Source organism: Panthera leo, chromosome A1 (assembly GCF_018350215.1).
Source record: "Panthera leo isolate Ple1 chromosome A1, P.leo_Ple1_pat1.1, whole genome shotgun sequence".
NCBI classification, from domain to species: domain Eukaryota; kingdom Metazoa; phylum Chordata; class Mammalia; order Carnivora; family Felidae; genus Panthera; species Panthera leo.
Window position 1 is genome coordinate 108105761 of NC_056679.1, and position 144179 is coordinate 108249939.

The following is a 144179-nucleotide window of genomic DNA, read 5'->3' on the forward strand; positions in this document are numbered from 1 at the left end:
CCTTGTAGAGAAAGAAAGAGGAACCGTAGAGCTGATGATCCTAAACAAGAACCCCAAATTTCCATCACTCTCAATCAGTGGTTCTCAGCCAGGGATGATTTTATTCCTGTGAAATTAATGGAAATGTCTGGAGGTATTTTTGGTTACCACAAATGGAGGAGGAGTGATACTGGCATCTAGTGGGAAGAGGCCAGAGATGCTGCTAAATATCCTATAATTCATAGGACACCTGCAACAACATAGCATTATCTGGACCCAGATGTCAATAATGCCAAGCTTGAGAAACCCCACTTCAAATAACCTATTTGAGGAAGTGATTATTTATTTACTTTTCCTGATAGTTTATATAGCTTAAGCTAATTGCATTGGAACCCAACTGCTTAAGCTTGGGAAAGAAATGAAAAATATATTTTATGCCATCCTTCAAATCTGTGGGAGAGCAAATTGTCCTGTAATAGAATTTTACTGCATTAAGCTTTGTTGCAGTCCATAAAGGCTAACCAATTGGTCGTGTGTGTGTGTGTGTGTGTGTGTGTGTGTGTGTGTGTGTGTGAGAGAGAGAGAGAGAGAGAGAGAGAGAAAGATTTTAGGTTAATAGTACAAAAATATTGCATGAAAGAACAATTTGAGGTTTCATAATTTGTTGTGGGTAAGTTATGGCTTGAATGATAAATCTACTGATAATTTTGGTTTGATTGTCTTAACATTTCTTAGAGCCCATGACAGGTCAGGATAATATTTCCAAGGAAGCCTAAAATTAATAAAATTTATTCCTTGAATTACAAGGTCTTTGGTTTTTGTTTTCCTTCTTCTTTTCAAGTATGGAAGTAGGATATTTTTTTTCCCAGTGCACATGCTCAAGTCTCCTTCTTTGATGGGTAATTTTCACCTCAAAAACATCAAAAGGTTTTCCCACCCCGTCTACAACCAGAAAATTTGTAACCTATGTTTTCAGAGACTTTGAAATATAAACTACATCCAGCTGTAAGAGCAGCATAGAAATGGGTTGATTACAGTTTGAAAAATCAAGCTAGACCAACACAATCTCTGGTCAAGAAATTTATTTGATTCAACTATCCCATTGGTATCATGAGCTATTAAAAAATGAAGAGTCTCCCTGGCTGCAGAGTAAGTATACTGATTCCCCACTTCCTTCAATTTCTGGAGACTTCTCAGAAATGTAAATGCACAGAGGAAGAAAATGTAATAAATGTGTTCCCTTGGTGAGAGTGAAGGAAAAGTTCAGCAATAAATAACTCAGTGAGTTCATTGTAAATTCTTGAAACCTCTCTTCCAGCATCATATTCTTTTAAATGCAAACTCAAAGCAAAAAAAAAAGAAAAAAGTTCATTTCAGGTTTGTCTTTTATGACAGCACTGTGGGAGGATTAATAAATGTTGTGAGATTTTTCCTGAAGAATAAAGGCACTTTACACAGTGAATAAAAATAGTTTAAAAGATACAAATACCATTTCGTCAACATAAGTTTTGAATTTCCCCTAAGGTGAGTAGAGAGATAAAGGAGACAGCTAGGGTGACTGGTTAGTTGTTTAATTGTATTATTCCCCAAACATGAATGGCAGTTCAAGGGATCAGTTTTCACTATTAACTGACACTATACTTTCTCAATCTTCACCCTCCCCATTTCTAATATCTTCTCCCCTCTAACGAACTTGATGCTTGAGAAGTAAACCTGGGAAAGCTTGCCACAGCCATTCACATATATTCTGCACCTAGATTTTTGAGGTGTACTGTCGTAGACTCTGGGTCTGGAGTTCTCTCTTGTCCAGTAAGAGAGCGGGATGCAGGATTAAAAATGTGAGGGAGGCTAATATCCGGGGGGAGACAAGAGCCCCGAGTAAAGGTCCTTGCTCTGTTTTCGTTAGGATCAGAAGGCTTACAAATGTGGTGATGGGCATGCACAAAGAGACAGTGAAATCATGAACATTAACTCATGGGCGTGAGGAAAAGGGGGTTTTGAGGATATGCAGTGTTAGGGATTTGGGTTAATGCAAAACAAAATCCTGGCACCAGGCAGAAGGTTGTTTACAGCAGATGGAGGCACAACCTCTATTTACCTAAACTGGTCTAGGGAACAAAGACAGAGCATGCTACCTCAGGTTCAACAAGGCACCTTTCTTTTGCTAATTAGCTCCACTCTGGGCAGCTTCACCCCACAGCGGTCTATAGCCCTATTTACCTGTTTACCTAATTTGGTCCTTCCTTGCTGTGAAAGCAGCTTCCTGCTATTGTACTAAGTTGGGGGCTGTTTCCTCCCTGAATACCTAATCTTATTTACCTCATCTTGGATGTTTTCATCCTGAGATTCCCTATTCCTATACCTTTGTCCTATACAGGGACCTTGCCCCACTTTGCCTGTAACTGGGGGACTTTGCCCCATTTACCTAATCTTATTTACCTACTCTTGTTTACCAAAACTTGGATGTGTACATCCTATGGTTTTCTAATTCTTTATGCCTTGTTAACCCATCTGTGCAAGCTCAGGGAATTCCTAAGCTTATTCCCCACAGTGTACAGCACAGAGAAGGTTTCAGAACCACTGGTCTACATGATGGTTGTGCCCTGTGCTCTGTGTCCTGGGATCCTTGTGAACATTACCATCTCTACTGAGCCTCTGTGTCAGATAGAATAAGGCTTACTAGTTGATACTGTGTGATTTAAGCCTGTAGTCTTAAATGAAGGACCCCTGGAGCTCTTTTCTTCTTTTATTTTCTTCATCATTTTTTGTCATTAAAACCTACCTAAAACTCTCTTTGGCCTCAGGAAACCTGTACTTACTTATCTTGGGATGCAGCTGCAGCTGATCTCTAGTTGTCTATATTTTCTCCTTCAGAATATTTACTAACATGTACCATTTAAACTTCTATATAAACCTTCCCAGGATATTTTTAAGCACATACCTCATTTACTTGGGAATTATTCCAAATTCTATAGAACCCAGTAAGATCTGCTAGTGTATGACTTAGGTTGGTCTTAGAGCTGAAAGCCTCAATTATCTAAAACATCTTTGAAGCTCCAATATACTGTTTTACTGTATATCTGTCTCTTCTTTAATCTTTCTTGAAATTGATATATCTGGATTCATTAACTTTTTCCCACTCAGGAGAAAAATGAATTAGATAAAGTTGGAGAAAGAGTGACTGAGTGATATAAGCAAGGTGAATAGAACCCATATAGACAACTGAGACTTTTTTGTATACATATATATTTTTTCTTTCCACTGAGATTATTTTTAATGAGCAAGTACTTGACAAGCATATAGTGAGTCCACGGGTTATGTAGACATATTTTTTCTTTCAGTATAATCCATATGCCATAAAATCCACCTTTTTAAAGTATACTGTTCAGGGGCACCTGAATGGCTCGGTAGGTTAAACTTCTGACTTCAGCTCAGGTCATGATCTCACAGTTCATGAGTTCAAGGCCTGTGTCAGGCTCTGTGCTGACAGCTCAGAGCTGCTTCGGATTCTGTGTCTCCCTCTCTCTCTTCCTCTCACCTGCTCACACTCTGTCTCTCTCAAAAATAAATAAACATTAAAATTTTTTTTAAATAAAGTATACCATTCAGTAGTTTTCTAGCATATTTGCAAGGATGTGCACCATCACAACTATTTAATTCTGAAACATTTCATCATCTTAGATCTATTTTTGACCTTAAAAACTACTTTTGATTTGTAATGGTTTAAGAGGGACATAGTGTGGTAGACAAAATAATACACACATACACACCCCCAAAGTCTACATCCTAATCCCCAGAGCCTGTGAATATATTAGGTTGCGTGGAAAAGGAAGATTATGATTGCAAAGGAAATTGAGGTTGATAATCAGCTGACCTTGAAATGGGGAGATTATTCCAGATTATCTATGTGGACCCATTGTAAATCACAAGTGCCCTTAAAAGTGAAACAAGGAATCAGAAGAGTCTTTGTCAAAGTCAGAGAAGGAGATTTGATGAGGGAAGCAGAGGTCAAAATATTGCAGTTGCTGATATGCAGGTGACTAGAGAGGTCAGGAGCCAAGGAATGCAGGTGACCTGTAGAAGGTGGAAAAGGCAGGCTCCCTTAGAGCCTCTAGAAGGAATGCAGCCTTGTTAACATGTTGATTTTAGTCCAGGGAAACCCATTTCCAACTTCTGACCTGTAAGATAAAGTTTTTGTGTTGTTTTAAGCCACTATATTTGTGCTAATTTCTTACATCAGCAATAGAAAACTAATACAAATGGGGAAGGACAGTAGCTGGGAGAGTGAAGGAAGGAGGAAGAGAAAAAGACAGAGAGGCACCATTAGGTACTGTTTCCATGTCTGATCCTTTTGATGATGTCCCAGGCTGATCAAGTGTCATCTCACTTGATCCTGTTGGTCCTTGAAAGAATGATTGAGAGTAGAGGCACTTTTCTCATATGCTCATAGATCCTTTGATGTGTTTTGCTTGGTTAGAGTTCGGGAGCTCCGTTAATGGTGATGTAAATGGACTTGAATCTTGACTGGTCTTGAGAGTTTACTGAGTCTTTCAGGGAGCTGTTGGGAAGTTGAGCTTGTTCATGGTGAAGAACAAAGAGCCGCACATCTCCACCCCCCACCTATCAACTTCAGTTCAGGTAAAGCTAACTTCGCAAGAGAAACCCTTTGACATCAAGTGGGAAGTAACTTGATTATAGTGCTGACTCTGTTTTGCCTATCAGCTGTTCAAAACTTCAAATCTGACAGACTTTAAAAGTGGAACACGTATACTAATGTATGTAATGTGCCTCTCTCTCTCTCTCGTTTTTTCGAGACAATGTTAAAAGGTTTTATAAAATCTGGTGTTAGTTTTTTTTTCTAAAAGAAAAAATTAAATTATTCTTGAAATTAATTTTTCACATTCACTTTCTAAAATATGTTAAATATTCAATCATGCTTCAAGATATCAAGTCTGCCAGAATTTTGGCAATGACTGGAAATGCAACACAAAATGTAAGAAAGCAAATTCCTCCTAAATGTTAATTTGAATTTATAGCTGGTGAAGGCTCTGGATTGACAGGTTAGGGGCTGCAGGTTTAATTTTGTCTTTGATGTCATGGGAAAGATAGCCTCATCTCAGCTACCTTTGATTTAGCTTCTGAATCAAGTGCCCTTCTGAATCAGGTGCCTGAGAGCTATGCTGCTGAGTAGTTTTACTTTGATATTAGAAGAGGTAACACATGATTGTTTTCAAAAACTGCCAGTCTCCAGCAAGGTCACACTGATAAAAGTGTGACTATAAAGCTGTCTCCTGAGTATCCCACAGTGCCTAGGCCCTGAGTCCCATAGGATATCCACCCAACTGAATTAAGGAATTTGTAGGAAGGATATTGAAATTTGTCACAGAATCAAAGGGAGGGTTATGGAGATTCATACAGCTCCAAGGATCTCAGCAATGGGAACTGGAAACCTGATACTTCCAAAGTAGTCTTCCACCCCACACCTCCCACCCCCACCCCGACCCCCTGTCACTCTTTTTCAACCCATCTCTAATGCTTGCTGATCTCTGCTTGCCTTCAACCTCTCCTATAGCAGACAGGCCCTTGTGCCATGGCAGGGGTAAAAATGAGTGCTGGAAATTCTGGTTTCCTACATCCTCGCTGCTCAAAACCAAGGAAAAGAAGAAATCTCTCTCCCATATTGGCTTTGGTTAGAAAAATCCTGGGGAATGTCTCTGATTGTCTCCACTTGGGGCACATGCTCCGCCTGAACCAATCACTGACCCAGAGAAATTGGAAACTAAGATTCCCTCAGCCTGTGTCGTGTCCATCCCATGATCAGGAGATTCTGTGTCTATCACAAGGATAAATGGAGAGTAACCATGTTGGTTAGATATTTTAAGACTCTCCCAATGAATTTACTAAAAAAGCTAAATAATAGCAGTCACCATATTGAATGAGTTGCTGAGACTGCAAGAAAGTAAGGAATCTGCAGAAGCCAAAAAGAAAGATAGAATCCTGGGGGTGATTAACCCTGAAAGACTCTGTCCAACCCTGGACAGAACTAGAACTTCAAGATGTATCTTCAAACAAGCATACAAAGTGAAGGAAACAGAAGATTGAAGCTATCTAGGCTAGCAGCATCAGAGCTGTTATCAAACCTCAAAAGGGTGAGGGGAGGGAAAGAACCCCAGAGAAGAAACAGTCATAAAAGAGTAGGCCACATCAAGAGAAGCAAGGGTCTTCATTGAGGAACATAGGTCTTACAGGAAAGAATCCAAGTGAATAATTAGCCTAACCTCACTCTCTTTCTCTGGTGTTCAGCTGAGTGTTGGTCAAACCCTGTTGAAGACACAGGGCATGGGAACCTGTTGAAGTAATCCATTCAGATTAGCCATCTAGGATAGAGTATAAGGTGAATATGTAGGAGCAAACAGAAGACATCCGGCACATGTACATTCTCAGTGAACTTCTAACCTTTCCCCCATTCCCACCTCTTCACAGTAGCCAGAATGATCTTTCAAAGTAAAATCCACTTCCTACCATAACCCAGATTAAAACCCTCTAGGTCTTCCCATTCTTTTCTACCTTCTCCTTCAGGGTTCTCTCAACATAATTTGGATCCCACCTTTCTCTCCAACCTGGCTAGTTTCACTTTTTCCCTTAAGATCTTTACACTAACTGTTTGATCTTTTGGAGAATCTCTTCTTTGATTCTTCATATGTCTGGCTTCTTTACAGCCCTCAAGTCTCAGCCCAAATGTCACCTCCTCAGGGAAGTCTTCCATGACCACTCAACTGCAATGCTTGGTTATTTCCTTAAATAATACATAAAAGAGTGTGCAATTATTTTATTTATCCACTTGTCTACTCTCCTATAATCTGTCTTACCTGCTAGAACATAAGATCATTGAAGATAAGGAATGTTCTTACCTTGTTCACTATTTTATTCCCAGTTAATACCATGGTACTTAGCATGAAGTAGGTGCTCAGGAACTATTTGTTGAATGAATGAATGAATGAATGAATGGTTCTTGGTCAAAAGAGTCATCTTCAGTATCTCATACTGTGTGTCAATCATTTTTTGGTGATGTGCTCAGTAATGTGCTCTGTCACCATGGTGGTGCTGATATTAAGTAAATATCCATTTAAAACTGATGAAAAGTCACTCAAAATCACTATACCCTACAGATCCTTAAAGACTAGGAAATGTACACTAGTTCTTAAGGGAATAATTTGGAGGGGGGGCAACTATATGAGCAAACACAATACTTGTGTTTGGGCTTTAAAGAAGAAACAGAGGCTCATATACGGTGACCTCCAGTGAACTTCCTAGGAAAAGGAAAATAGAGGAATATTTGCAGACTCAGAATACCTGCTGTTGAGAACATGGAAATTGTATATGTATTCTTTGATTATCATGAAAGTTCGGCTTCACATTAAATCATTGTCAGAGCGTCAGTAAAGGACTCCTTTCCTTCCCAAACAAGTGTGTGAAAGAGGAGAGCAAGGAAACCAATAGAAAAGTGGCATAATTAGAACTTCTACAAGTCAACTTCTTTGGTCAACAACATCATAGATCCAAAGCAGTGATGTCATGGAAATTGGGCCAAGGGGATATATCTGAATCATGTACTCAGATAATTGATTGGTGATATAATGAAAATGTTAAGTCAAATTCTTCTTTTCACTTTTGAACCACAACACAATAAAACAATCTCAAAATAAAACAATCTCAATAAAATAAAATAATAAAATAAAACTTTTTAATATTTCATCATACTTACTCCATACAAATTCACAAGCCTAAATGGTACATAATATTGTCAGTAAAGAAGACACAGAGTGAATTAATCATTTTCCCTCTTAGTCCCATTACCCATAGGAAGTTATTCAGTAGCCCCTTAACTGTTCTGTGGACTTGTATATGTGATAATATGGGCAGATAAACTCTTAAATCTTTAGCCTTAAATCTTAAGGTAATTCTAATCAGGCCAGACCCTTGGACATCTATCTCTTGGGATAGAAGTTGACAGCTCTTATGGTGAGTATCCAACAGAGATCAGTAGATATTTGTCAAAACCTCTCGACCTACTGCAGAGGGATGCTTGGTGCCTTCTTGGCAGAAACATTTTCCAGAAGTCTGGGAAGAAGATCAGGGATATGAATTTGTGGTTTCAATCTATTCTGGACAGAATAAAAGCAAATCTTAAACTCATTTCTCTGCAAATGTCCTACAGTCCTCACAGAATATTCAAAGACTTGAGGCTCAAAAGGATGTAGGACTACAAGAGCCCTTTGGGCACTCCAGCAGAAACTTCTGACTGACTACCCAAGCCTATAATCTTCTCCACAAGGACAGATGATATCTTCTTCCTGACTTTATTATGGTCCACTCAAGGCATTGGGGAAGAACATAATGCCAGTCTTAAAGTGTTCAGTGGTCAAAATCATATGTAAGGCTTTTAGGTCAAGTCAGTTGGGCCTAACTTTTCATTCATTCTGTATTTACTGAATCATTCATTCAGTTGGCTGACTGACAAATAAGTTTGAGAGCTGCTTTATCTGCATTGGGGATACAGAGAATAATGGATAGCCTCTATTTCAAAGGGAGAATTATAAACATCAGACACAGACAACTGCACCGTATATGAGCATAGACATTGCTTTTGATTCAGCCATGGAGAAATCACTTTAAATAGAGCAGTCAGGGAAGATTCAATTTTTAAAAATGATACCAGGGCTCAGTTTGGACAGGTGATTAACATGGGAATATAGAGAAAAAACAGCAGATAAAGAAGGTGTGAAAAAGTACCAAGGCATGAATGTATTGCCAAACCTGCTGCAGAGGATCGTGATATTAGTGTAATAGAGGACATCATTGGAAATGTGTTGGAATGAGACTGAAATCCTTGAACTCCAACTTGGGCTTCATCTTCTAAATAACAGGAACATCCTAAATGTTCTTGAGTAATGGAATTAGAATATCTTTGAACTGGAAATGCCGTTAGAGATCTAAGCAGTACTCTCAGAAGTTTAATATGAAAATGGTGACTGGTTAGAGGACAGAGAGCCTGGAGGTGAAAAGATAAGAGATAGAAGATAAGGACATATACTATAGTGATGACTGCAGAAGTCAAATTAAAGAGTCTAATATGAAAGAAGCTATGGAGGAAGAACTGACAGGCTTTAGTGACTGATTATGACATAGAAGGAAGAAGGAATCTAAGATGACTCCAAAGTTTCAACACTAGGTAAACTCACCATAAAAAGAAGTCGAAAAAGGATGGGGGCCAGTCAATGATGACTCTTACGATTAAGTTCAACTGAGGTGAGCAGGATATCCAAATGTATTTCCACTAAGTGGTTGGAGTTTTATGACTGAAATTCAGAAGTGTTCAAAGTTAGGGATGTGGATTTGGAAGTCATCTATGTCAAGGGTTCTGCCAATATTGAAATTATAGTCTGAGAATAGCCACTGACTTCTGAAAAGCCACAGATATTGTGGCTCTTTTCTGTGGACACACAAAATCATTCCCTATGTTTTTTATTATCCCAAGAGAGAGAAGAGCAGGCAGACTATATTCTATAATTACTACCTTTTTTTAAGAAATCACAATAAATATAATAAAGTCAGTATATATAATGCAGAACAATAAAGCCTATTCTTATTTGTATTTCCTGTGTCTTGCACACAGTAGGTGGCCCTGAAATACCTGTGGATTAAAGTAAAATGACAGATACATTTTGAGTATCTTTTCATTCATACCTTTTCAATCATACCAATGATTAACATACCTTAAAAAGGCATTGAGTAGGATGTACAGTGTTCAGTTTTTTGTTTATTTTGAGTGAGAAAGAGAGAGAGCACGTATGCATGCACAAGAGCAGGGAATGGGCAGAGAGAGAGGGAGAGAGAAAGAATCCTAAGCAGGCTCCGAGCTGTCAGCACAGAGCCCAATGTGGGACTAAAACTCATGAACCATGAGATCATGACCTGAGCCAGAATCAAGATCATCAAGCCAAATGACTAAGCCACCCAGGCACCATTACACTGTACAATTTTTATCATAGGTACCTGTTGTTGAGAAGATAGAAACAGCCCACAGCAAGTGGAAAAACTCCGGTCATGTCTTTTTCCAAAAGGAATGAAAAAATATGAATTCTTCCTTTGGTACCTTAATCATTAGTAACAGTTTTGGGGTCAAAAAAAATCAACCCCAAATCATTATCATCATCATTAATCTTCTGAGGCAGAGCTTAGAGCTATGCCATAAAATTTAGTATCTGCTTATATATATTCCTTTCCTTTTTTCTCTAAATCATAGAATCAAAATTTTACAACTGGGAAAACCTTAGTGCTTATCCATTTTCAATGGCACAAATTTAAAATGTTAACAGTTATTAATATCTAAGGTCTTATCCATCAGCCTCAAACTGTACTTTTGTAAAGTGTACATTCTTTACTTGATTGAAATCCCCATTTTAGCAGTGTTCTATACATGGTATTTAACAAATACTTGTTGATTTGTATGTGAGTCTATCAAATAAGCCCTAAACACACACACACACACACACACACACACACACACACACACACACGCCACTGTAACTTGCTCAAAACAGGGATTAGACAAAACCACACTCAGATATCACCTCACGCCAGTCAGAGTGGCCAAAGTGAACAAATCAGGAGACTATAGATGCTGGAGAGGATGTGGAGAAACGGGAACCCTCTTGCACTGTTGGTGGGAATGCAAGCTGGTGCAGCCGCTCTGGAAAACAGTGTGGAGGCTCCTCAAAAAATTAAAAATAGGGGCGCCTGGGTGGCGCAGTCGGTTAAGCGTCCGACTTCAGCCAGGTCACGATCTCGCGGCCCGTGAGTTCGAGCCCCGCGTCAGGCTCTGGGCTGATGGCTCGGAGCCTGGAGCCTGTTTCCGATTCTGTGTCTCCCTCTCTCTCTGCCCCTCCCCCGTTCATGCTCTGTCTCTCTCTGTCCCAAAAATAAATAAAAAACGTTGAAAAAAAAAATTTAAAAAAAAAAAAAATTAAAAATAGACCTACCCTATGACCCAGCAGTAGCACTGCTAGGAATTTACCCCAAGGGATACAGGAGTACTGATGCATAGGGGCACTTGTACCCCAATGTTTATAGCAGCACTCTCAACAATAGCCAAATTGTGGAAAAAGCCTAAATGTCCATCAACTGATGAATGGATAAAGAAATTGTGGTTTATATGCACGATGAAGTACTACGTGGCAATGAGAAAGAATGAAATATGGCCCTTTGTAGCAACGTGGATGGAACTGGAGAGTGTGATGCTAAGTGAAATAAGCCATACAGAGAAAGACAGATACCATATGGTTTCACTCTTATGTGGATCCTGAGAAACTTAACAGAGACCCATGGGGGAGGGGAAGAAAAAAAAAAAAGAGGTTAGAGTGGGAGACAGCCAAAGCATAAGAGACTGTTAAAAACTGAGAACAAACTGAGGGTTGATGGGGGGTGGGAGAGAGGGGAGGGTAGGTGATGGGCTTTGAAGAGGGCATCTTTTGGGATGAGCACTGGGTGTTGTATGGAAACTAATTTGACAATAAATTTCATATAATAAAAAAAAGACAAAACAGGGATTAGAAAGTCGAGGCGGGGGGCGGGGGAGGTGGGAGGAGGGGGGCATTAATTAAATCATAGAAAAATACTGGTGGTATCAGGAAGGTCCTCGGCTTTATGAAGAACAAGATAGCTAAGTAAATGTTTTCTTTTATCGGTGCTTTTCTGAAAGATTGCCAAGATGGAAAAGAAGAGTTAATAGTGAGTGATTAGGTTTACATTCAAATAGCCATTGTAATATTGCACCCATATATGGTCATTTGCTATATTTTTTAATTTTTTTAATTTATCAGTGTCCACCTCAGAGACCTACCTACAGATTACTCTAGAATTCAAGCTGTAGGGAGAGCCTCAACAAAATGTCTGGATCCCCGGGTAAGTGTTAAACAATGGCTGTGGAAACAACATGTAAGCCTCAGATGCAGCCTTTTATAATTTCTCTTATACCTATAAGGAGTGAAAAAAAACAACAGCAGCATCAACCTGATGGTTTCTCAAAGGATTGCTCTCAGTCACAAAAGCAACATCAGTGGTTGTCTCAAGCGCAAGGCTAGGTTTCTCTTCCCTTCCACAGAGGAAAGCATCAAACTAAATGAAGGGCAGTTATACAGAGTAAACATTAAATTGTTGCCCTTCTGATTATACTAAACATATACACACACAAAATGCTCAGAGGGCATGAAAGTGCTTCAGGAAGGAGCCGTTAAATTTAATAAGCACGACTGCAAACAAAGAGTTCACAGGGTTTCATTATTAGGTTGCAGATTCCAGCAAGGTGAAGGCCAGCAGACCTAGCATTCTCATAGCTCAGCTTGACTAGTGTTCATTTCACAGTGCTGCTCTGCCCTGCTGTGGGAACACTGAGAAGTGCATGAAAAGACTCAGAATCAACTAATAGAAATGCCTTAAGTCAGATAAACAGGCAAAGCACAAATAAAAAAGAGCGTTCTCTTTTTCTTTTTAAGTTTATTTACTTATTTATTTTGAGAGAGACAGAGAGAGCGTGAGTGCCAGGAGTGCAGAGAGAGAGAGAGAGAGAGAGAGAGAGAGAGAGAATCTCAAACAGGCTCCATGCTGTCAGTGGGGAGTCTGCTGTGGGGCTCAAACTCAGGAAACTGTGAGATCACGACCTGAGCCAAGATCAAGATTCGAACGCTCAATCGACTGAACCACCCAGGTATCCCCAGAGGCTTCTCTTTTAAGAAGAAATCCCCACTAAATATTCCTATTTCTGAGCATAGTATTACTGGACATAAAAGGATAATATGTAAATGACTTAGAGGGAAAGCGATTGGCAAATATCAAATTGTTTTTAATTCATTCACTTATAAGGTGGAATTTAATGTTCCTACATGCTTCTAATTTTTCCAAGGTAAGATCTTTGAAGCTGTGTAAAACATAATATGGTTTAAATGTGAGAGGCAGGGATAACAATAATAATTAACATTAGTTGAGCCATTACTATCTATCAGATACCAGACAAATATTTATTTGATCTTCACAACCAACTCATGACACGGAGCACCAGCTCTTGATACTTTTCAAAGTGCTTTCCCCTAAGTGTTTTCTGTTCCTCCCTACACAGTGTTGTGAGGGAGACAGGAAACCTCATGGTATGCAAGACACCTAGACCTTGAACTGAACAGATAGACCTCAGGTGACAGTCAGCACCAGAGTCCAGGTATCCTAACTCCCAGGGCAGTATTCATTTTACTTGCACAAAGATGTTGGGTTTACAGCCTAAAGAAAAACTATCAACCCAACTCATCTTGGCTCAGAAATGCCTATCAAAACTGAATAAGCAGAAAGCATTATGACTGCATCTTACAATGACAGGTTTTCTCTTTACTGTTTTTAACATTGGAAGAAAAGAATGCTGACTAATTAGGCATAATGGTTCATTCTGTTATACACTAAACAGACTCAGTTTAAGGTAAGATAATTAGCATTAAGCCCCATCTGAAGACCCAAAATTAAGCTGAACTTTTCCATTTTTTCTCCCCATTGATATGATCTACTTAATTATGTCCAGTTCCTAACATCTAGACATTCATATGAGACTTCCCAAGGAGCTGATATGACTTGGTCTTGACAAGCTGTCCACTTTCAGTCTGGTTTTTGTTTGCCTTTGTTTTTGTTTTTGTTTATGTTTACATTTTGTTGTTCGGGTTTGGTTTCCTTTCTGTCTGTTTGGAGCAAACAACGAACATCATTTAGATCTTTAACTTTTAATCTTGTGGTGAATTGTACTTGAAAACTGCATTCTAAATTTAGCTAGATTTCCCCAACAAGCTCCTCCAGATCAAGACATTTTATATATTTTATATTTTCAAAAATAAAGTTCGCAGCTTCAGGGCGCCTGGTGGCTCAGTCGGTTAATCTTCCGACCTCGGCTCAGGTCATGATCTCACATTTGGTGAGTCAGAGCGCCGCGTCGGCCTCTGTGCTGACAGCTCAGAGCCCGGAGCCTGCTTCGATTATGTGTCTCCCTCCCTCTCTGCCCATCTCCCACTCGCACTCTGTGTCTCTCTCTCTCAAAAATAAATAAACATTAAAAAAAATTTTTTTTTCATTCCCAGCTTCAGGCTGACCATTCTCATGTGAGTTTGCAACTACAAACATAAATTAACAAATGCAAGGTCTAGTGTAAAATTAACATGGACTTGGCAGAACACATCTTCCAAACTAATAGGTGGGTTACAAAAGTTGATTTCCAAGTGAGTTGTATGGAAATTGTGACGGGTTTTCCCAAATTTTTTTTTAACGTTTTATTTATTTTTGGGACAGGGAGAGACAGAGCATGAACAGGGGAGGGTCAGAGAGAGGGAGACACAGAATCTGAAACAGGGTCCAGGCTCTGAGCTGTCAGCACAGAGCCCGACACGGGGCTCAAACTCACGGACCGAAGAGATCATGACCTGAGCCGAAGTCGGACGCTTAACTGACAGCCACCCAGGCGCCCCGGGTTTTCCCAAATTAAAGTTGGTACTAATAGCATTTATTTTTAGTAGAGCTTATTTATTTAAAAAAAAAAATTGCGTAGGGGCCCATGGGTGGCTCAGTCGGTTAAGTGTCCAACTTCAACTCAGGTCATGATCTCACGGTTTGTGAGTTCAGGCCTCATATGGGACTTTGTGCTGACAGCTCAGAGCCTGGAGCCTGCTTTGGATTCTGTGCTCTCTCTCTGTCTCTGTCTCTGTCTCTCTCTCTCTCTCTCTCTGCCCCTCCCCCCACTCACACTCTGTCTCTCAAAAACAAATGAACATTTAAAAAAAGTATTTTTTAAAAAAAATTGTGTATCATTCAGCTCCTGCAAGAAGGATCCCTATACTGGCTATGAACCTTCACTGGGCTCACCCCTCTGCCTGAGCCATGGAGCCAGGAGTCTGCAGAGCAATGGGGATGTGCCCACCCAGAGTCTGCCCCCTTCCACTGGTACCTGGGCTCCCTGGTTCACCAGGAGTGGGGGTCACGAGTCCTTTACAGGGAGATAGAAGAGGAGAGTGCTTGTGAGAGCCAGGGTATAAACACCCTGTGTATTGCCTCAGGGGAAAAGCAGGAAAAAACAGAGTGGCCCTAGAGCTGGGTTGAGGACCAGCCCTCCCTGCAGTCCCACATTCTAGGGAAACCTGCTAAGAGTCTGAAAAATTCAAATCTAGTCTTCCTTACAAAGGTGTATCTGCAAAGAAGGAGGCTAGAACAGAATATTTTATTCAAATTTTTGTGAGCTAGATTTTTTTAAACAAAAGGAGCAAATAAAACTTGGCAAATTACAGAACCAGGAAACCTATATAAGAAGCACTAATAAAAACTAGTAAGTATATAGAAATGAGTTGGGGCGCCTGGCTGGCTCCATCAGTGGTGCATGCAACTCTTGATCTTGGGGTTCTGAGTTCGAGCCCCACACTGGGTGTAGAGAGTACTTAAAAATAAAAGATCTTTTTTTAAAAAATGAGTTCAACCTGGAGAAAATGATACAAATTGGTCAGTGAGTCACCTTTTCTGCCTATAAGATTTCCAGTAATTAAAAGATTGATAAAATGCAATGTTGGAGGGGCACCTGGGTGGCTCAGTCAGTTAAGCATCCAACTCTTGATTTTGGCTCAGGTCATGATCTCATTGTTTGTGGGATCAAGCCCTGTGTTGGGCTCTGTGCTGGCAGCACAGAGCCTGCTTGGGATTCTCTCTCTCTCTCTCTCTCTCTCCCTCCCTCCCTTCCTCTGTCCCTCCTCCACTTGTTCTCTGTCTGTCTCTCTCAAAATAAACAAACATTTTTGTAATGCAATGTTAGAGTGAAAATACCACACACAGAATAGGAAAAGTTATTTGCAAACTATACATCTGATAAGGGACTTATATATGCAGAATATATAAAGAACTCCTACGACTCAACAGTAAAAAGATTACCCAGTTAAGATGAGTAAAAGATCTAAATAGACATTTCTCCAGAGAAGGTATGTAAATGGCCTCAAGGCACATAGTGAAAAGTTGCTTAACTTCATTATTCATTAGGGAAGTGCAAATCAAAATCACAAGGAAATACCACCTTTACCCGCTGTGATAGCTAGACTCAAAGACAGACAATCACTGGTGAGGATGTGGAAAACTCAGAACCTTCATTCATCACTGATGGGAATGTAAAATGGTACAGGCACTTTTGACAGCAGTTCTGCAGTTTCATTAGCAAGTTAAACATAAAGTTACCATATGCCCCAGCAATTCCGCTCCTAGGGATACCCCCAAGAGAAACAAAAACATGTCTCCTCAGAAAAACTCGCACCCAAATGTTGACAGCCACATTATATGCATAATAACCAAAAAGTAGAAGCAACCCAAATGTCTACCAACTGATACATAGATAAACTAAATGGGTTATATCCATTTAATGGAATATTATTCAAACATAAAGAGAAATGAAGCACTGATACTAACTACAACATGGATGAACTTTGAAAACATAAGACTCAGTTGAAACAGCCAGACACAAAAGATCATATATTTTATGATTCCATTTATGTGAAATGTGCAGACTAGCAAATCTATAGAGGCAGAGGATCGGTGGCTGTCTAGGGCTGAAAGATCAGGAGAAAGGGGTAATTAGGGAGTGGCTCCGAATGGGGAGTTTCTTTTGGTAGTGAAGACAGTGCTCTCAAATTATATTCTGACGATGGTTATACAACTCTGTGAATACATGAAAAACCATTGAATTATACATTTTAAATTGGTGCATTTTTCAGTATGTGATTTATATTTCAACAAAGCTACCTTTTAATTTTTTTTTTAACTTTTAATTATTTTTGAGACAGAGACAGAGCATGAACAGGGGAGGGGCAGAGAGAGAGGGAGACACAGAATCTGAAACAGGCTCCAGGCTCTGAGTGGTCAGCACAGTGCCTGACGCGGGGCTCGAACTCATGGACCGTGAGATCATGACCTGAGCCGAAGTCGGACGCTTAACTGACTGAGCCACCCAGGCGCCCCTAAAGCTACCTTTTAAAATACGGTGCTGGTAATTATACTGCATAAAAGATACTCTTTTTTTAATTTTTGTAAATATTTATTTTTGAGAGACAGAGAGAGAGAATGAGCAGGGGAGGGGCAGAGAGAGAGGGAGACAGGGGATCCAAAGTGGGCTCTACACTGTAAGCAGAGAGCCCACTGCGGGGCTCAAACTTACCAGCCATGAGATCATGACCTGAGCTGAAGTTGGACACATAACTGACTAAACCTCCCAGGTGCCTGAATAAATGATATTCTTATATACTGCTACAAACATACAACCTTTTTCTATTTTTTAAAGTCACGGTTTATTTCTTCTTAATGTTTATTTATTTTGAGAGAGAGAGAGAGAGACAGAGCACAAGGAGGGAAGGGTCAGAGAGGGAGGGACACACAGAATCTGAAGCAGGCTCCAGGCTTATCTAAGCTGTCAGCACAGAACCCGACACAGGGCTTGAACCCACGAACCGTGAGATTATGACCTGAGCCAAAGTCAGATGCTCAACTGACTGAACCACCAAGTTAACCCAAAATATATTGCCTTTAAATCAGATAATTTCTTTCAAAACATAATGTGCACATGTTTTGACCTAGAAATTCCAATTCTAGACATCTCTTCTATTTGCACATATTTGTACACATTTATGAAAGCTTGTACAAAGATGTTTGCCACGGAATGTTATAATAGTTAAATATAGAAATCAACCTAGGGGCTCCTGGGTGGCTCGGTTGGTAGCGTCCAACTCTTAATTTTGGCTCAGGTTATGATCTCACAGTTTGTGAGTTCAAGTCCACATTGGGCTCTGCTGACCATGCAGAGCCTGCTTGGGATTCTCTGTCTCCTTCTCTCTGCCCCTCTCCCACTTGCTCTCTATCTCTCTCTCTCTCAAAATAAATAAATAAGTATTTAAAAAACAAAACAAAAAAACTTTGTCTTAGCTTCAAGTTTTATCTGTTGTGTTTTTGAGATAACCACCTCTAACCACATGTCCTGATAAACAGCTTTATCCTCTTTTTGTCCCCTCAAGACTTCTTTTACCATTAAGATTTAGAAACTGTCTCTTTTTTTCTCATTTTAACCAATGCTGAACCTTTAGTGTATAATTTATTTTATGTCTGCCTAATGTGATACCATGCAACAATTTGGGTTTTTTTAATGTTTATTTATTTATTTTGAGAGAGAAGGAGCAAGTAGGGGAGGGGCAGCGAGACGGAGACAGAATCCCAGACAGTCTCTACCCTGTGAGCGCAGAGCCTGATATGCGGCTCGAACCCACAAACTGCGAGATCATGACCTGAGCTGCAACCAAGAGTTGGACGCTTAACTGACTCAGCCACCTAGAAGCCCCTTTAAAAAATTTTTTTAACGTTTATTTACTTCTAAGAGACAGAGAGAGACAGAGCATGAGCTGGGGAAAGGCAGAGAGAGGGAGACACAGAATCTGAAACAGGCTCCAGGCTCTGAGCTGTCAGCACAGAGCCCGACGTGGGGCTCAAACCCACGCACCCTGAAATCATGATCTGAGCCAAAGTCTGGTGCTTAACCAACTGAGCCACCCAGGGAACTCTAAATTTTAACTAATCATGGTACTCTGATATGGAAAGATCTTTAAGACATATTGTTCAGTGAAAAACATATTTGTATCTATGTATATATATGCTTATAACTAGGAGGCCAGAAGGAATTGAGATAAAAAAGTGGATTGTGTTTTTTCTGTATATACCCAAATTGTTTGACATTTTTATAATGTGCATTAACTCATGCATTTCTTATATAATCTCTGATGTGGCCAAATAGATTATCCCAGGAGCAGAGTCCCATGCACCTCAAGAAGAATACACAAAAGGACTCACCCTAACTATAAATGAGTAGTTTATTCAACCCTCTAGATTTTTCATGTTTTTAATGATATTCATTAACTCAAGTTAATTTTCATTTTGTGGAATTTCATGCAGTTTAAAAAAATGAAATAAAACATGGAGGAAAATGGGTCATTTGAGGGGGTGCAGTGTAAGAGTATGTAGAGGTATGGATAAGGCCAGGAGCATCTCTCAAGAATTACCTCCCTCAATCTTTTTTCTGCTTTACCCAGCTGCTACTCTTCACTTAAGAGCCCATAGATTAGCTAGATTCCAATTCTATCAGAGGTGATAACGTTCTTATAACCAAAGTAGAGGGTGTGTGCTTGTGCACACACATCTTCATAAAACATTTATAAAATAATTAGAATCAATACTTTCCTCCAAAAGTTAAGGTAGTAAATTTTAGAGCCACCTGAAAAGGAAAAACACATCCTATCCTTAACCCAACTCTATTCACCATTCAGCTAAGCAAGTTTTCATATGTTAAAGGAAAAGCAAATATGCAGTCACCTTTTCAAGATGGTAAGGGAACTTATCCAAAGGGAGCCGCTACAATGAAGTTTTGTAGGTGGGGAGAGAAATCAGGCTCAACTCCAAATATGGCAAGGAAAAGTGGAAATTTATTGCCAATAAACCAGGTTGGAATGGGAGAAAGTGGGGTTGGTGAATGGAGTGTCATTAAGAGGAAACATCAAGGGTAAGAGAAGATTCTGGCTAAGCCCATCCAACAGGATTCCTGCTGAAAGCAGACCAGAGTGATTAGACACTGGAGAATCATGGGGAATGAGGAACCCACTCAGATATTGAAGGTGATCAAATATGGAAGGTGGGAGATTCTGGTTAAACCAACTTGACAGGATTCTTGTTAAAATGTGGCAAAGCAGAGAAAGACACAGAAGTCCAAACGTCAAGACCAGTTGAGAAAAAAAGTTCCAATGAGCCTGACTAAAATGTGGTCAAGGGGAGACTCTTTGTCACATATAATCTGAAGAGAGAGTGAGATTCCTAAAATCCTTCCATTCCATGATAAACCAAGAATAATAGGCACACCCTGTTCCTTTACCAAAACACAGACACATCTTTTTTTTTTTTAATCAAACCTGAGCTAAATGCCATCTAATTAGAGTTGTTGACTGTCATATACACTGAGTTATAACCATAGTTCTCTTAATTTAGTGAGCCATTGCTTCTGAAAACTGGACTCACTTGCGAACAGTGCAAAGAAAAATCAAAAAATAAATAAATAAAAACAACCCTTTACTTATTGTTGAAATATGTCTCCAAGGTTTTTCTCTAATATACGTAGATGATATTCTTGCATGTAGGACTTCCTGCCCAAGACCTAATCGATGCTTATTGAACAGGAAACTATGTCCATTCCCTAAAGAGAAATAACATGTGGCCGACTAAGTGGTAGGAATGTTGAGATAAATTTATGACATAAATAAATGGTCAGATATCATGGGGTAGTACATGCTGTGTAATCAGCAAAAATAATAGCACAGGAACACAAATCTTGTAATTCTTACTAAATAACTGACAGAAATGCCATGTCATAACCAATACCTAAAGGGAGAAAGAAGTTCCCTAGTGCCAAAACTGGCACGTAGCCCCTGGAGAAGAGATGGAAGAAAGTGAACATGTCCAGCTGGCTGTGTGGACACCCTCCTCTGAGCCTCTGCAAGTTGGTCTGTGTGGTTTATCTCCCCAGTGTCCTGGGTCACGTAGGCTGGCCACCTAGGTCTGTATGCCTGCCTCCCTCGGGCTTACCCCTCCTACTTAGTCTCTCAGTTCTACCTCATCAGATGCAGCTACATTTCTCAGCTTCTTCCCTGAAGAGAAACAGGGATTAATTACAATTTCCTATCAGATCTATGAATTTTCAAATGTGTCACCTAAATGAAATTTAATGAGTCCCCAAAGTACATGGCTAACGTTTATGAATAGCACTCATCAAAAGTATAATTGTACCATGCAAATGGCCCCACTACAACTTCTCATTATATGCTATACACATAAAAAAATATATATATTTTCTGGAAAATTAAGTGTTCTACAAACCATAATGCAATAAGGCCTTCTTTGCTCGACTTTAGTTGTATCTTCATTACTTCCTAAAGCGCATTCTCCCAATTTGCAATCAAAGCAGAAATTCTCCTAATCCCATTAGGCATTCATGAAAACTAAAGCAGTCCACAAAGCCTCAGGGGATCATCCCCTCCATCCAGAGATTGGCAATTGTCTAGAAGGGGAAAAAATCACTGTTGACAAGTTAAAAGACTTCTATCCCCCTGGAAATGTCAGGGGATGCAACGTGTGTTTTTAAGGCACAGGCATACCCTCTCCTCCAGGTAAGGGCTCCAGTAAGCATGAAGTCCAGGATTAACAAGGCATAGTCCTATGAAAGGAGACAGGCATTCTGTTGTCATACTTCACCAGTGAAAATATCATTGCAGGGGCGCCTGGGTGGCTCAGTCAGGTGAGCATCCAACTTTGGCTCAGGTCATGACCTCATGGTTCGTGAGTTGGAGCCCCACAACGGTCTCTGTGCTGACAGCTCAGAGCCTGCTTCGGATTCTGTGTCTCCCTCCCTCTCTCCTCCTTCCCAACTCTCTGTCCCTCTGTCTCCCTAAAAAATAAACATTCATTAAAAAAAAGAAAATATCATTGCAAATGGTAGAGATAACATAGGAAAGGATGCTGAGCTGCCAGAAATACTGGCTCCCTCTCCCAAGATTGACCTCAAGTATGTAAAGAAGGAAAACTGTGAGAAATTCTTAATGGGGGAAGTACTTTGAACTGGTATGTGTGAGGTATGGTGGCTTTGGCCTAGAACGGGAGGCAGCCCAGCAGGAGAGAATAAAACAAAATGGGAGAAAATATTGTTTTGTTTTTTTCTCCTCTGCCACTGTCTCAGAACACATTGTGCTCATTCCCACGCTCAAGTGACTATAATCCACTGATGTGTTAGTTGGTAAAGTGGCTCAAAACCAATTGTTAAATTTTCAGGAATTTTTCAAGGCAGTTTTAAATACAGCCATAATTAAAAATTAAATTATACAAACTAACACATAAGTTATGTTAAAAACACAGGCAACCCTCATGTCCACAGTCGCATTATTCTTAATAGCCAAAGGGTAGGCACAACCCAAGTGTCCATCAGCAGATCATGGATCAAGAAAATGTGGTATATACCCACAATGCAATACTTCAATGCAGCCTTAAAAAGGAAATAAATTTTAACACATGCCTTATGAGTGAATCTTAAGGACATTATCCTCAGTGAAAGTAACCAGAGACAAAAAATACTGTATGATTCCATTTATATGAGATACCAGGAGTAATCAAATTCATAGACCCTGGGAATAGAATGGTAGTTGCCAGGGGTTGAGGGTAGGAAGAGTGGGGAGTTATTTAATGGACATAGAGTTCCAGTTTTGCAAGGTAAAAATTCTGGAGGTGGTTTCACAATATTGTGAATAAAAAATAGTACTGAGCTGTACACTTAGTTAAGAATGGTTAAGATAGGGGGCACCTGGGTGGCTCAGTCACTCAATTTAGGCTCAGGTCATGATCACAGTTAGTGGGTTCTGTACTAAGGGTATGGAGCTTGCTTGGGACTCTCTCCCTCTCCCCCTCCCCTCACTCTCTCACATGTGTGCTCTCTCTCTCAAAATAAATAAATAAACACTTAAAAGAAAAGAAAACTGGCATCTATTTTCAATAGTTGTGAGGACCAAATTTACACGGAAAGCACATGCTAGGCATAGTTTTCCTCAGTAAATGTTAGCTACTTGGAATTGTACCTAGAGTGAGCAGAGAAAAACTTAAAAAAAAAAAAAAAAAAGAAGAATAGTTAAGATAGTAAATTTTACGTTATTTGTATTTTACCACAATTAAAAGTGGAATTTAAAAAATCAAAGGCCATGAAATCTCAATTGCCTGGGTTTCATAATATAGAATCATTATATAAGAGATTACCATTGGTGGAAACTGGGTGATGGGTACACAGAACCTCCTGGTTCTATTTTTCAACTTCTTGTGAGTCTGTAATTATTTAAAAATAAAAAGGTGTTTGGGCGCCTGGGTGACTCAGTCAGTTAAGCGTCTGACTCTTGATTTCCTCTGGCATCGTGATTCCAGGGTTGTGGGATGGAGCCGGGAGTCAGGCTCTTTGCTAACAGCTTGGAGCCTGCTTGGGATTCTGTCTCTCCCTCTGATTGTCTCTGTCTCTCTCTCTCTCAAAACAAATAAATAAAATTTTGAAAAAGAAATTAAATTAAAATTAAAAATTTTTATAGAAGGGTTTTTTTTTTTACAATACTCAAAAGTTATCACTTCCTAATTATTTTACTACAATTTGCAATTATCTGTATTCCTGATAATATTTATGTATATTGTACGGTGGAAATATCATATAACATTGTGCTTCTGCACATCTCCTCTCAACTCAATTTTCACTTGGCAGCTTGAAATTGGCCCGGGTGGGAGTATTTATGCCATGCAGATCAGCCAACACTACGAATCAAGGCTCTGCCCCTAACAAGCTCCAGTCAGTTGTTAAGCCTCTACCAGCAGCCTGGGGTCCAGGTGTCCTCAGGTTTAAAATTAGATAAATTTTAACCTGAAGTCCTGTGCGTGGGAGGGGAGGAAACCAATAAGGGGACTCACTGACGTTCAGCAGTTGCTTAGAAACCTCTGACTTGGGTAAGTTCAGCCAAGGAGTGTCCTCCTTTGCTGTTTCTCCCTAGGAGGCTAAGACGGTGATTTTTATTTGTCAACCTGACTGAGCTAAAGGACACCCAGAGAGCTGATCACACATTATTGCTGGGTGCATCTGTGAGGCTGTTTCGGGAAGAAATTAGCATTTAAATCAGTAGACTGAGTAAAGAAGATCCACCCTGACAAATATGGGTGGGTGTCATTCAGTCCTTTTTGAGAATTTCCTGTCTTCTCTTTCAGACTTTCTCTCTCATCTGGGGCTAGGACGTCCATCTTCTCCTGCCTTTGGATATCAGATGTTGCAACTCCGCTTGGTTCACCAGCCTTCAGACTCTGGAGCCTTCGGACTTACACCAGAGGCCCTTGGTTACCAGGCCTTGAACTGAAGTAAATAAACAGCTTTCCTGGTTTCCAGCTTGCAGAATACAGATCATGGGACTTCTCAGCCTCCATAACCGCAGTGAGCCAATTCCTATAATAAATCTCATCTGTATCTAAATCTGTATATCTATTTATATCTATCTGTATTGTGTTGGCTCTATTTCCCTGGAAAATTCCTACAAATACAGGGGCAAAGAGGGAACACCTTATCTACAAGGTTGTTTGAGAAGTGTATGGTGATTAACTTTGGGTTTTTTTTTTTTAATTTTTTTTATGTTTGTTTATTTTTAAGAAAGAGAGTATGAGCGGGGGAGGGGCAGAGAGAAAGGGAGACACAGAATCTGAAGCAGGTTCCAGGCTCTGAGCTGTCAGCACAGAGCCCAATGTGGGGCTTGAACTCACAAGCTGTGAAGTCCGATGCTTAATCTACTGAGTCACCGAGGCGCCCCAGTTTGGTTTTTTTTTTTTTAATTTAAATATAATTTCAATAAATATTAGTTTCAAGAGTACAACACAGTGGGGTGCATTGGCTGGGTCAGTGGAGCATTTAACCTTTGATCTCTGGATCTGAGGTTAGTGAGTTCGAGCCCCATGTTGGGCATGGATCCTACTGAAAAAAAACAAAAACATAGTGATCTGACAATTGTATACATTAGGAAATGCTCACCACAATAACTATTGTTACTATGGTCACCTTACAAAGTTACTACATTATTATTGAGTGTGTTTCCTATGTGTACTTTTCATTCCCATGACTTCTTTACCTTATAAGTGGAAATTTGCACTGCTTAATCCCCTTCACCTCCCCACCCCACCTCTCTAGCAGCTATCAGTTTATTCTCTGTGTTTATCAGTCTGTTTCTCTTTTTTTGCCGTTTATTCATTTGTTTTTAGATTCCACACATAAATGAAATCATGGTATTTGTCTTTCTCTGACTTACTTAGGTCCATCCATGCTGCTGCAAACGGCAAGATTTTTCTTTTTTATACCTAAGTAATACTCCCCTTTATAGATATACCACAGCTGCTTTATCTGTTCATCTATTGATCGACTACTTAGTTTGATTCCATATTTTGGCTGTTATATTTAATGTTGCAGTGAACACAGGGGTGCATATGTCTTTTTGAATCAGTGTTTTCATTTTCTTGGGGTAAATATACAGAAGTAGAATTACTGGATGGTTTGGTAGTTCTATTTTTAATTTTTTGAGGAATCTCCATACTGTTTTTTCATAGTAGCAGTACCAGTTTACATTTCTGCCAATGGTACACAAGGGTCCCCTTTTTTCCACATCCTCATCAACACTTGTTTTTTTCTTGTCTTTTTGATACTAGCCCTTCTGACTGGTGTGGGGTGATATCTCATTGTGGTTTTGTTTATATTCCCCTCATGGTTAGGGATGTTGAGCATCTTTTCATGTGTCTGTTAGCCATCTGTATGTCCTCTTTAGAAAAGTGTCTGTTTGGGTCCTCTGCCATTTTTTAATGAAATTGTTTGCTTTTTTTTTTGGTGTTGAGTTTTAGGAGTTCTTTATGTATTTTGGATGTTAACCCCTTATTGAATATATCATTTGCACACATCTCCCATGCATTAAATTTCCCTTTGATTTTGTTGATGGTTTCCTTCACTTGGCAAAGGCTTTTTAGTTTGGTGTAGTCCCAGTAGTTTATTTTTGCTTTCATTTCCCTTGCCTCAGGAGACAGATCCAGAAAAATACTGCTAAGATCAACATCCATGGGTTTACTTGCCTATGTTTTCTCCTAGGAGTTTTTATGGTTTCAGGTCTTAATTAGGTTTGAAACTGTTTTGAGTTTATTTTTGTACATGGTTACATTTTGTGCATTTTTTTGCATGTAGCTGTGAGTGTGGGTTTCCTTGACAGTGGGTTGGTTTTCTCCAGCTTGGAGCTCTCTGCCCAAGTATTCTTGTACTCCCCATCTCCTAAGTTCATTGAAGCTGAAGCAGAGTGGGGTCTGGGTTTCCCCCATCTCCTGCTCCTGGGATAGAGACATCTCCTTTCCTAAATCTGTGGCTATGATGAGGTCTGTGAACACTCTGAACTTTCTAAAATGGGAGAGCCAGGAAAAACCTGACTCTGAACAGGTATTATTTCTGAAATTGTAAAGAAAACATACTCCTTACATGAGAGCCAGCTGAAACCATAACATCATGGTCCATGGCTAAGCACCTAGTCCCTGGCTAAAACCAAATAAAAGAAATTTGAGAGGATGAGTTTGGGGTCTGAAAAATTTTTAACTTCAGACTTGCAGCTCAATAGAACAAAAATGTTGATTTTGGATTTTAATTCCTTTGTATAAAATTTACAAAAAGATTTTATGTTTAGACTAATTTCTGGGAATTTGATAATGAGAAAAGATTTACATTCACATTCACACATGAAGTTCCATATTTTCAGAGTTTGTGTTATTATTTAATTACTATATATTAATATGTTAATCCATTCTCATGCAGGACCTCTGATACACTCTGTTGGACAGTGTAACTGTACATAGTTGAGAATGCAAAGTGGGGAATTAGTTTCCAGCCTTTGAAATGGAGTATCTTTAGTATTGACTAATAAATGTATTTTCTCACTCATTTCCTGGCCTTCTTGGGTCAAAATCTAAATTCCCACTAACAGTTCCAGAATGATGCCCAGAGAGAAGTGAATGATTTAGGAGGAGCAGTTTTATGAAGGGGCACTAAACAGTGGTCAACCACAGGCTTAGTAACTAAATAAATGGGTTAAAAGAACAAAGAACTGGGGAATGTAGGAATGGAATTCCTTTCTTCTTCTCCTGGCTTCCTTGGGGAGGGCTTCTTCCTAAGCACATTCTTCCATTTTTTCCATTCCATCCCATGAGAGTGAAGTGATTTATCTGTTGGGTAAATCTGTGAAGAATAACCCCTAATGGAAATTCTTACTTCTGCCATTCTTCCTCTTACAAGCAAGTAACTCCTATCCCCTCCTATTCTCCCAGTTCTTTCACCCCTCCTGGATTAAATCTAATTATGGGCACATGCCTACAGACCTAGGGTCATATCCTCCAACCACATCTCTACCAATAGTAAGATGTAATCAAAATGTTGGCTTCTATCTTTACTCTTGGTTTTATTTTCTCAGTTTGTCCAAAACTCAAACAAGGAAGAGAGGTGGTATTTATTGGGAGTCCTCTTGGAAACTCCAACACAGGGTAATTTATATTTTCCAAAGAGAAATGCTAGTCATTACGATTTCACAAGAGTAATAACAAAACCTTTTTTTTTTAATTCCATTATAGTTAAAATACAGTGTTATATTAGTTGCAGGTGTACAATATTCAGCATTTCTATACATGCTCATCATGATAATTATACTCTTAAACAAAACCTTTTACAGATTCCTAAACACACCAAATAGCTGAATCTTATAGACATAGAATATCTCAATACCAAGAATTAAATCCTCCCTTTAGCAAACACGAGAACTTTCTGATATCTGTCTTTCCCTGACTCATTCATAGCCATGTTCAATGGAATGTAAGTAGTATAAACTGCAAAATACATGCTATATGCCATATTTACCATTTATTTCCATCATAAAGGGAATTCATTCCTTTGCTTTTTACCTAAGAGTAGTTACTAGCAAACAAATAATTAAATGAGGCATTTCCTGAACTCAGAAAGGAAAATCAATGCACTGGTTTTATTATGGCAGACACAAAACAATTTTTTTACAGCATTAACAAAAATCCAGAGAAACACCTCTTGAATTAGAACCTAATTTATTTTCTTTAATAACAAAAATGTGCTCCAGGAAACTTTTTTTAAATGCAGTCTAGCAAAGCTTAATGCTCTCCTGACCCCAGCCTTTACTATGTGGCCAAATATAAGTGTCTAATGTGATATGACAGAAAATAAAATTTAAAAAGGGTAAACACTTGGTCTCAAGAGTAAGATTCTTACCATTCTTATAGCTAATGAGCCTTAGAGCTCTTTCATTTTCAGGAATTGTTGATGCTATTCACAGAAGGATAAATACATCAAAAAAGAGGAAGGAAGAGAAAGAAGAGTGACAAAATGTATTTTGTAATATTCCATCAAAGATACTAGGAGGAGGGCACCTGGATGGTTCAGTTGGTGGAGGCTGTGACTCGATATCAAGGTTGTACGTTCAAAAAATAAATCTTATTTCTGTTTTGAAGTGACACATTCGGAAAAAGAATGAAGCTAAAGGAGAAAAGTATTGTAGACCTCAGTTGGCATTACATTGGTTCCAAAGTACTTTTAGTCATTGGAAATCATTTATTCTTATTGAAGAATAAGAATTCTAACTTTTTCTTTGCAGAAAAAGAAAAGCTAGTTCAAAAATTCATGTGGACTTAGAGATCAAAGAAGAAATCTCAAGAAAAATTTTAAAATGTTTTGAACTAAGTGAAAATATAACGAAACAAGTTTACGATACAGCAAAAACAATGCTTAGAGGAAAATTTATAGCATTGAATGCATGTATTAGAAGAAGATCTAGGGGTACCTTGGTCGCTCAGTCGGTTAAGCATCCGACTTTGGCTTAGGTCATGATCTTGTGGTTCATGGGTTCAAGCCCCGTGTCGGGCTCTGCACTAACAGCTCAGAGCCTGGAGCCTACTTTGGATTCTGTGTCTCCCTGTCTCTCTGCCCCACCCCTACTTGCCTTCTGTTTCTGTCTCTCTCAAAAATTGAATAAACATTTAAAAAAATTTTTGAAAGAAGATGTAAAATCATTAATGTTTTTTGTTTGTTTAAATGTTTATTTATTTTGAGAGAGAGAGAATCCCAAGCAGTCTCTGTGCTGTCAGCTCAGCCCTACACAGGGCTCATTCCCACAAACTGTGAGATCATGGCCTGAGCCAAAACCAAGAGCTGGAGGCTTTATCGAGTGAGCCACCCAGGTGCCCCTAAAATTATTAATTTAAGCTTCCCCCTAAAACTGGAAAAAGGAGAGCAAATTAAATTCAAAGGAAGCAGAAGAAATAATCAAAGTTAAAGAATAATTTAATAAAATTGTAAAATTCTCTCTTGAAACCTGAAAAGCAATCAAATCATTGAGATGAAAAGCTGATTCTTTAAAAAGGATCACTAAAACCAAAAAAGCTTCTACCCAAGCTAACCCAAGAAAAAGAGAAGACACAAGTTGCCATTAGTCACAATGAAAGAGCATACATCGCTACAGACCCCAGGAATATCAAAAGGATTATAAGGGATACTATCTGTGAACACCTCTCTGCCCACGAATTTGGTAACCTAGATGGAATGGACCAATTCCTTCAAAGACACGATCAGCCACAATTCACACTAGAAGAAATAGGCAATTGGAATAGATCTACATACATCAAAGTAATTTAATCAGTAGTTAATAACCTTCCAAAACAAAATATAACAGGCCCAGGTGGATTTGCTGGTAAATTCTAAACATTTAAGGAAAAAATTTTACCATACTCTACAATCTCCTTCAGAAGACAGAAGCAGAGGGGATGCTTCGTAACTCATTCTGTGAGGCCAGCATCACCCTAATACAAACACCAGAGCATGCATAAATAAATAAATGAATAAATAAATAAATAAATAAATAAATAAATAAATAAATAAAATTACAGATCAGTATCCCTTGTGAATACAGATGCAGAAATCCCCAACAAAATATTAGTAAATTGAATGTACCATTGTATAAAAAGGATTATCTATCATGACTAAGTGGGATTTATCCCAGATATGCAAAACTGGTTCAACATTTGAAAATAAATTAATGTAATTCATCACATCAACAGACTAAAAAAGAAAAAAAAACATATAATATTAGTAGATGCAGAAAAAAGTATTTGACAAAATCTAGCATTGGTTTATGATAAAAGTTCTCAAGCTAGGAATCGAGGGGGACTTCCTCAGCTTGATAAAGAACATCTGCAAAAACCTACACCTATTTAAATGTGAGAAACTAAACAGTTTTCCTGCTAATATCAAGAACAAGATAAGAATGTCCTCTCACCACTCCTATCACATACTGGAAGCCATGTCTAATGCAGTAAGACAAGGAAAAGAAGTAATAGGTATGCATATTGAGAAGGAAGAAATAAAACTATCTTTGTTCACAGATGACATCATTTTCTTTGTAGAAATACAGAAGGAATAAACAACAACAAGAAACACTACCAGAACTAATAAGCTTTTAAAGCAAGTTTGCAGGATACAAGGTTAATATATACAAAAGCCAGCCACTTTCCCATAAACTTTCAGTGAACAAGTAGAATTCAAAAAAAAATTTTTTTTTCAACGTTTTTTATTTATTTTTGGGACAGAGAGAGACAGAGCATGAACGGGGGAGGGGCAGAGAGAGAGGGAGACATAGAATCGGAAACAGGCTCCAGGCTCCGAGCCATCAGCCCAGAGCCTGACGCGGGGCTCGAACTCACAGACCGCGAGATCATGACCTGTCTGAAGTCGGACGCTTATCCGACTGCGCCACCCAGGCGCCCCTCAAAAATTTTTTTAAAATACCATTTATATGTCAGCACCCAAAAAAATGAAATACTTAGGTATAAATCTAATATGTGTATATATATGTATGTATAATATCTAAATAAAGAAAAGTATAAAATTCTGATGAAGGAATCAACTAAAGAAATGGAGAGACAGTCCATATTCATTAACAGAAAAACTCAGTATCATCAAGATGTGAGTTCTTTCCAATTTGATCTAAATGCTCATTGCAATCCCAGTCAAAATCCCAACATGCATAATGTTTTTACAAAAAGTATTGGTAAAGATGTATCTGATAAAGGACCGTAATCCAAAATATAAAAATAACTTCTAAAACTCAGAAATAAGAAAATATATGATGGATTTAAAAATTGACAAGAGACCTGAAAAGAAGATATATATATGGCAAATAAGCATATAAAAAAGATGTTCAATATCCTATCTCATTAGGGACTTGCAAATTAAAACAAAAATAAGATATACCTATACACCCTTAAAAATATCCAAAATCCAAAACGCTGGCAACACCAAATGCTGGTAAAAATGTAGAGCAACAGGAACTCTCAGTCATTGTTGATGGGCACGCAAAGTGATGTAGCCACTTTGGAAAACAGTTTGGCAGTTTATTAACAACTAAATATATTTTGACTATAAGATCCAGCAATTGTGCTTCTTGGTATTTATCCACATGAGTTGAAAATTTGTGTACACACACACACACACAGACAAACACACAAACCACCTGTGCAGAGGTATTTATAGCACCTTTATTCATAATTGCCAAAAGTTGGAAGCAACCAAGATATTTTTCTGTAGGTAAATAAATAAATAAGGTATTTCATCTAGACAATGGAATATTATTCAGCACTAAAAAGAAACGAACTATCAAGTCATCAAAAGACATGGAGAAACCCTACAACACATATTACTAAGAGAAAATAAGTCAATCTGTAAACAGATTGACATTCTGGACAAGGCAAAACTATGGAGACAATAAAAAGGTCAGTGGTTAGTGGGGAAGGATGGATGAAAAGTCAGAGCACAGAGAATTTTTAGGACAGTGAAAATATTCTGAATGATACTATAATGATAGATGTCATTTTACATTTGTTCAGACTGATAGAATGTACAACACCAACAATGTACCCTAAAGTAAACAGTGGACTTTTTAAGATTATGATGTATTAATGTAGGTTCACTGATTGTAACATATGTACCATTCTGGTTCAGGATATTGATAGTAGGAGCAGAGATATATAGAAACTCTTTTTTTGTTCAGTTTTGCTGTGAAACTAAAATTGTTCTAAAACATAAAGTCTACTTTTAAAAATCAAGGGGCCCAGAATGGCCAAAACAAAATAGAAAAACAACACTCAAGTGTGAACTACACTTCAATCTAAAATACAAAAACAAAAACAAACAAACCAAAAAGCCAAAAAACAAAACAAAACATAACAACAACAACAAAAAAAACGCTGGAGGAATCACACCAATTTCAAATATTACTACAAAGCTACAGAAATCAAGATAGTCTGATACTGGCATAAGAATAAATAAATCAGTGGAATGGAATTGAGAGCCCAGCAACAAATCCTCACATTTATAGTTAGTTTATTTTTTAATGAGGATGCCAAGACAATTAAATGGGGAAATAATCTTTTCACCAAATGGTAGTGGGACTAGATAGCCATATGCAAAACAATGAAGTTAGACTTAACATGATATACAGAAACTTATAATGGATTAAAGACCCGAATGTAAGAACTAAATCTAAAAGAAGAAAACATAGGTGTAAAATGTTGACCTTGACAAAGCAATGATTTCATAGATAAGACACAAAAAACAAAAGTAACACAGGAGAAGTAAATAGGACATTATCAAAATTAAAAATTTATGTGTTTCAAAAAAAAAAAAAACATGCCATACAAAACAAACTTTAAAACAAAGACCATACCCCATTTACAACTACATGGATGGAACTGGAGGATATTATGCTAAGGAAAATTAGAGAAAGACAAATATCATATGACTTCACTCCTATGAGGAATTTACGATACAAAACAGATAAACATAAGGGAAAGGAAGCAAAAGTAATATAAAAACAGGGAGGAGGACAAAACATAAAAGACTCTTAAATATAAAGAACAAACAGTGTTGCTGGAGGGGCTGTGGGAGGGGGGATGGGCTAAATGGGTAAGGGGCATTAAGGAATCTACTCCTGAAATCATTCTTGTACCATATGCTAACTAACTTGGATGTAAATTAATAAATAAATTAAAGAGTAAAAAAAATAAATAAACAAAAATAAAATAAAACAAAGACCATACCAACAGACAGAGAGGGCATTACATAATCATAAAGAGATCGATGCAATAAAAGAGTTTATCACTTGTAAATACATTGGAGCACCTAAATACATAAGGCAAATATTAATGGACATAAAGAGAGAAATTGATGGTAATACAATAACATAGGGGACTTTAACACTCCACTTACATCAATGGACAAATCATCTAGATAAGAAATCAATAAGGAAACAGTGTCTTTGAATGGACATAGCAGTCATATACAGAACATAGCAGTCATATACAGAACATTCTATTGAAAAATAACAGAATACACATTCTTTTCAAGTGCACATGGAACATTCTCCAAAATAGATCATATATTAGGCCATAAAACAAGCATTAATAAACTTAAGAAGATTGAAGTCATACTATGCATCTTTTTCAGTCACAAAGGTATGAAAGTAGAAATAAATCAAAAGAAAAAACTGGAAGAAAAATAAACACATGGAGACTAAACAGCATGATACTAAACAACCAATGACTCATCAAAGCAATCAAAGAAGAAATTAAAACATACATGGAGACAAATGAAAATAAAAACATAGCAGTCTAAAATCTTTGGGACACAGCAAAAGTAGTTCTAAGAGAGCAGTGTATAACAATACAGGCCTACCTCAAGAAATAAGAAAAAGACCAAATAAATAATCTAACCTTACACCTAAAGGAACTAGAAAAAGAACAAACAAAGCCCATGGTAAGTCGGAGAAAGGAAGTGATAAAGTTCAGAGCAGAAATAAATGACATAAGAGACTAAGAAAAAGAAATAAATAGATGAAACCAAGAGCTGGTTCTTTGAGAAGGTAAACAAAATTGACAAAACCTTAGCCACACTCATAAAGAAAAAAAAGAGAGAGAGAGAGAAAGGACCCAAATAAATCAGAAACGAGAGAGAAGTAACAGCTGACACCAGAGAAATACAAAGGATTATAAGAGAATATTATGAAAAATTATATGCAACAAACTGGACAACCTAGAAGAAATGGATAAATTCCTAGAGACATAATCTTCCAAAACTGAACCAGGAAGAAATAGAAAATCTAAGCAGACCAATCACAAATAATGAAAATGAATCAGTAATCAAAAAGCCACCAAAAAATAAATCAAAGACTAGATCGATTCACAAATTAATTCTACCAGGCATTTTTTATTGTTGTTGTTTGTTTGTTTATTTAAGTAGGCTTCAGGCCCAGTGCAGAGCTCAATGCAGGGCTTGAACTCACAACCCTGAGATCAAGACCTAAGCTGAGATCAAGAGTTAGATGATTAAGCAACTGAGCCACCCAGGTGCCCCTATACTAGGCATTTAAAGAAGAATTACTATCTATTCTCAAACTATCCCAAAAAATAGAAGAGGAAAGAAAGTTTCCAAATATATTCCACAAGGCCAAAACTAGGCAATGACACTATGAAAGAAAAAGAAAGAAAGAAAGAAAGAAAGAAAGAAAGAAAGAAAGAAAGAAAGAAAGAAAAACAAAGAAAGAAAAAGAATGAGAAAGAAAGAAAGAGGAAGAAGGAGGGAGGGAGGGAGGAAAACAGACAATAGGTCAGTATCTCTGATGATCATAGATGCAAAAATCCTTGACAAAATTTTAGCAAACCACTACAATACATTAAAAAGATAATTCACCACGATCACGTGGGATTTGTTCCCCAAGTATAAGGATGGTTCAATGTTTGAATCAACGTCTTACACCACATCAACAAAATGAAGGATAAAAATCATATGATCATCTCAAAGCATTTGACAAGATTCAACATAGATTTATGATGAAAATTCTCAACAAGTGGGGTTAGAAGAAACATACCTCAAGATAATAAAGGTCATATATGAAAAACCCATAGTTAACCTCATACTAAATGGTGAAAAACTGAGAGATTTCCCCCTAAGGTCAGGAACAAGACAAGGATATCCACTCTCACCACTTTTATTCAACATAGTGCTGGAAGTCCTAGCCACAGCAACCAAGCCAGAAAAAGAAATAAGAGGCATCCATATTGGTAAAGAAGAAGTTAAACTGTTACTGTTTCCAGACAGTATAATATATACATAGAAAATCCTAAAAACTCCGTCAGGAAATTGAATTCAGTAAAGTGGCAGGATACCAAATTAATACCCAGAAATCAGTAGCATTTCTGTATATTAACAAAAAGTCACAGAAAGAGAAATTTAAAAAAATAACACCATTTCCAATTGCACCAAAAAGAAATACCTAAGAATAAACATAACCAAAGAGTTGAAAAACCTGTACTCCAAAAGCTGATGAAATTGAAAACACTGATGAAAAGTAAAACACTGATGAAATTGAAAACAGCACAAACAAATGGAAAGATATTCCATGCTCACAGATTGAAAGAATTAATATTGTTAAAATGTCCATATTACCCACAGATCCAGCACAATCCCTATCATATTAAGAATAGAAGTTTTCATGAAACTAGAAAAATTAATCCTGAAGCTTGTATGGAACTACAAAAGCCAAAACAGAAATAGCCAAACAAAACCCAAATAGCCAAAACAATCCTGAGAAAGAAAAATCACAATACCAGACTTCAGAATTTTTCAGAAGCTGCAGCAATCAAAACAGTATGGTACTGGCACAAAAACAGACACATAGATCAATAGAACAGAAAAGAGAGCCTGGAAATAACTCCACAATTATAGGTCAATTAATCTATGACAAAGGAAGCAAGAATATACAATGGGAAAAGACAATCTTTTTAATAAATGGTGCTGGGAAAACTGGACAGCTACATGTAAAAGAATGAAATTGGACTGCTTTCTAACACCATACACAAAAATAAACTCAAAATGGATTAAAGACTTGAACATGAGACTTGAAACCATAAAACTCCTAGAAGAGTACACAAGCAGTAATTACTCTTACATCAGCCATAGCAACAATTTTTTTTAGGTGTATCTCCTAAGGAAAGGGAAATAAAAATAAAATAAACTATTGGGACTATACCAAAATAAAAAATTTCTGCAGCAAAAGAAACAACCAACAAAAGTAAAACACAACCTACTGACTGGGAGAAGATATTTGCAAATGACATATCCAATAAACAGTTTGTATCCAAAATATTTAGAGAACTTATACAACTAAATACCATAAAACAAACAATCTAATTTAAAAGTGGGAAGAGGACATGAATAGACATTTTCATGAAGACAACATACAGATGGCCAATAGATGCTCGACAACACTGATCATCAGCAAAATGCAAATTAAAACCACAATGAGTTATCACCTCACAACTATCAGAATGGCTAAAATCAAAAAGACAAGAAACAACAAGTGCTGACGAGGATGTGGAGAAAATGGAATGCTTGTGTATTTGGGGACATAAACTGGTACAGCCACTGTGGAAAACAGTTCCTCAAAAAATTAAAATTAGAAATAACATGATCTAGGGCTCCTGAGTGGCTTAGTCAACTGAGTGTCTGACTCTTGATTTCAGCTCAGGTCATGATACCAGGGTAGTGGGATCCAGCCCCACATCAGGCTCCCCACTGAATGTGAAGCCTGCTTGAGATTATCTCTCTCTCTCCTTCTGGCTCCTCACCTGCTCACATGTGCTCTCTCTCTCTAGCACTCTCTAAAAGAAAAAAAAAAAAAAAGAAATAACATATGATCCAATAATTCTACTATTGGGTATTTACCCAGAGAAAACAAAAATGCTAACAAAAAATGCACCCCTATGTTTATTGTAGCATTATTTACAATAGCCAAGACATGGAAGCATCTTAAGTGTTCATCAATAGATGAAGGTACAAGGAAACCATATACGTGCACACGTGCGTGCGCACACACACACACACACACACACACACACAGACACTGGAGTATTATATAGCCAGAAATAAGATGAAGTTGTCCCATTTGAAACAACATAGATGGACCTGGAAGGTATTATGCCAAGTGAAATAAAACTGAAAAATGTCAAATACCCTGTGATTCCACTCATAAATGGAATCTAAAAAAGTGAATGAACAAAGAAAAAATAGAATCAGATCTATAAATACAGAGAACAAACTGATGGTTGCCAGAGGGGATGAGAGTAAGGGGGTGGGCAAAATGGACAAAGAAGAGAGGGAGATAGAAGATTTCTAGTTGTGGAAGAGTAAGTCACGAGAATAAAAAAGACAGCATAAGGACTACAGTCAGTGATATTGTAATAACAATGTAATGGGACAGATGGTAGCTATACTTGTGGTGAACACAGCATAATGTATAAACTTGTCAAATCACCAAGTTGTACACCTGAAACTAATGTAACAGTGTGTGTCAACTATACTCAAATTAAAAAAAAAAATTAGGGGCTGTCTGGATCAGTTGATAGAGCATGTGACTCTTAATCTCAAGGTCATGAGTTCAATCCCACGTTGGGCTTAAAGTTTACGAGAAAAAAATTTTTTTCAGAATAAAAAAAAATTGTGTATTTCAAAGGACACCATGAAGAAAGAGGAAAGGTGATGCAAAGAATGAGAAAATTTTCACAATTCCTATATCTAATAAGGGTCTAATAAAAAAGACAAGACAATTGTTAAAATAGGCAAATGAAGGGCACCTGGGTGGCTCGGTTAAATGTCCGACTTTGGCTTAGGTCATGATCTCACATCCTGTGAGTTCGAGCCCCACATCAGGCTCTGTGATGACAGCTCGGAGCCTGAAGCCTACTTCAGTTTCTATGTCTCCCTCTCTCTGCCCATCCCCTGCTCATATTCTGCCTATCTCTCAAAAATAAATAAACATTATATTTTTTAAAAATAAGATATAAAAATAAAATAGGCAAAAGATCTGAATAGACATTTCTTCAAAGATAGATAAATGGGCAATAAGCACATGAAAAGATAACCAATAGATAAGATAATCATCCGCCATTAGGGAGATACAAATCAAAACCCCAAGATACCACTTCACACCCACTAGGATGACTATAATAAAAACGACAGTGTTGGCCAAGATGTAGAGAAATTGGAGCTGTCATACATGGTTGGTGGATTAGGAAAATGGGTTAGCCCCCATTATGGCAAATTTTAAAAAAGAATGTAGACATATATGTCTCTATGTTATATATGTCATAAAAGACTATAGACACAGACTAACCATATGACCAAATGAGTAACCATATAAACAATTCCTATTCCAATTAAATTGGTAGATTCCTAAGAGAAATAAAACCTATATCCACACAGAAACCTGCCCACAGATGTTTATAGCAACATTATTCATAAGAGCCAAATGTGGAAACGATCCAAATGTCCATCAGCCAATGAATGGAAAACCAAACGGTGTCATATAAGAAGGACTTAAGTATTGATACATGCTACAAAATGGGTACTAAATTAAAGAATTAAGTCACAAAAGACCACATATTGTATGATTCTGAAATGTCCAGAATAAGCAACTCCATAAAGACAGAAAATAGTGATTATTGAGGGCTGGAGTCAGTAGGTTTAGAAGGAAATAGAGAATGACTGTTAATGAATAAGTTGAAACGATCATTACACTTCCCTTTATCCCTTAATACTTCAGCATTCATCAGCTAAGAACAAGGATATTCTCCTATAAAACTACAACAGAGTAACCCACCTAGGGAAGTTAACCATTCAATAGTGTCATTTAATATACAGTTTATATTCAAATTTCCCAGTTGTTACAGGAAAGTTTTCATAGCTGTTTTGAGATTTTTTTAATTCTTTATTTATTTTTGAAAGTGAGAAAGCGTGAGCAGGGGAGGGGCAGAGGTTGAGAGAGAGAGAGAGAGAGAGAGAGAGAGAGAGAGAATCTCAAGCAGGCTTCATACCCAGCACAGAGCCTGAGGTGTGGCATGATCTCATGAGCCATGAGATCATGACTTGAGCCCAAATCAAAAGTTGGATGCCTAACTGACTAGCCACCCAGGCACCCCTACAGATGTTTTTTAATCCAAGATCCAATCTTTATAAATACATTGTCTTATGTTATGTCTCTGTAGCCTCTTTTAATATAAGAATATAATTACCTTTTGGTGATGGTGGTTATTGTTTACGATATTGGTAGTTGCAGTATTGATGTTTTTCATGACAATGACTTTTTTAAAAGAGTTTAACCCAGTTGTCTTATAAAATGTCCCATATTCTGAATTTAAACATTTATTGGATTGTTTATTCATCATTAGATTCACATTAAACACATCTAGCAAGATAATACCCTATGATAGTGTCATGTATTCCTTATTGCACCATTATTGGTGATGGTTTTTTTTGTGTACGTATTTAATGTGCTAATAACCAGTGGATCTTTTCACTGGAATACATACTTTCTCCTTTTGTAACTAATAAGTGATTTGGAAGTGTACTGGAGGAGGTCACTGAGAGGATGTGACCAGTGTGGTTGACTTGTGAGCTAGACCCAGGCTATTGGAGCCTCCTTACTCTCTCCCCTATCCTAGGAATCTACATTCCACCTATTATTGCTATACTAGCAGCCAGTTCAAGGATGCAGCCGAGAGAGAGTAATATGTTGTTGAGACTATCCGGATGGCTTATGTGCCTGAGTTCTGTTAAGACCTCTAAATAAATATTGAAGATTCTTGTGGGCAGATCCAGAGATCTACTCATCTCAAGGCTGCCCAAGACAAACCTCATATGTAAGTTCCCCTGCTTATTAAAACTTCTACCCACCAGGGGCACCTGGGTGTCTCAGTCTGTTAAGCGTCAACTTTAGCTTAGATCATGATCTCATGGTTTGTGAGTTTGAGCCCTGCATTGGGCTCTGTGCTGACAGCTCAGTGCCTGAAGCCTGGAGCCTACTTCGGATTCTGTGTCTCCTTCTCTCTGCCCCTCCCCCACTTGTGCTCTGTCTCTCTCTATCAAAAAAAAAATAAATAAATAAAACTAAAAAAAATTTTTTCAAAAAAAAACCCAAAACTGCTACCCACCAGTCTGGAGGGATCTGCTTATTTCTTCAGTTTTTCCTTGCACTGCACATTTGGGGCCCGGTTTTGAATTTCACCTAAGAAACTCTGAGATTGCAAACCAGTAAAGTGATGCTTTGAGACCATATCCCCCTCTGGTGTTAGCATTCATTGATGTCCTTGACTGATTCAGTTGTTACATTGTGTTACATTGTTATATATATGTTATGTAGTGAGCGGAAAAATTGTGATTTTTTCTTCCATTTGATCATTTCTTCTACAATTACTAGTTGGCGCTTATGCTAAAAAAAGAAAAAAGCACACACTCTCTCTCTGTCATCTCAATATAAAGTCACAGATTTTTAAAAAAATGTTTATTTACTTTGAGAGAGTGCGTGAGAGTGGGGAGGGGCAGAGAGAGGGAGAGACAGAATCCCAAGCAGGCTCTGCACTGTCAGCACAGAGCCCTACACAGGGCTTGATCCCACAAACCGTGACATCATGATTTGAGTTGAAATCAAGAGTTAGACCAACTGAGCCACCCAGGTACCTCTCAATATAGATTTACATATTTATTTCTCCATGTATCGTGCCCATTATTAATTATTCTTATGCTCTAACGATCCCATATTTGGCCACCTGGAGCTCATTCAGTCAAATTCCTGTGTCCTTTTGACATGACCTCCTCAGTCTTTGAGCATTCCCTCTGCCCAGCATACCCAAACAAGATATCCAATGCTCACCTTGTACTTTCCCTTCCCCACACCTGGAATCAGCCATTTCTTCAAGGAACCTTTTAATCAGGAACAGTAGTTAAAGACCAAAAGCTAGGTGTGTATGTAATGTTACTGTCACTAAGCCTAGTGGATAAGACTATGCCTTTTTTTTAACCATCAATGTATACTGGTACTTCTCAACTTCATGAGCTTCTTTCTCGCCTTTTCCTGTTCCATATCTTTATCTCCCTTCTGCCACAATGAAAACTCTTTCATTCACACCATTAACTTTGTTCTATCCTATGATACACACAGAGTTACAAACAATACTGCAAACAGCAAGCCTATGAGATGATATTCAAGATTTCTTTGCATTTGTCCTTGTCCTCAAAATTTATCTGGTTTAGGATCTAGAGTCCATGTGTTGTGTTCAGAAGTAACTTGAGGGGTGACTGGGTGGCTCATTCAGTTAAGCAGACTTGATTTCAGCTCAGATCATGATGCCAAGGTTCATGAATTTGAGCCCTACATTGGGCTCTGGGCTGACAGTGTGGAGACTGCTTGGGATTCTCTCTCTCCCTTTCTGCCCCTCCCGTGTTCTTTCTCTCTTGCTCTCTCTCAAAATAAGTAAAATAAACTTTACAAAAAGTAACTTGAGTTATATTTTGTGTGTGTTTGTTTTTAAGATTTATATATAGTTGATTTCATTTGGTTCTCTTTGTATTTGATTTTAGGCTCTTTATCTTTTGTTTTTTAATGTTCTTATTTGTTTATTTTTTGGGGGGAGGGGGAGCAGAGGGAGTGGGAAAGAGAATCACAATCCCATGAACTGTGAGATCATGATCTGAGCCGAAATCAAAAGCCAGATGCTCAACTGACTGAGCCACCAGGCACCCCTCTACTTTTTATCTTTTAATTTACTTTTAGCTTATTAACTCTTGGGTGTTTTCAGCCTTTCTCCATTCCTGTCAGTAGTAGAAGGTGTTCTTTTCGCCTAGCAACTTCTCTTTCTGCAGTTCTGAGAATGGTCTCAGAGGTACCATTTAGGGTCTCTTGGGATCTTCTGATAAAACTGCAGAGAAGGAAATGTAAGAGATGCATGGAAGATTAGGCCTCAGGAGTTTACTTTTCTTTTTCAAGAATGAGGTACAGGAATAGCTGCAGTATATAAGAAAAATAATTGGGAAGGTTATTTAAGCAACCTATACCTTTTACACAAGAGAAGAGACTGCTTCAGCTGACAAGAAAGGCTCAGGAGGTTAGGAATGTGGGATGCTCAGAGTCAGCAAAATTGTCCAGTGTAGCTCATTCCAAGTATTCAGATACCATTCTTTGCTTATCGATACTCTAACTTCCTCATAAGAGTCTAGACAAAGCTATGAATTGAAACATGGCAACCTTGAGGATCAAAATGTTGTTTGGCTTACAACTGTTTCAGTTCTCTAGCTACAAGAGCTTATTTCCTGGAACAATCTCTCAGATTTTTATAGCACTGTCATAGAAAGCCCTTGGGTTTCAACTGCTAACTTGAACTACTAACGTAGAAATCTTAGTTTGTCAAAGGAAGGAAGGAAGGAAGGAAGGAAAGAAAAAGTAAAGAAATCTTGTAATTCATTTTTTAAAGCTGTTCAGCAAGCAATCAGAAGCAATCACAATACCTCCTCCAACCTTGAATTCTGGTTGCCCTTCATACGGTACTATGGCTGTAGCACTTGGCAGACCCAAAGCCTTGCCTTCAGTTGGCAGCATCGGTACAAGTGATCCACAGAATGACTTGATTAGCTACTTACTACTATTTACCATGGGCTATAAAAATAAAGTTCCTTAATGTTAGCTGGATTCTCCTTGTCTTTATCCCAAACCAGGCCAAATAACTAATCGTGGCTCTCCACCCCCTAACCTCACCTTTCCCTGAGAATCTATCGTCTAAACCATTCCGACTAAAAATTTCTCCAAACATTAATTTCTTGAAGCCATATTTAATGGCTAGTCACAGATTAACTGGGAAAACAGGCAAAAAGAAAGAGAAGCTATGCAAGTAATACCACACCCGAAAACAGAACCCGAGCGCTAGTCTGGTGGGGCTCTGCTCCCACTGTCACTGAACCCAGGAACCACAGCTAGCACTGTTATCATCCCTGGTATTCAATACTGGATCCAGCGATTGGCAACACAGACACTGCTGTGCCTGCCAACTGGGTGCTGTTGCCACTGACACCAGAAAGAAGTCTCCCCTGTCCTTGTTTCTTTGTGTCATTAGTTTCAAATTCAAAATCCCAGATGAGTGTATCTGATTGGCAGAGCCTAAGTCAAGGGCCTCAATCCCAGCTGGCAGAGGAGCTAGAATACTAGATATCTGTTCATTTCAGCTTCTCTTTTGGGAGGCAAGGAATCCCTCAGATGCGAACAGGGTTCAAATGCTGGACACCAATAATTACAAGTGTCCATTACACATATAATACTCTGAGCAAATGCCGCAGGATATAATAGACATATACAGAGTTACTTATTTATTTATTTATTTATTTTGGCAATACTGTATTTAATAGAGCACAGCACCTATCCCATAGTAAGCACTGAATAAATAGCAATGGCTATTAATACTGTCATAAAACTGTCATAATTACTGTCATAATCTTGGTCATCATTATTACAAAGTGTCAACCTACAGGGATCAGTAAATAAGGATTAAGTGAGATAATGGAAGTCTCCAGCAGACTATAGAGACCAATGACACCTAGGCCTAGATGGCACCTGATATCATGACATTATACAAGACCCTCCATAAATTAGGTACACACCTGGGAATGGGCGGGGGAAACCCTAAACTGACTAAAATGAAGAATTTCCTACCATGCTGGATCAGAGAATCAAAACAGAAAAGTTGTTATAGAAAACAAAAAAGAGATATACTTCTTGCATACTTCATTCTGTCTTCAAACCCTTGAATCTAGACTGGCCTTCTAACTTGCTGTGACCAATAAGGTGTGGTACAAGTGGTGTTACTTGAGTTCTGAAGCCTATGCCTCAGGTGTCTTGCAGCATTGGTTTTGCCCTCTTGAATGCTGCCCTGAGAACATTAAGCTGTGTAGAATATTGTGGGTGAAAGACATGGAAAGAGGCCAAGCCATCCCAATTCTCAGAATCCATTCTATCCAACCTACATGAGTGAGCCCAGGTGAGATAAGCAGAACCACCCAACCAACACACAAAACAATGAGAAATAATAATTATTTTACACTGGGTTTGGGGTGTTTATCACCATGTGACCATCATGTAAGCTAGTCTAAGCTACACGACAATAAGGGACCATACAAAGGAGAATCAAGGGACCACAGTTAGTTTCCATTACCAACATGAGACATCTGAGTGGGGTCATCTTCGACCTTCCAACCTTCAAGAGAACACAGCGACACAACTAACTCTGTCCAAAGCAGCAGAAAAACCACCCAGTCAGTCCACAGACTCTTGAGAAATAATAAATCCTTCATCCTTTCTCTTACCCCCATATTTACCCATTAGCAAATCCTTCCAGATTTAACTTCAAAAACATGCTGAAATCTGATCACTCCTTGTCAGTTCCATCACTATCAGGTCATTTTCAAACAAAGTACAGTGAATCCATGTTAAACCAATGGCATTTCTTTTTTTTTTATTATTTAAAAAATTGTTTTAACGTTTATTTTTGACAGAGAGAAAGAGAGAGAGAGCGCGTGCGCGCTCGCGCATGAGCAGGGGAGGGGCAGAGAGCGAGGGAGACACAGAATCTGAAGCAGGCTCCAGGCTCTGAGCTGTCAGCACAGAGCCCAATGCGGGGCTTGATCTCACGAACCTTGAGATCATGACCTGAGCTGAAGTCAGATGCTTAACCGACTGAGCCACCCAGGCACCCCTAAACCAAGGGCATTTCTAAGAAAAAGTGCCTAATCTTCAGTACGAAACAAAGAAACCAGCTATAGAAACATCAGAAGTTACTCTAGGGTCACCTGGGTGGCTCAGTCAGTTGAGCATCCAACTTTGGCTCAGGTCATGATCTCATGGTTTGTGAGTTTAAGCCCCACATTGGGCTCTGTGCTGACAGCTTGGCCCCTGGGGCCTGCTTCAGATTCTGTGTCTCCCTCTCTCTCTCTCTGACCCTCTCTAGCTTGTGCTTTCTCTCTCTCTCTCTCTCTCAAAAATAAACATTTTTAAAAATCTAAAAAAAAAGTTACTCTAAATAAACAAATGCATGTAACTATTCCTGAGAAGTTTATGGAACTGGATAGAATGGTAATAAATATACTTAGGAAGAAAACTTAATGAGCTATTAGGGGCATACCTTATTTTATTACACTTCACAGATACTGCGTTATGCAGATACTGCATTTTTTACAAATTGAAGCTTTGTGACAATCCTATGTTAAGCAAGTCTATTAGTGCCATTTTTCCAATTGCATTTTCTCACTTCATATCTTTGGCACATTTTGGTAGTTCTTGGATTTTAAACTTTTTCATTACAATTATATTTGTTATGGTGATCTGTGATCATAATTATTTTGATGTGCTACAAACCACAGCCATGTAGTACAGCTAATTTAATCGATAAATGTTGTGTGTTCTCACTGCTCCATCAACTAGCCCTTCCCCATCTCTCTCCCTGTCTTTGGGCCTCCCTATTCCCTAAGACACAATGCTTAAATTATGCCACTTAATAACCCTACAGTGGCCTCCAAGTGTTCAATTGAAAAGAGTTACATGTCTCTGGCTTTAAATTAGAAGACAGAAATGATTAAGCTTAGCGAGGAAGGCATGTCAAAAGACAGAACAAGTTGGCAGGTAGGCCTCTTGTACCAGTTAGCCAAGTTGCAAATGCAAAGGAAAAGTTCTTGAAGGAAATTAAAAGTGCTACTCTAGTGACTACATGAATAAGAAAGCAAATAGCCTTATCACTGATATGGAGAAAAGTTTTAATAGTCTGGATAGATCAAACCAGCCACAACATTGCCTTAAACCAAAGCCTAATCCAGAGAAAAGCCCTAATTCTCTTCAGTTCTTCGAAGGCTGAGAGAGGAAAGAAGGATCCAGAAATTTAAAGCTAGCAAAGGTTTGTTCATGAGAATTACAGAAAGAAGCCATCTCCATAACATAAAATTGCAAGAGGAAGCAGCAAGTGCTGAACAAATTTTTCAGGTCTAGTGAAGAGAATTAATTAAGGTGACCATACCAAACAACAGATTTTCAATGTAGACCAAAAAGCCTTCTCTTGGAAAAAGATGCTAATACTTTCATAGCTAGAGAGGTCAGTGCCTACCTTCAAAGCCTCAAAGGACAGGCTGACTCTCTTGTTAGGGGCTCATGCAGCTGGAAACATGAATTTGAAGTCATTGCTCATTAACCATTTTGAAACTGCTAGGCCTCTTAAAAATTATCCTAAATCTACTCTGCCTTTGCTTTATAAATCGGACAAAGTCTGGATGACAGCACATCTGTTTACAACATGTTTGCAGTATTTACTGAATATTTTAAGCCCTCCATTGAGACCTAGTGCTAAGGAAAAAAACAACAAAAGGCCTTTAAAAATATTACTGCTCGTTGACAATGTAGCTGGTCACCCTGGTCATCAGCCCTGATGGAGAGGTAGAATGAGATTAATGTTGTTTTCATGCCTAAGACAACATCCATTCTGCAGTCCATGGATTAAGGAGTAATTCTGACTTTCAAGACTTACCCTTTAAAAACTACATTTCCTAAGGCTGTAGCTGCCATAGAATAGATTCCTCTGATGGATCTGGGCAAAGTAAATTGGACACCTCCTACAAAGGATTAATCATTCCAGATACCATTAAGAACCTTTGCTATTCATGGAAGAGGTCAAGATATCAATATGAACATAAGTTTGGAAGTTGATTCTAGCCCTCATTGAGGACTATGACAGGTTCAAGACTTTAGTGGAATAAGTAACTGCAGATGTTATGGAAAGAACAAGACAGCTAGAATTAGAAGTGGAGCCTGAGATGTGACTAAATTGCTATAAGGAGTTGCTTCTTAAGGGTGAGCAATGTGCTTTCTTGTGAATAGAATCTGTGCCTAATGAAGGTGCTGTGAAGATTGTTGAAGTGACAACAAAGGATTTAGAATATTACTTAGTTGATCAAACAGTGGCAGGGTTTGAGAAAAATCCAATTTTGAAAGATGTTCGACTGTGGGTCAAGTGCTATCAAACAGTATTGTATGCTACAGAGAAATCATTCATGAAAGGAAGAGTCCATCAGTGCATCAAATTTCACTGCCTTTTTAAAGAAATTGCCACAGCAACCCCAACCTTACTAGTCAGCAACCATCAACCTCAAGGCAAGACCCTCTATCAATAAAGATTGTCTCACTGGAAACTCAGGTAAGCATTTTATAGGAATTAAGTATTTTTTAAAGTATGTACACTGTTTTTTTTTTTTCTACATGATGCTATCACATATTTAGACTATAGTATAGTATAAATGTAATTTTTATGTGCACTGGGAAACCAAAAAATTCATTGAATTTTAGTAACTTTTGTGATATTTGCTTTATTGCAGTGGTCTGGTACAGAACCTGCAATATCTCCAAGTTATGACAGTAGAGGCAAAAATCTCTTTATTAAATGATCCTGTATATCACACAAAGCATTTCAAGAAGCAATTACTATCATCAGCTGGTGCTCTCAAACAGTTTGCTTTCCAGACTTATGAAAGGACTGATATGCAGAGTTTAAATCAACTCTTGGCACACTTGTAGTACATGTTTGAAAAAGACTTAACTACTTTCTTTTCTTTTTTAATTAAAACCCATGCCATAAGAAAAGGGCTTTTTAAAATTTAATTACTTCTTTGTAAGTCAAAATGTGAACAGAAAAAAATTATAATCAATACAATAAAGTACCATATATGAATGAAGAAAGGAGATTTAACTTGGAAAAAAAGTTACACCCACTATTATTTACAGAAATTGGTTCTAGACAACTACTAGTCTGTGGAAGGCAGAAAGGCAAGACTAAAAAAGTATGTTCTGATAAGGAGAACTCAGACCTTGAGATTTCTTCCTTAATTCCACATAGCCAGATTCTTGCACAACTTAAAATATTTTTATAAGTTTTCAATGTGGAAAGTTAATTCTAAGTAATATAATTATAATAAATATTCAGAGAGTTTAGATAATGAAAGAAATAACAACGTATGGCTTCATATGGTCATCAAAGATTCTGTGACAAATCTACTTTTATTCCTTCCAAATTACCCCAACAGTCCAGGGGGAACGTGGGCTTGACAAAAACCATTGCTCTTAGACCCAAAACATTCACTTTCTGGATCAATCACATAAGATACTCTTTTGTTCTTAAGTATTGAGAAAATTAGATTAGAAAATCTCCACCTGGACTAATATTTTACCCTAAAAGGGTATTGCAAAGCTAAAAATTCGTGAAATCTTGTATTTGTCTTCAGAAACCAGTCATACCATTTTAACAATGTACATATGTTTAGTATACATTAGGGAGAAAAAAGAATACCCAAATTATGAATTCTACCTTCATACATTCCAACATTTTTTTTTTAATAAAGCAAACACAGGTTTCAGAGAGATTGTAAACCATGCAACATTATCTTTTATTTATGGGCCTTTATTCCCTCAATCTCTCCATACATAGGCAAAAATACGTATACTATTTAACATATTGGAACTTGCAAATATTGATCATTGCCTAGAGAAGGGAAAATTATCCCTAAAACATGTTTAGCCAGGAGGCCAATTCATCTGCCGACCTCCAAGAACGTGGAGATGAACGTGATAGACAGACTGTCCCCCATCTGAACCTTCATTCACCACCATTCGATAACCCTTCTTCAGGCCCAGATCAGCAGCACATTTCTTGCCAACAATCATTAAATGTCCAAGAAGCTGGAAAAGAAAAAAAAAGTTTCTTAAGTATAGGCAATTTACAAGTTTTTGCCATTAAATAACATACTACCAAGTTGAAATATTAAAAGACCACCAAGTTGAAACATACCCGTCTGGACAAATTATTTGGTAACTCTTAGTACTAATACAACCTAATTTACAATTAAAAACCCACTAAGATTAGGTATTTATGCATTACTAATTCCAATAAACAAATCAGAGGTAAATCTCAATTAAAACAATTGTAAAATCATATTCCAAGAGGTATTTAAATGTTCTTAATAAAGCAAGATATATCCTGCTTTCTTGTAATAGGAGGGTATATCAATCGGGATAAGTATGGTTAAGCTATGGTAACAACCACCCCAAATACTGGTTTATAACAAAGATACATTTCCTGTGCTCACTACATGTTCATCACAAGTAGACTAGGCTCTAAATAATACATCTTTTTTCATGTTGAAACCCAGGCTGAAGGAGTAGTTTCTGTATGATCATAGGGGGAAAGGGAAGAGAGAACATGACAAACCAGGTACTAGCTCTTACAGTTTCTATGCAAGACATACCACTTCTGCTTGCATTTGCTGGCCAAATCAAGTCATATGACCAGGCCTGATATCAATGAGGCAGGAAGTTTTAAAGCACCCGTCAAGGAGAAAAGCCAGTACTTACAAACAATTATACAATCAATCACAAGGAGCATAAGGAGAATATTTAACTGAGGCCTGTATGTCTGGCAAAATGAAATAGTGATTTTTCTTTCCTTTAATAGCATTAATAGAAGAAGACTCACTGAATTTCCCCTATATGACGTAGTGTTTCTTTATTGAGGAAAAATAAGTCTCACCAACTATTCCTCGTTAGGAACCATTTTGTTTAAGAATATTGTGGTGATAGATATTAACTTGAGTTCCTGTGGTCATCATTTCGTAATATACATATATATAAACATTATGTTGTACACCTAAAACTAACAAAACATTATGTGTCAACTATATCTCTATTAAAAAAAAAAAAAACCCTCAAATTATTTATACATTGCACTTCCCTAGTGATTATCTGGTTTATTCCCTCAGTACTGTCCTTAGGAAAACAAAAATGTGACATCACTTTCAGGTCAAAATTTAGTCTCCCAAATTTAAAAAAAAGGTAAGAAAATAAATGGTGTTGGTACATTTACTTACACTTTCATCATCATCTTCTGCTACAGAAATCTGGGATATATGTTTCTTGGGTATCACCAGAAAATGTGTTGGTGCTTGAGGAGAAATGTCATGGAAAGCAAGACACTAGAGATAAGGGGGAAAAAATCAGTTTTAGTATATCATCTTATAGGCTACATTTATTCTTTCACACTAATCCCATGGGAGGCACCGTATTAGATGCTCGGAAATCAGAAGTGTACACAATACATGTGATCCCATGGTCCCTTTCATGGAACTTACAGCCTAATGGGAAGGCTGGCCTTAAAAAAGGGTATAATTAAGTTAAAAATCTACCTATTTGTTACAAAGGAAAAGGGTGAAATACATGATTAACATAGAAGAACCTGATTTTGGGTGATTACAGACAACCATGCTGAGGTGGGGAAATTTATGTATGTATGTACGTATGTATGTATGTGTATTTATTTTTGAGAGCAAGAGAGAGACCGACAGACCGACAGAGCCTGAGTGGGGGAAGGACAGAGACAGAGGAAGACACAGAATCCCAAGGAGGCTCCAGGCTCTGTGCTGACAGCTCAGCAGGACTGGAACCCAGGAGCCGTGAGATCATGACCTGAGCTGAAGTCACTCAACCAACTGAGCCACCCCAGGCTCTATGAGTTAGGGAAATTCCAAAAGTTAAGTAGAAATTAGGCATGCTAATCCTTGTCTACCTTTCCAGTAGAAACTGCAAACTCTTCCTGCTGAAATCATATTGTCTTCCATCTCTCTCTACCCTCCCAGGCTTTTTCAAAGACCATTCCCTACTGCAATGGTCCTCTCTCCCCTCTCCAACCCCAACTTCTAACTTAAACTGCTATTCATTCCTCAGCTCCCAGCATACATAAAATTTCTGAAAGAAATCTGATTCCCCTCCCCAACGTCCCTAGGTGAGAAGCCCTGATTGTGCAATTTCCTGGTTTTTTTTTCCTTTACTGCAGTGATCAGCTTTGTAATTATGTATTTGTCTGATATTTGACTAAGACCTATTTCTTCCCCCCTTACTCAACTATTTAAGTAATATTCTATTCTTTCATTGACACAAGGAGAATAGTTAGCATTTAGACAAATTACATACCACATGAATATTTTTGTATCTCTTGTTCTCTAATGAAGGCGGAAGCTACTTAATAGAACCTAACCCTACTCAAGTGTCTCAGGAGTATTTCTATTTAGTACTCCACACAAAATGCTGTATCATTTAGATTGCTTGATGCAGTTATACTTCTTGGGGCGTAGGTGGTTAAAAAGTCAGTATTTCAATAATTTATAAAAAGCAAGTGAAAATATTTAAAAAGACGCACTTTTTAGAACAAAATAACTTTCCTCCTAGTGACAAATAAAGGTATCCAAATAAAATCACCTAAAGGAATCTAATTAAATCTTGGATAATATTTTGAATCTAAGAATGCCATAGGAGCATCAGAAGAATGTTTCCCTTATATTCTATATTTCTTAAAGTTAATTTAACAGAAAGTTACAAAAGTATTTGTCTAAATCATCCAACCTCCTGCCCAGCTTTGTCTCAGATCCAAACTCATAAATACAACTGCTTACTAAATATTTTATACAAGATGTCACATCAACTCGGACTTTCTCAAACAGAATTTCACCTACGGTGAAATCAACAAAAACTACATGCTCAGTCCCTTGGCAGAAAAACTGCTTCCTGTCAAACAAGAAAGGAACCATTGCTACCGCGCGGGGTCAAAGGAAAGCAAATCCCAGAACCCACTCATCTCAGGGGTGGGGGTGGGGTTGACTGGCTGGCCCTCGCGGAAGCTGACCTTCGACCCCCGCACGCCCCCCGCCACCCCGGTGCACCCGGCCCCAGGCTGTCTGCGCAACGCGGCGCTGAGAGGCACCCGGGAAAGCCCAGGCGGACCCGCTGTGCGCGGGAGATCGCGGAGATTGGGCCCGAGTCAGGGCGCGATCGGATTTCTCCCTGTCAGGCAGAGCGCTGGCGAGATTGTAAGATTCCTGACACCGGCGAGGTCCGAGGCAGCCGCGGAGCCGACGGGAGCCCACGCCGAGTAGCCAGCACTTCCCCAACACGCGCCCAGACCTCACGGTGCGGGCCCCGCGGGCGCCGGGCGGCCTGACCCGCGCCCCGGGCTGATAACGCGTAACCGGAGCGCCGGCACGCGCCGGCAGGCCGCCTCGGAGTGGCCGCGGCCCTGCCCGCTGGCTGGGGGCCCGCGGCAGAGGCCGCGCGGGGCGACCGGGTCCCTTCCCTTCGTGGCGCCGCCCGACCCTTCACTCGACGGGAAACCCGCGTGTCCACGGGCGACTGGCCTGCCTCTGCCCGCCAGCGAGGCGACGCCCGGTCTCTACCTGGTCATCCTCAAAAATGATTTTGGCTGGGATTTCCTTGCGAATGATCTTTCCGAAGATCGTGTCGCCACCAGGCCGGGCGGCCTGAGCCTTGGCGATCTCATCAGCCATCTCGGCCTCTCTCCCGCGCGGCCGCCCCAAGGAGAAGCTCCGGAGGAGGGAGGAGCCGGGGCAGCGGGCAGAGGGCGGGAGTGCGCGGCCAAGCCTGCGCGGGGACCGCTGCTCGGGCTCCCGAGCAGGTCCGGCGCGTGCGCACTGGCGACCTGAGCTGTGGGGTGCAGCGAGCGCGCGGGAGCCTGCAAGAACCGCCCGACTAGACCCGGCGGAAGGGAGGTTCCTGTTCGGAGGCTCTAGGGAGCCACATCGAGGTCATTTTTCTTTCTTCTTTTAGTGTGTCTTGGGGAGTGGAGTTACTGTATACGCCCTTCTTCCCTTGCTTTATGGGCACTTGTAGGAAAAATTAGGTACTGTAACTGAAAAGATTTGATAATCCAAGCATGTTTGCTGTATGAGACACTGTACCACGTAATTTCTCAGCCACAGAAAGTCTTGGCTCCAGTAAGTAAGCCCTCCTTGCGTCAGTTTTTTTCTCCCTCTAGCAGTGGTTCGCACAACATGTTAAAAATCACTTGAGGAACTTTTGAAAAATCCTCTTGAATCTGGCCTCACTCCAGATCAATTAAATCAGACTCCCAGGTTGGGACCCAGGCATCAGTAGTTTGTAATCCTCCCAGGACTCTACAAAAACTTTTTCCCAGAAGTAATCAACATAATGTAAGATGCCCCACCTTAAAGGAACAATACCTTTCTTAATTTGACATACCCCTTCAAATCTTTGCTGCCTTTTAAAAGTTTTGTTTATTCTGTGTCCACCCTCACATATTTTTTTTAAACCCATTTCCCTCTTGCAATGTTACTAAAGAAGTCCCACTTATAAAATTCTGTTGGCATTTACAATTCTCATCATACTAGACCTCTTGGTATCATTTGCTACTGTTGACCATTTCCTCTTTTCAGGTATAGATTTCACTCTCCTAGTCTTCTCTTCGTTCTCTGGATGCTATTTCTCCTTCACAGTAAGCCTCCAGTTCCAGACTTCTCAATGGGTTCCGTTCTTAGCCTTCTTCTCTAGCTAATATTTAATTTCTACATATCGTTATTAAGAAAAATTAACTATAGCTCCAGGACTACTTATGTGATTATACTTTACCAGTTTGTATTGCTTTGTCCACTACCAATAAAAATTACTGATAGTAGATCCTTCGAATCTCAGGTGTCCCATTTGCTACTTTTGCTATCAACAACATTATTGGGGCAATTGGCAAAATCTAAGTAATGCCTATAAATTGGATAGTAATTTTGAAAGTTATGTTAATTTCCTCACATAACCACAGCAAAATTATCAAAATTAGTTGATATGGGATGGGGTCTTATAATTCAGGTTTCTAAGTGATGTATTTGCTGCTGGCCCTGGAATCATACTTTGAGACCCACTGATGTAAGAGACTGACCTTTTGGTAGAAATAAAAAAACACTGAAGTATTTAGGCGTATAGGGCTATCATGTCCGCAGCTCGGTTTCAAACAGTAAAGAAATGAAGAAAAATGATCATATATAGAGACCTAGAAAAGGATAACACCATTTGTAGTAAAATGTGAACATTTGGGGAATCCAAGTGAGACATGCAAATCCTGTTATTCTTGAAACTTTCCTGTAAGACTGAAATTGTCAAAGTAGAAAGTTAAAAAGAGATATATACTGGTTTGGATAATAAATATGGTCATCTTTCACTCAGATTTTACCATATACAGAATAATGATTCTCCAGTTTGTATCTCCTGACCTACCTTACCTCTTAATTCCAGATTGGTCTATAGCATATATTACTGCCTACTCACTATCTTAATATGGATGTCTGTCAGGCACTTCAAATTTATATTTTTACTCTTTGCACAGTAAACAAACACACAAAACTCCTCTTGGCAGCATTCTACATCTACTATAATACCATTCATCAAATTGCTCAAGTCAAAAGCCTTGAAATCATCCATAACTCTTCTTTCTCATATTTGCAGTATATATCATACATCTAATCACTCCTCACCTCTTCTGCTACATCACCCTGATCCAAGCCATTATCATATCTTGCCTGGAGTACATTGAGAGCCTCCTAGCTAGCCTCTCTGCTTCCTCTGTAGTAGTTTGCCATTCAGCACACAAAGAAATTTTTATAAAATACCAATCATGATGTCATTCTCCTGCTGGCAAGGCATTTCATCAGAATTAAATCTGAAATACTGGCCTTGACACATTAGGTTCTTATGCAATCAGGCCCATGGCTACTTCTTCATTTCCTTCCATTTCAACCTTATTAACTAGCTTTACCCCAACTGGGTGTGGTAGGCAGAAGATGTCCTTGCCCTAATCTCTGGAGCCTATGAATATGTTACTTTACGTGGTAAAAGGGATTTCCAAATGTCATTAAATTAAGGATCTCGCAGTAGAAGAGATTGCCTGGATTGTCCAGGTGGGCCCAGTATAATCACAGGGACCTTTATAAGTGAAAAAGAGACACAGGAAAGAGAGGAGATATGATGATGGAAATAGAGGTGACAGTCAAAGATTGAAGATTCTCTCCTGTTGGCTTTGAAGATGGAAGGGACCACAAACAGGTAGCATTCCAGAAGTCACAAATCTGAGTTTCACTGGGCTAAAATCATGGTGTTAGCAGGGCTGCATTCCTTCTAGAGTCTCTAGAGAAGAACAGTTCCCTTTCCTTACCTTCTAGAGGGTACCGGCATTTCTTGGCTTGAGGCCTTTTCCTCTATCTTCAGAGCCAACAGCAGAGTATCTTCAAACCTCTCCCTGTCTCTCCTTCCTTTTTCCACTTCTAAGGATCCTTGTAATTACATTGGGCCCACCAGACAATCCAGGATAATTTTCTCATTTCAAAAGCCTTAATTTAATCACATCTGTAAAGTACCTTTTGTCATATAAGGTAACATCTTCAAAAGTTCCTAGGATTTAAACAGTATACCTTTTGGAGTCCTTCATTCTGCCTACTGTATAACTGCATGAACTTATGTGAGGAACAAGTTGGAATTTCTTGTTCAGTTCTGGGTCCCATACTTTGAGATGTTACCAAACTCATACTCCTAGAATAACCAATATAGTCACCTCATTTATGGAACAGCTGAACAAACCATACAGATTTATCTAAGAGAAGTTTCAGTACTGAACCGATTAGGGCACTATGGGAACTGTATTTTCAAGTATTGGCAGGTGAGGGGATTTGCTTAACTGAATACAGGACCCTAGTTAGCCAGAAATTATAACAATAAATTACGAATTTTCAGGAAACTGTGCTATGATTCTAAACTGGAAATAAAGAAAAGCATGTTTCAATCATTCTTTACAAATCAGAAGGCAGAATCATGTAGTGTCATTAGATCATCTATTGTTTCCTGGATATTTTTCCTGTTTCCAGTATATTTGGTTTAATTGCTTGGTTATGTTAAACACTCATCTGCAGATCTAAGGAATTATAATTTTAAAAAATCAACTATTATCTTGCTAGTCTCATGATGACTTGCAGTATTCTTTAAAATGACGTATATCACAGAGAAGGAAAAAGGTCAAGATCCACTGCTTCAAATCTTTCATTCCTAATAAAAAGTCGGTTTTAACTAAACGTTAACCTGAAAGGCTGTGAGGTAGGGAAGGGAAACAGCGATTATGCAGTGGGGGAAAGGTTTAGATTTTTCTTGAAGCTTGCAAGGTCCTAAGTTAAAATGTACTTAAATAACATTTCCGACCTCTTGACCAGCAAAACGAAGGAGTAGAGTAAGCCAAGCAGAATGTGTCGCGGGTAAGACTGGATTTTCAGGTGCAACATAGGGTTTGGTATCCAGACCTCTATTTACTAGCCGTATGGTCTTGATTAAGTAACTCTATCTCACCTTTATGGGGAATTAATTTAGACAAGCGCTTTGGGGCATCAGCATTGCAATCAACAGCCGCTGTAGTAGGGTTTGGCCCTTATTTACGCACACTTTCGCAACTAGGAAACGTTAACATAAGTGTTCTTTAATAGATAACTCCAACCCCCAAACAACAGGTATAACGTATCGGTCCACAAACCATCCACTAAACGTAACCGACTCTCTGCGAGACCGGAAGTGACTCTGCCCCTAACTAACATGGCGTCCAGGTAATTTCCGTTCTCCTTTCTCCAGTAATTGAGCTCGGCACTTTCTCGCGGTTTTACCAGACTGCGGGAGTTTAGCAAACTGTCTTCCAGGGTCCTCTGTGGGGGCGGGTTACTAAGGGGATTCTGCGCAGTGATTGGTTGCGGCACGATAGGAACGTGACTTCAGGTAGTTGGATAGCAAGCCAGGCAGTGATTGGTTGTCGAGAGGCGGGGCGACTCGACCACTGAAGAAGTAGCCGCCGCGGCGCGGAGAGCCATGGGTCAGGCGGCCAAGGTGACAGGGTCCGGGGAGGGCATGGGTACGATAGCGACGGGGAGGGAAAGCGGCGGCCTTGCGAAGCTTGTCTGTAACTTCAGTAGATATGGGTTTAGGATCCTTCACGGAGGATGTGAACGTTGCCCCTGTGGAGCCCGGTGACCAACTCCGAAAGGGCCGTCGAGGTTTTGTGCTGGTGCGGAGGGAGGGCAACACCAGTGCTTCCTCCCTCTTTTTCTGGGGTGCCAAAGTATGTGTTTCTAAGCCATGCAAGGCTGCACTTGAGTTCTGCCCCTGTTTCATCCCCACACTGAACGTTTGTCTGAGGGACCACTTTTACATCCTTGAAAGGTGGACGAAACGCCAAGTGCACTCCTGCGCCACAACTATCCGATGAGATGAAAAGTTCAGTCAGATAACCGGAAAGTACACTGAAGTCTGGGAACCAAAGAAACCGAGGACCCTCAGAATCACTTGTCAAAAATTAACACCTGAGGAGACAGCAGAGTCCTGTGAGACCTGAGTGCTCTGAATGAGCTTGGGAAGTGATGGGCCCACCAGGCACTTCGCTGAAGACCTGGTCTCAGATTCATTTCTCATTAAAATGGTAAAGGTTCCTGGCTGGGGCACACTTCTCAAGACTAGCCATTCCTAACCTTAAATTAGAGCGTGACCTGTTGGGGCCTGTCACTGTTGCTGCAGTATAAGCCTGGAAAGGTGTAGTGAGGAAAAGCACTGCTAATGGTTGGTCAACGTCAACAATAAGGAACAAACAAGCGGTGCCTCGTGTTTTAGTGAATTTGGTGTTCCTACTACATTTTAGTATATGTCACAGCACCAATAGAAACAATTTTAAAGAATTATTCAAATGATTTATTGCGTATCCATTATAGCTATCAGTAATACCTTCAAGCCAGCATTTAGCCCTGTACAGTGTCTAGGCATAGTGGATGTAAAATAAACAGACTATCTTTGCTTCGTAGAGAAATCTAGCAGATAGGAAGATTTCGAATGGAAAATACAGTGCATTTTGTGAGATTACTGGCATTTAACCTCTAGAGGGACGCAAAAAAATATATCTCATAGAAGTATAAGTTGAATCCTGAAGTTTGATTAGAAATTTGCTAGGAGGGAAAAAAAAATTGATAGGTGAAAAGAGAAAAGAATATTCCAGAAAGAGGAAGTACTATATGGAAAGTTATTGAAGTGGGAAGTTGCTTGAAAAACTTTAATACAAAATAAGTTAAATAGGATTCATTCCAAAAACACTTTTGGGAAGATCTACCATGTATAGAAGGTACTTACGGTAAGTGTGAAGAATACAAAAGTGACCAAGAAGTCTTTGAGGAAGTATGGGACCACAGCAAGTAAGCATTTGATTAATATACAGTGTTGGAGGTACCCAGTGCTGTGGCTGTCCCTCAGGAACATATAACCCAGACGTATAAAGGACAGGTAAGTAATGATCTAAAGAGAAACCCAGGGGTGCCTGGGCGGCTCATTCGGTTAGGCATTTGACTTTGGCTCAGGTCATTATTTCTTCGGGAGTTCAAGCCCTGCATGGGGCTGTCTGCTGTCAGCACCGAGCCCACTCTGGATCCTCTGTCTTTGTCTCTCAAAAACAAACATTAAAAAAATTTTAAGGGAAACCTGGTTCTGAAAATTTCCTATATACTCTTAATATTAATCCATTATAAGAAAATTGAGACAAAGGCTGACTAACTTGTCCAAGCTTAAAATGTCAATGTCCTATTCCAACTGATCTGCCTGTAAAAAAAATCCACTTTCCATATATGCTACCTAAATTATCTAATATAAGCAAATGAGGAAGAGAACATAATCTGTAACTTAGTTTTCTTCCTTTTAATAAAAAAAAATTTTAATATGAAATTTATTGTCAAATTGGATTCCATACAACACCCAGTGTTCATCCCAACGGGTGCCCTCCTCAATGCCTATCACCCACTTTTCCTTCCCTCCCACCCCCCATCAACCCTCTGTTTATTCTCAGTTTTTAGGATCCACATAAGAGTGAAAATATATGGTATCTGTCTTTCTCTGTATGACTGATTTCACTTAGCATAAAACTCTCCAGTTCCATCCTTGTTGCTACAAAGGGCCATATTTCATTCTTTGTTATTGCCAGGTAGTATTCCATTGTGTATATAAACCACAACTTCTTTATCCATTCATCAGTTGATGGACATTTAGGCTCTTTCCATAATTTGGCTATTGTTGAAAGTGCTGCTATAAACATTGGGGTACAAGTGCCTCTATGCATCAGTACTCCTGTATCCCTTGGGTACATTCCTAGCAGTGCTATTGCTGGGTCATAAGGTAGATCTATTCTTAATTTTTTGAAGAACCTCCACACTGTTTTCCAGAGTCTTGCACCAGTTTGCATTCCCACCAACAGGGCAAGAGGGTTCCCGTTTCTCCATATCCTCTCCAGCATCTATAGTCTCCTGATTTGTTCATTTTAGCCACTCTGACTGGCATGACGTGATATCTCAGTGTGGTTTTGATTTGTATTTCCCTGATGAGTGACGTTGAGCATCTTTTCATGTGCCTGTTGGACATCCGGATGTCTTCCTTAGAGAAGTGTCTATTCATGTCTTCTACCCGTTTCTTCACTGGATTATTAGTTTTTCAGGTGTGGAGTTTGGTGAGTTCTTAATAGATTTTGGAAACTAGCCCTTTGTCTGATATGTCATTTGCAAATATCTTTTCCCATTCTGTCGGTTGCCTTTTAGTTTTGTTGATGGTTTCCTCTGCAGTGCAGAAGCTTTTTATCTTCGTGAGGTCCCAATAGTTCATTTTTGCTTTTAATTCCCTTGCCTTTGGAGATGTGTCAAGTAAGAAATTGCTGTGGCTGAGGTCAAGGAGGTTTTCTCCTGCTTTCTCCTCTAGAGTTTTGATGGTTTCCTGTCTCACATTCAGGTCCTTCATCCATTTTGAGTTTATTTTTGTGAATGGTGTAAGAAAGTGGTCTACTTTCATTCTTCTGCATGTTGCTGTCCAGTTCTCCCAGCACCATTTGTTAAAGAGACTGTCTTTTTTCCATTGGATGTTCTTTCCTGCTTTGTCAAAGATTAGTTGGCCATACATTTGCGGGTCCAGTTATGGGGTCTGTATTCTATTCCATTGGTCTATGTGTCTGTTTTTGTGCCAATACCATGCTGTCTTGATGATGACAGCTTTGTAGTAGAGGCTAAAGTCTGGGATTGTGATGCCTCCTGCTTTGGTCTTCTTCTTCAGTATTTACTTTGGCTATTCGAGGCCTTTTGTGGTTCCATACAAATTTTAGGATTGCTTGTTCTAGCTTCGAGAAGAATGCTGGTGCAATTTTGATTGGGATTGCATTGAATGTGTAGATTGCTTTGGGTGGTATTGACATTTTAACAATATTTATTCTTCCAATCCATGAACACGGTATGTTTTTCCATTTCTTTATATCTTCTTCAGTTTCCTTCATCAGCTTTCTATAGTTTTCAGCATACAGGTCTTTTACATCTTTGGTTAGATTTATCCCTAGGTATTTTATGCTTCTTGGTGCAATTGTGAATGGGATCAGTTTCTTTATTTGTCTTTCTGTTGCTTCATTATTAGTGTATAAAAATGCAACTGATTTCTGTACATTAATTTTGTATCCTGTGATGTTGCTGAATTCATTATCAGTTCTAGCAGACTTTTGGTGGAGTCTTTTGGGTTTTCTATGTATACTATCATGTCATCTGCAAAAAGTGAAAACTTGACTTCATCTTTGCCAATTTTGATGCCTTTGATTTCCTTTTGTTGTCTGATTGCTGATGCTAGCACTTCAACACTATGTTAAACAACAGCGGTGAGAGTGGACATCCCTGTCCTCTTCCTGATCTCAGGGGGAAAGCTCTGTTTTTCCCCACTGAGGATGATATTAGCTGTAGGCTTTTCATAAATGGCTTTTATGATGTTTAAATATGTTCCTTCTATTCTGACTTTCTCGAGGGTTTTTATTCAGAAAGGATGCTGAATTTTGTCAAATGCTTTTTCTCCATCAATTGACAGGATCATATGGTTCTTTTCTTTTATTAATGTGATGTATCACATTGATTGATTTGCAAATACTGAACCAGCCCTGCAGCCCAGGAATGAATCCCACTGGATCATGGTGAATAATTCTTTTTTTTTATGCTGTTGAATTCTATTTGCTAGTATCTTATTGAGAATTTTTGCATCCACATTCATCAGGGATATTGGCCTGTAGCTTTCTTTTTTTGCTGGGTCTCTGTCTGGTTTGGAATAAAAGTAATGGTGGCTTCATAGAATGAGTCTGGAAGTTTTCCTTCCCTTTCTATTTTTTGGAACAGCTTGGGAAGTATAGGTATTATTTCTGCTCTAAATGTCTGGTAGAGTTCCCCAGGGAAGCCATCTGGTCCTGGACTATTTGTTGGGAGATTTTTGATAAGTGGTTCAATTTCTTCACTGGTTATGGGTCTGTTCAAGTTTTCTATTTCTTCCTGTTTGAGTTTTGGAAGTGGGTGGGTGCTTAGGAATTTGTCCCATTTCTTCCAGGTTGTCCAGTTTGTTGGCATATAATTTTTCATAGTATTCCTTGATAATTGCTTGTATTTCTGAGGGACTGGCTGTAATAATTCCATTTTCATTCATGATTTTATCTATTTGGGTCATCTCCTTTTTTCTTTTTGAGAAACCTGGCTAGAGGTTTATTAATTTTGTTTATTTTTTCAAAAAACCAACTCTTGGTTTCATTGATCTGCTCTACAGTTTTTTTAGATTCCATACCGTTTATTTCTGCTCTGATCTTTATTATTTCTCTTCTTCTGCTGGGTTTGGGGCGTCTTTGCTGTTCTGCTTCTATTTCCTTTAGGTGCACTGTTAGATTTTGCATTTGGTATTTTTCTTGTTTCTTGAGATAGGCCTGGATTGCAATGTATTTTCCTTTCAGGATTGCCTTAGCTGCATCCCAAAGCATTTGGATTGTTGTATTTTCATTTTCATTTGTTTCCATATATTTTTAAATTTCTTCTCTAATTTCCTGGTTGACCCATTCCTTCTTTAGTAGGGTGTTCTTTAACCTCCATGCTTTTGGAGGTTTCCAGTTTTTTTCCTGTGGTTGATTTCAAGCTTCATGGCACTGTGGTCTGAAAGTGTGCATGGTATGATCTCAATTCTTTCATACTTATGAAGGGCTGTTTTGTGACCCAGTATGTGATCTATCTTGGAGAATGTTCCATGTGCACTCAAGAAGAAAGTATATTCTGTTGCTTTTGGATGCAGAGTTCTAAATATATCTGTCAAGTCCATCTGATCCAATGTATCATTCAGGGTCCTTGTTTCTTTATTGATCTTGTGTCTAGATGTTGTATCCATTGTTGTAAGTGGGGTATTAAAGTCCCCTGCAGTGACCACATTCTTATCAATAAGGTTGCTTATGCTTGTGATTAATCGTTTTATATATTTGGGGGGTCCCGTATTCAGCACATAGACATTTATAATTGTTAGCTGTTCCTGATGGATAGACCCTGTGATTGTTATATAATGCCCTTCTTCATCTCTTGTTTCAGCCTTTAACTTAAAGTCGAGTTTGTCTGATATAAGTATGGCTACTCCAGCTTTCTTTTGACTTCCAATAGCATGATAGATAGTTCTACATCCCCTCACTTTCAATCTGAAGGTGACCTCAGGTCTCAAATTCGTCTCTTGTAGACAGCAAATAGATGGGTCTTGGTTTTGGTTTTTTTTTTTTTTTTTTACCCATTCTGATACCCTATGTCTTTTGGTTGGAGCATTTAGTCCATTTACATTCAGTGTTATTATTGAAAGATACGGGGTTTAGAATCATTGTGATGTCTGTAGGTTTCATGCTTATAGTGATGTCTCTGGTACTGTGTGGTCCTTGCAACATTTCACTCGCAGAATCCCCCTTAGGATCTCTTGTAGGGCTGGTTTAGTGATGATGAATTCCTTCAGTTTTTGTTGTTTGGGAAAACCTTTATCTCTCCTTCTATTCTGAATGACAGACTTGCTGGATAAAGGAATGTTGACTGCATATTTTTTTCTGTTCATCACATTGAAGATTTCCTGCCATTCCTTTCTGACCTGCCAAGTTTCACTACATAGTTCTGCTACTATTCTTATGTGTCTACCTTTGTAAGTTAGAGCATGTTCAACCCTAGCTGCTTTCAGAATTTTCTGTTTATCCTTGTATTTTGTCAGTTTCACTATGATAGGTTGTGCAGAAGATCGTTTCAAATTACATCTGGAGGGAGTTCTCTGTGCCTCTTGGATTTCAATGCCTTTTTCCTTCCCCAGGTCAAGGAAGTTCTCAGCTATGATTTGTTCAAGTACAGCTTCAGCCCCTTTCTCTCTCTCTTCTTCTTCTGGAATTCCTATGGTATGGATATTGTTCCATTTGATTGCATCACTTAGTTCTCTAATTCTCCCCTCATACTCCTGGATTTTTTTTATCTCTCTTTTTGTCAGCCTCCTCTTTTTCTATAATTTTATCTTCTAATTCACCTATTCTCTCCTCTGCCTCTTCAATCCGTGCTATGGCTGCCTCCATTTTGTTTTGCACCTCATTTATAGCATTTTTTACCTCCTCATGACTATTTGTTAGTCCCTTGATCTCTGTAGCAATAGATTCTCTGCTGTCCTCTATGCCTTTTTTCAAGCCCAGCGATTAAATTTATTACTGTTATTCTAAATTCTTGTTCCGTTATATTGCTTAAATCTTTTTTGATCAATTTGTTAGTTGTCGCTACTTCCTGGAGTTTCTTTTGAGGAGAATTCTTCCGTTTCATCATTTTGGGTAGTCCCTGTCGTAGCTCCAAACTGCAGGGCACTTCTTTGCTCTCCGGAGTAACTTGTGTTGGTGGGCAGGGCTGCAGTCAGACCCGATGTCTGCCCCCAGCCCACCGCTGGGGCCACAGTCAGACTTGTGTGTACCTTATCTTCCCCTCTCCCAGAGGCAGGACTCACTGTGGAGTGGTGTGGCCCCTGTCTGGGCTTCTTGCGCACTGCCAGGCTTGTGCTGCTTCGATGGTATCTGGCCAAGGGCGTTTTAGCCGGGGTGGATCTGCAAGGTGCACAGGGGTGGGAGGGGTAGGCTTAGCTAGCTTTGCCTTTGGTGGTCTCCTGTGGGAGGGGCCCTGCAGCACCGGAGTGATGGATCCACAGAAGCACAGCACTGGGCATTTGCGGGGTGCAAGCAAGTGCGGTGACAGGAACTGGTTCCCTTTGGAATATCAGCTGGGGAATGGGAGTATTGATGACATTTTCTTTTCCTTACACTAGTTCCTTTAAGTTTTCATTTAAAGTCTAGTTAACATACAATATAATATTAGGTATACAGTTATACAGGTAATACCTGTAATACAGGTATTACAACACCTGGTGCTCATCATAAGTGCCCTCCTGAATCCCCCTCACCTACATAGTCCATCCCCCTGCACCACCACCTCCCCACTGGTAACCATCAGTTTGTCCTGTATAGTTTAGGGTCTGTTTCTTGGTTTGCTTCTCTCCGTTTCTTTTTTCCCTTTGCTCATTTATTTTGTTTCTTAAATTCCACCCATGAGTGAAATCATATGGTATTTGTCTTTCTCTGACTGACTTATTTCACTTAGCATAATACTCTCAAGTTCCATCCATGTCATTGCAGATGGTAAGATTTCATTCTTTTTGATGGCTGAGTAGTATTACATTTTGTATATATATTTACCACATCTTCTTTATCCATTCATCACTTGAACACTTGAACTGTTTCCATAATTTTGATATTGTAAATATTGCTACTATAAACATCAGGATGCATATAACCCTTTAAATTAGTATTTTCATATTCTTTGAGTAAATACCTAGTAGTGCAATTGCTGGATCATAGGGCAGTTCTATTTTTAACTTTCTGAGAAACCTCCATAAAGTTCTCAAGAGTAGTTGCACCGGTTTGCATTCCCACAGCACTGCAAGAAGGTTCCCCTTTCACCACATCCTCACCAATACCTGTTATTTCTTGGGTTTTTGAGTTTAGCCATTCTGATAAGTGTGAGGGCATATCTTGTTGTGGTTTTGATTTGTATTTTCCTGATGATGAGTGACGTTAAGCGCCTTCATTTGTCTGTTAGTGATCTGTATGCCTTTTGGAAATGTCTATTTATGTCTTCTGCCCCTTTTTAATTGGATTATTCATCTTTTGAGTATTGAGTTTTATAAAGTTCTTTGTATGTTTTAGATATTAACCCTTTATCAGATATGTCATTTGCAAATATCTTCTCCCATCCTGGAGGTTGCCTTTTAGTTTTGTGGATGACTTCCTTTGCTGTGCAGAAGCCTTTTATTTTGATGTAGTCCCAATAGTTTATTTTTGCTTTTGTTTCCCTTGCCTCAATAGACATACCTAGTTTGAAGTTGCAATGGACAATGTCAAATAGGATTTTTATGGTTTCATATCTAACATTTAAGTCTTGAATCTATTTTGAATTTATTTTTGTGTATACTAGTTCTTAAATTAGGGACACTGGCTTTTTTATTAATGACATTACTTTCTTTTTTCCCTAAACAGCATGTAAAATTTACTTAACTTTACATTTCCCTCAATCCCATGCAACTTGTCTTCCACCACTCTTGTAATATTAAACTGCCTAGGTTTCTATGATACTCAATTACCTTTAAAGTCCATATTTCTACAAATAGTCTTTTCAAGGCAGTCTCAGCTTTTACTGTCACAACTTCAAAATTCTTTCAGACTCTACACATCTCGATTTCAAAGCCACTTCCATATTTTTAGGTACTTGTTATAGTGGTACCCGATTTCCCAGTATTAAAATCTGTTTTAGTTTCCTATGGCTAGGTGGCTTAAGGCAACAGAAGTGTATTGTCTCATAGTTCTGGAGGCTAGAAATGAAATGAAATGAAGATGAGAATGTAAAGAAATGAAAGTGCCAGGAGAGCCATGCTCCCTCTGAAACTGGGTAGAGTCTCCCCAGCTTCTGATGGTGGCTGTCAATCTTTGATGTTCGTTGGCTTGTTGGCTTGCTCTTACCTCACTCTAATGTTTGTCTCCATCTTCATATGGCAGTCTGTGTGTGTCTCTGTGTTCACATGGCATTTTCCTCTTAAGGATACCAGTTATATTGTATCCATTAAAGTGGAGTCCACTTTAATGACCTCATCTTAATGATATCTTTAATGATCCTATTTCCAAATAAAGTCACATTTATAAGTACTAGGGACTAGGACTTCAACATGTCCTTTGGGGGAAGCACAGTTCGTGCTATAACGGAATGGATTATTTGCCTATTCATGAATTGATAGAAAATTGACTTGTTTCTACTTTTTTGACTATTGTAAATAATGGTACTGTAATCGTTCGTGTGTAAGTTTTTACATAAGGGTATGTTTTCATTTCTCTTGGATATATACCTAAGCATGGAATTGCTAGAAAATGTGATAACTTTATGTTCAACTTTTTGAGCAGCTGCCCAACTATTTCCCAGACAGCTGCACCATTTTACATTCGTACCAACAATGTATGAGTTCTAATTTTTGCACATTCTTGCAATGCTTGTTACTGATTTTCTTTTTCGTTACAGCCATTCTGCTGGGGTTAAGTGTATTTCACTGAGATTTACATTTATATTTCCCAGATGCCAGATTATGTTAAGCATCTTTTCATGGTCTTAATGACCATTTGTCTATCTTTAGAGAAATGTCTGTTCATATCCTTTGTCTGTGTTTTTATTGTTGAGTTGTGAGAGTTCTTTTTATGTTCTAGATACTGTCCCCTTACCAGATATATGGTTGGTAAATATTTTCTTCCAATGTGTGCTTGTCTTTACTCTTTTTTGATAAAGTCCTTTCCCTTTCTCTTTTAAAAAAATTTTTTTTTTTTAGTTTTTATGAAGGTGATCAATGTGAAAAGTTTAAGAAGTCAAATAGTGTTACACAGAAACTAATAGATGTCTACTTCTTTCTACATACTTCCAACTCCTGCTCCCCAGAGATAAGTGCTTTTAGTCATTTTAGCTATTTTCATATTTACTTCCATGTTTCTAAATAACATGTTTAAACTGCTATTCATTGGGTTTTTTTTCTCTTTGAGGATAATTATTTACTGACTTTTAACAATGGAAGTTAAGGACCAAGCTAAGCTCCCTCCTTATACCTTAGTCTTCTTGTTATATAAATTTTGGTGTATCAGTTTTCATTTTTGATATTACTATGACTGTATAAAATTGTCCACAGTTGAGTCCTCTACTATATGATTACATTGCCTTTCTTTTCTAATTCTTTGTTTTTCTTGAAATTAATAATTTTGTTTTTATTATCATTGGTTAGTTTCCTACTTATCTGTTCCCAAATTCAGTTTGATTTTTTTTCCTAGGAACATCTTTTCTAGAGCAGTTCATCCTTGGCTGTAGTCTAGACTCTTTTCCAGGGTGGGCACACAAATGCTGACATGTATTTGTCCTCCACCATCATCTCTGTGTTGGATCACCTGTCTCACTGGTTCCCATGTTTTTTCTTTTGTAGTTCATCCCCTTGTGAAGCATTTGCATTTTTGAAAATGTCTGTTTGCCTTTGTAGTTAGGTGATAGTTTAGCTATGTATGGTATCTTGAGCTGGACATTTTTTTTTTTTCAAAGCTTGAAAATCTTAAACCATTGTCTTCTCATAATGATGTTATTTAGAAGTCAAGTGCCAGTCTGATTTTCTGTTTTTTATCTGTGAGTTGTTTTTTATCTTTGAGATTTTCCTTTTTTTTTTTTTTTTTTTTTTAGCATTGTGCTGAACTTATATCATGATGTCCTATCGTATGGGTTTTGTGTTGGGTACTTGGTGAAACTTTATCAATCTAGTATCTCAAGTGCCTTAGTTGGTGATATTTTCTTAATTTTCTCCCCCTTTTAATTTCTTTTGTCTGTTTTCTCTGTTCCTTCTTGTTGGAAATCCTATTAATGTAATTATTGGTTCATCTAGATTATGCTCTTAATTTTCTTTCTTTTCTCCCCTCAGTTTCTACCTCTGAATTTTTATTCTACTTCTCAACCGTTTTTCTTAACTTAATATTTGCTATCACTCATTTGCTATCTGAGAGCTTTTGGGAATTTTCTGAATGTTTCTTTGTTAATTTACTATACCTTCTTTTTATTGTTACGACGTCTTTGCAGTCACTTTGTTTCTGAGTAAGTTCATTGTGATGGTTTGGTTTTTGTTTTATTTATTTATTTATTTATTATTTGTTTATTATTTATTTATTTTATTTATTTATTTTTTGCTACATGTTTCTTGTTTCTGTTTTGGTGTCTGTCTTTGATGTTTGGTAAATATATGTAAATATTTAAAACCATTCCTAGCACACAGGATATACTCAGTAAATAAATATTAGGTATTTTGTCTAGTGAATAAGCTAGAGGAAAGGAGGGAACGGGGGCAGAGTGACAAATCTGTGTTAAGTAGTCTAAGCTAAATGATGACCCAACTACAGAAGCAGGTAGACATTTTCAAAAATGCAAATGCTCTACCACAAGAAGATGAAATTTAAAAATGTTCAGGGATGGAGAATATCGAAAACATTAGACATTCCTAAGGTTTCCACATGAAAAGTAATGTAGACTTAAAGAATCACCTAAAGATTTCAAGCTTGAGAAATTCAGTGTCTCCTATTCTCTGAAATTAAGAAGACAGGAGAAAAAGCAATATTGGGGGAACAGGATTGAGTATGTTTTTAGATTTGAGAAGTGCGAAGTAGACTTAGTTTAACACTAAAGACTCTACATAGTCTGTCTTCTACCCAAATGTCAGGCTTTGTTCTCTATTTCTTTAACATAGCCTTAGAATATTCATTAGTCTCAGTATTCTGCTTCTCTTTTGGGAAATCACAATCACACTTTGTTAAATTATCTGTAACATCTTGCTTCTTGGTCTCTTAAGATACATACCAGGTTCATGAGTTTGTGTATGTGTGTGTAAAACTTTAAGAACAGATGAAGTCCTCAATATGTTAAGAAAAGTGAGAATACAAACCAGACTGACAAAGTTTGTTAGTAGTTGATAGTATACTGGTTTTGACAGGGGGATTATTAACTTTTTGACCATCCCTTGTTTTTTCCAAGAACTTGGTATTATTTTTTAAATAAAGCTATTTTTTTTTATTTAAAGATAAATAATGAAGGGAAAGTTATTTTGGCAAACCCTCATTTTCACCAGCTACTTTGAAATATAGGGGCACCTGGGTGGCTCAGTCGGTTAAGCGTCTGACTTCAGCTCAGGTCATGATCTTGTAGTCTGTGAGTTCGAGCCCCACGTTGGGCTCTGTGCTGACAGCTCAGAGCCTGGAGCCTTCTTCAGAGTCTGTCTCCCTCTCTCTCTGCCCTTTCCCTGCTCCTGCTCTCTCCCTCTGTCTCAAAAATAAATAAAAACATTTTTAAAAAAGAAAAATAGTCTAAGTAACAAACAGGAAAGAAATACTGTTGAATCCTTGTAATTATATAAAATGTGAATTTTTTTTCTTTTGAGATCTGAATTCTAATTTTTTTTCTTTTACAGGTTTTACAGCTCTTTAAAACATTACACAGGACCAGACAACAGGTTTTTAAAAATGATACCAGAGCATTAGAAGGTAGGTTTACTTTTTGCTCCTTTGGAGTAAGTGCATTCTTCACATGGCTACTAATATATCCAAGAAAACTTGTATGGTCAAGACCCATCTTAGAGAGTGATCTTCACTATCTCTCCCCTAATGTTGTTATGTTTTGTAAAGATTAGTTTACGCTTCTTTGAGGCATATCTTCCTAAAAAATTTTTAAAGATCAAGTTCTTACAAAAAAATCAGAATTTCAATATGATCCTTTGCTTGCTTTATGTTCGAGCCATTAAACTTACTCCTCTATTATATAATCCCATTTTCACACTCTTGGACCAGATACTATCATATAGTTAATGCCTTGTTTCATGCTCAAAGTGATAGTAGTGCTGAAAGAGAACCTATCCCAAACGATTATAATTTAGTATTTCACTGTTTTAAGTGGCTTCTTATCTGGAAATCAGAGCTCTAAAGCTTAGTTTCTATGTTGGTCATGTTCAGTATCTATCTTAATATATTTCTAAAACTCTTTGAGAGGGCACTTAGTGTCCTCACTGTTCCCCAGGAATTCAAGTTTTTGTAATTCACCAAAAATAATTTCTTGAATATTAAAGTGTATACTTCATTTTGTATATACTTTACCAAATTCATTTAATCCTACATCCCTGTGAGTTACTATTATAATTTCTGTTTTCTTCAGATGACAAAATTGATAAAATGTGAAAGAATTTCTCCCACATCGTATTTAGTGAGAGGTACAATTGGAATTTAGCCTAAGCAGTTTGGGTGCAAAGCCCAAATCTTCACCATCTTATGTATTGAAATATATCAAGCAGCTTTTCTGGCTGTTCTCCATCAGCAGCATATTTTTGTTACTTAAATGTTTTCAAGTGACATAAGAATAGTTAACCTCACATAATTACTAAGCACTTTACATGGGTTGCTCTATTAAATGTTCACAGCATCAATAAGGCAGTTGTTAGATTAGACTAAATTTTGCTATAATGATGCCAAGTGTCAGTGGTGTACATGAACAAAAGGTTTATCACTCACTTTACATGTTAGCCAAGACACTTATATATATATTTTGTTCCTATGTCTTTGTCTGTGTGTGTGTGTGTGTGTGTATGGTTTAACATGCTTTATATATTGAGTTTTGCCATTTTAAAGCATTTTAATTGTAATTTTTAGATTTATGGAAAAAAGCATTAAATGAGATTTATTAGAGTCTAGTGGCTGGAGGTACACAAATGAAACTGGAAGTAAAAAGCAGAAAACAAAAATATTAGAGCATTAAGAATGTATTCAGTTTAATTAGAAATTTGCCAGCCTGTCAAAAGCTCTCCAAGACACTTGTTTAATAAATATCTTGGTTTTTTTTAATCATTTGTTTTACATGAGGCAAAACGATCTCGACTACTAGAGAAGTAGTCATTCATAATGAATAACCTATAAATTCTTGGGGCAGGAATTATAAATTAGAAAAGAAATAATTGTATATATATTTTTCTTTCTCTAGCAGCCAGAATAAAGATAAATGAAGAATTCAAAAGTAATAAAAGTGAAACTTCTCCCAAGAAAATAGAAGAGGTACAGTAATTGAGTCTTTCATTTATGACAAAGCCCTTATATGTTTTCTTAGCCACTAGAGAAAATGATGAAAATAGAGCGGTTATATGAAATAAAAAATTATTACTTGATAGTTAAAGGCATCACAACTATATCTATAGTTCACTTGTTTGGTATGGCTCACCTCTTCAGGCTCATCTGCCTACACCCCTAAGACAACAAGTTTCTGGCTGAAAAGAACATGGATGTAGCTATGGTCAGAGCAAGAGCAGCTGAACCAATCCAGAAACCCACAGAAATTCTATCTTCACCTAAGGCAAGTGACTGAAACTAAGGAGAATAAATATTAAGACTGCAGATAGAACTTCTCTATTCATTTAGCTCAACTAGAGGCTTTTTTTTTTTTAATTCCTGTCTTGGCAGTGAAAGTTAATCAGCCAGTTTGTGAACTCTTCTTGTTTTGCCTTTTAGTCACTTGTTCTAGTTGAAGACAGTCCGTCTACTGACACTAATCTATGAACTTCCTAATACTCCCAGTACATATTCATTTTAAAAAATGCACAATGATTTATTGTTTAAACTCATATTGCATATACATACATATTGTCTCTGTTTTTAACTTCCCAAGTATTTCTTTATCTCATTTTGTATAAATGTAGGGAAAGAACCCTTAGGAAGAAAACAAAAAAATGGAAAATTATTTGCAGGGCAGTTATAATTCCAAGAATTGGTTTGGTTTAATAAAATCTACCTGTTAACTTTTTTTTTTTTTTTTTTACTTAAAATGCATTTATTTTCAGTAGAGAAAAATACTATTTTTAGAATAGTAAATATCTATAATGATCAAATTAATGAGACAAAATGAGGTAGCTTGAGTATTTCTATCCCTGTAATATAAAGGGAAAGATTTCACTTAGCCATTTGATAGGGCAAACAGGGACTTTGTAATTTTTTTCATGGCAGAAGTTAAGATGACATCATAAGTGATGACTTGAAGAGAGGGTAATGGATGTATACAAAAGTTTGTACCATTTGCTATTCAGTAGACTGATTACTAAGAATGTGGTAATTGTTTTTTAATTTTGAAATCATGGTAAAAAAATTTTAAATTGAAGTCTGTTTATGTCAACTGGGAGATGAACTACAGTCTTCTAAATTTATTTTACTTGTGAAGCACTAATTTAGCATTAAGCAGTATAGAAATTAGATATTTGTTATATACAAATATATATTTTGTATGTTTTGTAATTCTGCATCTGTTAAATATTTAGTGGTTCTTAGATTATCACGTTGTTGTGTATTAGAGCATTAATGAAATCTTGATGCCAAAAGGAATTTTATGCATCTTTTACACCAGCAGTTCTCAACTCTTTGATCTCAAGACCCTTTTACTTTCTTAAAAGTTGAGGACCCCAAAGTGCTGTTCATGTGGTGTCTCTTTCACTATTTACCATAGTAGAAATTAAAACTGAGATATTTTTGAAATATATATTTATTGTCTAAAAATAAGCTCATTACACATTAACAGATATACTGTTTATGGAAAATAACCATATTTTCAAAAAATTTAGTGAGAATATTGTTTTATATTTTGCAAATCTCTTTAAAGTCTGGCTTAATAGCAGTCAGCTAAATTCTCATATCTGCTTCCTCATTCAGTCCATTGCAGTGTTTTTTAGGTTGAAGTATATGAAGGGGTACCTGGGTGGCTCAGTCAGTTAAGCGTCGGACTTCAGCTCACCTCATGATCTCACAGTTTGTGAGTTTAAGCCTCACATCGGACTCTTTGCTGTCAGCACAGAGCCTGCTTCAGATCCTCTGTCTCCCTCTCTGCCTCTCCCCTGTGCGCATGCTCTCTCTCTCTCAAAAATGAATAAACATAAAAAATAAATAAAGAAAATTCAGCCTTACACAGATATGTAGTTGGAAAAGTGTCAGAGTGCAGAGTAACGTTTTCAAATAAATTGAATATTCTTTGATACTACACCTCAACAGTTTGTAAATTTCTTTAAAGGTTAGTTGCACTGTGGAACTCTGTTACCTGTTAGGCCAATGGGTGGAGAGAAGTAGGTAGATAAATAGATGCTTTTTTTTTTTTTTTTTTGGCTCCTGGATTGTACAGACCACCTCTTGCTCATCCTCTCTGATTTCCCCGTATCCCTGTTCCTCATCTAACTTTGTTTCCAGCATTAGACCTATGATTCAACTCAGTTTATGCACCTCCAATAGATGAGAACACCCATATTTTTCCTTTCTCTTGCCAGGTCCCTTCTCAGGTTTGTTGAGAGGTGAGTGTTTGCTCTAACACACCCTTCTCCGTATCCGTTAATGGCAACTCCCTCCTTTTAATGCTCAGACCAAAAACCTTGGTCAACCTCTTTCTTGATTGCTTTCTTTCACACTTATATCCAACCTGTCAGACAGTTTTGTTGTCTTAACCTTCAAAATACATCCAGAATTCTACCACTTCTCATTCTCCCCATCATTACCTCCTAGTTCAAGCCACCATCATCTCTCACTGGATTATTACAAAAGCCTCCTAGTAGGTATCCCTGCTTTCACCCTAACTCCCTAGAGCCTATTCCTCAACACTTTTAAAAGAAGATTGTTTTATTTTTATTTATTTTTATTTTATTTTATTTTTTTATTAAGTAGACTTCACACCCAGTGTAGAGCCCAACATAGGGCTGGAATTCACGACCCTGAGATCAAGACCTGAGCTGGGATCAGAGTCGGATACTTAACCAACTGAACTACTCAGGTGCCCCAGATTGAGCCTTTTAAAATATATAAAGGTGTATCTCATCACTCTTGTACTCAAAAACCCTCATAGCTTCTCATCCCAAAGTAAAAACTAAAGTCCTTACCATGGCCTGTAAGACTGTATCATCTGACTCCTGTTAACTCCCCACTTCAGCTCACCCTCTCTCTCCTGCTCTTCCAGTCTCAGTGTGTTCTTTGAGAGCACTGGAATTCACCAAGAACTTTCCTGTCTTACGGCATTTATGCTTTTGCTTCTTCCTAGGATATTCTTCTCCAGCGTGGCCTCAAGTCTTGATTTAGTAGACCAATATATTTAATATGTCTTTCTCTTGGAATGGATCTTTTACCCATGCATGATTTTGTAACATCGTGCACCATTGACTTGGAAAATACAGGTTCACTAAGTAATGCATACCTTCCAAATGTTGACATAGTTCAATAAGTAATCTTTTAAAATTATATTTATTAATGTTAATATCCATCTCATAAGTAAAATTTCTAAGTATTGGGAAACTATCAAGCTCATGGTGGCAGATACAATTTCCCTAGAATTCTAATTTGTTCTTGAAAATTTGAATTTTGTCATTGTCAGCAAATAAAATAGAGTCCACTTACTCATTTTCAAGAAAATGTTTTCCAAATACCCAGGTCTGAATAATCATAGTTTGTCTGTCTGTGGTTCATTCAGGTCAAAATGGTAGTCCATGGAGAAAATTCTACTTTTGCTATAACTCAAACAATGCAGAAAGCTCTAGTGTCATGAAAATCATTTTGACTTCATGGTGTCTGAAAGACTTTCAAGGTACCTTAAGGGTCCACGACTTTACAAATCATTGTTCTAGTCCATTTCTTCATTTTGCATATGATAAATTCTGAAACTCAGAGTAGGTAATTAACTCAAGGCCTAATACTTAATGATAGAGCCAGATTTGGAATCCAAGTATTCTGACTTCTAATTCAGTATCATTTCTGTTGTTTATAGTACATCCAACTCTATAAAAGAAAGACTCAGCCGTCTCCTGAAGAACACAGCATTTACTCTTTTATTTAAGTTTATTTATTTTGAGAGCAAGAGAGGGTGAGAGAGAATCCCACACAGGCTCTGCAGAGCAGAGCTTGATGCCAGGCTCAATCCCATGAACTGTGAGATCATGATCTGAGCTGAAATCAAAAGTTGGATGCTTAACAGACTAAGCCACCCAGGCACCCCAAAAACAGCTTTTTAAAAAAAAATGTATTTTAATTTTATTTTAGAGACAAAGCAGAGGAGAGGGGCAGAGGGGAAGAAAGAATCTTAAGCAGGCTCCACACTGTTATTGGAGCCTGATGTGGCTCAGTCTCATGACCATGTGATCATGACGTGAGCCGAAATGAAGAGCCAAGGGCTCAACCAACCGAGTCACCGAGGAGCCCCCCAAAACAGCATTTTTAACATATAAAATACACATTCAAGAAAAAATAATCTATTTTGGAACAAAATTTGGAATGGTTGGATAAAAGTTCAAAGTACACACATGTCTATATTCTCTACACTTGGAATAGTTTTTAAAAGTTAAAGGCAGTATTACCTAAAAACAACTAAACAGTATACCTACGGTTTTCAAAATCATTGCATTCTATATGGACCATTGGGAAAAAAAAAACACCCAGAGGATTTATTATGTTTGGTTTTCTTAACAGCTAATAAAAATAGGTTCCGACGTTGAATTGTTACTCAGAACATCTGTTGTACAAGGTATTCATACAGACCACAATACACTGAGTAAGTAAAACTGTTTTCTGACTTCTATGTGTTTTAAACTATTGAGCAGTTGCAGTGCTTTTAATGCTTAATAATAAAGCAACTTGATTTTGCCAGACAATGTGGTATATCCTGTATACATTTGTTTGTTTTTTATAAATTTTATTTTTTTTAATTTTTTTTAATTTTTTTACATGTTTATTATTATTATTTTTTTTTTTTTTTTTTGAGAGAAAGAGAGAAAGAGAGACAGAGTGTGAGTGAGGTAGGGGCAGAAAGAGAGGGAGAGACAGAATCCAAAGCAGGCTCCAGGCTCCAAGCTGTCAGCCCATGTCAGAGCCTGACATAGGGCTCGAATTCATAAACCATGAGATCATGACCTGAGCCGAAGTCGGAAGCTTACAAACTGAGCCACCCAGGTGCTCCTATCCTGTATGTATTTGTAAGGCTAGTGTTTAAAATGCCAGATTATGAACTTTATTTTACCAGATTTTTTTTCTTTTTCTTTTTTAAATTTATTTTTTCTGTTTAATCTTAACTACTGGTTATATTATAGAACTATAGTTACAAAAACAGTATGACTATTTTTTCATCATATTTATTTGATGTTCTTAACAATTGTATTATCAGTTATCACTTACTTAGACTGTTTATCTTTTATTCTCTGGTTAGAGTTATTTTAATTTAGAAGAGTTGGTATTATAGAAAATGGAAATACAGTTGAGGATCCTCCATTATACCTCCAGATACCTCATAGGGCTTCAGCAGAATTTTCATTTCACATTATATTTTGTTCTCATTCCCTAAAATATCTTTGAGGACGACAACAACAACAACAACAACAAAAGATGACATTCAAATTTTTGAAAATGTTTTCTTTTTCTTTAATTAAAAAAAAAAAAAAAAGGGAGAGGGGCAGAGCAGGGAAGAGAGAGAGTATCTTAAGCAAGCTCCACACTCAGTGTGGAGCCAAACACAGGTCTTGCTCCCTTGGCCCTGGGATCATGACCTGAGCCAAAATCAAGAGTCAGATCCTAAATTGACTGAGCCACCCAGGTGTCCCAAGGTTTCTTTTTCTTTCTTTCTTTTTTTTTTCTTAAGTAATCTCAAAGTATAACATACAATCAGAAAAGTGCTCAATTATAAATATACAGCCAGGGAATTTTCACAGAGTAAAATAACCATGTAATCACCATACAAAGTAAGGTATTTCATAATATTACCAGTATTCCCCTAACTCCTCATGTCCCTTCCAGATACCCGCTTCTAATAAGCTAACCACTATCCTTACTATTAATACTATAGATTTTTAATTTAGTAAAATAAAATGTTTGAACTTTATATAAATGGATTCGTAAAGGATTACTATTTTGTCTGGCTTTTTTCAACACTGCATTTGTGACATTAATCTATTTTGTTGTGTATAACATTTCTATGAATACTGTTGGAACATATCACAGTTTATCCATGCTGTTGTTCATTTGTGTTGTTTCTAATTCTTAATGTGTAATGACTGTTGATTCCTTGAACATAATTGGATGTGCCTTTTAGTTCAAAATTTATAAATATATGAAAAATTTATGTGTGTGTGGGTATACACACGCACACACACACACACCAACACCACACTCACACACACACGCATATACATAGTTGACCCTTGAGCAGTGCAGGGGTAGGGGTGCTGACTACATTAGAAAATTCATGTGTAACTTTTGACTACCCAAAACCTTAACTACTAATAGCTTGCTGTTAATAAGAAGCCTTACCGATAACATAAACATATATGTTATAGTATCATATACTATGGTCTTACAGTAAAGTAAGCTTGAGAAAATAAAACATTATATTATAAGGAAAATACATTTATAGTACTGTACTGTACCGAAAAAATGAATGTATGATACTCCTAACCAGTTTTCCAAATTAGTTAGGCTAATTTACACTTCCAGCAGCAGTGTCTAGGACCTCAGGGTGCTTCATATCCTCACCAACACTTGGTAATCTACACCTCTTTAAGCACCCTTTCTGGTGATTGTGTTATGGTATTTGCATTGTGATTTTAATTTGCATTTCTTTGGTGACTAATAAAGTACTAGCACCCTTTCAGTTGTTAAGTGGCCATTTGGATATTCTTTTATGAAGTGACTGGTCAAATCTTTTTCCCCTTTTTCCAAGGGGTTAGCTGCCTTTTTATTACTGATTTGAAGGAATTCTTTGTATATTCTGAATATACATTCTTAGATCTATGTATTACAAGAATCTTTTGCTTAATGGCTTGCCTTTGGTTTTGGTAATGTTGCCTTTTGATGAGAAGTTCGTAATTTTAATGTAATCCAGTTTGTCTGTTTTTTCATTTATGGTTGATACTTTTCTGTCCTGTTTAAAAAATCTTTGTGTGTCTCAAGCAAGGTCATGAAGAGATATTCCTATGCTTTGTTCCAAAAGCTTTAATGTTTGATCTTTTCCATTTGGTTGTTTATATCACCTGGAGTTGGGTTTTGTATATGGTATGAGCTAGGGGGTCAAGATTTTTTTTTAGTTGAAGCATAGTTGACACAATGTTAGTTTCCGGTTTACAACATAGTGATTTGATAACTCTGTCCATGCTATGCTAACCCCAATGTAGCAACCATTCATCACAACACACTATTACACTACCATTGACTATATTCCCTATTATTTACCTTTAATCCTTGTGACTTACTCCATAACTAGAAGCCTGTACCTCCCATTCCCTTTCACCCCTTGTTGCCCATTTCCCCACTACTCTCCTTTCTGGCAACCACCGGTTTGTTCTCTGTATTTATAGGTCTCTTTATGCTTTTTTTGTTCATTGCTGTGTGTTTTTGGTTTGGTTTGGTTTGGTTTACATAGAAGTGAAATCATTTGGTGTTTGTCACAATGTTTTTACATGTGAATGTCCAATTGATCGAGCATTTATAGAGAAGACCACTTTTTCCCACTGTACTGCAGGATTACTTTTGTTATAAAATAAAATGACTATATATGCTTTCAATTGTTTCTGAACTTCATAATCTCTGCAATTAGTTTTTCTATCGATCCATCATATGCTTTAATGTCTTGATTATTACAGTCTCATAGTAAGTCTTGGTATTTAGTAATTTAAGCCCTATAAAGCTTTAAAGTTATTTTTAAGTTCATGAGGATTTATCAGAAATTATTAGATCTGAGTTGTATTCATAAGGGCAATAAATATAGTAAAAAGAAAATGCAAAACATAAAATTTGCATTACTCTAAATTGCAAATTTTAATCATTACCTTTAATCTTAATAATGATCTTTAGAGCTTTTGTGTAGTATAGCCAACATTTTATACAGGTAGTCCCTTCTAAATGTTATTATTTGAATAAAATAATATTTATTTATATGAATAAAAATTAAGTTATTTCAAACATTTAAATTGGATATATTTCAAATGCCTGGTTTTAGATGTGATAATACTGGTTTAAATTTCTTTTGATTTTTTGGTTTTCTTTATAATTTAATTTTCCCACAAGATTGAAATTTTTGAGCCTTTCATGGTAATTAGCATATAGTGCTATATTATCTTAAGAATGGCCTCATCATTCTTTCTATTAAGAGATATATGGGTCTCTTTTTCCTACTTTGTGCCTATGTCCAAGATATAACAAATTGGATTATTTAATCTACTTTAAAGTTATTTTAAGCAAATATCTCCACAAATTTTAGCAGTGTTTGTACTGGTATATAGAAATGAATTAAGATTTTGCTACTTGGCTAAAAAGTACTGTGTTGAACAGACGCAGTGGGAATAGGCAACTTTGTCTTGTTCATGATCTTAGAGGAAGAGCTTTCTGTTTTTTTTTTACCATTGACTATGATGTTATGGGCTTGTCCTATGTGACTTTTATTATGTTGGGGTGTGTTTGTACTACAGCAGTTTTGCTGAGAGTTTTTAATCATGACTGCATGTTGAATTTTGTTGAATCCTTTTTCTGCATCTTTTGCATTGATTCTATGATTCTTTTTTATTCTTCATTTTGTTAATGTGGTGTATCACAGTATTTTGCAGCTGTTGAACCATCTTTGCATCCCTGGTATAAATTCCACTTGATTGTCAAATTCTACTTAATCCACTTGATACATGATTCTTTTCATGTGTTGTTGAATTTGATTTGCTAATATTTCGTTGACGATTTTGCATCTGTTTTCATCAAAGATATTGACCTCTGATTTTCTTTTCTTGTAGTGTCCTTGTCTAGTTTTGGTATCAGAGTAATGCTGGCTTCATAAAATGAGTTTGAAAGTATTACTTCCTCTTTTGTTTCATTTACTTATTTATTTATTTTTAATCTTGACCTAAATTTTTATTTGGGCCATAAATAAGTTAAAGGATTTTATTTTAAGAAATTATTGTTTTGGGGATATCTGGGAGGCTCAGTCAGTTAAGCATCTGACTTCTGCCCAGGTCTTGATCTCACAGTTCATGAGTTCAAGTCCTGCAACAGGTGAGCTTGAGCTCCGCTTAAAGTGAGGTTCTGCCCTACTTTGGGTGAGCTCCACTTCTCTCTCTCTCTCTCTCTCTCTCTCTGCCCATTGTGGGATTGTCTCTCTCTCTCTCTCTCTCTCTCTCTCCCCATTGTGGGATTGTCTCTCTCTCTCTCTCTCTCTCTCTCTCTCTCTCTCTCTGCCCCTCCCTCACTTGCACCCTCTCTCTCTCAAAAAATAAATAAAATAAAGTGATTAAAAAAAAAAGAAATTACTTTTTTGGGGGCACCTGTGTGACTCAGTCAGTGTCTCACTTTGGCTCAGGTCATGATCTCATGGTTAATGAGTTCGAGCCCCACATTAGGCTTGCTGCTTTCAGTGCATAGCTCACTTTGGATCCTCTGTCCCTCTCTCTTTCTGCCCTTCCCCACTTGTGCTCTCTCCCTCTCAAAAATAAATAAAACATTAAAAAAAAGAAATTACTCTTTAACTGATAAATTTCATATGACCATAATAAGGTTTTTAGGGGCCTCTAAAGTACAGGAAATAAATCATGGTCTCGATGTAGTTCTTTTTCAAGATCTGACAACTTCAATAAACTTAATGTTGTTATGGCACATTGATATCTAACATAGAGAACAAAGTCAAGGATTTTATAATCAGTAAAGAAACATTACAGTGAAAAATAGTATACAGCATGTAAATCTGCCTCTTATATATTTGTCCTAATGAAAGTGCTAGCAGGTACTTTAGAAAAATTCTATTGTAGGGCACCTTTTGATTCCAAAGGTTACCTAATAAGGTGAATTGGGTTAAGGGATGGAGTAATGAATATTTGACAAGTTTTCTGGTTATTTACCACTTTCTGAATTGCTCATTTTGTTTCAGAAATTTCCATCTCAGTGAGTTCTAAATTTCCATTATAGAATCTAGAAAATTCAGGGGCTCCTGGATGGCTCAGTCATTTAAGTGGCCGACTTTGGCTCAGGTCATGATTTCATGGTTTGTGGGTTTGGGCCCTATGTTGGGCTTTATGGTAACAGCTTGGAGGCTGGAGCCTGCTTCAAATTCTGTATCTCCCTCTTTCTCTGCTCCTCTCCTACTCATATTCTGTCTCTCTCTGTCTCTGAAAAATAAACATTAAAAAAAATTTTTTTATAAGAATCTGGAAAATTCAGTTCCTTGGTTTTCTTTGAAGTTCAGTCATGGAAGGGCACCTGGGTGGCTCAGTTGGTTAAGCATCTGACTTTAGCTCAGGTCATGATCTCATAGCTTGTGGGTTTGAGCCTCAGGCTGTATGCTGACAGCTTAGAGCTGCTTCGGATTCTGTGTCTCTCTCTCTCTCTGCCCTTCCCCACTCGTGCTCTGTCTCTCTTAAAAATAAATAGATGTTAAAAAAAAAAATAAAGTTCAGGCATGGAATTTGACATAGGTGCAGTACATTCACTCATACTCAGAAATGAACTTGAGAAAAGATGGTTGGCATACAATCTGTTTTGCTGGCAGTAATGGCAGAGTCAATTTACTGATTCAGAAGTGGCACTGGTGTGGTGGCAGAAGCAGATGTAGTAAAATTTAGTTTCCAGCAGCATCTGAAATGTAGCATCTTTTGTTCCATGGTGATAGAAGTGATGGCAGTTTCTTGTAGGGGCCAACAGGCAGCAGCAGTTTTCATCATCAAGCCAGTTTTGTGGTATGGATTTGTACATTGTTCCTGGAAGCTTAGCCTTAAGCATGCCTGATTCTTAAGCCCTTACAATAATTGCATGAGTTAGACCAAAAACCTTTTTAATAAATGCCTTTTCTGCTTAATCAGCCAGAGTCAGCTTCTGTTACTTTTAACTAAGAACAACAGAAGTTGTTACCAAAAGTGAGGTGCTGTGCGATTAGTTGAATGGAAGGCACAGACACAGGTGGATATGACTGTTATGGATCTCACCTTTACAGTCTTTAGGCTGGTGGCCTTTGTTATGTAGTGATGAAACATGAGGTAAGTGCCTCGTAGTGTTTCTTGAAACACACCAAGTACCAGCTGAAGCTATAGGAATAAGAGAAATAACCAGAATGTCATGGTGTTCTGGTTATATCTTCCTGCTTTCAGCAGAATATTGAAAAAGAGAATGAATGCAGATTAAGCTAGTTGCTACGAAGCAAAGATGGAAGGAAGTGCTGTTTTGCTAAGGGCACTTTTCTGTCTGTGTCCTGATGGAGAATCCTATACTTTAGATTTAGAGTCTTGCAGTGTTGAAGATGAGAATTGCTCTTACCTACTAACACTATAGCCAATACAAGCCGGGGCTTTTGAGTTCTGACATGAAATAAGATCCTTGCCTCAAGCCATTCTCATTTGTCAGGCAAAGATCAGATATACAGTGCATTTACTCACTGGAGCCTATAGTTTTTCATTACTTTAAGAAGTATGCATTAGGGGCACCTGGGTGGCTCAGTCGGTTAAGCGGCCGACTTCGGCTCAGGTCATGATCTCACGGTCCGTGAGTTCGAGCCCCGCGTCGGGCTCTGTGCTGACAGCTCAGAGCCTGGAGCCTGTTTCAGATTCTGTGTCTCCCTCTCTCTCTGCCCCTCCCCTGTTCATGCTCTGTCTCTCTCTGTCTCAAAAATAAATAAATGTTAAAAAAAATTAACAAAAAAAAAAAAAGAAATATGCATTAATCTAAGGGTTGGGGAATGGGCAGAACGTAGAGGCCATTACCAAAGAATGAAAATCTTCATGCTTAAAAACCTATGACTACCTATACATGGAAATGACTAGAAAAAAAAATAAATTTGGAGCTTATAAAGTTTTTAAATGAATTATATTGCCAAGAAACCCCAAGTCTGGCTAGCTCACTTTAACTCTTAAGGCCATCCCTGGACCCTTGAACATATATCAATAGCAAGTGGATTGTGAAAGCTTCACAGTCTCAACGAAGAGGATCTTCCCCAGTATCCCACCTCTGGACAAGGATGCCCCTAGCATACGGAACCAGGAGCCTTGAAGAAGAGAGGACAGGAGAAGGTCTTTTAGTCTCCCACAAAACAGGATAGGTGCTGCCAGATTGGCTAACTAGGGAATATATCGCTTGGCAAAAGCAAGAAGTCCTTGCTCTTCCTGTCCAGCAGGATTTAGGATTTGCTGTGGTACAGTGACTGCTGTGTTTCCTATTCCAGTTTTTCATTGCTGTGTCTATACTACCATGTGAGCCCTGGGTAGACCTAAGGGAAAGACTAGTACATCAGCCAGAAATACTTGATTTAAACCTGGTGGATAAGACTTTGGGGGTTGTAAATGGATATATTCTGTGTATGCACCAAAGGGTATATATTCATGTTGTGTAGACAGGAGGGTGGACCACTTGTATTCACTATCCATTCCTTCTTACTAGCTGAAAACTTTTGTTCAGGGTGCAGTGTGCCAAGACAAAAAAAAAAAAAAAAAGGTTATTTCTCAGGCGACAGGACACCTTTCTGGCCAACATAAGCAATTGTGTACTGGATGCTGCTTGCAAGAAAGCTATTGTTTTCCTGTTAAAAAGTCATAAACCAACCTAGCTCTCACCTTTTGCCCTTTTCCCTTCTCCTTGCCTGGAGAGCAGATGTGATGTCACAGCAGCAGTAAAGACAAAAACCACGCATGAAGGATAGCACAACAGGAATGTAAAAAGAGCCTGGCTTCTTAGTGGTAGTAAAGACCCGTAGTAGCCCAGGACTGCCTTAATTCGTATTTCTTGATGTGTGAGAAAATTAAATCTCTTACTTTTTTAAACTACTGTTTGTTGTACTTTTGGTTAATGTCTTTTCCACCAGACTGTAGACTCTTTGAAGCTGAATAGGCTTTTTTTTTTTTAAATTGAAGTATAATTGACATATAACATTATTAGTTTCATTTCTACAACATGATTCCATATTTGTACATATGGCAAAATGACCACCACAATAAGTCTAGTTAATGTCTGTCCTCTACATAGTTACAAATTGTTTTTCTTGAGATAAGGACTTTTAAGATGTACTCTTAGTAGCTTTCAAATACAGTATTATTAACTATTGTTACCATGCTGTCCTGAAAAGACTATTATATATTCATCTCTGCATCTTCATTTCATGATGTAATGTTCAGCATAAAATAGGCACATATATGTTTGATAAGTGAAACAATTTATTGCCATTGTTACTAAGTTAAAACCTAATCTATAATTTGCTCTCTGGTGATATCTCCCAAGATTTGGTAAAAGCAGATGAGATATAAAATATTTATTTAACTGGTTTTCATTTCAGTAAGCCACATTTACGACCTGGCTCATAAGAACATTATTTTTAGTTAGATCAGTTATATTTTCCTTTCGAATTAAATTTATTTTAGTGACACCTTTTAGAAATTTTTTTTTTAGTAATTCAAATTTACAGAAAAGATGCAAGAGAAGTTGAAGGGTATGGATACTTCCTTTACTGAAATTTCACAAATGCTAACATTTACCACATTTGCTTTATTATTCCTCCCTCATTTTTTTTCCTGGATGTTCTGACAGTACATTGCAGACATAATGCCTCTTTACCCCCAAATGATCATTTTTAAAATCATGATAGCCCGCTAAGATTATATTTGGAGAAAGAGTGTATTTCTTAAAAATACTTTCATATATATTTGCTAAACTTGCAAGGAGATTCTCTTATAAAACCACAGTATAATTATCAAAACCACAATATTAACATTGATACAACTGTATCATTTGCATGTTTTCATTTGTCCTAACTTGTCTTCCATACCAGAAGAAAAAAATTTTCCTTCTGGTCTAGGATCCATTGAGGATCACACAAATAGCATTTAGTCACCATGTTTTTTAGTCTTAATCTGAAGCAATTCCTCAATCTTTCTTTCTTTCATGACCATGATTTTTTTTGAGAGAGAGACAAAAACAGAGAGCACGAGTGGGGGAGAGGGGGAGAGAGAGAATTCTTTCAAAAATTTTTTTTAACATTTGTTTGTTTTTGTGAGAGAGAGAGAGAAAGAGAGCATGAGCAGGGGAGAGGCGGAGACAGAGGGAGACACAATCTGAAGTGGGCTCCAGGCTCCATGCTGACACCACAGAGCCCAACACGAGGCTTGAACTCACAAACTGCGAGATCATAACCTGAGCTGAAGTCAGACGCTTAACCAGCTGAGCTACCCAGGTGCCCCGAGAGAGAGTGAGAGAGAGAGAGAGAGAGAGGGAGGGGGAGAGAGGGAGAGAGGGGAGAGAGGGAGAGAGGGGAGAGAGGGAGAGAGGGGAGAGAGGGAGAGAGAGAGGGAGAGGGGGGAGAGAGAGAGAGAGAGAGAGAGACAAGTTTTAAGCAGCCTCCACACTCAGCTTGGAGTCTGATGCAGGGCTCCATTCCATGACCCTGGGATCATGACCTGAGCTGAAATCAAGGGTTGGACACTCAACCTACTGAGCCACCCAGGGGCCCCTGACAGAGTAGGCACCTGACAGAGTATACCCAAGTTATTTCATAGAAAGTGATGTGAGCATTTTTTTTTATCATGATACCTGAATTAACCTCTTCAGGGAAAAAAAGGGAAAATCAATGGTCTCAAAATTTTGGATCTCAGTTGACCTTCAGCAAGATATGTTACTGAAGACTCATATTTTTTGTTGTTGTTGTTTAACTGTGTTTCTCAGTGGGGAACTGTTGACATTTTCAACAGGATAGTTCTTCACTGCACCAAATTGTCCCATACATCCCTGGCTCCTACCCACTAAATGCAGGCAGCATTCTTCAGTTGGTGTGACCACCCAAAACACCCCCATGTGAGAACTACTATTCTGTAAAATTTAGGATCTTTAAATTAGAGAAACAGTCTTGCTTTTTATATAATAGGCATTTAAACAAATTTCCTGTTGATTATTTTAATTATCAGTAATCTGTCATCAGATAGGTGATAATGTGCTTTAGCCTAATTCTGTTCACGTAATTAGTTATATTTAATAAATGATAAAAGGTTCAGTTGATCATATATGTTTTAATATAATCTGAAATGAGAATTCTGTTAACAGTTTCCATTTAAAATCAAGGACTTCACCCTAGAAATTAACGCAAGTATTTATGGAAGATCTACCTTAAAATTCAATATTTTACTGTTAAAAAGTTTAGGGGGAAATGAATGTATGTTCATTTTCATGATGTCAATTACTCTTTTTGTTTTTCTTTCAGAATTGGTCCCTAGGAAAGAACTCCTTATAGAAAATGTGCCATACTGTGATGCACCAACTCAGAAAAAATGAGTTTTCTAGGATAAACTCAAGCTTTGTAGTTTTTAATCTTAAATATATAACTCTGGCAAAAGTTTTGGAAATGGAAATATTCCTCTTAGAACTGGCCTGTTGAAAATGAATGAAGTATTGCATCATAATTAAATTTCACATTAAAAGAACATTGCTGAAAACTGCAGAACATAGTTAAATATTTCTAGACAGCATTAGATAAGAAGACCTGTAATTTGCATATAAAATCAAAATTTATAAAGTAAAATGAACGCTTAGGGAGGCATGTCATACTCATTTCTCTTTGACCTTGATGAGTATTTTAGTCTCACCATAACTAAGAGTGCAGTGTTTTGACAAGTTGGTGGGTTTTCCTCCCATGTGAAATGAAACTGTTAGATTAAAATTATTAGATTAAATTTATGATTAGTCCCACAAACCTTAAATTAGTAAAAAATCATAGCATATACCAACTCTCTATAGAAAGCAGCCTTTGTTTCCTGTAAAGCATTGACATTATTTCTGTAATTATTCTAAAAAATAATTATACACTTTCGTTTCAGAGGGTTCTCTGTTCCTGTAAAGACATTTTTTTTCATAAGTCTTCTGAAGATAGATGAATAAAATATCAAAATCACCTAGGATCACTGTGGAATAAATCCGAATTTTTTTAGGAAGGAGTGACCCTTGATCAAACTATATAATATAGCCTTAGTAGAAATAGCTGTACTTAGACATAGCTAGACTTTATAATGAAAATGTAACACATGGCTCCATTCTTTCCATTTTAATCAATAAACTTAAATGGCTTTTTTTCCCCACATGTCCCATCCCTCCCTGACAAGATTGGGAATATCACAGAACAGTTTGTCATTGTACCCTCTAATGGTAGGAATTATAAAATTGTATTTAATAATCTTCTTGTTTTTCTTTTATCTGTGTGTCTTTACCATTCTCTGTTCTTAGTGAACAGTGTGTTCTTTCCTAATTCCCTGATAAGTTTTCCCAATAACAATACAGAGTTTTAAATTTTTGCAAGATTCTTTTTTTTCTTTAATATTTATTTTTGAGAGAGAGCACAAACAGGGGAGGGGCAGAGAGAGAGAGAGAGAGGGCGAGTGAGAATCCAAAATTGATTTTGCTCTGACAACAGGGCTCGAATCCATGAACTGTAAGATCATGAGCAGAGCTGAAACCAAGAGGCAGACGCTTAATCAACTGAGCTACCCACGCACCCGTAAAATGTTTGCAAGATTCTTGATGCAAGCTTTGTTTGTTGGCAAAACATGGGTATATCCATTCTGGATATGAAATGTTAGGTTTTAACATAATTTAATTTTAAAACATAATAAAATAATTTAATTTTAGAAAATCAAAGATTTTTCTAAATTCCTTAGACATATTATACTTAACATTAAGCCATCGACTATCTTTAATGCCTTCTAATACTTTTGAGGAGAGTAGTTAGTAGTCTGTGAAATGGTTTATACATGTCAAAAGATTTGCTATGTTAGTTTTTCATCTCCTATGTATATTTGTTACTTATGTGGAAATTATACCTACATAAAAATAAAAGTTGTTTGCTATTTGAAATGTGCCTTTATAAAAGTATGCTGAAAGTTGTCATAATACCATCACTGGTAATTTTCCTGACTTACTACTGTTTCATTAAGTATATTATATATTTTAAGGAAAGTTGCCTGACCTAGGTTAATTTAACATATTTTAATTATTTCCGTATTATTGAACAGTTTTAGCAGTTCTTAGCTTTCTCTCTTTAATCTTAATTCCCTTGTTCAATTCTTCACTCACATTAATTTAAATATCTCAACAGGGTTTGTTTTTTTTTTTTAATAGTTACCATTAAGAGCAATAGAGGTTAATAATTCATAGGTTTATTTTATTAAAGTAGTGGCTTTGAGATTTTCTCCAAGATACATGTTTTAGATATCTAAGAGAAAAGATCCTGTTTATATTAGCAAACAAAACTATAAAATAGAAATAGATTTTTTAGAGGTTCCTGGATGGCTCAGTTGGTTAAGCTGCTAACTCTTGATTTTGGCTTGAGTCATGATCTCATGGTTTGTGAGATTGAGCTTTGCATTGGGCTCCGCACTGCAGTGCAGGACCTGTTAGGGATTCTCTATCCCGTCTCTGTCTGTCCTCCTTGAGCAGATAATAAATAAATTTAAAAAAAAAAAGGAAATGGACTTTTTTTAAAAAAAGCTGTAACTTAAAAATGAAAGATATACTATGTTCCTAGATGGGACAATTGAAAATTATGGAAGTGAACAGTTCTTTAAATGTTACCTATCAAAATCCCCAAAGATTGGAAGTCTGTCTAAATAAAAATATATAACTTGTACACTCTGTGAAAGCTACTATAAATAAAGTTTACAGAAGATACTTGCTACCAACATAATGATTAAAATAGTTAAGATGTGGGGCGCTTTGGTGGTCAGTCAGTTAAGCTTCAGACTTCAGCTCAGGTCATGATGTGGCAGTTTGTGAGTTCAGACACCATGTCAGGCTCTGTGCTGACAGCTCAGAGCCTGGAGCGTGCTTCAGATTCTGTCTGTCTGTCTGTCTCTCTCTCTCTCAAAAGTAAACATTAAAAAGATAGTTAAGATGTAAATGTTCCTATGACTCAGTAAAAGATAACTCAGTGGAAAATGATCAAATGATATAAATTAAAAGTTCACAGAAGAAGAAATATTAAGCCTCACTAGTGATCAGAGAAATGTAAATTAAAACAAAATGAAACAATTTTGTTCATCAAATTTGCAAAAGCTAAAGAAGCTCAAGATACCCAATATTTTTAAAGGTCATAGGGTGTGAGGAAATGGGCAATCTCATATTTCTGGAAAGGATGTAAGTGATAGGGCTTTTTTGAAAGGAAATTGACATCAAAATTTAAAATAAATATATTGTTCAGTCTTTATGTCAGTAGCACACAGGAGTGCTAATAAATGAACACTCAGATATATTTACAGAAATTTCGGTAACATTATTTATAATTAAAAAAAATTGATAATAGCCTAAATTTCCAAACTTGGGGCGGAGAATTAAAGGAAATAGAGTTCTGGGATACTACACAACAGTTCAAAAATTGATGCAAAATATATATATTATCAACTGAAAGAAGCAAGTCACAGAATATATGTTCTCTATGAATCCATTTACATACAAAAGAACTACTTTGCACAGGTTTGTGCATATACAGTAAAATCTTGGGTTGCGAGTAACTTGTTCTGTGAGTGTTCCACAAGACGAGCAAACATTTCTAATAAATACTAACTTGATAAACGAGCAATGTTCTGCAGTATGTGTAGTACATGATGCCGAATGTCACATCACAACTGAGCCGATGGTTCTTGAAATTCACTTAGGTATACAAGTGCTTTGGATTATAAGCATGTTTCTGGAATGAATTATACTTGTAAACCAAGGTTTTACTGTATATACAAATGAATAGAAATATACATGCTTAATGTTACTACAGTTGACCTTTGAACAACAAGGGCTTGAACTGCACAGATCCACTTATACATAGACTTTTTTTTATAGAGTACAATACTATAAATGTATTTTCTTGTCTTTATGATTTTCTTAATATTTTCTCTAGCTTTTTTTTTTTAAAGAATACAGTATATAATGCTTGTATAAAATATGTGTTAATCAACTGTTACTGTTAAGGCCAACAAGTAGGCTATTAGTTATGTTTTGAGGCATATCAAAAGTTATATGTGAATTTTTGACTGCACAAAGTTCAGCTCCCCTAACCCCCATATTGTTCAAGGGCCAAGTGTAGGTAGGTAGGAAAATGAGATTTGATGAAAGGACTGATAAATTGAGGATTTTTATTAGGATAACTCTTGCATGTTTAAATATTTTTTACAGTGAGTGTATCAATGTATAATTTTTAAAGGACAGTACTTAAGCTGCTAGTGATTTATTTATTTATTTATTTATTTATTTTATTTTTTATTTTTTTAACATTTATTTTTGGGACAGAGAGAGACAGAGCATGAACTGGGGAGGGGCAGAGAGAGAGGGAGACACAGAATCGGAAGCAGGCTCCAGGCTCTGAGCCATCAGCCCAGAGCCTGATGCAGGGCTCGAACTCACGGACCGCGAGATCGTGACCTGAGCTGAAGTTGGACACTTAACCGACTGAGCCACCCAGGCGCCCCTAGTGATTTATTTAAAACTTAATTATCAAATAGTTCAGATATCAGCATCTAGTGTATGAGACACTCATGAGCCTAATTCCCACATTTGACAGATGTTAACATTTTGCCATATTTGTTTAAAGAGCTCCTTCCTTGTAAGACACAAAACCTTAAAAAGTTAAAGTCCCACCTCTCTTTTCTTTCGCCTGCCTCTTTTCAGGTATAATTACTGTTTTACAGTTCATGGATATCATTCCCATACTTGTTTTTATACTTTTACCAAATGTGCATGTGTTCAAAACAATATATAGTGTTGTTTTGTGGTTTTAAAATGAAAATAAATGGTGTTATACTTTATGTGTTCTCGAGCTTATTTTCATCATACATGAGGTTTTAGAGATTATTTTTAAAAATTTTTTATATGAGATCTATTTTGTTGCATAAATAGCTAGGTCTTTTACTTTTATGTCTTATTCCATTGTAAGAATAAACTAGTTTATCCATGTCTCTTGATGAACAGTAGTATTGTTTTGTTTTTTGATATTGCAAACAAATTTACCAAAGATTCCAGCATGTGGATTTTGTACCCAAAGTTTACCTGAATATACACAAGGAAACAGAACCGTTGAGTCATAGGGTATGTACATACTCAATTCTTGCTAGAATTTTTAAATTGTTCTTATTTTTTTTTTTTAATGTTAGAGAACACAAGCAGGGAAGAGGGGCAGAGGAAGAGAGAGAATTTTAAGCAGGCTCCACACTTAGCATGGATCCCAGTGGCAGGGCTCGATCCCACATCCCTGGGATCATGATCTGAGCCAAAATAAAGAGTTGGTTGCTCACCTGACTGAGCCACCCAGGTAACTCTTAAATTGTTCTTTAAAGTAGTTGTACCACTTTATATTCTAGTCAACACTGTATGAGAAGCCCCGTTTTTCCATATCTTCACTGTTAGTGTTATATAGGACTTTTCACATTTTTTGTCAAATATTTGGATATGAAATGGTATCATTTTTTTTTAAGTTTATTTATTTTCAGAGAGACAGTACGAGTGGGGGAGGGCAGTGAGGGAGGGAGAATCCAAAGCAGGCTCCATGCTGCCTCACAGAGCCTGGTGAAGAGCTTGAACCCACAAAACCCTGAGATCATGACCTGAGCCAAAACGAAGAGTCAGACGCTCAACCGACTGAGCCACCCAGGTGCCCCATGAAATGGTATCATGTTTTAATTTGGATTTCTGTATTACTGGTGAGATCATCTTGTACTTACTGGTCATTACAGTTTTCCTTTATGAATGTGTGTTCATATCCTTTGTCCTCCTTTTTCTTTTGGATTGTCTGGCTATTTCTCACTAATCCTTTTTATATGTTCTGGGTACTAATCTTGTGTTTGTTATCTGTAAATGCTTTCTTCCATAACGTGACTTGTCTTTTAACACTGTTTATCATCAACCTGTATTATGGGAGTTTATTTTAGTGTATCCATTTTAAAAGATTTTTTATTAATTTTGCTTTTGTACCTTTTTAAATAATATTTTATACTCCATAGGCATAAAGATGTTCTAAAACATTTTCCTCTGAACATTAAGGTTTTGCTTTCTATATTTGGGACTTAATGCCATCTAGAATTTATTTTTATTTATATATGAGGGAGGGATTTAGTTTTACCTTTTTTATTGGAAAATTTTGCCTCAGGATCATTTATTGGATAACCCATCCTTTTTCTGATTACGTGTAAAAGAACTTTGATCATATCTCAAGTTACAATATATTAGAATCATTTAAGGACATAGCTATTTACGGACTTGGTTTCTACAATTATCCCTCTTCTCCCCCAAATCCTCCCCCCCCCCCCCCACTGGATTGTTCTCAATGGCATTCAACATTCCAGAATATTTCCTTTGTTTAAAAAAAACTTTATTGAACCCACCTCTGCCCTCGAGCTTCAACACTACATTTTTCTGCAGTTTTTACTAAGAGGTTTCTGTCCTTATCAGCACTTCTCTCCCCATTCTATCTTATACAGACCCCACTCAAGGCTTAATCTCTACCACTGCAATCAAACCCTTCTTGTCCCAGTTACTGGTGACCTCCACTTAGAAGTCCAAAGGTCAGTTTTTAGTTCTTATTTTATTCATCCTCTCAGTAGCAGTTGGCATAATCAATCACTCCCTCTTTTTTGAACAGAGACCTAGACACTCATTTACTATAAACCTATTGTATGATACAAACATGGACCCAAGTAACAAAAATGCCTGCCTTGTCTTCTATTTGTTATTTTAGAGCCACTCTCCTCCTTTCTTGACCCTGGTCTCAGCCTCCTCTGTGAGGACTGACTGTGTAAACCAGCTCCAAGTGGCTTCTGTACTTTCTGACTTTTGGTTGGTTGGGCTAATGGGGGATGCTGGCAGGTATCAGGAGGGAGGAAAATGAGGGCAGTTATTTATCTGTCTGACTGTATCCCTGAGAAGTTGCCTCAGGCTGTACTATCCTCAAAGCTTCTCTCAAGGTGGGTTCTGTACAGTTCTTGCCTTCCAGTTTGCGTAAGAGCTTCCCTTTCCTTTTTAGGCCTGGGGTTGCAACAGCTTATCTGCTACTATCCACATGGGTTCCCCTACACTCAAAGTTTTATAAATAGTGACTTTACATGTAAATCTTTCTCAAACTTCCATATTTTTTTTTCAAACTGCCATATTTTAATTCACTAATTCACTGCCCTGAGGAAACTTACTTATGGAGGTGAGAGACAGATGATAGGCAAAATTAACAAGTAAATTAGAAGGTGATACGTAATGTGGAGAAAGATAAGGCAGGAAAGGGAGATAGGGAAGCTGGGAACAATAAGGTGTTGCAATTTTAAATGTGATCAGGGAAGGTCTCACCAAGAAAGTGATAGTTGAGCAAAGACAAGGGTATGAGGGATCTAGACATACATATATGTAAGGGGAGAGTTTTCCCTTACAGCAAACTGCTAGTGCAAGGTTCCTAACACTGGCTCATGCCTACTGTCATGGAAGAAAGCCCAGTGACAGGAGGAAAGTGACTTACGGAAAGAGTAGTAGTAGATGCAGTCATAGAAATGATATGATAGAAAGAGCTGGGGAGTAGATGCCAGGTTATTTGGGCTATTACAAAGACTATGGTTTTCACTCTTATCAAAATGAGAGCCATTAGATGATTTTCGAGAAGAGAAGTGATATCTGATTTTAAGTCTTAAAGAGCTCACTTTGGCTTTTGTGCTGAGAATAGACTATGGGGCAGGGTTGATTGCAGGGATATGAATTAGAAGTCTGTTGAATAAATCTAGATAAGAGGTGATAATGGCTTAGGCCACAGTGGCAGCACTGATAGTGGTGAGAAGGGGCACAATTCTGGGTATATTTTCATAGAGCTCATGGTGTTGTTATGTGAAGTGAGACAACAAGGAGTCAGATAATTTCCAAGAGTTTTGGCCTGAGCAACTAGAAATACATTGTTGCTATCAATTACTATGGTTAAAAACAGACTAAGTTTGTGAAAAATCAGGAAATTAGTTTTAGACATGTATTGATTGAAATGCCTATTAGATATCCAAGTGGAGATACTAATAAGACATTAAATGTAACCTCTGTATTTCAGGAAATTGTCTGGGCTGGAAATACATATTTGGGAACCATTAATACAGATAAAGTACTTAAAACCATAATACTGGATGAAATCACCAAGAAATTGAATTTAGATAGAAAAGGAAAGTTGAGTCCTGGGATACTCCAGTGTTGGGGTTAAGGAGATAAAGAACAACAAGCACCAGAAACAGAAAAATTTCCAGTAAGGTAGGAGGAAAACAAAAAGAAGGTAGAATAGAGGTTGGCAGACTGTGGCTCACAGAGTAAATTTGACCCACTGCCTTTTTTTGTAAGTAACATTTTATTGGAATACTACCACACTTGTCCATTTACATGTTTTCTATGGCTGCTTCCATACTATAATGCCATCATTGAGTAATTTCCTCCATAAAACCTAAAATTGCTATCCGTTCCCATACAGAACAAGTTTTTGACCCCGGGTGTAGAGTCCTGGAAGCCAAGTGAAAAAAATGTTTCATTGTAGAGGGAATGATTGCAGTGTAATTGCAATTTAAAAATTCCAGTAGGATTTAGAAGCATGAAGGTGGTTTTGATCCCTTAGGCAAGAGAATTTCAATGAAATAATTGGAGAAAGTTATGCTCATGTTGATTCTACCCAAATTGATCTTTAAATTCATTGTGATCACAGTTGAAATTGCTGTAGGATTTTTTGACGAACTAATAAAATTTACTCAGAAATTTATGAGGAATAATAAAGGTCCATAAATAGCTAAATCAGCTATAACAGAAGAGTAAAATTAGATATCCGTATGCAAAAAATGGAATTTTGATCCATACCTCACACTATATATAAAAATTAATTCAAAATTTGTCATAGACTTAAATATAAAACCTAAAACTGTAAAACTTCATAAAGTAACAGGAGAAAATCTTTTTCGGCTTTGGATTAGACACAGATTTCTTAGATATAACACAAAATGCACCATACATAAAGAAAAAATAAACTGGACTTTATCAAAATTAAAAAACTTTGCTCTGTGAAAGGTAACTGTAAGAGAATGAAAAGATAACCCACAGACTGAGAAAAAATATTCACACATCATAAACTGATAAAGAATTTGTATCCCAAATATATAAAGAACTCTTAAAATCAGGGAACAAGCTAATTTTTGAAACAGATAAATATTTGAAAAAATTATCAAGTTATCAAAAAAATTAAGTTATAAAAGTGGAAAATACGCACATGAAAAGATGCTCAACGTTAGTCATTAGAAATTAAAATCACAATTAGATACTGCTATACACCTTTTCTGGTAGCTAAAATTAGAATGAGTGACCATACCACAGACTGACAAGGATCCAGAGGAACTGAAATCCCCATACATTGCTGGTGGGAATGCAAAATGGCTGAACAACTTTGAAAAACTACTAAGAAGCTAAACACATACTCCCAGTATAATCCAGGTATTTACATAAGAAAAATGAAAGCATTTATCCACGTGGAGACTTATTTATATTATATTGCACAAGAAAGGAAACCATCAACAAGATGAAAAGATAACCTATAGAATTGGAGAAAATATTTATAAAGCATATCTCATAAGGGGCTAATATCCAAAAATATATAAAGAACTTAACTCAAGAGCAAGAAAAAAACAACCCAATTTAAAAAACAGGCAGAGGATCTGAATGTTTTTCCAAAGAAGACATACAAATGGACAACAGGTACACAAAAAGGTGCTCAACATCACTGTTCAGTCAAATGCAAATCAAAGCCACAATGAGATAACACTTCATGTCTCTCAGAATGGATATTATGAAAAAGACAAGAGTAAGTTTTGGTGGGAATGTGGACAAAAGGGAATCCTTGTACACTGTTGGTAGAATGTAAATTGGTGGAGCCACTCTGTAAAAACAGTATGGAAGTTTCGCAATAAATTAAAAATAAAACAACCATACAATCCAGCAATTCTATTTCTGGGTATTTATCCAAAGAAAATGAAAACACTAGCTCGAAAAGATATTTGCGCCCCATGTTCATTGCAGTGTATTTCCAGTAACCTAAGTGTCTGTCAGTGTATGAATGGATAAAGAAAATGTGGTGCAGGTATTTGTATTATATAGAGAAAAATTATTCAGCCATTAAAAAATAAAATCTTGCCATTTGCCACAACATGGATGGGCCCTGAGGACATTATGCTAAGTGAAATAAGTCTGAGAAAGATAAATAATGTGTGATCTCACTTATATGTGTACTCTGAAAACAAAAAGACTGAACTTACAGATACAGAGAACAGATTGGTAGTTGCCAGAGTCAAGGAGTAGGGGTGGACAAAATGGGTAACCAAAGGTAGTCAAAAGGTACAACTTATAGTTGTAAAAAAAAATTAATCACAGGGATGTAATGTACAACATTACATTAATTATATATATAATTTATATATAATATATAAAAATTATATGTATAAATTATAGATATATATATTATATAGTTATACATTAACTATAGTTAATAATATTGTATATTTCAAATATCCTAGGGAAGTAAATTTTTAAAATTCTCATTATGGGGCACCAGGGTGGCTCAGTCAGTGAAGCATCCCACTTTGGATTCCGGCTCAAGTCATGATGTCACCATCATGAAATCAGTCTCCACGCTGAGCATGGAGACTGCTTGAGATTCTCTCTCTCTCTCTCTCTCTCTCTCTCTCTCCCTCTGCCCCTCTCCCTGATTTGTGGGCTCTCTCTCTCAAAAATTTTTTTAATAAAATTAATTAAGAAAATAAAAGTTCTCATCACAAGAAAAGATAGTGCAACTATGTGTGGTGGTGACTGTTAACTAGACTTACTGTTATTCTACTTATTGTGATTATTTCACAATACATACAAATACTGAATAATTACATTGTACACCTGAAACTAATATGTCAATTATATCTCAATAAAATAAAACCTTATTTATAGCAACTTTATTTGTAATGGCCCCAAACTAGAAACAACCCAAATGTCCATGAAGCAGATGAATGAATAAATTTTGGTATATTCCTTTGGTACAAAGGAATACTTCTCTAGAATAAAAAGAAAGGAACTATTGCTACATGCAATGAATAGATGAATGTCAAAATACTTTGTTATGAGTGAAAGAAACCAGACAAAAACAAGTACATATTTTATGATACTGTTTATATAAAATTCTAGAAACTGCAAATTAATCCATAGTGGTAGAAAGCAGATCATTGGTTGCCAGAGGATGAGGGCATGGAGAGGGATGGTGGGAGGAACTCAAACCGTGTATGAGGAAACTTTGGAGGGTGATGTATATGTTCATTTTCTTGATAGCAGTGATGATTTGATGGATGCATGCACATGTATGTACAAATTTCATGTGTACATTTTAAATATGTGTAGTTACCATATATGTCAGTTATAATAAAATAAAGCTGTTAAAAAAGACTATAAAGTCTTAGTGATTCTAAGTGTAGTATTGGTGAAAAAACTGAAAAATGGTAGCAGTTGACCAGAAGATAGAACACAGAGATAGACCCAAATAACCCTCTGAATGTATGTACTTTCTTTATTCTATACGTTCTTAATAGTTTTTTCAATGAATATCTGTGTCTGAAAGTATTTATTTTCAGCCTTTCCCTTGAATAAGTTTAGTTAGGTACAGAATTTTATGCTGAGGGGCACCTCGGTGGCTCAGTCGGTTAAGCGTCCCACTTCAGCTCAGATGATGATCTCGAGGTTCATGAGCTTGAGCCCTGCGACAGGATCTGTGCTGACAGCTCAGAGCCTTTAGCCTGCTTGGGATTCTGTGCCTCCCTCTCTTTCTGCCCCTCCCCCATTCATGCTCTGTCTCTGTCTCTATCAAAAACAAATAAACATTAAAAAAAAATTTGTTTTTAAAGAATTTTATGTTGGCACCTTTTTCCTTAGCACTTCACAGATAGTGTTGTCTTTTAACCTCATTTTACTGCTGAGACATTTATTAGCAATCTAATTGCAGTCCCTTTTGGCTAATCTGTCCTTTCTTTATGATTGATTTTAAGACTTCTGTGTTTTCTTTGGTATTCTAGGTAGAGATTTTATTTTTGTTTATCCTACTCAACTTTGGTGTACTTCATCTTTCTGAAGACTCATGTCATGCTTCAATTTTGGAAATTTTTCATCCCCTATATTTTCATTAACTCACAAACATTCTCTACAGTTTTTTGCTTAGTGGGGGCTCCTATTAGGCATCTCTCATTGTGCTTCATTCTGGTACTTTGCTCAGTTTTACTGGTTTAGTATTTGCTCTAGTTCACTATCACTTTCTTCATCAGTATCTGATCTGTTGTTTATTAACACCCATGCATTTCTCTTGTAATTTCAGTGACTATTTTTCATTTCTAGTCATAATGTTTGGTTTTTATGTTAAATACACTATTCCTTTTGCACAGTGATTTGTTCTGTAATCCTAGTTCTTCATATCTTTCATCATTTAAAAATACTAATTTTATAGTCTCTCTCAGAATATTCTATCATCTGTCTAGATTGTCAATACTCCTTTTTGTTCTTGACAGTCTTTCCTCATGTGTCTTATAATTTTTTGATAATGTGTATATCTTGAATGGCAATTGTTATTTCTCTTATGATCAAATGTGGAGTTGTAAATTATGGGAGTGTTCCTCCAAAGAGATTTTATGCATGACTTTGCCAGGTACCCCAAGAGTAACTTGGAGATTTCCATTCCACTCAGGTCATTTAGAATTGATCCTGAATCAGTGAATGGCATGGTGATTTTCTTCTCTCACCAGTGATTTTTCCCCCACCCAGAGTCCCTGGATCTTTGCTGTCTCTCTCTGGCCTTATGAATAGTTTTTCAGTTCTCTTTCATGGTACTTTGAAGGGGACTTGCTTTATACAGAGATCTCAGTTCTACTCTTTGTTACACCCAAGTCCAGGGACTCATCACCTGTGATATGCTGGAAATAAAATCTAAGTCTCTAGCTATTAAGTAAGGTCTATTTCCAGGTCACCTCACAGCCTTTTAGGCTACCTCAGTGTCACCTTACGATTACAATCTGCTTTGACTTTCAGTTCTCTTTTCTTTCTAGCAAATGGGAATTTCTTTTCATTTCCTATGAGCTCAGCCATGTAATATAAGCCAGAATGCAAAGAAATGCTAAAAGAGTAATGATGTAATGTTAAAAGGACCCACAAGCCAGAGTGAAGGAACTCTTCAGTCAAATTTGGGACAGTTTTTTTTTTTTTTTTTTTAACGTTTATTTGTTTTTGAGAGACAGAGAAAGACATAGTGTGGGCGGGGAAGGGGCAGAGAGAGAGAGGGAGACACAGAATCCAAAGCAGGCTTCAGGCTCTGAGTTGTCAGCACAGAGCCCGACGCGGGGCTTAAACCCACAAACCGCAAGATCATGACCTGAGCTGAAGTTGGATACTTAACTAACTGAGCTACCCAGGAGCTCCAAGTTTGGGACAATTTATGGATCAAAAATAACAATTATACTATAATGGACTTATACATAAATTAAAAATAAAATATTCTGGGGCACCTGGGTGGCTCAAGTAGGTTGATTATCTGACTCTTGATCTCAGGGTTCTGAGTTTGAGTCCTATGTTGGGTATGGAAACTACTTTAAAAAATAAAATAAAAATAAATAAAAATTTTATTTTTTATTTATTTTTTTATTAAAAAATTTTTTTAACGTTTATTCATTTTTGAGAGACAGAGAGAGACAGAGCATGAGTGGGAAAGGGGCAGAGAGAGGGAGACACAGAATCCGAAGTAGGATTCAGGCTCTGAGCTGTCAGCACGGAGCCCATTGTGGGGCTCGAACTCACAAGCTGTGAGATCCTGACCTGAGCCGAAGTCGGACGCTTAACCGACTGAGCCACCCAGGCGCCCCTAAATAAAAATTTTAAAATGAAATAACTCATGAGTTCAGTAAGACAGTCAAAGAGGGGAAGAAAGAAAAAAGGTGAAGTTTGGAGGGCTTTTTTGTTTTTTTAAGCAGACAACTTTTCTTTAGCTTTGAAATTTTTCAAAATTAAAAGTTGAAGTTAATTGAAATTGAATCTCATTCAGCATTTTGTTGGTGGAATGGTTAAATTCTGTATTAGCTTTAGTTCACATGTTGCCTGAGAATTCCAGATACTTTTTCTAGGAACAAACAGGTTTCTTTTTTTTTAAGATTTTGTTTTTAAGCAATCTCTACACCTAAAGTGAAGCTTGAACCCACAACCCTGATACCAAGGGTTGCATGCTCCATTGACTGAGTCAGCCAGGTGCCCCAGAAACAAACAAGTTCCTAAAATGTTAATCCAATTGTCTGACAATCCAATGTTAATATCTCAAGGCTTCTGAGTATAAGGAAAATTAATCAACAAAATGTGATTCAGGCCTTCAGTTTATGAATCTTTTTCCTGCTATAATCCTTTTCCTAATTTCAACTGAATGCGATCTTTTTTATTTTTTCAACCAACAATAACTGAATTGCTCAGGGTCAATCTGAAAGATAGGTGCTAGAGATTCAAAGACAAGACAATCTATCAGGGAAGACCAGCAAGGAAGGAGGCAGTTGGAGTGTAATTACTGCTATACGGGATTAAAAAGTTTTAAGTATATAAAAAGTAATTTATTAGAAAGTGGTTGGTAAAAGACAATAAATACATAAGATGACGTGCTTTTAATATCTTAAAGAAGTAAACAGTTATAAAATAACTCACAGCTAACACTATTTTTAAAATATCAATTAGAATGAAAAACAGGACATTTTTTAAAAATTTAACGTTTTTTTTTATTTATTTATTTTTAATTTTTTAAAAATGTTTATTTATTTTTGAGAGAGACAGAGACAGAATGCGAGTGGGTTGGGGCAGAGAGAGAAGGAGGCACAGAATCCGGATCAGTCTCCAGGCTCTGAGCTGTCAGCACAGAGCCTGATGTGGGACTCAAACTCACCAGCTGTGAGATCATGACCCGAGCTGAAGGCAGATGCTCAACCGAATGAGCCACTCGGGCGCCACTGTTTATTTTTATTTTTGACGGAGAGAGAGTGCGCGCGCGCGCGCGCGCGCGCATGAGTGGGGGAGGGGCAGAGACAGGGAGACAGAATCCGAAGCAGGCTCCAGGCTCCTAGCTGTCAGCACAAAGCCAGATGCAGGGCTTGAACTCACAAACCACGAGATTATGACCTGAGCTGAAGTAGGTCGCTTAACTGACGGAGCCACCCAGGCACCCCAGGATTTTGTTTCTAAGAGAGGACAACTTTGTGAGATCTTAAGCTTTCTGCCACAAATCGCTTTATGTAGCACTTTTCATCCTCTTATATTTTGCTCTGGTAACAGTGAAGGTACTACTGTCATAGATAAGATTCCCAGAGAAACAGACTGTGCATGTAGGAGATTTTTTAACATTTATTTATTTTTGAGACAGAGAGAGACAGAACATGAACGGGGGAGGGGCAGAGAGAGAGGGAGACACAGAATCGGAAGCATGCTCCAGGCCATCAGCCCAGAGCCCGACGCAGGGCTCGAACTCATGGACCGTGAGATCGTGACCTGAGCTGAAGTCGGACACTTAACCGACTGAGCCACCCAGGCGCTCCGAGGAGATTTAAGTTAAGGAGTGTTCTCGAGGGAGTATGGCAGACTTGACGGAGAGAGCTGTGGAATTAGCACACAGCTGCAAAGGAGGCCAGGAGATGAACTGGCCTTCAGAATTGTGCTGAGCTGAGGCAAGGGGACCGGACTTGCCTTTCCTGGCATCAGCAGTCATTGAGGACAGGCAGATCCCGGTGAAGAGGCATAACCTGACTGAGGCAATTCCCTTCAATCGGACAACTAGCAAGAGCAATAGTTGTGAACCCTCAGCAGTCAGCACTCCCAGGAGCTAGAGAAATGAATGACTCCTTCTGAAGGAGACATCTGGTCAGTGCACAGAATCTGCTATACCAAATAAGGCCTTTCCATAATTAGCTCATACTTCTTGAGCAGGAAAAGCACAACTCTAAAGCTGAGCGTTTTCCCTTCTGGGAAGTAAGTATCCCAGAGACCGTTTGTTACCTATTCAGACCAAAAGAAGAGAGCAAACCCACTAGAAAAGAGCTAATCACATGCTGAGATTCAAGGTGAATTCATTCATGGAGTCATTTATTCATTCATTCATTCATTCATTCAGTAAATGTCTATCTAGGATCACCTGAAGAAAAACCTACCAAAGTGGGAGGAGACTGGGTTCTAGTCACAGCTCTGTCACTGAAAATGGGATCTTTGAGTAAATCATTTATCATCCCTGGACTTGTGTTTCTTTTCCTATACAATGAGATGTGTGGGCTAGATTATTAGAAATATTTTAGTTGTGGGGACACCTGGATGGCTCAGTCAGTTAAGCATCCGACTTTGACTCAGGTCATGATCTCGTGGTCCATGAGTTCGAGCCCCGCATATTGACTCTTGATTTATGGCTCGAGTCATGATCTGGGATCAAGCCCTGCATTGGGTTAGTGCTGAGTGTGGAGCCTACTTGGGATTCTGTCACTCTTCCTCTCTCCCACTCTCCCCTGTACTCGCTAGCTTGTTCTCTCTCTCTCACAGTCTCAAAAATAAAAATAAAGAAATATTTTAGTTGTGATTAACAGAAACCCCCTTTACCTAGCTTGAGAGAAAAGAGAGAAAGAGAGGAGGCAATAGGTTTAATGAATAAATCTGCATCTCATAGAAGCTGGATTGAAGCTGAGCTATAGGAGCAGACTGGAGTGCTTTAGGCGATCCAGGGATGCCCTCCACCCCAGCCTCTGCACCTACTTCATTCTTTCCTACTGCTGCAGTCACTGTTTTTCAGTTCACACGAGGGAGATAATAAAATAGCAGCTCTTCTGTTTTCGTTTCCTGTATTCAAGAGAGTAGCCACACCCAGGCTAAAATCCCTTGGTCTGAGTTCCAGATTGTCTGAGAACAGTGCTTGTTGGCCTTATTTGTATGAAGGAAACAACCTCTGATTCAAATAACTGTGGCTAAGTGAGGAACCTGGTGGAGAGAGAAGTTTCCAGAAAATATTTAGGACAGTGTTCCATGACAGCCAACTTGTACACTGCTGTTGACACTAAAATCCTATGATTTGATTAAGCAATTTACCTAAGTGAAATTTGATTCACTTTCCACTGATTCTTAAATGATGCTTTAAACTGTCATTTAACAATTATGGTGGTTGGGGAGCCTGGGTGGCTCAGCTCGTTAAGCGTCCAACTTCGGTTCAGGTCATGATCTCATGGTTTATGAGTTCAAGACCTGCATCAGGGCTTAGGACTCTCTCTCTCCCTCTCCCCCCACTTATGTTCTCTCTCTCAAAATAAATAAGTAAACTTAAAAAAAGTATGGTAGTTAATTAAAATACACAAATTGTGAATGGGAATTTGACAATTCAATGAGGGAGATCGAAACCTAATTCTCTGAGCAAAATGCATTGACAACTTCACTGTTCTATTTAGACCCATACAAAACTGACAGTGTTTACCTGGTAATAAAATATCAAGAAATGCAAAAAGAATGTTTTCAGAAGAGGAATGTGAATGTTTAAAACACCTGGACTAAAGATGTTTTTTCTTTTTTAATTTTTAAAAATGTTTATATATTTTTGAAGGAAAGAGAGACAGAATGTGAGCTGGGGAGAGGCAGAGAAAGAGAGAGGGAGACACAGAATCTGAAGCAGGCCCCAGGCTCTGAGCTGTCAGCACTTAACCAACTGAGCCACCCAGGTGCCCCTAAGATGTTTTTTCTTGATTCGTGATTGGTGTGTGGCTTAAACCAATTTCTGATATTTATTTACAATGAAGGTTATATTCTATAACCAGGAGTGTAGCTGTCATTAAGGGTTTGTGAGGTGATTGACAGAAAGGGGCTATAGACGTGGGGTGAGGATACAGTCTTTAGGTAGAGGACACAATTCATTTGCACTAAAACAGTACTGTGTGCAAACTTCCCTGATCTTCGGGTCCCCCAAACTGCCAATGAAATGACCTGACTTGGGGCATGATTCAATTAGGTCCTCAATAATTCCATTCCCTCTCATATTAGGGAACTTTATACCACATTAATCCTTCCAAACCATTCTGAAAACACTCACTAAATGACTGCATAGGGAAGATTCACTGGAGAAGTTGATACTGATTCACTCAGTCTTATCTTAAATACTCATGAAACACCTAAGGGGTAGCTCAGACTGGGTGAATCAATATCAACTCCTGTGAACAACCCCGAAGCAGGATCAGGCCATCTGTCTGCCAAAGGTCTATTCCTATATCAGGTTTTCACTGATACAAGGAAATAGAAAAATTACATAATTATTTGGTAATTTGGTTACCATCTAGAGTATGAGTTGGCAAACTATGGCCATCAGGCCAAATCTAGCCCTCCACCTAGTTTTGTAAATAAAGTTTGACTGGAATACTACCAGGCCCATTCATTTACATGTTGTCTGTAGCTATATATATATATATATATATATATATATATATATATATATATATATATATATATATTTTTTTTTTTTTTTTTTTTTTTTTTTTTTTTTTTTGCTATAGCAGCACACTGTAGGAACAGTGAGTAGTTGGGACAGAAATTATATGACCCAGAAAGTCTAAAACAATATTTACAAGCTTATTTTGTTTTTCATGTAATTTCTACACCTAACATGGGGCTTGACCTGATGACCCGAAGATCAAGAATTGCTTGCTCTACTGACTGAGTCAGCCAAGTGCCCCTACTATCTTGTTCTTTACATAAACAATTTGCCAACCCAAGTCTAAAGATACATTAATTTTCTTATATTATCTGTATTGGCAATCCAGAGCATTCCAAATTATTCACACGATTATATACAGTTCTTTTAAAGACTTATGTTTCCTGAATGTGCCTTCTCATATAGGCCTGTGTCAGAAGTATGATTGAGAAAATATGTTCTTCTCAATAAATGGTAGTGGGTGAATAGGATATTAATAGAAAAAAACGATTGGACCATATCTCACACCATACTAAAAAATCCACTCGAAATGTTGTGTAGATATAAACATAAAAGAGAAAACAAAGTTTTTAAAGGAAAAATAGAATATCTTTATGACTTTGGGGTACGCAAGAATTTCTTGGACACAAATATCAATCATAAGGGGAAAAATGATCATTTGGGCTACGTTAAACTTAAGAACCTCTTTGCCAAAAACACATTAAGAAAACGAATAGGCAGATTACAGAGTGAAAGAAGATATTTGCGGTACATAAATCTGATTCACATCCAGAATGTGTAAAGAATTCCTCCAAATCAGTATACAAAAGATATAACATTAGAAAAATGGGCGTAAGACTTGAATAGATCTCCACATCTCCAAAAGGGGATTGTAATTAGTCAATTAACCTGAAAAAAAGGTATTCAACTATATTACTCATCATGGAAATGGAAAATACAAGGGGAAGGCAATATCACTACATGCCCACCAGAATGACTAAAATGTAAATAACAGATAATAACAAGAGTTGACAAGGATGTGGAGCATCTGGAGCTTTCATATGTTGCTGACCACAGTGCAAATTGGACCAACTTCGGAATCCTGTTTGTCAGTGTTTACTAAAGCTGGACATATGCATATCCTATGACCCAATGTTTGTACTCTGAGTTATGGAACTATGTTTACCAAAGACATACAAATATGGTTACTAATATTTTAGCCCAAACTGGAAACAAGCTATTAAAGTATTGCTAATGCTCGGTATTTTGATTAAAGTGGGGGATTGCACAGTGTTTACTTTGTGAAAATTCATTGAGCTTACGCACTTGGAATTTGTGTGCTTTTTTTGTATACATGTATATTATGCTAACAATAAAGATTTTCACTTAAAAAGAAAGTGAAAAAAAAAACAAAACAAAACAAACCATGCAGTTTACATTAAATCATTACCCCCTCCCTGTGATCTTAGCATAGTTACTTGAACACAACACTTATATGAAACCCAAAAAAAAATTTTGTTCCTGTTAATGGTATAAATTAAACAAGTAAGTAAAGCCCACAATTCTGTTATATTTCAAGATTTAAAAACTATCAACTACCGGGCACCTGGTTGGCTCAGTCAGTAGAGCATGCGACTCTTGATCTTAAGGTTGTGAGTTTAAGCCCCACATTGGGGTAAAGATTACTTAAAAATAAAATCTTTTAAAAAATAATTAATTACCATTTACTTCAGTATCCTTTTCAGAAGAATAAAATTCTGTTTGCACTAAAAATAAAGTCTGGCCATTTTTTCCAGGAACTATAGCACTTTATTACTTCCCTCCACAATAATGAACAAGTAAGACTGAACTGAGATGGGTCATTAACTTTTGTACTTGGAACCTGGGCTGCTAAAATGTCGTTTGCCAGAACATCATGTGGCTCTGATACACACAATGCAGGAAAAGAAAAGTTGTGGGTTGCCACAGTAACTGTAATATAGGTATCTATTGGAATAAGGTTTTGATTATTTCTGCTTGTGACCACTCTAATTCCTCTATATTTTATGTCAATATGCCTGAGTAATAGTTGATATAGGAATTACTTAGAAGTATTGAATTTCTGTAAGTGTAAACTGTCAGTACATAATGTTCTTGCTGCTCATACACTTGCATTTAATTATGTCATTTGTTTTAGGAATAGCCCTATTTTAAAAATACTTTTACTTTTTTTCTCAGAAAAGATTTCCAAGCAGGCAGCACATAACACCTATTTCCATCTGCAACAGCACATTTTAGCTAATGTGATTCTGTGGCACCTTGATAGAATATCCTATTATAGATGTAGAAAATGAGGTAGAATGACAAAAGGTAATAAATTATTTAAGATCACAAAGCAAATCAGGGCAGAACTATTACTGGAATTTTGCTCAGGATGAGCCATTCATCAAGTGGTATTTTTGTGAAACACATGCTATGGCCTAATTACTAGGGCGCAGTTCTACATTATGGGTGTGTGTGTGTATATTCAGCTCTAATCTCCCAAGTTATACAGACTTGTTCGTGTGTCTCCAAGGCCAAAATGTTTCCAAGAGTACCTCATCTGAGGCTAAATATCTGGTCATCCATCCTATCTCCCCACGTATTAGGGTTCTCCAGAGAAACAGAAGCAGTATCTGTTATGGAGGCTGATCACCAGCTACCATCTCCAAACTGGAGGATCAGGAAGGCCAGTAGTGTCCTTCAGTCCAATCCAAAGACCTGGGAATAGGATGGCATTTGGGGATCCCAACGGTGTCCGTCCTGATCTAAGTCTAAAAGCCTAAGGAGTCAGAGTGCCAATATCTGACAACCAGTAAAGGTGGATGTCTCAGCTCAAACAAAGAGTGAATTCATCCTTCCTCTACCTTTTGTTCTATTCATGCCCTCATTGCATTGGATGATGCCCACCCACATTGCTAAAGGAGATCTTTATTCAGTCTACTGTTCAAATCCTAATCTCTTCCAGAGACACACTTACAGATACATCCAGAAATAATGTTTTACCAGCTGAGATTTCCTAGTTCTCCAGAAATAATGTTTTACCAACATCCTTTAGCCCAGTGAAGTTGACACATAAAATTAACCATCACACCCAGCTAAATCAATATTGATTAACAACCTTCACTAAGCAAAGCATAGCACTAGATACTAGGCAAAATACAGAAGGAGCAAGAAATGTGACCTCACCCTCAGAGTTTAAAATGTAATGGGATTCTCTTGTGTGAGAACACTATGATTGAGGAAAAAGAAGAAGAAAACCAAAACAAACAAAAAACAAGCAACCCCAGAATACTCACTGTGTTTTTCCAGAGGATGGAATGGAGGTCTCAGGGACTATTTCTATTACAGGATGGAGAAGCTTCATGCCTTACAGAGTATCTTCTGACTTCTTTGTTTCATTTATCCTCCTCTACAAACAATCTCTAAAGGAAAGAGGAAAATGATTCTGTTAACTTATACAAATAAATTTTTCTTTCACACCTTTTTTCCCTCTATTTGCAGCCCTCTTTTTTCACACTACCCATCAGCTCTTTTCCATAAGCGAATTGTATAAATTTAATATTTTATTAGTTGTTAAAAATTGTTATTGAAAAGAACATTGCAAGTTATCATTGATTCATATATATACACGAAGTCAGAAATGATTTAAATAACTAAATTCTACCTGAATAATATTCAAAATAAACATTGTGTAAGTTACCATTTTAGTGTGATAAGGCAGTTAGTAATATGAATAATATATCACTCCCCAAACCTTTCAAACAGCTCTGATTCATCATTGCATAATGCTCATGTGGATGAATGCTCCGGGAAAGAGTAACTGAGTTTTTCTACCTTAATATGTCTATGAAGATGAGAAATTTCTGCTCAATTTTCATTATTGGGATAGAATCTCATAACGCAAAGATGAAACAGATTTTTCACAAATAGAATAAGAAGTGCTTAGCAATCCAAAAGTCCCTAAGTCCTGAGATTCCAGATGAGGCAGGAACACAGCTTTGCCACTAATTTTGTATGGAGGTTCAGGTTGTCTAACCTCTCTGTGTCTCAGCTTCCTCATCTGTAAAGGGAAAATAATAGTCCCTACTTCAGATTAATTAATACATTTTAACTACTGAGGGCATGCCTGGCTGGCTCAGTCGGTGAAGCATGCAACTCTTTTTTGGGGGGATCATGAGTTCTAGCCCCATGTTGGGTGTGGACTCTACTTTAAAAAAATAAATAAAATATTAAAAAAAAAAACCCATTGTAACTACTTAGAACAGTGCCCGGCACATTGGAAATTCTTAATATGCCATCTATTATTTGCATTATCTGATAATGACACTGAATCAAAAGAAACCAGAGCTATTTCTAAATGACACATAAAAGAAAAAAAATGAATGGAGATGAAGACCCACACATTACTGAATTTGCCTTTGCATTTCTACTGTGTGTCTGTTGCAGATGAGTACCCTCCAGTCCCATTTTGGCCTGAGATGACACACTATCTGCTTCTTGTCCATCTGCTTTATATCAGCAGTCTTCTTTAACAAAGTGACATGTGGGCTGGCATGGACACAGGAGGAGGACATGAATGTGGGACGTGGCACCTTTAATTTCTCAATACCATGCCCAGTGATTCCCTCAGAAAGACAGATACAAATGACAATATCATTTTCTACCAAAGAAGTCTTTGCTTCTTACTCTGCTTGCTGCCAAGCTTCCAGATCTGTCCCATATTCAAGTCTCCAGACCAGCCCCCCCTTAAAGGTACAATAGCGCTAACTCATTTCTTAACTAGTGCTAACATAATTAAATCATCGTCACCCCATCCATTTTTTTTTTAAATAGCATATTATCTTCTCTCCTTCCTCCTAGCACTGTTTCTTAGCTAATTTACTCGACTCATCATCACCCTATCCACTTCCTTAACATAGAAAATTGTTTCTTCTTCCTTTGTAGTCCTAAATGGAACGCAATTGATTGTAAAATGCAATTCTTTCTTTCATCCTGATGTTTTAATCTAACCTGGAGCATCTTCACCCCAGAACTGAATGTCAATGACCATTAGAAAAATGGTCTTTGGTGGGGGCGGCTGGGTGGTTCAGTCGGTTAAGCGTCCAACTTCAGCTCAGGTCACGATCTCGCAGTCCATGAGTTCGAGCCCCGCGTCAGGCTCCGTGCTGACAGCTCAGAGCCTGGAGCCTGCTTCGGATTCTGTGGCTCCCTCTCTGTCTGCCCCTCCCCTGCTCATTCTCTGTCTCTCTCTGTCTCAAAAATAAATAAAAACATTTAAAAAAATATTTTTTTAATAAAAAGAAAGAAAAATGGTCTTTGGCCTTCTTTGGCCTTCCCCAAATATGTCTGGGGCATGGACTGCACTATTGGGACTAGACATGTGTCTGCAGGATGAGTACTGGCAGGAGGATGTCTGGGGGCACAACTGCCAACTTGGACAGGTAACTTTCCATTGATCTGACAAACATTTTGCTTTCTTGTGATCAATATTATAAGTCAGATTAAAAAATTCAATTTTCTACATAAAACAAAAACTCCCCCAAAACGGCTTGTTACGGTAGATGAACTCTTCTTGTTCTGTTTACAGGCAGTCCGATCTTTTCTGATCTTATCTAGATCTTATCCCCTCTCTCCCAGTAACAGACATCTCTCCAGTCATTCCTGCTCCGTGGCTCATGTTATCTTTTCTTCCCGCTCCACTAAATCCTCTCCATCAGCCTACAAGCATGCTATTATTTCTATCATCTTCAGTAGAATGAACAAAAACCTTCTTTTGACTTACTTTCCCTCCATCTACTGCCCATTTTCTTTACAGTTAAATTTCTTAATGGCTATCTGTAAATTCTTTCTCCAGTTTTTTCCTTCCCACTTCCTTGAATCTACTCCGATAGGCTTTTGCCCACACTGATGCACCACATTTCTTTGTGTTAAGGCCATCAAATGACCTCATTTGATCATTCCAATCATCAATTCTCAGTCCTCGTCTTACCTGACTAGCAGCATTTATGACACTGATCATTCCTTCCTCTTTGATGTACTTTCTTCACTTTTCTTCCAGGACCCCACACTCTTGGTTTTCCTCCTGCCTCCATGGCTATTTCTTCTCAGCCTCTGGCTAACCTAGCCTCTTCCCTCTCTAACCCCTTAGTGTTAGAGTATGCCTCAGGATCAATCATGGGTCGTTTCTTCTTTTCTGTCCACATTCACTCCGCTGATGATCTCATCTGTTCTCTGGGCTAAAAATGTCTCTTCTAATCTGACAACTCCCAAATGTATCTCTCTAGCTTCGATCTTTCTCTTGAATTCCTGACTTACATATCTAACTGCCTGTTCGGTATCTCCATTTGAATATCTAATAGGAATCTCAAACTTTACAGGTCTCAGATGGAGCTCCAGATCACACTGTTCAAACCTGGCCCATCTGGAGCCTTCTCCATCCTGGCATCTTGACATCCTGGGCAACTCTGTCCTTCCACCTGCTCAGGTCAAAAATCTTGGAGTTAGGGGCGCCTGGGTGGCTCAGTTGGTTAAGCATCCAACTCTTGATTTCAGCTCAGGCCATGATCTCATGGGTTCTGAGTTTGAGCCCTGGGTCAGGCTGGGCACTGACAGTGTGGAGTCTGCTTAGGATTCTAAATCTTTATTCATTTATTTATTTATCCTTAAGATAAACAAACAAACAAACTTAAAAAAAGAACAGCTTTAAAAAAAAAAAATCTTAGAGTTAGCTTTGAATGTTGTGTATCTCTCCCATCCAATTTGTCAAGAATTCCTATTTGGCTCTCCCTCCTAATATTTGCAGAATCAAACTACTCACTACCTCCTTGGTGACGGCCCTGATTTAAGCCACTGTCCTCTCTCACCTGGACTAACCCTGTAACCTCCTCACTGTGTCTCTTCCTATAACCTAAACCCCATGTTAGTAGCCAGAATGAGCTTTAAAAATGTAGGACAGACCATGTCGTTTCTTCAAAATCCTCAAATAACTTTCCATTTTACTCAGCAAAGAAGCAAAACTCTTACAACAAATAGAGTAAGAGCAACTCTTATAACAACAAAAGTAAGAACAAAACTCTTACTACAAGGTCCTACTTAATCTGGTATCCCATTATCTCTCTAACTTTATCTCTTTCTACTCTCCTTTTCACCCACTGGCCTCCTTGCTATTACTCCATCACTCCAAACACGCTCTTGCTCTGGCTATGCCATCTGACTGAAATGTTCTTTCCCTTAGCTAACTTCCTCTGTTTCTCCCCGTCTTCCCTGAGTGACACACCATTCTCCACGAGACTTGCTCTAACCGCCTGGTTTACTACTGCAGCTGTGCCCTCGCATGGATGCACACACACTGGTTCAACACATATACATATACCACTGGCACTTCTGACTGTCCTAATGCTATTATACCGTTCTCTTTTTTTCTGCAGTCGTCCTCTGCTAATATGGGATATTCTTATAAATATTTGTTATTTATTGTCTGTATTCTCACTAAAATGTAAGCCGCTTGAGGGTAAAGATCCTTGTTTTATTCCAGACTGGAAGCATCTGTATAATATATGTATTTGACGAATAGTTGATATTATAGAAGACTTGTTTCTCTATGATAAAGCCAAAGGAGAATTTTTTAAATCCAGTAGTGGCATAGCCACCCTCCATATTTTAGTGTGGGGTACGGCCCACAGCTACCACTGGATCTCTTTGCATTCACTGGTGGAGCCACAAGCTAATGCATCTTCGAGGACATGTATTTGAACTGTGTTCATGAATGGAGTTCAAACTGAGTGGAAAACTGGATAAAAGAAAAGTGGATTATGCAACTCCTGGAAGAAGTATGGCACAATATCAAGGAAGGAAGCCTAGCGTCATAAACTAAACTAAGTAATAAGGGTTGCCATTTCAAGAGGATTTCTGGGTGCAGTGCAATGCATAGGACACAACTTCCACTTATATACGCTCTATTGCCATCCCAGTCACCAGTGTGGAGGATGTACAAGGACAGAGAAGCGTGTGAATAATGGTAAAGAGTCCTTAAACTATGTAACATCTCAGGCCCCAAGAAGTCCTAATGTGGGATTCTACAGGAGGAAGAAAACAGAAGAGGAAACTGTTTCCCTACCTATTTTAGAAATGAAAGGTGAGCACTAGCAGCCTGGGGCAGAGTGGGGGTGATGGTGACACATGCTGACCGGCCAGAGAGGACAACCATGGTAGAAGCAGGAGCTGAAGCAGAAGGTGCAACAATGGGGTAGGTCAGAGCGGCAGAGCACGGAGAAGGAGCATCCAGGGAGAGTGACAGCATCTGGGGCAGCCCCAGCCCACGTGGAGGGACCAAGAGGGGCACCTAGGGCAGCAACACCAGTATAAGCATCAGCCTGAGGGGAAAGGAGTGGGGGCCCAGGTGAAGCAGCGTGACAGGCACAGCAGGCATGCAATGTAAAGCAGTGGCTGCTGTGTGAACAGTGACTTAGGTGGAGCCCAGGGTGACAGTTCAGAGTAGAGCCGTGGTGTCCCCTCAGCTAAGTGAAATAAGCCAGTCAGAGAAAGACAAATAATGTATGATTTCACTTATATGGGGAATTTGAGAAACAGAATAAATGAACAAAGGGGGAAAAAAAGAGAGAGAAACTAGAAAACAGACTCTTAACTATAGAGAACAAACAAATGGTTACCAGAGGGGAGGTGGGTGGGAAGATGGGAGAAATAGGTGAAGAGGATTAACACTGAGTAACATACAGAAGTGTTGAAACACTATATTGTACACCTGAAGTGAATACAACACTGCATGTTAACTACACTGGAATTAAAATTTTAAAAAAATAGTGATAATAACACTCCCTTTACCAGATGTGGTCTTACAAAGAAGTAGGACTTTATAGTTATAAAATGTAACTTCTATATTTGGTAGCTCATGACTCAATGTCAGGTTGGGTACATTTGTTTTATAAAACTTTTAAACATTAATTTATGGAATTTAATTTTATTTTGGACTTTTATGTTTCAATCTACATTAAGTTTTCTTGCTAAGTTTAAGTAAAGGTATGGATATACATAGTAAACGCATGAAGGAACGGAATATTTTGTTAGAGGTGCACAACTTAACTTCATGCTTAGTAACTGTATGAGACCTATCTTTCATTGTCTGCCCAACCTGCAGCACCATATAAAGAATCAGCCCCACAGACTATAAACATAGAGCAGCCTTGGTCCCTGGTGGCTTTCTGGTTCCCATGAAATCCATTGGAATTTTGGCTTCAGTCTCTGTTTTCTGTGAGACTTACGCCCTTCATCTGAGTTATTCAAAGGCTCTATTCTCTTTAATAAAAGACATTTGACCTAAAAGTAATTAAGGATACCTCAGTTTTTCTGAGTGCAAACACAGGCAGCCTAGCTTCTCACCTTCTTTCAGGGTGTACGTTCTTGTTACAGACTGTGTCCCTGCCCCACCCCACCCCCCACCCCCACAAATTCATACTGAGGCCCTAAGCCTTGTGCAGCTGTATTTAGAGAGGGCACTCAAAGGAAGTAATTGAAGTTGAATGAGGTCATAAGGGCAGGGCCCTGATCCTTTAAGATCAGTTTCCCTTATACAAAGACACCAGAGAGCCGAGCCCTCTCTGAAAAATCCTTCAGATAGCATTTATAAACATGCAATTGATTTTGGTGTAATATAGCACCAAGAAGTGTTGCCAAGCATCCTTTTTTTTTTTTTTATTGACAATTCTCTTACCTTCTTTTAACTCCTTATAATTCATTTCCTTTTAATTATCCTGTTGCTTGGACTAAGGCTTCCAGTGCAATATTCCTTGGAAAGCGGTAAGGGCAGGCATCTTTGTCCTATTCTTGTCTTCACAGGAAAATCTCTTAAAGTTTCACCACTATTAATGATGTTTGTTGCAGGCTGATGGATACTTATATCACTTATTAACCAGTTTGAAAAATAGAAACCATTTTAGGAATGTCAAACAGAGGGTAGTTAACACAGAGAACTAATTACAAAATAGTTGAAATGACAGAGGAGCAAAAAGGTGAAAGTGCTTCTCAGAGCCCAGGAATGCTGTACTGCTGGGCAGCTGGGGCCCAGCTGGTGCAGCTGCTAGGGCCGGGAGCAGAAGGCAACCCAATGGCTTCTTTCCCTCTGCCACCTTTTAAATCCTCACCATTGTCTCCCATTGGCAGAACCTAACCAAACAACAGCAAGGGAACAAGGGAAATAGAATTGTCAGCTTTCCAGCCTCCTGTGACAGAAGAGAAAAAGCAAGTGCAGGAATAAAGCTGACAGCTAAAAGTCAAAAAAGCCTGCACAGTACCCTTCAGATTAGGAAAGTTTTTGTCCATTCATAGTCATGTAAGAGTTTTTTGATGTTTGTTGTACCAAATGAGATGATTAAATGGCTTTTTCTTTTTATTTATTTATTTATTTATTTAACATTTATTTATTATTGAGAGACAGAGCATGAACAGGGGAGGGGCAGAGAGAGAGGGAGACACAGAATCTGAAGCAGGCTCCGGGCTCTGAGCTGTCAGCACACAGCCTGACACAGGACTCAAACCCACAGGCTGTGAGATCATGACCTGAGCTGAAGTCGGATGCTTAACCGACTGAGCCACCCAGGTGCCCCAAATGGCTTTTTCTTTTTAAATCTTTTAACGAGTACAACAAGAAAATTATGTTAAATATCTTATTGTTGAATGTGCTTTGCATTTCTGCTGTAAAACCTTTTTGATCATGATGTATTTGCTTCTTTTTTTTTAATGTTTTTATTTATTTTTGAGAGAGTGCAAGCAGGGGAGGGGCAGAGAGAATGGGAGACAGAGGATCAGAAGCCGGCTCTGTGCTGACAGCAGAGAGCCCGATGTGGGGCTTCAACTCATGAACTGTGAGATCATGACCTGAGCCAAAGTCAGACACTCAACTGAGTCACCAGGTGCCCTGATCATGATGCATTTGTAAACATATAAAAATATGTGTGTTTTCTGTGTATGAATGTATATGCATGATTTCATTTGCTAACATTTTTGTTTGGGGCTTTTCATGTATGTTTCTCCGCAAGATTGGCCTTTCATTTTCATTTCTCCATTCTGTTCTTGTGTAACTCTGTATTAAAGTTACATTAGTTGTTTCTTTTTCCTACTTTTGTATTCTATCATAAATTAACTGTTATTTGAAGTTTGTTCTTTTTTTTAATCTCATATAAACTCTAAACCTAGTGCTTTAAATGAGAGTAATGGTTTCAATTAATGGTTTATATTCATTCATATTTTTCTTTCTTTTTGAATCTGTTTCTGGAATATTTTTCTAGAAAATCATCTTTTCTTAAGGTTTTTCAATTTAATAGCATAAAATTGTTGATATATTTTATTATGATTTTTAAAATCCCAACTCTGCCAATTAACTTTTGCTGCAAAACATGGTGGCTTAACATTTATTATTATTATGATTCTGTGAATTGACTGGATGGTCTCTTCTGGTCTGGGCCAGCTTGGGGAGTCAATGGCCTAAGATGGCTTTTCTCACATCTCTGCTGGTTGGCAGGCTAGACAATCTTGAAGGGCCTATCTGAAGTTTCCTTTTCTTTTACTTTTTTAAAAAAACTTTTTAAAGTTTATTTATTTATTTTGAGAGAGTCAGAGACAGTGCAAGTCGGGGAGGGACAGGGAAAGAGAGGGAGAGAGAGAGTTCCAAGCAGGCTCCGGGCATTGGCTCCGGGCTGCCAGCTCAGAGCCAGATATAAGGCTTGAACTCATGAAACCCTGAGGTCATGACCTGAGCCAAAACCAAGAGTCTGACACTTAACCGACTGGGCCACCCAGACGCTGCTTCTTTTTTTTTTTTTACTTATGACTTAATCAGTTCACATTCATTGCAATTTCTGACATATTTGAATTATTACTACCTGTCCCATTTTGTGCTTTTCATTTGTTTCTTCCTTTTTGTCTTCTGCTAAAGTTTTCTTCTTTACCGCAACTTTTCTTTACCCCAACTCTATTTCAGAATTATACATTTTATGTCTGTTTTGTTAGTGGTTACTTGGACTTGTATCCTGCATAAATGTCTTTAAAAGATCTGCTTTAAAACTGTGTCTACCTGCCTTCTAACTAATCCTCATCACTGTGTTTCTGCCTAACTTCCAGCATCTTCCATATTATTGTTCTCTTATATTTTGGTTTATCTTTAAATAACTTGGGGTTTTTTTTAAATGTTTATTTGAGAGAGAGAGAGAGAGAGAGAGAGAGAGAGAGAGAGAGACAATACACATGCCAGTAAGGGAGGGCCAGAAAGAGGGAGACAGGATCCCAAGTGGGTTCTGTGCAGACAGTAGAGAGCCCTATGTGGGGCTCAAACTCACAAACCGTGAGATCATGATCTGAGCCCAAGTCAGACGCTTAACTGACTGAGCCACCCAGGCACCCCTAAATATCTTGTGTTTTGACTAGGCTGTACATAGTAAAAACAATTTTTTTCGAAGCTACAAAAAGCTATACAGTGAAAGATTTTTTTCCCATCTCTGTCTTTTGCCTTCAAGGCCCCCTCCTCTGTGCAGGCAACCATTCGTACCAGTTTCTTGTATATCCATCTGGAGGCAGAATACTCATAGACAAGCATATAAGGTGTGTACATAATATTTTCTTTGCTCATGTAAATGGTGGTATAGAACCCATACTGTTCTACATGTTTTTTCATCCAAAAATACTTCTTCCAGATTATTTCATATCAGTAAATATACAACTTTCTCATTCCTATAATAATGTATATAATTATTTATAATATATTATAAATATATTTTATATTACACATATAAATAAGTTATAATATAATGGCTTTATAATTCTTATTATAATATCCATTACATGCATGTATCATAATGTATTTCACAAACACCTACAGGTTGCTTAATGTTTTGCTACTAAAAACAATATTAAAGTGAGCGTATTTACATAAACATCATTTTGCATATATGTGTATATATCTGTAGGATAAATTCCTCAAAGGGCATGCATCACAGAGCATGTACGTCTTAATTTCAATTTTTCTACAAATTTCTACAAATTATTCTACAAATTATTTCTACAAATGCATTTCAATGCTTTCCTATGGCTGCCCCCTTAAAACTTCCTGTTCCGAAAGTGTTGGTGACCCTGTGTGGAAAAGGATGTGGAGAAAAGGGAACCGTCATGAACTGTTGGTAGGAATGGAAATCAGTGCAGCTGCTATGGAAAACAGTATGGAAGTTCCTCAAAAAAATTAAAAATAGAACTCCCATATGATCCAGCAATTCCACTTCTGGGCATTTGTCTGAAGAAAATGAAAACACTAATTTGAAAAAGATAGTGCACCTCTATGTGTATAGCAGCATTATTTACAAAGATATGGAAATAACCTAAGTGCTTATTAATGGACAAATGGATAAAGAAGATGTGATATATATACACACACACACACACACACACACATCACACATATGTATGTACACACACACACACACACACTTCTTAGCCATAAAAAGAATGAAAGCCTGCCATTTGTGACAGCACAGATGTACTTTGAGGGTATTACGTTAAGTGAAATAAGTTATAAAGAGAACCACAAATACTGTATGATTTCACTTGTATGTAGAATCTTGAAAAAAAAATGAACAAACCAAACAAAATAGAACTCATAGATACAGAGAATAGATTGGTGGTTGCCAGAGGGAAGGCAGTTGGGGGTGGGCAAAAAGTGGGGTGAAAGGGGTCAAGAGGTACAAATTTCCAGTTATACAATAAGTAAGACATGGGGATATAATGTACAGCATGGTGACTGTAATAATAATATTGCATGGCATATTTGAAAGTTGCTCAGAGATTAAGTCTTAGAAGTTCTCATGACTAGAAAAGAAAATCTGTAATTTTGTGTGATGAGGGAGGTAGCTAGACTTAAAATGGTGATCATTTCACCGTATATACAAATATTGAATCATTATATCATGTACCTGAAACTGATGTAATGTTATATAGCAACTATAACCTCAGTTTTTAAAGTTTATTCAAAGAGTTTATAACACCCATGTATACCATTTAAATTGCAATTTGAAAGGACATTTGGTACATTTCAATTAAGCGAGTAAAAATAAAAAAAAAAAAAGCTTACTGTTATGGACTGAATGTAAATACCCAAAATTAAACCCTAATCTCAGGGGTGCCTGGGTGGCTCAGTCAGTTAAGTGTCTGACTGGCTCAGGTCATGATCTCACGGCTTGTGATTTCACGCCCCTCATCTGGCTCTGTGCTGACAACTAGGAGCCTGGAGCCTGCTTCAGATGCTGTGTCTCCCTCTCTCTCTGCCCCTCCCCCACTCACGCTCTATCTCTCTCTCAAAAATAAATAAATATTTAAAAATTCTCAAAAAAATATATTAAATTTAAACCTTAATCTCAGTGTAATAGTATTTGGAGGTGGAGCCTTTGGGGATAATTAGGTCATGAAGGTGGAACCCTCATGAACAGGACTCATGCCCACGTAAGAAGAGACAGAGGACCTAGCCTGCTCTCTTTCAGGCATACAAGAAATTAGCTTTCTGCAACCTGGACAAGGGCTTTCACCATGCTGGCACCCTGATCTCAAGCTTCCAGCTTCTAGAACTATGAGGGAAAAAATTATTTTGTTTAAGTCACCTAGTCTATAGTATTTTGTTAAAGCAGCCCAAGCTAAGATATTTACCACGTACAGTTCTCTAAATTCTTTCTGCTTTTGACTGGATATTGATATCAGGGCAACTTTAAAGCTACCTGTTGGAGAGGACAGAATTACCGTCAACCTAGATCCCTGAGTGAATTCATGAATCAAACCTCTTTCCCTACACATCCCTCCCCCCATCACCTGCTCCCACTACTAGGAAATCCCAGTGGACTGTTTCATGTACAAGAAATACACTTCTGTTAAGTAAATAAAATTGTGGGGTTTATTTGAAGCAGCAACTAGGATTTACCTATATCTGATTACCTTCAGCTTCATCAACTATGGTTTTACCAGTAATATATATTTTGAAAGAAGATTTCTCCATACCCTTGTTAACAGTGTGTTAGCAACTCTTGTGTTGTTTACAAATCAGATAGGTAGAGAATCCATCTTACTGGAGTCTTAAGTTGCATTTCTTTTACTGTGACTCAAGTCAAAAGTCTTTTTGTATGTTTTCATATATTAAGAATCATCGATAGTTCCTTCTCTGTGAACTGTCATTTCACATCGTATGCCCATTTCTCTATACAATTGTTGGTTTTTTTCTTTTGTTTGTGATACGAATTGTAAGATTTTTTTCCCAGACTGTCATTTCTCTTTCAATGTTTTTATGGGATTTGGGGGGAGGTTTTTTTGTTTTCTTTTGTTTTTGTTTCTATTTTTCTGTGCAGGAATTTTTGGTTTTATATGTGGTAAGTTTATCAATATTTTATTTTACAGTTTCTGGTTTTTTTTTAATCACTCTTAGAAAAGTCTTAACCACTTCAAGATTTAAAAAAAAATTTTTTTAATGTTTTATTTATTTTTGAGACAGAGAGAGACAGAGCGTGAGTGGAGGAGGAGCAGAGAGAGAGGGAGACACAGAATCCAGAGCAGGCTCCAGGTTCCAAGCTGTCAGCACAGAGCCCGACGCGGGGCTTGAACTCACAAACCGTGAGATCATGACCTGAGCCGAAGACAGATGCTTAACCAACTGAGCCACCCAGGCGCCCCCCATTTCAAGATTTTTAATAAATATTCTTTTATATTTCCTTACAGTAATTTTATAGTTTTAATTTTTTACATTTAAGGTTTTGATCCACTTAGATTTTATTTTAGTTTTAGGTAGGTAGAGATTAAATTTATTTTTTCCCTGACATCTACCAGTTACTCTAACAGATTTTTGCCTAATCTATCTTTTCCACAAGACTTGAAGTTCTACCTTTGTCATATACAGAACTTCCTTAACTTATGATGGGGTTATGTCCCAATAAATTCATTGTGAGTTGAAAATACCAGAAAATGAAAATGAATGTACTCTGCCTAACCTACTGGGCATCATACCTTAGCCTAGCCTATCTTAACTGTGCTCAGAACACTTACATTAGCCTACAGTGGGGCAAAATCATCTAGCATGAAGCCAATTTTACAATATAGTGCTGAATATGTCATAATTTATTGAATACTGTAATGAAGTGAAAAACAATGTTTATAGGTATATCGTTTCCTTACTCTCATGATCATCACGTGGTTGCCTGGAAGCTGTGACTCACTGTCCCTGCCCAGCATCACAACAAATTACCCTACTACATATCGCTCTCCCAGGAAAAGACCAAGATTGAAAATCTGAAGTATGATTTCTCCTGGAAACTCAGGAGATTTTTCATAAAGTCCATCATAAAGTCAAAAAATTTTAAATTGAACCATTGTAAATTGGAGACCACCTATGCTGAATTCCAACACACGTCACAACAGCAGTTTTCATGTTTTCTATCTTGTTCTACTGATATATCTGTGTATTCAGATGCCAGACCACATTATTCTCATGTAATCTTCATAAAAGTGTTTGGCTGGCTGCCTGTCTTGTAGAGAGAGCTCCCATTCGTTGCTCTCCTATATCATAATTTTCCCAACTATTCTGGTTTATTTGTCCATGTAAACTTTACATTAAGCCCATCTGGCTCTCAAAAATATGTAACCTAATTTTGGAGGAGGGAGGGGGACATCACCTATTTTAAACATCAAATTGGTCATTTTTGCTGCTGTTTTGTTAGGTCAACATTTTTAGTCATGTGATCACTATCACTATTGTTTCTTGCCTCTCACTCTGCCTTAGTTCAAGTTTCTTTTTATTAAGACCGTTCTTTTCCTGAGAGTCTGTAAGAGGCAGCCTGCGTTAATCGGTTTGTCTGAAATGTCTATTTCTCCTTCATTTGCGAATGATAGTTTCACTCGACAGAATTCTGTTCTGACAGTTCTTTCCATTCAGCACTTTGAAAGTATTATTTGTTGTTTTCCAGTTTCTATAGTTGCTGCTGATATATCTGTTATCAATGAAATCATTTTTCCAGTCTGTCTTTCAGATTTTTCTTTCTTTCTAAAGTATTTTGTAGGGCAGCCTAGGTGGCTCAGTCGGTTAAGCGTACAACTTCAGCTCTGGTTATGACTCATGGTTTGTGAGTGGGAGCCCTGTGTTGGGCTCTGTGCTGACAGCTCAAAACCTGGAACCTGCTTTCAATTCTGTGTCTGTGTCTCTCTGTTTCTCTGCCCTCTCCCACTTGTACTCTCTCTCTCAAAAATAAATAAATAAACTTAAAAAAAAATGTATTTTGTAGTCTCCATCTTTTCTCAAGGTTGCTGTAGGAGTTTCCTTTTAATCTATGCATTTTGTGGTATCACTGAAGTGGTAGGTATCACTGCAGTATCATCTACAGTGCAGATGTGGATTTGTTTTTATTTATTCTTCTCCAGTCTCCACTCTCTTCTGATTTCAGAATTTATTATATTCATCATTTCTGGAAAATTCTCAGCCATTGTATTTTCATATACATCCTCTCTTATATTATCCCTATTCACTCTAAAAATCCTTTCAGTCTATGTTAGGCCTTTCAGTCTATCCTTCATGTGTCTTTTTTTTCTCCTTAATCTTTACACCCAACGTAGGGCTCAAACTCACAACCCTAAGATCAAGAGTCACACACTCTACCGACTGAACCAGCCAGGTGCCCCTAGCCTTCCTGTCTCTTAACCACTCATTCTTATTTTCCATCTTATCATTTCATGATATCCTGAGTAATTTGCTTTGCTCCATTATCCACTTTACTGTTTTTTTCTTCAGCTATGTATAATCTGTACTTTAATTGAACTTTTCAATTCAAAGCATTAGTTTTCATTTCTGGAAATTGTATATTAAAAACATTTTTTAATGTTTTTTATTTATTTTTGAAAGAGAGAGATAGAGCATGAGTCGGGCTCAAACTCATGAACTTCAGGACTCGAACTCATGAACCACAAGATCATGACCTGAGCTGAGGTCCCAGACACTTAACCAACTGAGCCACTCAGGCGCCCGAAATTATGTATTTTTAAAATCAAAATTGCATATTGTCTTTCATATATATTATACTGTAGTTTTATTTACTGTTTTTCTTTAATATTTTTTCTCTTAAAAATTCATTATTGAGGGGTGCCTGGGTGGCTCAGTCAGTTAAGCATTTGACTCTTGATTTGGGCTCAAGTCATGGGATCAAGTCCCACGTAGGGGGTTTTATGCTGACAGTGAAGATTTTCTCTCCCTCTCTCTCTCTCTCTCTGCCCCTCCTCTGATCATATGCTCTCCCTATCTTTCTCTCTCAAAAATAAATAAGTAAACTTCAAAAATCCATTATTGTTACTATTATTAATAACAGTAATTTAAAACTTTTTTATTTTCTTCCATTTTTTTAATCATTTGAAAGAATTATTTTGCAGAAATATTTTTCTGTAAGTTCTCCAGGTTGCTTGTACTCCTGTTTATTGTTTTTCTGTGGACATAATGTCATATGTTTTGTCTTTTTTTTTTTTTTTACCGTGTATCTTGAGTACAAAATTCATGTGACCACTGCTGAAGAAGCATCCCTGTAGAGCACTTTGGAGTTTGCTACTGCCTGGCACCCTGGGTGTTTTTCACTGGGGTCCAGCACCAGCTTTAATATTAATGTCTTGGCCAGGAGTTCCCTCACCATAGGGGTAGAATAAATTCAGATTCCACATCTGAGAGAGGCTTAACTTACATTTTGTTTCTCGGTGGGGGAGTGGAGATCGCTATCCCAGAGTCCTGCTCAGAGCTTACTTCCTTGATGTTTCTCTGATTTGATAGAGTTTGTCTACCCAAAGGGGAAACCCTTCCACACGTCATTTCTTTTTATAGGAAGTATCAGTTCTATATCCCCGCTTTGAAATGGCCAAAACTGTTATGTTATGTTCTCCTATGATGATTAAACTCCAGTCTCTAGCTAATAGGGTCAATATTTAGATCCAGTATTCTGCCTTAGTATCAGTTAACACACTTCCCAAAGCAGAAATGAGTCCTTTTTCATTTCTGGCACCTATGAATTTTTCTTTCTTATAGACTCAGTTACAGATTTTAAACATTTCTTTATGTTTTATGCAACATTTTTATGAATTTCAAAATTCATCTTATGGATTTTTATTATGTTCTGCTTAGCTTAGAATATAAACTACTTTTCCATTTTGTTCTTTCGTAGACGTAGCAGTATTGAGTCTCTCTACTTCTAACCTTTGTATATTTATTTTTGCCTGGTTATCTCTCAAACTGTATATTGGATTTCTATTAACCATTTATTTTAGGACTTTGTAAGAAGTATCAGTAAAGTGCAACGAAGCATAACTCTAAGCCCTCTGCTAGGAACTCTTCGCAGATCTCATTCATATGAGTCTCTTTACTCTCTTACACTTCTGCTTGCTTATTATAATTAGGGTTAAGGTGTCTTCTGAAGTCAATAACTGAGAGTTATAAGAATTCATTCATTTATATATTATTTCTAGAAAAAGCGTATATTTGTTTGCAAGAAGGTTATGAATTTCTAAAGTTTTACAACTCATGTCTTGTGATCAGCTTTCTTTTCCTTCGAATTTCACTGAAGTCCTAGTGGAACAAATGGCTGTGTTGGTGCGGAAGAGTAATCGATCGGACCAGCAAGCAGGATCTGGCTTATACAGGCCAGTGTCTTCAGTGTGCAGCCAGTGCAGTAACACAGGTTCCCCTGTTCAGAAGGATCCTGAACTTGGTTTAATGTTCTGCTATTGCTGTCTTGGTATTTTTTTCTTTCTTTCTCTCTTTCTTTCTCTCTTTCTTTCTTTCTTTCTTTCTTTTCCTTCTTTCTTTTCCTTCTTTCTAAATTTATTTATTTATTCTGAGAGAGAGAAGGGGAGGAGGAGAAAGAGAGCAGAGAGAGAATCACAAGCAGGCTCCACACTGTCAGCCTAGAACCCATTGAGGGGCTCAATCCCAGGAACCATGAGATCCTGACCTGAACTGAAATCAAGAGTCAGACGCTTAACCAGCTGAGCCACCCAAGCACCCCTTTATTTATTTATGTATTTATGTATTTATGTATGTATGTATGTATTTATTTATTTATTATTTTATTATTTTATATTATTAAAAAAATTTAAAGCAGTGTACTTAACATACAGTTGTTATATTAGTTTCAGGTATACAATATAATGATTCAACACTTCTATACATTACTCAGTGTTCATCATGATAAGCATACTCTTAATCCCCATCACCTATTTCACCCATCCTCCCCACCAACCTCCCCTCTGTCATCATTTGTTTGTTCCCTATTGTTAAGAGTCTGGTTTTTGGGTTTGTTTCTCTTTTTTTCCTTTGCTTTTTTGTTTTGTTACTTAAATTCCACATATGAGTGTGATCATATGGTATTTATTTTGTCTGACTGACTTACTTTGCTTAGTATTAAACTCTCTAGTTCTATCCATGTGTTTGCAAATGGCAAGATTTTATTCTTTTTTATGGCTGAGTAATGTTGCCACATCTTCTTTATCCATTCATTAGTCAATGGACACTTGGGCTGTTTCCATAACTGGGCTATTGTAAATAATGCTGCTGCACTAAACATAGGGGTGCATGTATCTTTTTAAATTAGTGTCTCCATATTCTTTGGGTAAATATCCAGTAGTGCAATTAATGGCTCATAGAGTAGTTCTCTTTTTAGTTTTTGAGGAGATTCTATGCTGTTTTCTGTAGTATCTTCACCAGTGTGCATACCCTTCAACAGTACACAAGTGTTCTTTTTTTTCCACATCCTTGTCTACATTTGTTGTTTCTTGTATTTTTTTTAGTTATTCATTTTTAGTTTTACTTTTTTTTTTAATTTTTTTTTAACGTTTATTCATTTTTGAGACAGAGAGAGACAGAGCATGAACAGGAGAGGAACAGAGAGAGAGGGAGACACAGAATCTGAAACAGGCTCCAGGCTCTGAGCTGTCAGCACAGAGCCCGACACGGGACTCGAACTCACGGACCGTGAGACCATGACCTGAGCCGAAGTCAGATGCTCAACCGACCAAGCCACCCAGGCGCCCCTATTTTTACTTTTTTTAAGTAGGCTCCAAGCCCAACATGGGGCTTGAACTCACAACCCTGAGACCAAGAGTCACATGTTACACCAATTGAGCCAGCCAAGGGCCCCATTTTTTTTTATTTTAGCCATTCTGACAGATGTGAGGTGAAATCTCATTGTGGTTTTGATTTACATTTCCCCAATAAGTGATGTTGCACATATTTTCATGTGTCTGTTGGCTATTTGTATGTATTCTTTGGAGAAATGTCTGTTCATGTCTTCTGCCCATTTTTAATTAGATTATTTGGGTTTTTTGGTGTTGAGTTTTATAAGTTCTTTATATGTTTTGAATACTGTTTATCAGACCTATCATTTGCCAATATCTTCTCCCATTCAGTAGGTTGTCTTTTAGTTTTGTTGATTGTTTCCTATGCTGTGCAGAAGCTTTTTATTTTGATGCAGTCCCAATAGTTTATTTTTGCTTTTGTTTCCCTTGTGTTGGGAGACATCTCTAGAAAGAAGTTGCTATGATTCATGTCAGAGAAGTTACTGCCTTTGCTGTCTTCTAGGATTTTTATGGTTTAAGGTCTCACCTTTAGGTCCTTAATCCATTTTGAGTTTATTTTTGTTTATAGTGTAAGAAAGTGGTCCAGTTTCATTCTCTTACATGTAGCTCTAACGGCTTTCTCAGCACCATTTGCCAAAGAGACTTTTTCCCACTGCATATTCTTGCCTCCTTTGTCAAAGATCAATTGATCGTATAATCATGGGTTTATTTTATTCCTACTATTTTTTAAAAAGGAGCCTCGCATTTTCATTTTGTACAAGACACATAAATTATGTAGCCAATCTTGATCTCAGTACTTGTTCATCTCTGAAGCAAAAATTCTTGGTGAAAGTGAAGAGGTTCCAATGTCAAAACAACATTAAAGTTCCTGATAACTCAAGTTTGTGTTTCTGGGTTAGCCCAGGAGGCTCATAATCTGAGTCCACGAGAAAGAGGACTTTGATCTAGGAACAGTTGCTCTGGACTGGAGTTCCTGCTGTCCAGCCACATATCTGCAGTGCATATGTTTAAGGGAGCCACAGTTAGATCCCAACAACAATGGAAGCCAGAAAACAGTGGACAGAGAGTTTCAATGTGGTAAAATGGCTGTCAAATTAAATTTCATTAAACTCTCATTGTTTTGAATAGAGATCTTGAAGCTTAAAGCAAAAGAATTCCAAAAATTAAACCATGCAAGTACTGACTAAAAGAAAGCTGATGTAGCTTTAATAATATCAGGATTTAAAATGAAAAGTTACTACTAGAGATAGAGAAACACTTAATAATAATAAAAGGTCCAGGGACACCTGACTGGCTCAGTCGGTAGGGCACGTGACTCTTGACCTCAGGGTTGTGAGTTCGAGCTCCATGTTGGGTGTGGAGATTGTTTAAAGATAAAATCTTAAAATAAAAAAGAATAACATAAAAAAAGGTCCAGGTCCAGATCTCCAGGAAGATATAAAATTCCAAATTTTTATAGACTTAACATGGCCCACATTTAAGAGGCAAAAATAGACCTTAGACAAAATCAAAATCATAGTTGGTGACATAATCCACCTCTTTTGATAGGGATAAAATAAATAAATATTTTTAAAAAACAGAAAAAGTAAGGAAGATTTAAACAATATAACTTGCAAGCTTGACTTAATGCAATGTAGAAAACACTATACTCACAACTGCAGAAAACATACATTTCGAGCACACGAAAGAACATTTTCAAAAATGGAAATTAGGCTAGCCCAGGTATCTTAAGTCCCAAGGGGTCAGAAGGCCAAGGTGTCTGCTAACCTAGGAGTGAACGAAGTGGCTACAGATTTCCATGATCCCAGGAGCAAGAGGGCCTGCTGAGGAATCTGCTCTAAGTCCTGAGGGGTTATGTAACAGCAGCAAGATCTACTGTCTTCAAAATGTGAAAGTGTGCAAGACACCCTTAAAAGAGGTAGATTCACTCCAGAAAGGAAACTCTGGGTAATTTTTCTACCAAAAGAGCTAACATACACGTGAGTGTATGTATTCTTTATGGCTAAAGCTGGTGGTTCAGAATTACAGGGGAAATGATAATAAGGGATGACAGGAGTTGTTCCTATAGTTTACAGAGAAAATGTACAAGAAAAGCAAAGATACTGGCTGCCAATGGCTCAGAATTGCAGCCATTCTGATGGGCTGAGAGAAATATCTGGAATTGATTTTGCTGCCTCTATGGACCAAAAGCCCAGACAAGCAAATAGGCTGATGAGCAAACCCAGAATGGAATAAGAAAATTATGGGTACAGGAAAGAAAGAACAAGGTTCCATTAGTTCCCCACTACTCTCATCCCAAAGAAGAGACCCCAAATATTCTTGAATTTTCTGGATACCAGAGCTTACAGGTGATTATTTCTGGTGTTTGTTTGTTTTCTTATGTATTTATTTTAGGTCTGTACTGTGCTTACTGTTCTTTTGTCTGTCTTCCTGAGTGATATGGATGTTCTGGGTACAGGGTATCCTGGGTGGATTTATTCAGGGTAAACTTTGTTAATGACTTCTATAACAATGGGCAAGATTCATAGTCAATAAGAGCCTGTTCTTGCTGAGACTGTTATGATAAAACAATGTGTCATACCAAGAAGAAGAAAAAAAACTTAGTTACCTCATTTCTGATTTAACTGTACGGATTGTAACCACTGCTATCTCCCTGTTCAACAGTCCTGGGACAGGTGGAAGTCAACATTGTTTGCTGCACTTCCCATGGACAACTGAGGCTTAAACAGGAAAGTGACTGTCATTATTCCCATTGTGCAGTGGTTCCTAAATTTTGGTGCATAGTAGAATCTCCTGGAAGGATTTTTAAAAATCCTGGTGCCAATGCCCAAGGGTGGGCTCAGATGGTTAAGCATCTGATTCTTGATTTTGGCTCAGGTCATGATCTCACAGTTTGTGAATGTTGAGGCCCACGTCCGGCTCTGTGCTGACAGCTCAGAGCCTGCTTGGGATTCTCTGTCTCCCTCTTTCTCCGCCCCTCCCCCACTCATGCTGACTCTCTCAAAAATAAGTAAACATTAAAAAAAAAAACCCAATGCCAAATGAATTTTCTTATACATATAATTTGAGCCTATGGTTTTTTTCTCCCTGTACCAACTTTTGTTAAAGGTAACATTATTTTAACGTTAGAGTTTATGACGTTTATATATTTTTTCTTTAACCACAAACTTTTATTTTATTCTGTTTTCACAGTTAAATGAATTCACTATTGCATACTTTGTCCTTTTGCCAGTTTCTCCATTTATCTCTCAGTTGGCTGAAATTAAATTCTGAAGTAGTTTGTTGAAGAAGAACTCCCTGATTTTTTTCTGTATTCAGAATTGTACTTCTATTGCTTTTATACCTAGGAGTAATTTACCAGGCATAAAATTTCTTGAGTCACACTTTCTTCCCTTGAGGATGTTGAGTTCTTTGAGGACATCATTTTACTGACTTCAAAACAAGGCTATGAAGAAATCAGAAACACAGTCATTGTGACTTACACTTTTACCTGGCAAACCAAAATTTTCTTTCTTTACCGTTGATGCTCAGTAACATTTTTGCTAGGATATGTCTCGTGTTAGTTGGTTCATAGTAGAGTAAAAGATAAGTGGCCTTTTATCTAGACAAAAAGTTTTCTTGATTTATGTCTTTACTTAAGATGGTCCTTTTTTGGGAGGGGGTTCATATCTTTGAGGATACCAATTATATACCAATTACATGTGTGTTGTATCTACTTCCTCATCTTCCTTTATGTGATTAACGTTATCTATAGGTAACCCAAAGCAATCATCGTTCTAAGTGAGCAAATATTAGAAGCATTCCTTTTAAAAACAAGAATGAGAGGGGCACCTGGGTGGCTCAGCCGGTTAAGCGTCCAACCTTGGCTCAGGTCATGATCTCACGGTTCGTGAATTCGAGCCCCACATCGGGCTCTGTGCTGACAGGTCAGAGCCTGGAGCCTGCTTCAGATTCTGTCTCACCCTTTCTCTCTGTCTCTCTGTCTCAAAAATAAATAAACATTTAAAAAATTAAAAAAAAAAAACAAATTAGAGAAAGATCATCTTTTCTGTTAAGTCTTGTATTGGAGGTTCTAATCAGTGTAGAGGCATATGCTTTGGCAAGAAGGAAATAAGATGGTCAGTATTTGCAATTGATTCTGTTTATATGAGAAACCCAAAATAATCCACAAATTGATAAGATGTCAGGTGTAGACAAAAGTTAGTTTTATTTCTATATACTAGCACCAAATACCTAGAAAGAGTAATAAAAGAGAAGAAACTATTTGTGGTAATATTGGAGAATATCAAGTCTGTAGGAATAAATCTAATGGAAAATATCCAACACCTCTGTAGAGAAAAGTTTAAAAATTTTTTGAAAAAATACCTATCAAAGGGGCATCTGGGTGCGTCAGTCAGTTAAGCGTCTGACTTTGGCTCAGGTCATGATCTCACGGTTTGTGAGTTTGAGCCCCGCATCGGGCTCTGTGCTGACAGCTCGGAGCCTAGAGCCTGCTTCAGATTCTGTTTCTCCCTCTCTCTCTGCCCCTCCCCCGCTTGTGCGCTCTCTTGCTCTCAAAAATAAATAATAAACATTAAAAAATTAAAAAAAGGGATACCTGGGTGGCTCAGTCGGTAAGGCGTCCGACTTCCACTCAGATCATGATCTCGCAGTTTGTGAGTTCGAGCCCTGTGTCGGGCTCTGTGCTGACAGCTCAGAGCCTGGAGCCTGCTTTGGATTCTGTGTCTCCTTCTCTCTCCTACTGGTGCTCTGTCTCTCTCTGTCTCTCAAAAATAAATACATGTAAAAAAAATTTTTTTTAATAAGTAAATAAAAAATACCTACCATAACACAAATATACCATACTAATGCAAGATGTTAATAATAGGGTTAGGGGGATGAGAGCTATATGGGAAGTCTCTGTACTTTCCATTCAGTTTTTTCTGTAAAGTTAAAACTACTAAAAAGAAGTCCATTAATTTAAAAAATCCCCTTTAAAGAATATATACAGAGGCAGGAAAACAATATAAAAACAAATGAAGAAATAATGAATAGTGCTATAGTTGTTTGTCAGAATTCTTAACAAATAGATGACTTATTTTAATATTTTATATATTTGTCTTACTGATTTATAATTTATTAGTTCATGGAATATGGAAATAGGACTGAAATTATTGCTTGGTGAGCAAAAGAATATGTTGGGCAGGTCTTACTTGGAGCAAAAAGCTGCAAAAAGCTCCTTTAGTTCTTTTCACTTTTCTAAACCAAGAAATCACTGTGGAGATCATTCTTTTTACCAAAGGAAATTCTTTTTTAAAAATCTTTTGTTTTTTCCACTTAAGAAATTCCCATGAAGTTGTCAAATGATCAAAATGTTAACATTCCCCTCTCAAAAAAGTTAATTTCCTTTCTCTTTTAAAGTATCCACCTCCTTTTTCCTATTTTTTTTTAGTGTTTTATTTATCTTTCAATAGAGAGAGAGAGTGAGCGGGGGAGGGGAAGAGAGAGAGGAAGACAGAGGATCTAAAGTGGGCTCCGTGCTGACAGGCTGATAGCCACAAGCCTGACCCCGGGCTCAAACCGACGATCTGTGAGATCACGACCTGAACCGAAATCAAGAGTCACGCTTAGCCGACTGAGCCACCCAGGCGCCCCCATTTAATCTACTTTTTAATAAAGTAGAATATGCAATTCTTTATTATGAGAGAAGAGAAAAATGGGGGAAAATGGTCTTGGAGACAATATATGAATAGCAGAATAACTCACTGAATTGACAGTGCCCGTTGAATCTCACGTGTGTGCAATTTCTGTTCATAAGGAGATACTGTAAATACAAAACTGTTCATAGTAATGGAAAATAAACCAGGAAGAAATCAATCCCTGCAATACTGATGATTTATTAAAAACACACAGATGAATATAAAACAATCATGCAGGTACTATAAATTCCATTTCGGGGCGCCTGGGTGGTGCAGTAGGTTAGGTGCCCAACTCTGATTCCAGCTCAGGTCATGATCTCATGGTTGGTGGGATCCAGCCCCGTGTTGGGTTCCATGCTGACAGCACAGAGTCTGCTTGGGATTCTCTCTCCCTCTCACTCAAAATAAATAAATAAACTTGAAAAAATTCCATTTCAACTCTTCGCATACTATCCTTTACAGACGAATGCTATATGGAGCTTATCAAGGAAGTAATTGAAGCAGGAATATTTTGAAGTTCAAAGGTTATATGTGATACTTTAACGACATGGCCATATATACACACTTTATTCTTAAAGCAATATCATTCATGCATTTTGTCTTTCTGCCCTACTTATTACTATCATATTCTGTTCCATATTCTAAAGCCAGACTCCTTAGTACAGTGTAATGTCATTGTGCAGGTGCAGCATCTTTTTGTCTCTGTGCCTAAGAGGCTCCTTTCTCTGACCCTGCACTCATTCCCTAGTTACCTAAAGGCACCACATTCTCACCTCTCCCTGATTTCATTCGTTTGGTTCTTCCATGCCAAAAAATCGGATCCTTCCGTTCTTTTTTGGATAATTCCTCTCAAGCATCTGATCTTTTAAGAATAGGATCCCTACAGACTGAGTCAAACGTCTTCTACCCAAACTATCTCTGTGATAATACTTACCTAACTCTGCCCAACTTCCTCTTCACGCTAGAGTAAAGCTGGAGCCGGAAGCTGTGGTGACAGCTTCTTGATTCAGCAGCTTCCTGACTACAGCTAGAGCCAGAGCAAGGGTGGGCAGAGTCTGCATGTGGCTGCAGGGCAGGGGTCAGAGATGAAACACTCACCCCACAGCCAGGCTGGCCTGCGGACAAGGTAAGACCAAGAGTCTGATTGTACGTGGAGGGTCAGAAACAGAAAAGAAGCCAGAAATTGTTTGTGGGTACAAGAGGCAGAACTTGGGAAGAGTTCAGAGACAAGGGGCTGTCAGAGGTGGTATGAAGAGCCAAGAGCTGTTAGGATCCACAGCTGTGACATTTTTCTGGTTTTTGCTTTCCTTCCACTATTCTCCATCCCCAGCCCAACAGCTTAAGCGTAGACCTCCATCACTGTAGCTCTATTGCTTTCTATGGGACCTGCTGCACAGTAGGTAGGCAGCATATATCTGTTGAATTACATGGAGCCCTATTAACTATTCTTTAAAAACCATTTTTGGGGCCCTTGGGTGGCTCAGTTGGTTAAGCAGCCGACTTTGTTTCAGGTCATGATTTGCAGGTCATGATTTGCAACCCCGTGTCAGGCTCTGTGCTGACAGCTCAGAGCCTGGAGCCTGCTTCGAATTCTGTCTCTGTCTCTCTCTCTCTCTCTCTCTCTCTCTCTGTCTGCCCCTCCCCCGCTCTCCCTTTTTCTCTGTCTCTCTCAAAAATAAAAAGATTTTTAAAATCTTTAAAAATAAAATCTTTAAAAATAAAAAGATTAAAAAAAAAATCTCTCGTGTAGGATACCTATCTAGGAAACCTTCCCTCACTGCCACTGAATAGGATTTTGTTCTTATATATACTCATGGTATGTTTTTTGGTATCTCTCAGTCTCTTTCAGTGTTGTACCTTGTATTACCCATGTTTGAATTTGTTCTGTTGGTTTTTGTTTTTTGGGGTTTTTTTCTTCTTTTCCTGCCTGACGGTATCCACCCTAGGGGCAAGATCACTGTCTGAATCATCTTTGAAGATCCTAGTAGAAGTGTTACAGATTTTCTTTGAGTCTTTAGGTGGCTATTGTGTATTACTCCTATTTCCCACCATTTCCAATATGCTTTAGTTCTCATTCTCAATAATGGAGATACTGACTTAGAAAGAAGAAACAAGCTTTGTAGAATCCAAAAGTCTAGTCCAGTGTCTTGAAAGAAAAAGCAAAGAAAATGAATATATAACCCTCAAGTAAAGTTACTTTAAAAGCCAACCTGTATTCTTTTGTGCAAGACAGGATTTTGTTTTCACCTGGCTATCATGGTTGCCTGTACTTACTTTACTTTGGCTATATAGCTCTGATTTGTAGTATTTTTGGAATTTGAAATTAGAAAGCCACTTATACCTTAATTCTCTTATTGCAGTGCAACTATTGTAACTAAGAACCAATGGTTTAAAAAAAACACACAAAAAAACACCTGTTTAGTTTATGCCAGAGTGTAATGTATATGCATGTGTGTTCTCATACATCTATAATTATCTATTTATCACCTATTCATGTTTATTTTAGAATTAAGAAAGAATAAAGGAGAATTTTTTGAAATATTTGAGCTGTCTAGTACCATAGTCACTACCTACATGCCAAAATTGAACATTTGAAACATGACTATATTCAATTCAGATGTGCTGTAAGTATCAAATATATAAACAACCTTGAAGGCTTAGTTTATTAGTTAAAAGTAAAATTTATCATTAATACAGTTTTATATTGGTTGCATGTTGAAATGACAGTATTTTTACATATTGGGTTAAACAGCATATTATTAAAATTAATTTTATATGCTTATTTTTACTATTTTTATGTGGCTACTGGAAAGTTTGAAATTACATGTGTAGCATGCATTACATTTCTGTAAGATAGCATTACTCTAGTATATGCTATAATTTAGTTACTTTTACTTTAAAAACATTACAAGGAAGTTGCGAAAAAATTTCCACTCCAATAGAGGGGACAAATTAATTGATAGTCTGCTGTGCTGCAGGCACTGAGATTTTACATGAACTAAATTTCGTTTAATTCTCCCCAAATCTTATGAGATAAGTATTGTTCCTCTTTTAAAATAGGTAGACTGGGGCTCAAAGAGTTTAAAAAATTTCCTACAAGCCCATGATCAGACACTCAGCTGTCTGTCAATAAAACTTAATCATATCTGCCTGACTTCAGACATCATTCTCTTTTTACTAGAGAACTCTCTAAAATGCCTTTCCTTTTCAGAGACTGGCACCATATGCTACCAGAAATTCTAATATCACCCACTGTTATGAGGTCTTACCAGCCAATTACTTCAAAATAAGATCTGATTTTCTTTTTTACCCAAATGAAAATAAAACTTAAGTCCCTCATATGCCAAATTATCAGAGATTCCAGTCTTTTCCCGCGGTTCCCCTCCCTATATAATCGTAAATAACCCAGAATTGTTTACTAATGCCTGAGTATTGATCTATTTGTCTTGTGAATTGACCATAGAGTGGAAACTCAGATACACTCAAGGCTGGAGGACCACCTCACATCCTGTCTAGAGAAGAGTTAATTCAGTGAACAGTGGTTTTGTTTTCTATTGCTGCGTAACAAATTACTATTAGTGGCTTAAGACAACACCCATTTATTAGCTCATATTATCTGTAGGTCAGAAGTCCAGCAAGTCATTGCTGAATTCTCTGCTCACAGTATCACATGGCTGAAATCAAGGTGCCTGCAAGTCTGAGCTCTCATCTGGAGACTCTGGGAGAAAAATCTGCTTCCAAGCACATTATTGTTGTTGGCAGTGTTCATGCTCCTTGTCGATATAAGACTTAGATCCCTGTTTCCTTGCTGGCTGTCAGCCAAGGGCCATTCCCTGCTTCTAGAGACTGATTCTATTCCTTGTCATGTGCCCACCCCTTACCCTATCTTCAAGCCAGTAATGGTTCATCAAGTCTCTTTCATGAGTTCAATTTCTTTGACTTCTCCTTCTGCCACTAGTGGTAGAAAACTCTCTGCTTTAAGGGTTCTTGTAGTGAGATGAGACTCACCCAGAGTATCTTCTGTTCAGGTCAACTATGACATATAACATAACATAATCATGGGACTATCTCATCCTAGCCACAGGTCCAGGAATGAGGGCATAGAGTATTGGGGGGAGTGGGTGATCTATTTTCATCAGTCTGCCCACTATAGTCCTAGGGATTATATAGGGCATGTATGCTACCACAGTGGCAGTGGCACAGAGCAAAGTATCAGAATTCTACCAGCTACTTAGCTTAGCTAGTCACAGGGACAAAAGCAAGAGCTTAATTTCTTTCAGGTAGTAACATTTGCCAGGGAAGGAATGAGAATTGGACGTGAAAGATCCTGGTGTATTACCTTCCCTTTCTTCCAATTTTACCCTCAAATCTTACTCATCATGAACTTTCTTTGTGAGGGCCGCCTGGGTGGCTCAGTGGGTTAAGTGTCTGACTCTTGGTTTCAGCTAAGGTCGTGACCTCACAGTTCATGAGATTGAGCACCATGTTGGGCTCTGCAATGACATCATCAGAGCCTCCTTGGATTCTCTCTTTCTCTGCCCCTCCCCCATTCTCTCTCTCTCTCTCTCTCTCTCTCTCTCTCTCTCTCTCAAAATAAATAAACATTAAAAAAATTATATATATAAAACCCTTTCTTTGTGAAAGCAACAAGTAGATCTCTGTGTTAGATGGAATTATAACATTTCTGACCCATCAGTTTTAAGGGCAGTGGTGTCCAGACATTTTAAGGTATGTTGGAGCTTCTATGTCCCCTCTTGCTGAAGCCCTAGGAAACCATGGAGGTGGGAGTCCCACTGGTGCCTTCTGAATGTCTTCCTAACAGGTCACTGGGGCCAATTCTGCTGGTTCCTCTGAGCCAAAGAGCCTCCTCAAGGTGCAGGGAGTAGTCCCCTCCCCCCAGCACAGTGCAGACCTCAGTCTCTCTTGGAAACCTGCCTTTTGGACTCTTTCTTTCCCCACTCTCATATGCCAACCTGCCAATACTCAGCTCAAAATCCACTGTGGCTCTTGCTCTTCTTGGGAACTCCCCTTTAACGAAATGCCAATTACTGAGGTTTTGCTTGCCCAACTTCGTGCTCTCCTAAGTGACACATCCCCTTTCTCTTTATTGCTACTGTTGTTTACTTGAGAGGTTCCTTTTAGCTGACTCATATTTTTAACATTAACAAATGTATAGAGGAAACTTTTCTCACTATTATATGGGCAAGATCTGAATTACCTGCCATATGTAAGTGTTCACTGTAAGAAAAAAGAAAAGGTAATTCTTAGTTACTGGTAGTCTCTAACCTGATGTAGCAGAATTATTCTCAAAAGCCTCCTTTCTTCTTCTCTGGTTGTCCCCAGGGGCATTTTTATTATAATTCCTAACGCTTTTTTTGTTTTATTTTTGTTTTGTTTCATATGGGGTTTTTGTTTTGAACTGAGGGTCCGTAATGCAATTACAGTTGACTCTTGAACAACAGGAGTTTGAACTGTGTGGGTCCACTTATGCACGGATTGTTTTCATTAAATGCAGTACAGTACCATAATGTATTTCCCCTTCCTTCATCTTTTCTTAATAACATTTTCTTTTCTCCAGCTTACTTTATTGTAAGAATACAATGTAAATACATATATAAATACATATCACATACAAAATATGTGTTAATCAACTGTTTATCTTATAGGTAATGATGTGAAATGTTGCGTTTGGGAACGAATGGTCAAGAAAGAATTCTTGAGACGTCTTCGGTGCAAAAAAGGTGGTTCTATTAAAACATGGGGACAGGACCCACGGGCAGAAAGAGCTGCACTGGGGTTGTGAGAAGTGGCTGATTATATACTTTCAAGTTGGAATGGTGTTAGGGATAGTGTAAGTCTCTAAGGAATTTGGAAGCAAGGTTTCCAGGACCTTGAGGGGCTAGCTGTTGTTAGAAGGTCATTTATTACTGTCTAGTAAAACTTTAGTCGTGAGACCCTTCACATGTACATCAGTGGGCCATATGTTTGAAGGATGATTGCCAACATATATATCTTGAGGGATGCCTGGGTGGCTCAGTTGGATAAACATTTGACTTTGGCTCAGTTCATGATCTTGCAGTTTGTGGGTTTGAGACTCGCGACTGGCTCTGGGCTGATGGCTCAGAGCCTGGAGTCTGCCTCAGATTCTGTCTCCCTCTCTTTCTGCCCCTTCCCCACTTATGCTCTCTCTCTCAAAAATAAACAAACATCAACACATATATATATATGTTAATATCTATCTATCTATCTATATCTGGGGGTGGGGGTAGAGATAAAGGAAGTTTCCAAAGGGATTTTTATATGTTAAAGGAGATATACAGGATCCTGGAGGCTGGGATAATGTCAAGCTGAGGTTGCCTTTTGCCTTTAGCAAAGTATTAACAACGAGGCAGCTAATCTCCTTGAGGAAGGTCACTCTGTCTATCTCAAGTCCTTGTCACTGGGCTGTAAGATGTAAGGAAGTTAAATTTTTTTTCTTTTGTCTTTGTTCTCCACATCAAGACTTCTTGTCAACAATAGGCTATTAGTTCATTTTGGGGAGAATCAAAAGTTAAATGTGGATTTTCAAGTATGCCTCTAACCCCCGCGTTGTTCAAGGGTCAACTGTACATCTCAGGCTGTGTTGAAGATGCATGTGCCCCAAACTACCTCTCCCCGTTCTCACCCCCTCCATCCCTGCTGCTGTTAAGCATATCACCTAAAATCATACCTCATACCACCAGAGGTATGCGATCCACAGTTTAGAAAACACTGATATGACTCCCTCTTTCCCAGAGACCCACCTTGAATTCCTTCCCTCTAAGAAACCTTTTCTGACAATACAGACCTCAGTGATCTCCTCAACTACATTCATAAGGGTACTGTGTCTAATTATTCAAATGTTGCTGTGTGACATTTCATTAAGGACAAAGACCATGCTTTAGACTAAGTTTTCCCACAGCACTTGGTATGCTACCTGGCAAACAGCAGGCATTCAATGAATATTTGTGGTTTGATGATCAGCAAGGAGCAGCTCTGGGTAAAAGTGTGAAGCCAAGTTTGTCTCAGGTTCTTCTACCTTTTTGGCTGCTTCAGTCACAGAAAGGGCCATGGATTATGATCCTTCTCTGAATTGGTAAGGTTCCCTTTTCTCAGTAAGTTCCAGGTGGTTCCCAATTTTTCTCAGTCTCCCCAAGTCCCACTTCATGTGCTCTGTGTCTCATTATCTTGTTGACTATTACCTAAGATATTTGGTGTTTGCTACTAGATCTTATGCAGCTTAGCTGTGTCTTATACAATTTTTTTGTATCTTCTATCACATCAAAGACAGACCATGGGTACATAATAGCTATTTATTGTATCAAGAAATGAATATGTGTTATATATTGTTTGTGTCTTGGAGTAGTTCTGTTATGTCTTTAGGAAAAAAATGTGAAATCACCAAACTAATCGATGTTAACACTGGTCAAGGGAATTTACTAAGTTTATTAACAAGTATGCAAACGCTCTGTGGTTTTGACTTGGAGTAATAAAAATGAGATCTTCCTTCTATCTCTTCCCCTTCATTTGGTCTACTTGGCCAATTCAAATGTTTCTTTCAAGGAGCAATGTAAGTCTTTAGAGCTTTACACACAACTGATGGTTTCTTCCCTGTATTCTGAGCATGTCGTCATACATACTTCTAGTTAGGGGTGACCACATAATTTATTGTCCAAACTTGGACACATGAGAATGAAAGGAGGCACAAATAACTAGTAAGCCAGGATAAAAGGTGTTCCTGACAAACCAGGAAGTATGGTTATACTACTTTGAAAGTAGTTATTTGCTTACTGTATGTCATTGAACCGTAAAGATGTTCTAAGTCTGAGCCTTATTTCTCTTAGGTTCCTTTGTTATCAAGCACTGTACCTGGCACATAGTGGTGGTAGAAGAAATGTGAGTGCCTCTTTAATAATGTTCATTTAATTGCATATTATACTATCTTGATGTAGAACTCAAACCATCCCGTTTGGTGCCAATTATGAGCCATTTTCTCAGTATAAAAATATAGGGCAATGAGCTTAATTATATGCTTGCGTAATGATAATAGCTAGCATTTACCAGCACTTGGCATGTGCAAGGCCCAAGGCTAAGAACTTTGGTTGAGTTCTCTCATGGATTTCTCACAGTGATTCTTGGAGGTAAGTACTACTATGGTCCCATTAAATTAGAAGAAAGGATGAGTTTAGAAAGATTAAGAACCTTGCTCAGGGTCATCCAGCTTATTTTGTAGTAGAGTTTGAACTACAAACTAGAGTGTAGACGATAGTGTAGTAGTAATATAGTGCAGTGTAGACTGTAGTCTCCTATATGTGAGAAATAGCTGGTATCAAATTTTGGAAAGTAATTTAAAAATATTAATACCATACTTTTAGAAAAACTTCATGTGTTTACATGTTTAAAGGAATATGTATTTAACTAATTACAGACTGCAGAAACAAGTCAATGTGGCAGCTGTGAGGTCATGAGTAGTGATAGACAAACACATTCTTGCTGTTGTTCTTTGCGTTAACGTTTCCATTTGTTATGGCACAAATATACTGTTAGTTTTGTTGATGTCATTTTCTTTTCTATGAACTACCAAGTGTGCAAAACAGTTCATACTACAACAAAACTGTTGTAGTACAATGGTTGGGTTTATTTTAGCAGAGTTTTCAGTGTATGTTAAGTAGATAAAGCATGAACAGTGTCTATTTTCTACCTGTTCTTTGGAGTAAGATTTTACTTGGTAACAATTTTAAGGACAGTAGAGATGCATCATAATATTAACTCTAGTAAAATTATTTAGTATTATTGGAATTACAAGCCATGTTTTGACATTGATGAAACACATTATCAGTGGTTTTTAAACAAAAGGAGTCCATTTAATTCTATAAAAAAAAGCTAAACTATAAGGATAATTGTAGCTTTAAATTGTTTTAAATCATAAGAGATAAATACATACAGAGAATATGCTATAAATATAATACCAGATAATTACACACACAGACTTTCATACAGAAGGTATCTTTTAAGAATTGTATTCTTAATTGATTTTCTTTTTCTATTGACAAGAGGGGTGTATGAATAGCTGTAGCAACTGAAATTAGATATTATCAGGGTAATCAATTGCATGTGATGTGTTATAAACATAATATGGGAAACTTGAAAATGAATGTTTACATAATGAATATTAACCTTTATGAATAAATGATAGGAAATGTTACTATTTAAGACATTCACACAAAATGATTACATTTGTGGGGTACCTGGCTGACCCAGTTGGAAGAGCATGGGACTTTTGATCTTAGGGTTATGAGTTTGAGCCCCACATGGGGTGTAGAGATTACTTAAATAAACAAAGCGAAAAAAAAAAAAAAAAAACACCTACATTTGCTATAATTCAGGAATTTTCTGTTTTTTGTGTTTTTTTAGCATCCCACATTAAAAAAATTTTTTTCTTAATGTTTATTTTTGAGACAGAGAGAGACAGAGTGTGAGCAGGAGAGGGGCAGAGAGAGAGGGAGACAGAATCCAAAGCAGGCTCCAGGCTCTGAGCTGTCAGCGCAGACCCAGATGCGGGGGCTCAAATTCACCAACCGTGAGATCACGACCTGCGCCGAAGTCGGACGCTTAACTGACTGAGCCACCCAGGTGCCCCTAGCATCCCACATTTTAAAAAATTTTTGAGATAATTATAGATTCACATGCAGTTAGAGGAATTTCCTGGGTTTTTTTGTCCTGGGAAATTTTTAGAATTAATATGCCTTTGAATTTCAGGCCAGAAATCTTTCTCTAGTGTAACAAGTTATTCCTACTTCGTGAAATAGGATACCAGTATATCAATGGGTAGAAAAACTGCATTAAATGGCAAGTTTTCACTGCACTCAGGTAACTACAAAAAAAATGCTTAAATTATAATGTAGATAAGGATCTATGGTTAACTGAGAAATTGGGACAAGAGCGAGTTTAAAAAAAACTGGGTTATTTTTTTTTCTTTGAGCTTTTTATCATTTTGGGATTTAAAAATCTTTTTTTTCACTTACTTCAGGCAGTGGAATACATCAGCTGAACAAAACAAAATTTCATCTTGTATTGGAGAAGATGGACTTTAAAAGATAATCATACAGCGCACCTGTGTGGCTCATTCGGTTGAGCATCGCACTCTTGGGTTCGGCTCAGGTCATGATCTTTTCCTTTTTGAGTTGAGCCTGGCATTGGGCTCTGTGCTGACAGCGAGAACCTGTTTGGGATTCTCTCTCTCCCTCTCTCTCTCTGCCCCTTCCCTGCTCACTCTCTCTCTCTCTCAAAATAAATAAATACACTTAAAAATATATTAAAAATAAATAAAAAATAAACTGTCATGGAAAGAAAAGAAAAAGAGCAAGTTAGGAAGGAATGAGAGTTGGGGTTGGGGAAGTTGCAATATATTTTATTTTTTAACATTTATTTATTTGAGAGAGAGAGAGAGAGAGAGAGAGAGTGCTAGCAGGGGAGGGGCAGAGAGAGAGAGGGAGACACAATGTGAAGCAGGCTCTAGGCTCTGAGCTCTCAGCACATGGCCCCATGCAGGGCTCAAACTCACAAAACCCATGGTCATGGCCTGAGTGGTTGTGGGAGGCTTGACCAACTGAGCCACACAGGCACCCTGGGGTGGTTGCAATTTTAAATAGCATGGTCAGGCTAAGCATCGCAGTTAGGGTGAGATTTGAGCAAGGAGTTACAAGAGGGAAAGTAGACACAGGAAAAATGTTCCCGGCAGAAGGAATGACTCTTGCAAAGGCCCTAAGTAGTAGTCTGTCAGGAACATTCAAGCAACAAAGGATGGAGGATGGTTGGAGCTGGAGTGGGAGAGGTGAGGGGCAAAGGCAAAGCAAGGGCTTTGTAGGTCGTCATAAAGACCTGAGCTTTTACAGTGAAAGAGAGCTACTGGAGGATTTTGACCAGATAAGCCAGGAGCTGACTTTTAAGAGAGTATTCTTTTTTGAAGTGTTTATTTATTTTTGAGAGAGAGAGAGAGAGAGAGAGAGAGCGCACAAACATGGGAGGGGCAGGGAGTGGGCGGGGCGGGGGTGGGGGGTGACAGAAGATTCTAAGCAGGCTCCACGTGGACAGCAGAGATCCTAGTGCGGGGTTGGAAGTCACAAACTCCAAGATCAGGACCTGAGCCAAAGTGGTATGCTTAACCCACTGAGCCACACGGGCATCCCAAGAGAGTATTCTTTATTCTGGTTGTTGTTCTGACAAGGGACTGAGTGAATGGTGGGCAGGGAGACCATTTAGCAGGCCACTGAAGTATGATCCAGACAAGAGAAAATGGAAATAATGCAGGTGATGAGCAGTCTAATTCTGATTCATTTTGAGGGTACAACTAGCAGGCTTGCTCGAAGGCTTGGAGGTGAAGATGAGAGAAGGAAAGGAGCCAAGGACTCCACAAAGTATTTGTTCGGAGCAACTAGCTAGAAGGACTGTGGCTAGGTCTTGAACTGCTTTTTGAGCAAGGGAGAATTATACATTTAGAAAAAAACCCACTAATATTGCACGAATATAATCCATCTAGGTGGAGAAGACGTGTGTATTATATGATATTCCAAGTGCGGTAGGCCTGAAAAGTTATTGTAGTCATTTTGGTGGAATGTTGGCTGCTAGATGGGCACTCTTAGGTGTGTCTGATTTCTGGGGTATATAAAATGTACAGCTAAATAAGACTCAGAGATCCAGGACACGAGTACGTTCACACTTTTCAAATGTCAGGTGGAAGTTCTAGGCCGTAAAAGCCAGTTAGTTGATGACAGATTCAACGATTCCGACGTTAAGCAAAAGCTGTGGTCCAGGAATTTGATTTCGGGATATCTGTCTCTCGAACACTTCCAACCGACAAGCGGTGCCAAGGCTCAGCGCCGACCCCGGCCAGCCTGGCAGCGCTCGCGGTCGCACTTCGAGTGCAGGCACCTCCCCTCCGCGCGGTCCAGGGAGGGGGCGCGAGCCACTGTTGCCAGTCCCCCGGCGCAGGGCGAGGAGGGGCTGTCGTCCGCTCCCACCCAGACCTGGTCGCCATCTTCCGGCACGTCCTTTCCCGCGCGGGCTCCAGCCCCCGCTCTCGGCCCTTGTCTCTCCTTGGAAGGGGCTTCCCAACGCGCGCAGCTGCTGGCGCTGCGCGTCGTGGGGGTCGCGGGCTGAGTCCAACGCCCAGGCGGGGCAAGGGGTGGGGCCGGCGCGGCGGCAGCTGCGCGGCGGCGCAGTCTTCCCTCGCTCCTCGGAGCGCGCGCCGCCTCTCGCTCCGCCCGCGCGCGAGCCTGGGCGGGGAGGGAGGGGCCAGGAAGCGGCGAGCGCGCCGGGGAGCGCAGCTGCGGGCGTGGGGGTGGCAGGAGCCGCGGAGCCGGCACCGAGAGCGGCTGCGGCCGGAGCGGGCGGCTGAGACAAAGGCGACGGTGAGTGCAGCGCCGGTCCGGGGCGAGCGCCGGCCTCCACCCCTCGCCCTCGCGGCCTCCTGGGCGGGGGCCCGCAGCCTCGAACCCCCGTCGCCACGGGCTCGGTGGGGAGCGCGGCCCGGCCCTACCCCCCGCGCGCTGCGGGCTGTGGGCTGAGCCTGCGGCTCCATTTTCAGGTCTGGGCGAGGTCTTCCTGCGGACCCTGCCTTTGGTTTTTCTTCCCTTTCCTTCTGAGAAATGGTTACATGCTCAGTTCAAAATTCACGACAGGCGGGTGGCTGAGGGAGCCAACCGCCCGCCTGATGTAAAATGGAAATGAAAAGACCACCCCCCTCCCCCCAACTTTGCAGGTCTGGGAGTCAGGAGGAAGGCGTGAGGGGGTGGGCGGAGAAGGTCGGGGTCTTCCAGGTGAGAGTTGGGGGGGGGGCGGGGAGCCCCCCCAGCCTCCGGAGCCCCGACTCTCGCCTGAGGCGTGCGGCGCGTTCAGCCCGCGTGTCTCGCCGCGGTTCTCTTTGGGCCCCGGAGAGAAAGCCCTGACTGACCACCTCCTCGGAGAAGCTCGTGTTACTCTTACAGGTTGTCTTACCGAGCGCTTGCTGCTTTAGTTGTGATTTTTGGTAACGGGTGTGGTAGGTAGCGGCTCGCTGATGCCGCATTCATAGCTGAAAAGGAGCCCCGATGGCCTGACTTCATGTGTACTTGAAACAACATTGGGATTTCTCTTTAGCTGCTGTAACTGTAGATGATAAGCTTCTGTACGGGAATTTGGTGCTGAGGTTCAGTTCACAGAATTGACACATTTTGTTAAGGTGCCTGGCTTATAGTAGGTGCTCAGTAAAGTATTTGAATGAATGAGCGAATCTTGAAACCTCGAAACTGATTTCAGAGCTAGTAAAATTTAGGTATACAACC

At 38.1% G+C, this 144179-nt stretch overlaps 3 protein-coding genes across 9 annotated transcripts in view; 2 read left to right on the top strand and 1 right to left on the bottom strand.

Annotated features, from left to right (window-relative positions):
• Nucleotides 1-48088: 48088 nt before the first annotated feature.
• On the bottom strand, nucleotides 48089-52166 carry HINT1 (histidine triad nucleotide binding protein 1). The gene is made up of 3 exons (XM_042934418.1): nucleotides 51941-52166; nucleotides 49586-49690; nucleotides 48089-48401 (listed from the first exon to the last, which is right to left on the bottom strand). Exons 1-3 carry the CDS (start codon nucleotides 52049-52051, stop codon nucleotides 48237-48239), a joined length of 381 nt encoding a protein of 126 aa, XP_042790352.1. The 5' UTR covers nucleotides 52052-52166; the 3' UTR covers nucleotides 48089-48236.
• Nucleotides 52167-56330: 4164 nt separating this feature from the next.
• Nucleotides 56331-87369, top strand: LYRM7 (LYR motif containing 7). 2 transcript variants are annotated; one of them, XM_042934409.1, is made up of 5 exons: nucleotides 56331-56423; nucleotides 68958-69030; nucleotides 70514-70584; nucleotides 75007-75088; nucleotides 85727-87369. In XM_042934409.1, exons 1-5 carry the CDS (start codon nucleotides 56406-56408, stop codon nucleotides 85795-85797), a joined length of 315 nt encoding a protein of 104 aa, XP_042790343.1. In that variant the 5' UTR covers nucleotides 56331-56405; the 3' UTR covers nucleotides 85798-87369. The 2 variants fall into 2 exon arrangements, with proteins under 2 accessions (XP_042790343.1, XP_042790339.1); XM_042934405.1 differs by lacking the exon at nucleotides 56331-56423 and adding an exon at nucleotides 56464-56655.
• A 44494-nt stretch (nucleotides 87370-131863) lies between these two features.
• The window catches only part of CDC42SE2 (CDC42 small effector 2), a 173042-nt gene continuing 160726 nt past the window's right edge, over nucleotides 131864-144179 (top strand). For 4 of the 6 annotated variants that reach the window (XM_042934528.1, XM_042934496.1, XM_042934518.1 and 1 more), the window contains exon 1: nucleotides 143164-143267. The gene's annotated coding sequence lies outside the window, so the exon portion shown is untranslated. Of the gene's footprint in view, nucleotides 131966-136505; nucleotides 136581-138701; nucleotides 138754-143163; nucleotides 143268-144179 lie in introns of those variants that run through there. The other 2 variants (XM_042934513.1, XM_042934505.1) reach the window with 2 other exon arrangements.

Bases quoted from the DNA above. Each gene is read 5' to 3' on its own strand.
- HINT1 (XM_042934418.1), bottom strand. From the start codon at position 52,051: ATGGCTGATGAGATCGCCAAGGCTCAGGCCGCCCGGCCTGGTGGCGAC. The intron at 49,691-51,940 runs GTAGAGACCGGG...CCTTATCTCTAG, and splicing joins TCATTTTTGAGGATGACCAG to TGTCTTGCTTTCCATGACAT. The intron at 48,402-49,585 runs GTAAGTAAATGT...TTTCTTTTCCAG, and splicing joins CAGAAGATGATGATGAAAGT to CTTCTTGGACATTTAATGAT.
- LYRM7 (XM_042934405.1), top strand. From the start codon at position 56,512: ATGGGTTTAGGATCCTTCACGGAGGATGTGAACGTTGCCCCTGTGGAG. The intron at 70,585-75,006 runs GTACAGTAATTG...TTTTCTTAACAG, and splicing joins CTCCCAAGAAAATAGAAGAG to CTAATAAAAATAGGTTCCGA. The intron at 75,089-85,726 runs GTAAGTAAAACT...TTTTTCTTTCAG, and splicing joins TACAGACCACAATACACTGA to AATTGGTCCCTAGGAAAGAA.